Here is a 118,902-nt window from a genome sequence, read left to right as displayed (position 1 = left end):
ATCCTAAACATGCTACCAGAAAACTACTAGAGCTAATCAGTGAATTTGGTAAAGTAGCAGGATACAAAATCAATGCACAAATCTCTTGCATTCCTATATGCTAATGATGAAAAATCTGAAAGAGAAATTAAGGAAACACTCCCATTTACCACTGCAACGAAAAGAATAAAATACCTAGAAATAAGCCTACCTAAGGAAACAAAAGACCTGTAGGCAGAAAACTAGAAGACACTGGTGAAAGAAATTAAAGATGATACAAACAGATGGAGAGATATACTATGTTCCTGGATTGGAAGAATCAACATTGTGAAAATGATTATACTACCCAAAGCAATCTACAGATTCAGTGCAATCCCTATCAAACTACCAATGGCATTTTTCACAGAACTAGACCAAAAACTTTCACAATTTGTATGGAAACACAAAAGACCCCGAAGAGCCAAAGCAATCTTGAGAAAGAAGAACAGAGCTGGAGGAATCAGGCTCCCTGATTTCAGACTATACCACAAAGCTACAGTAATCAGGACAGTATGGTACTGGCACAAAAGCAGAAATATAGATCAATGGAACAGGATAGAAAGCCCAGAGATAAACCCTCGCACACATGGTCACGTTATCTTTGATAAAGAAGGCAAGAATATACAATGGAGAAAGGACAGCCTCTTCAATAAGTGGTGCTGGGTAAACTGGAGAGCTACATGTAAAAGAATGAAATTAGAACACTTCCTAACACCATACACAAAAATAAACTCAAAATGGATTAAAGACCTAAATGTAACACTAGAAACTAAAAAACTCTTAGAAGAAAACATAGGCAGAGCACCCTATGGCATAAATCACAGCAAGATCCTTTTTGACCCACCTCGTACAGAAATGGAAATAAAAACAAAAATGAACAAATGGGACCTAATGAAACTTAAAACCTTTTGCACAGCAAAGGAAACTATAAACAAGATGAAAAGACAACCCTCAGAATGGGAGAAGATACTTGCAAATGAAGCAATTGACAAAGGATTAATCTCCAAAATATACAAGCAGCTCATGCAGCTCAATATCAAAAAAACAAACAACTCAATCCAAAAATGGGCAGAAGACGTCAAAAGACATTTCTCCAAAGAAGACATACAGATTGCCAACAAACACATGAAAGGATGCTGAACATCCCTAATCATTAGAGAAATGGAAATCAAAACTACATTGAGGTATCACCTCACATGGGTCAGAATGGCCATCATCAAAAAATCTACAGGGAAGCAGCTGCATAGCATAGGGGGATCAGCTCTGTGCTTTGTGACCACCTAGAGGGGTAGGATAGGGAGGGTGGGAGGGAGGGAGATGCAAGAGGGAAGAGATATGGGGACATATGTATATGTATAACTGATTCATTTTGTTATAAAGCAGAAACTAACACACCACTGTAAAGCAATTATACTCCAATAAAGATGATAATAAATAAATTAATTAAATAAAATGTCTTTTAGCATTAAAAAAAATCTACAAACAATAAATGCTGGAGAGGGTGTGGAGAAAAGGGAACCCTCTTGCACTGTTGGTGGGAATGTAAATTGATACAGCCACTACGGAGGACAGTATGGAGGTTCCTTAAAAAACTAAAAATAGGGCTTCCCTGGTGGCGCAGTGGTTGAGAGTCCACCTACCGATGCAGGGGACACGGGTTCGTGTCCCTGTCTGGGAAGATTCCACATGCCGCGGAGCGGCTAGGCCCGTTAGCCATGGCCGCTGGGCCTGTGCATCCAGAGCCTGTGCTCCGCAATGGGAGAGGCCACAACAGTGAGAGGCCCGCGTACTGCAAAACAAAAACAAAACAAAACAAAAAACTGAACATAGAACTACCGTATGACACAGCAATCCCACTACTGGGCATATACCCTGAGAAAACCATAATTCAAAAAGAGTCATGTATCACAATGTTCACTGCAGCTCTATTTACAACAGCCAGGACATGGAAGCAATCTAAGTGTCCATCGACAGATGAATGGATAAAGAAGATGCACATATATACAATGGAATATTACTCAGCCTTAAGAAGAAACGAAATTGAGTTATTTGTAGTGAGGTGCATGGACCTAGAGTCTGTCATACAGAGTGAAGTCTGTCAGAAAGAGAAAAACAAATTCCATATGCTAACACACATATATGGAATCTAAAAAAAACCCCCCAAAAAACCAGGTTCTGATGAACCTAGGGGCAGGACAGGAATAAAGATGCAGACGTAGAGAATGGACTTGAGGACACGGGGAGGGGGAAGAGTAAGCTGTGACAAAGTGAGAGAGTGGCATGGACATATATACACGACCAAATGTAAAATAGCTAGCTAGTGGGAAGCAGCCGCATAGCACAGGGAGATCAGCTTGATGCTTTGTGACCATCTAGAGGGGTGGGATAGGGAGGGTGGGAGGGAGGGATATGCAAGGAAGAGATATGAGGATATATGTATAGATAGAGCTGATTCATTTTGTTATACAGCAGAAAGTAACACAACATTGTAAAGCAATTATACTTCAGTAAAGATGTTAAAAACAAACAAACAAACTAGGGTTACCATATGATCCTACAGTCCCATTTCTGGTCATATGTCTGGAGAAAACCATAATTCAAAAAGATACATGCAGTCCGGTGTTCACTGTGGCACTATTTACAATAGCCAAGACAGGGAAGCAACCTAAACATCCATTGACAGATGAATGGATAAAGAAGATGTGGTCCATATACACAATGGAATATTACTCTGCCATAAAAAAGAATGAAATAATGCCATTTGGAGCAACATGGATGGACCTAGAGAGTATCATACTAAATGAAGTAAGCCAGACAGAGAAAGACAAATATCATATGATATCACTCATATGTGGAATCTAAAAAAAAAAAAGGACTTATTTCAAAACAGAAAGAGACACACAGACACTGAAAACAAATTTATGATTACCAAAGGGGAAAGGGGGACAGAGAGAGGGATAAGTTAGGAGGTTCGGATTAACATATACACATTACTATACATAAAATAGATAACCGGGACTTCCCTGGTGGTCCAGTGGTTAAGACTCTGCTCTCCCAATGCAGGGGGCCCGGGTTTGATCCCTGGTTAGGGAACTAGATCCTGCATGCTGCAACTAAAGATCCCCATGCCGCAATTACAAAAAGATCCCACATGCCACAAGAAGATCCCATGTGCTGCAACTAAGACCCAGCGCAGCCAAATAAATAAATAAATATTTTAAAAAATCGATAACCAACAAGGACCTAGTGTATAACTGTATAGCACAGGGAGCTGTACTCAGTAGTTTATAATAACCTATAAGGGAAAAGAATCTGAAAAAATATATAAATATGAATCAACTGTGCTATACACCTGAAACTAACACGATATTGTAAATCAACTATACTTCAATTAAAAAATAATTTAAAAAGTTAAATAAATAAATGTTTAAAAATAACCTCCCAAATAAGCCAATTTCTTAAAATCAGTCTGTCTTATGTATATCACACACACACACGCACACCCACACACACACCGCCCCCCCCCACACACAAATACCTACATACATATATACACATCCTATTTGTTCTATGTCTCTGGAGAACTCTGACTGATACAGCCCTTTTGCAGGATAAAAACAGCGGTCTGCTTTCTCAGGAACTTAGTTTTAAGAGCTATATAAAAGGCTGGAATTTAGTATTGCCAAGATTACTCTCATGAATCTTAAGTTCTCAATTAGGGACCATCTTTACACAGTATGTTAATGAGGGATATATTGGCTGTCCAAAACAGTCCTTTGCCCTGACCCCAGAGATGAGCAAATTGCTGTTTCTGTGTCTTTGTTTTCAACTGAGCATCAGCTGAAGTAATTGCTTGGGTAATCAGGGCCTTATTATAGAAAAAAGAAATATATACTTAAAATAGTAGAATCACATTCACAAAGTGAGATCCTCACACCATGAGAGTTACCTAGAAACTGAGATCTTGCGAAGGAATATTTGATTCCAATCTCCAATCTTCCTCCTACTCTAGGCAATAAACTTATTGATGGGAATAGCAGGCAAAAATCTTCACAATGTAAATTCATATTCTCTCTGTCTCTCTTTCTCTCCTTGCCCCTGTCCCCAATGTGCATGTATAACTGATTTCATGTGAGTTATATGTAAATGTATGTTGGATGTGACTTTACATTAAGAGTGATGGTCTGGGCTGCTGTCAGATTTACTGAACAAATTTCCTGAGACTACGGTGCACTATTAAAGTGGCCTGATTTTGCATTACAAGCCCTCTTTATAACTGTCCCCAAAGGAGTCATCAATAATTTCAGTTTGGATAGAAATGTGAAAGAGACCTCTCCAATCCTGACACAAAAATGCCAGCATAGGCAGACCCATGGAAAGTCCGTCTTAAAAACTGCAGACTGGGGCTTCCCTGGTGGCGCAGTGGTTGAGAGTCCGCCTGCCAATGCAGGGGACACGGGTTCGTGCCCCGGTCCAGGAAGATCCCACATGCCACGGAGCGGCTGGGCCCGTGAGCCATGGCCGCTGAGCCTGCACGTCCGGAGCCTGTGCTCCGCAACGGGAGAGGCCACAACAGTGAGAGGCCCACATACCACACACACACACACAAAAAACAACTGCAGACTGGACTCTTACAACCATCAGTCTAAATTCAAATGCTTCCAAAGAATAAAGAAAATGAAACAGTTGACCTCCTGGTGAACGGAAGCCCCATCACTTCTTATACTACTGAAAAATCACAAATGGAATCTACTTTTAGCATATAAACAACGTTTACAGAGATGAAAAAGTAATTATGCTTATACTAAAAAATAATATCCTTATGTTTATTTATTTTCATAACACTGGCAAAAGAGTTTGGCCATGATTCCTTAGTAGCCATCTAGTTTTTATGGTATGTACATCTCACATGAGACATAAAATACACAGACGATACATGTATTCACTGGGAAGACACAGCTTCATTCTTCTTATCTTCTCTCATTTGAGTCGAAAGAAAATTTCAAGTGTAGTTCTGTGCATACCAAAAGAGACTGGAAAATTCTGATACATATCCTGTTAGTTTTCTTCTCAAACCTCTTTGTATGAAGCTAAGTTTTCTTTTTTTTCTTTTAGTAGTTCTGGAGTTATCATCAGAGGTCTAATTTAACTCTGCTAACGTTTTTATATTAATATGAAACTATGGTAGCCAGCTTCTAGGATGGACCCATGATCCTTGCCTTCTGCTGTCCACACCCTTGTGTAGTCCCCTCCTACCCTGGGCCAACCTATGTGATCAATAGAATACTGTGAACATGGCGGTACGTGGCTTCCAAGGCTAGATCATAAAATATATTGCTGCTCTGCTTTGCTCTCTTGGATCATTGGCTCTGAGGGAAGCCAGCCGCTATGTTGTGAGGACACTCGAGCAGCCCTGTGTAGAGGCCCATGTGTAGAGGAGCTGAGGCTGTTCCACCTTGCAGCCGAGTGAGGGAGCCACCATGGAAGCACACCCTGTAGCTCCCGTCGAGGCCCAGCCTAAGAGGGACCTTAAGCCAGAAATGCCTCACAAGCCACTCTTGAAATCTTGGGCCACAGAAATCATGAGAGATAATAAACGACTGTTGCTGTTTTAAGCCATTACATATGAGGTGACTTGTTAGCACTGGGAATGAAAAAATGTTGCCTGCCAACAAAGGAGGCCGCAGCTGTCAAGCCACTACAGCAGCCCCTACAGTGAGCCCTGAGAGGATTCAGGATGGAGACAAACGTGCTGCCCACCACCAAGCCCTCAGCCACTGTAGCTCCCCCCAGTGGCGCACCCCGAGGGGAGTCAGGATGGGAAAGCACAGGATACTGGTCCTAGATAGCTGAGGTGCATATCTAAGGAATGATTTCAATGAGCACAGACTCTTGCATCTTCCCATACATAGAAAAGTGCTCAGTGCTTTAACTTGAGATATCTGGTTTTCTTTAATTAACAGTAATCTTTTGATGTTCCAACTGACTGGTCTTTGTTGCAAAAACCCCTGTATATCCTGGTTCCTCCCTCACCTCTTCGGACCAGTCCCTCAGAGCTATCCGAGAAGCTGCATCCCAGGCTTGAAGTCCTGAGAAAGACTGCCAAATAAAACATAATTCTCAACTTTGAGCTTGTGCTTTTTTTTTTTTTCAGTCGACAGCAGCAATACATAAGTAATACAGAGACTTTTATTTTTTCGTTTCATTTCATTTCGTTTCATTTCATTTTAATTTATTGCCCCGCCAGGCGGCATGTGGAATCTTAGTTCCCCAACCAGGGATCTAACCCGCGCCCCATGCGTTGGGAGAACAGAGTCTTAACCACTGGACCACCAGGGAAGTCCCCAAGGTTTTATTTTAAAAATCAGTTATACGGTGGCAAAACGAAACTAATCATGCATGATATCCATTTCTGTGGTTTATAATTGCTGTACTTCTTGCACTTTTATTCTTTGGTTGTCTCAGCGCCTGGATACATTTCCGGATATTGAAAACTAAGTACAATTACAAAAATATGTTTCAGTCCAAGATCCGAATCTGGAAATTATAAACATCTGTAGTCTTAGTAGATGATTGGTTTATTAGGAAAGGATGTAACTCAGGAACAGCCAGAGTGTAAGGGGTGGAGGGGCAGAGAGCTGGCGGTGGGAAGCTGTGGGTGGGACACGGGGGTTCCTGTGCACTTACTGCTGAGTGAGGTAGGAAGCCACTAAGGCTGCAGGGAAGAAAAGAGATGCTGTAAATTTAAAAACTGAAAATTAAGTGTCAGTGAGGATGTGGGGACTCAGAGACTCCTGGGCACAGCGGCGGGTGTGTAACCAAGTTCACTCAGTCTGGAGGCGAGTGCCTCAGTACACTGAGGAGTTAAGTGTGCAGGTGCCCCATCACATATCAAGTTCATTTTTTACAGCGGCACAGAGAAATATCTATGAGAAGGTACATCCTGGTAGCAAAGTGAATTAGAGTTTTCCAGAGAAGCAGAACCAGTAAGACGTATATGTGTGTTTACTGTAAGGAACTGGCTCACGTGATTATGGAGGCTGACAAGTCTCAAGGTCTGCACTGAGCAAGCTGGTGACCCAGGAGAGCAGATGAGGAAGGTCTAGCCTAAGACCCGGGAGACAAGATGGTGGAGCAGAAGGGCAGGAGCGCACCCCACGAAAACATCAAAATCACAACTAAGGGCTTCCCTGGTGGCGCAGTGGTTGAGAGTCCGCCTGCCGATGCAGGGGACACGGGTTCGTGCCCCGGTCCGGGAAGATCCCACATGCCACGGAGCGGCTGGGCCCGTGAGCCATGGCCGCTGAGCCTGCACGTCTGGAGCCTGTGCTCCGCAACGGGAGAGGCCGCAACAGTGAGAGGCCCGCGTACCGCATAAAAAAAAAAAAATCACAACAAACTGCTGAACAACCACGGACCAAAAACTCACTGGAAGCTACCAGAAAAGATATCCTGTATCCAAAGACAAAGAAGAGGCCACAGTGAGACGGTAGGAGGGGCACAATCACGATAAAATCAAATCCCATACCCGCCAGGTGGGTGACCCACAAACTGGAAAATGATTATACTGCAGAGGTTCTCCCACAGCAGTGAAAGTCCTTATCCCCATGTCAGCTTTCCCAGCCTAGGGCCTGGCCTCGGGAGGAGGAGCCCCCAGAGCATGTGGCTTTGAAGGCCAGCCGGGCTTGATTGCAGGAATTCCACAGAACTGGGGGAAACAGAGACTCCACTCTTGGAGGGTGCACACAAGGTCTCGTGTGCACCAGGACCCAGGGGAAAAAGCAGTGGCATCATAAGAGCCTGGGCCAGACCTACCTGCTGGTATTAAGGGTCTCCTGTGGAGGCAGAGGGTGGCTGTGGCTCAGCATGGGGATAAAAGCCTAAGACCCAGGAGAGCCGCTGTCGTATGTTGCAGGTGAGGGCAGGAGAAGGCCGACGTCCCAGCTCAAGCACTCGGGGAAGTTCCCCCTCATTCAGCCGTTTTGTTCTATTCAGGTCTTCAACTGACTGGATGATGCCCACCCACACTAGGGAGGGCAATCTCCTTTACTCAGTTTACCAATTCGAATGTTAATCTCATCCAAAACACCCCACAGACAGACCCAGAATTATGTTTGACTAAATGTCTGGGCACCTTCGGGCCCAGTCAGGTTGACACATAAAATTAACCCTCTGGGCTTCCCTGGTGGCACAATGGTTAAGAATCCGCCTGCCAATGCCGGGGACACGGGTTCGAGCCCTGGTCCAGGAAGATCCCACATGCCGCGGAGGACTAAGCCCGTGCACCACAACTACTGAGCCTGCGCTCTAGAGCCCGTGAGCCACAACTACTGAGCCCATGTGCCACAACTACTGGAGCCCACGCGCCTAGAGCCCGTACTCCGCAACAAGAGAAGCCACCGCAATGAGAAGCCCAACACCACAACGAAGAGTAGCCCCCGCTCGCCACAACTAGAGAAAGCCCACGTGCAGCAACACAGACCCAACGCAGCCAAAAATAAATAAATAAATAAATATACATTTTTTAAAATAAATTAAGTACTGGCAGTACTTAAAATAAATTAAGTACTCACACAAAGTACTGGCAGTAACCTTGGTGCCCAACCCAAGGGGATTTATAATTAAAGTGTAGTAGACGAAAGTTTAAAGTATAGTGCTCACCAGTTAAAAGTAATAAACCTGTTTCATATTGCAACATGGATAAAACAGAAAATTATGCGTTAACAAGGTAACAGCAAAACAAAAATACAGCTGTCCCTTTGTACCTGCAGGAGATTGGTTTCAGGACCCTCAGCAGACACTAGAATCCAAGGATGCTCAAATCCCTTATACAAAATGGCGTAGTATTTGCATATAACCTACCCACACCCTCCCGTATACTTTAAATCGTCTTTAGATTACTTATAATACTTAATACAATGTAAACACTGTGTAAATAGTTGTAAGTACAATGTAAATGCTAGTTGCTGCCACACAGCAAATTCAAGTTTTGATTTCTGGAACTTTTGGGGATTTTCTTTATTTTTGGAGTATTTTTGGTCCATGGTTATTTGCATCCACAGATGCAGAACCTGAGGCTATACAGGTCTGACTGTAATCCTATTTTTATTTGCAACCCTAGAATAAGACCCCAAAAAATCTGCTCCCCCAAACCATGAACTGATTATGATATTCAACCAAAAGAGAAGGTTCCTCCCCAAGAAGAATGTGTCTGTCACCACTGGAGGTAACTTACTTACTCTGAAAAATGATCATTGAAGGGAAATAACTGAATAATTATCTTGCCTTCACTTTAGGAACTATATTTCAGGGTGACCAAATAGGCCTGAATGATGAGAAAGGGCTCTGTTTTACAGAAGGATACTGTAACCAAAAGCGGGGTCCAGCTGTTCGCTGCTCAAAAGCCAATAAAGAGGCAAAGTTGGTGGAAAGGAAAGTTTGCTTTATTTTGGATGTCAGCAATGGGGGTGGGGCGGACTCCTGTCCAAAGGCCGACTCCCCCTACAAATGACAATCATGGGCCAAGAGCTCTCATAGACGGAGGGAGAGGGCTACGTGCAGAAACAGCACAGTCAGCTCTGACGGTCATCTTGAAATTGGTCATCGGTGGTCTGACCAGCGTCATCTTGATTGTTTTAGGTACAGTTAATCTTCAGTTCCAGGGTCGGTTTGTTCCCATTTCCTTGAGGCCAATTCTTGGAATTGTGGCAGCTTACCTCATGGCTACAGTCTGGTCATCATGTAGTTAACTTCTCCCACCTGGTAGGAGTTTCAGTATCTATAAGACAGCTCACAGGATATGGCTCAGAATATCATCTATAGCCCTTGAGAAGGAACTAATGGTCCTTGACTATGCTTAATGACTAAACTATTATTATTTAGTCTTGTTGGACTGTTTTCCTTTGTTTCTGCATTTTCTCACTTCTCTGATCAGACTTATTCTTGGGCTAAAGTTTTTTCACAGACAAAAGGCAGGCTGAGGACATGGGGTGGGGCAAGGACCATAGGGTCCTGTTCTGTTTCAATACCAGCTAATTAATATGGAAAAATCATAGTACAAAATCATCATTTTGCAAATTCTGATAAAATAATTGATTCAGGCAACATTAATCAATAGATGAGAAAACCTTTGGGTGAAAGACTGATGGGGGACAGAGTGTCAAGTGTCATGCCAGAGGATACTTGCTGGTTGAAAGAGGGAAACACAATTCTTCCATGAGGGATCAGGCTCTCATCACCAGAACTCACCAAATCTTAGCATCGTTAGCAATGGGGCAACCGGATTATTTTGAGCATCCCGGTGTGTTGAAATACAAAGCACAAGATACTGCACTGAAGTATTCTTACTTCAATATTTAATATTTTTGTTAATATTTTGTTTCATAGTTTTGTTAAGTCTGAGCAGGATTTTAGGTCTAAATTCCAGGTGACAGGAAGTAAAGGAGACAGGTTAAATGACCCCATGAGGGAGCAACCAACCAAATCTAAAATGTGGGACATTTTGCAGGAAAACTGATTTGGCTTTCTCAATAAGACACCGGCATTTAACGCAGGAAAAGCAGGGAATTGTCCTACATTAACTCAAACAAACCAGCTGTAATAAAGTGGTTTTTTAAGGACAACTGGGAAAATTTGAATATGTGCTGTGCGCAAAATGGTATTCGGGAATTTATTTTCTGATATGTGACAAAGGAATTATGGTTCTGAAAGGCGCTGTCCTCTCTTTTTTTTTTTTTTTTTGCGGTACGCGGGTCTCTCACTGTTGTGGCCTCTCCCGTTGCGGAGCACAGGCTCCGGAGGCGCAGGGTCAGCGGCCATGGCTCACGGGCCCAGCCGCTTCACGGCATGTGGGATCTTCCCGGACCGGGGCACAAACCCGTGTCCCCTGCATCGGCAGGCGGACTCTCAACCACTGCGCCACCAGGGAAGCCCTGTCCTCTTTATTTAGGGTTGAGACGCTATGATGTTTGTAATTTACTTTAAAATGCTTCAGGAAATTATATAGAACAAAATAGGAAGCAAAAAAAGGGCAAAACGATCATTGTTGAATCCAAGGGATGGGTTCATTAAGTCATTCTCTGTACTTTTCTGAATATTTGAAAAACTTCACATACAAAAGTGAAAAGGGGTCTGTGGGGCTCCTGGGAAGAAGAAATTCAGAGGTTTTAGGAATCATTTAACATTTGAAAACTCACATCCAAACAGAAATTGATGGGTATAATTCTTACTGATATACTTATCTTTGCATTAAGCCTGTTTCAGAAAGACTGTTCACTCAGTCCAGGAAGACAACATAACTAACAGTTGTTTGAGAGAAATTCAGGGTCATGAAAGCAAACTGACCAGGCCCTTGGTGCTCAAGAGTGGATCAGACCAGGGGCCAGAAGCCTTGGGTTCTAACCCTGGGGCTGCCAAGTGTTATTTCCTCTCACTTGAGCCTGAGTGTTCTTACTCCAAAACGGGAGCATCTATTCAACTCCACGAACATTTCTTAACCATGTGCAGTGTTCCAGCACTGGGTTAGGTGCTGCTGGAATGAAGAATGATCCTATGGCGCCTCTCATTCAGTAGGAAAGACAGACAGGAAAGGTCAAGCCAGGGAGTTCCCTGGTGGTCTAGTGGTTAGGATTCGGCGCTTTCACTGCCATGGCCCGGGTTCAGTCCCTGGTCGGGGAATTGAGATCCCGCAAGCCCCATGGCCAAAATTTAAAAAAATAAAAGGCCAAGCCAGCTAGGCGCTGATCAGGACTATGAAGGTGGACAATCAATGCACAGCAAAGATTACTCAGAATTCAAGCAGATACTACCGGTATTTTTTATGGCAGCCCAAACAGACTAAGACAGGTGCATAAAATAAAATACATAAGATTACAAAGGAAACGTTGAAACTCTACTAACAAAATGTACTTCAGATTTGTGACATGTAATATATTAGCTCTTCTGTTAATGCGTTAAATAACAAGCTCTAGAGATGAATCTAATTAACTGCTCCGATTCCAAGGGAGTGATGAGTATAAATAATGTTCTGCATCAGATGCAATGCGATATGAAACGTCTGGAGTTTCCATGGGTTACACAGCCATTGGTACTGCTCTGGTTTGTTGTCTCATTCATAATTGAAGAGGATGCTCAATTTCAGTCAGAGGTTGGTGAAAATAACGACCTAATTTCTCTCCCAGCTAAGTTTAAGACCCCCTGAATTCTATCCAAGGACACCTTGAGGACACCAGTTAAGAACTGAGGGACTTCCCTGGCAATCCAGTGGCTAAGACTCCTCTCTTCCAGTGCTTGCATTGCAGGGGGTGTGGGTTCGATCCCTGGTTGGGGAACTAAGATTCCACATGCCCCGTGGCCAAAAACAAAAACAAAAAAACCCTCATGAGTGTGAAGCTATCTTACTTATCCTGAAAATAGGTATAGCACGAATGGCTGTATCTTTAGGATCTTGCTGAGTTCAGGGGAGACTCATTTTCTTTGAAAGGCCCAAGTTTACTAACTGATTCTTTTGGGTGAGTTAGTTTGGGAGAAGGAGATTCACCTAGGCTCCCAGTATCTGCCTACAGCTGAGTTATTAATTGTACAGAAGGAAAACCACCTTTATAGTGGGGAACTATCCCAGACATCATAATGTAAATGACCACCGCAAGTGTCCAACGTTTCAAAATATTAGTAGTAGGACACACTGAGATCACGTCACTCCAGACACAAAATGTGTAAACAGAATAATCTCAAGTAAATAATCAGATAAACCCAAATCAAGGGACCCTGTACACAATTATGTACCTCTTCTCTTCAAAAATGTCCATGTCATGACAAAGAAAGGCTGAGGAACTGTTCCAGATTATAGGAGATTAAAGAAGTTGACAATGAAATGTCTTGCTTAACCCGTGACTGGAGCCCAGCTTGAACACAAAGGTTTATAAAGGATATTATTGGGACAACTGGTAAAATCCAAACACGGAAAATATATTACACAATAATATTGTATTAATATTTTCTTGAATTTGACGATTTTCCTGAGATTATGTAAGAGAATGTCTTTGTTCTTAGGAGATATACCCTGTATTATTTAGAGGCAAAGGGGACATATTAGACTTAATGGTTCAGCAAAAATGTCTCTTTATATATTAGATAGATAAATAGGTACAAATATTGGGTGCATATATACACATATATACATACGTATCTATACACAAATATATACATATATTTCTATATACATGTATACACATAAATATATACATATATAGAGGGAGAAAGAGAGAGAGGGTTCATGAGCAAATGAGACAAAAATCTAACAACTGGTGAATCTGGATAAAAGGTATAAAGAAGTTCACTGTCCTATTATTGCAACTTTTTTGTGGGTTTGACTTTTTTCCAAAATACAAAGTTAAAAACAATTAAAAAGCCCACCATCCAGAGTCAGCTGTTACAAATGCTTCAGCTACTTAAAAAAAAATTTTATTTATTCTATTTATTATTTATTTTTGGCTGCTTTGGGTCTTCGTTGCTGCGCGTGGGCTTTCTCTAGTTGTGGCGAGCAGGGGCTACTCTTCACTGCTGTGCACGAGTTTCTCATTGCAATGGCTTCTCTTGTCACGGAGCACGGGCTCTAGGCACACGGGCTTCAGTAGTTGCGGCACGCAGGCTCAGTAGTTGTGGCTCGCGGGCTCCAGAGCGCAGGCTCAGTAGTTGTGGCGCACAGGCTTAGTTGCTCCACGGCGTGTGGGATCTTCCTGGACCAGGGTTTGAACCTGTGTCCCCTGCATTGGCAGGTGGATTCTTAACCACTGTGCCACCAGGGAAGCCCCTCAGCTACTTTTATCTCTGATCAACACCAGAGTCTCTGCTAATTAGCTATAATGCACGGTAGAAATTAGTTTTCAGCGTGTAGTCATGGCGCTCAAATGTGGGGATTAGCTGGGCTTACTGTGCAGGCCCCCCAGGTTTGAGCAGGGGATAAGAATCCAGCCAGTCCTGTGGCCTGAACTTCTCTGAATGGTACCCGGGGTTTAGGATTCTGAACCACCCACATGTGCAGGTGCTCACTGGAGGCGTCTGTTCCTGAGTCCCGAGACCTGACACCGGAACTGTAATCCCTGCATCCGCCCTGAGTGAACCTTTCAGAGAGTGAGGGTTTGGAGGCTGAGGCCCTACAGCCCGGACTACATGGACTTCCAGAAGAGACGTCTAAGGGTTGCTGGGTCAGCCTACTCATGAGTGCATGTGGCAGAGTTCAGTCTGAGATGTGGTTTTTTCAAGACCTTCTCTTCCTCCTCATGATTATTATTTTATAGCTTTACTGATATACATATACCTCCCATTTGTAGTCGAGAGGTCCATGAATTTTGTAAATACACAGTCCTGTGACTGCTATATTCGTTTCAGAACTCTTTCATCACCCCTAGAAGTCCCCTCCTGCCTCACTGCCCTCATCACCACCCCCATCTGGACCACGAAGTACTACTGATCTGCCTTCTGTCCCTATGGCTTTGCCTTTTCTAGAATTTCCTCTGAATGGAGTCATCTCAGGATGTAAACTTCTGTGTCTGGCTTCTTTCACTCAGCATAATGGTTTTGAGATTCACCTCCTGTGCTGTGTGCTGTGGTTTTGATTCAGATTTCCCTAATGATTAGTGATGTTGGGCACCTTTTCATTTGCTCATTGGCCATTTTTATAACTTCTCTGGAGAAACATCTCTTCAATTCCTTTGCTCATTTTATAAGTGCATTGTCTTGTGTTTTTTTTTTTTTTTTTTTTTTGGCGGTACGTGGGCCTCTCACTGTTGTGGCCTCTCCTGTTGCGGAGCACAGGCTCCGGACGCGCAGGCTCAGCGGCCATGGCTCACGGGCCCAGCCGCTCCGCGGCATGTGGGATCTTCCCGGACCAGGGCACGAACCCGTGTCCCCTGAATCAGCAGGCGGACTCTCAACCACTGCACCACCAGGGAAGCCCCTGTGCATTGTCTTTTGATGCTGTTGTTGAGTTGCAGGAGTCCTTCATATATGCTGTATATTAATCTCATATAAGATACATAAATTGCAAATATTTTCTCCCATTCCATAGGTTGCCTTTTCACTCAGTTGATAGTATCCTTTGGTACACAAAAGTTTTAAATTTGGATGTAGTCTTTAGTCTTTTAAAATCTGAAACATTTCCTGGGCCTTTCTTTACCTTTCATGACATTGACATTTTTGGAGAGTACAGGCCCTTATTTTGTAGAATGTCCTCAGCTTGGGTCTATATAATTGTCTCCTCATGATTTGGTTCAGCTTGTGCATTTTTGGCAGGAACACAGTATCTGTGATGTTGTGGTCTTTTCAGTGCATCCATCAGGAGACATGTCACCAGTTTGTCCTATTATTGGAGATGCTGATTGAAATCTCTTAACTCAGGTGGTGTCCTCTGGTAAGTATGTAACTGATAAACAATCTGGGGGGACAGCTTTAAGATTCGGTGCATGTTACAAGTATCCTTTTCCCCAACAAAATGTAACCCAGTAGTTTTAGCATCCATTATGATTCGAGCCTGAATCAATGATTATAGTGATGATTTGCTACGATGGGTGAAAAACGGTGACTTGGTTTTCTACTTGTATTAGTCCCTCGACATTTATTATGGCATTTTAGTTGGCATTTTACTTTCCCTTATAATGAAAGAAGAGCTTTCTTCACTCTTCCTGTTTATTTGTTCTTCGATATCATTCTGATTCACAGATTCTTTTTTACTCAAGGTATTATTACATCTATAATCATTTTGATGAACTTTGTTTTTTGTTTGATTGTTTTTTGCATGTAACCATATATCTGGATATCACTCTGTATCAGTTCATAGAGTTCTTCCTTGTTGGTTTTTATAGCAATGTGCTACTTCATTGTGTGGACATGCTATAATTTATTCAAACAATTTCTTACATACGCACATTTAGGTTGTTTTGAATATTCTGCGTTACAAACTATGCTGTAATAAATAACCATCACAATTTTTTTTTGTATTGCTAGAGGTAATTGAGGGTAGTACCCAGAAGTGCTATTTCTAGGTCAAAGGGTAAATACTCTGTAATTTTCTTAGCTATTGCTCAATTCCCCTCAGCAGAGGTTGGACCATTTTGTAGTGCCCACTTCCAGCCTCGCCACAGAGTGGTTTGTCAAGATATTGAGTTTCTGCTCTTCTGATGAATGACAGGTGCATTGTCACTTAGGTGTGTCTCATCGTGTGCAGAGAGGTTGCATCCTTCCACCACTTCCAGTAAGTGGCTCCTAAGACCTTATTTTAGAGAAATGGCTTCCATTCGGGCTCCAGGTGCTTATTCTTTGGCCCCAGCCCCTCTCTCCTCCCTGTCTAGACAGATGAGGTCTGTCAGACTGTAGGAATGGGATCGTCACTAATATCACCATCGTCATCAAACGTGCCCAAACGTGAGAGGGCACTCAGTCCACCGGCACCAAGCGGGCGCATTTCCGTGCAGCTGGACAACTTGCACAGCCCTCCCTCTCACTCCTATCTCAACCTCCACAGCAACCTCCCCCAGAGGGTACAGATAACCCTCCCTGCTGAGTGCTGAGGCAAAGGGGCTCGGAGAGACGAAGCAGCTCACCCAGCCAGTGAGAGGAGAGTCCAGTCCAGAGACCATGAGCATAGAGTCCTAGTCAGTGCCTGCAAAGTCAGGGAACTGTCCCCAAGACTACTCTCACTTCTGACACCAGAGGCCAGCTCAGGGTCCCCACAACCACCGCCAAGTTCAGTGACTCACTAGAAGGACCCTCAGAACTTGCTGAAAGCAATTATACTCAGTTATGCTTTATTACAGCAAAAAGATACAGATGAAAACCAGTCAAGAGAAGAGACAAATAGGGCGCAGTCGGGAGAGGTTCCTACTCAGCGTCCGGGTAAACAAATGTAACTGATCAGGGCACCATGGGGCCTGCCGGGGACAGACCCCTCCCCCCCATGTCCTCTGCTTTAGCTCCTCTCTGAAGCACCTAGATAACAGTATCTGATGCACATTTCCTGAATTGTTTTACAGATGCCAAAACCACCACCAAATGGAAAACGTGAACTACATGATGACCATGAGCACATGGGCCCTAGACCTACTGGCGCCTAAAGACCGATAATGTTACCACCCCTCACCACCAGCCAACCAGAGAACAGCGCCTGAGCTGATCACACACCCTGGGACTCCCCTCCCTCACTTTGCCTTTAAAAACACCTCCCTGAGTGCAAGTGTTTTGAGCATTAGCTGCACTGGACTCTCTGTCTGGTGCCTTACAATAAACGCTGCACTTTCCTTCACCACAACCTGGTGTCAGTAGATTGGCTTTACCGCCCGTGGGCAAGTGGACCTACATTTGGTTCTGTAACACAAAGGCACTCTTATCAGGCAGGAGAGCCTAAGGGCTTAGAGATCACCTCTGGGGAGCTGAGGGCAAAGAGCAGATCTCTCTTTGGGCAAGGGTAAATTTTTTATTACACAATGCCCTTTCCTTGTGACGCATTCATACAAGTGAGGGTACCCGCTCATGACCTGGGAGGAAGAGTCCAGCCTCTGTGCCCACGTAACTGGCATGAAGAAGAATCCCACTTGGCTCAACAGCAGGACTGGGAAATGGACAGCAACAGCCAGTCTGTAAGAAAAGTACAGTAGACTGGTTATTGAGAATTCACATCCAGTGTTTTTCTCCACTCATCAAATATGGAAGAAAAATGTCAGTTTGACCCCACTGGGCTCTTGCGTCAGGCCCAGCTGGCCTCAGTATCATTTCTGACTTGATTGCATCCAGAACCCATAGGTGGTGCCAATTTTCAGTTTGGGCAACACATAATTTTAAAAAGAAAAAAAAGGGGGGATTCTGAAAGATTAACAAACCTCTTTCTTCTATCGAATTACATTTCCCAGTTGAGGTAATGTTACAATGAAGATTGCCTTGCAGTTTGTACAAAAGGGGTAAGTTCACAGCTTTATTCACTGTGGGACTGTTGTTGACACTTGCAAAAATCTTCCACCTCCAAATCAGACAAAGGTCAATTGAGAGGAGGCCGCCAAGCCTTACTATTTAGGGATGGGGGAGGGGAGAGGAAAGGAAGACAAATTCAGACCTGAGGGAGCAGGGGATTGGGGGTGGCGTGGCGAGGGGGGCTGGGAGGGAGGAGAAAAAACTTTTTGGTTCACTTCACAGGCTTTCTCCACACACTGGGCTATCCTGAAGGAGGAGGACAGAGTTTGTTTTCTCTCGAGGTCCTCCAGCCCACCCAGTGTCCTTCTCAGGATTTCCGTGCTCCTCCAGCCTTCCTTGGATAGGATGCCAGGGCCACAGACAGATGTTTTCTTTCTTTTTTCCTTTTTTTTGGGGGTCACACCTTGTGGCTTACAGGATCTCAGCTCCCTGATCAGGGACTGAACCCAGGCCACGGCAGTGAAAGCCCGGAATTCTAACCACTAGGCCATCAGGGAACTCCCTCAATTATATGCTTGGTCTGGGGCTTCAGCTGACACTCCCAGACGGGGGGTCTGTTACAGTCTTCCAAATCTGGAGGTCTGTGGATTCATCCCAGACACCTGATCTGTTCAACCATCAATTTCATGGCTGACTCTTTCTCTGTGTCTTCAGTGTGAATGTGACTCAGTCAAAATATGACTTCCCATCACATGGGCCGTTCTGGTCGCCCTGAAAGGGATTTCCCAGCATCTTGGGCTTCCACAACTCCAGTTAGATACTTTCCTTCTTTCTCCAGTTTTAAGCATCTGGGAATCTCAGCCAAGCCTAAAATCAGAGGTCCTCATCTATCACCTCAATTAATGAACAATAAATATTATATACCCGGCTGGTTTCTATGTAAAATGTTTCTAGCACCAATTCCATTCCATTGTGCGAGGGGAGGGTGTTGGTGGCAGTAGGGAGGGTGGTTCCCAACACTATCCAACAAGTCTCCAGACACCAGCTCAGTGTCCCACAATTCAACTCTATTCTGACATTGCCTACTCAGAGAGGGCATCATATCCCACAGGTTAAGGGCTCAGTCTCACACGCCTACCCCCTTCCCCAGCTTCGGAAGCCAGGCATAAGGCCAGCTGATCACCTGTGCTTCTGACCGATTGGAGGTTCCAACAAGACCCCTCCTTGAGTTTGATTAATTTACTAGAGCAGCTCACAGAACTCAAAGAAACATTTAATTCGCTAGATTACTGGTGTATTATAAAAGGATATGAACAGCCAGATGGAAGAGATTCGTAAGGCAAGGTATGGGGAAGGGGCGTGGAGTCTCCATGCCCTCTCCAGGCATACCATTCTCCCCCCATCTCCAAGTGTTCACCAGCTCAGAAGCTCTCCAAACCCTATCTTTTGGGGGTTTTCCGGAAGCTTCATTTCATAGGCATCATTGATTAAGTCATTGGCCATTGGTGGCTGACTCGACCTCCAGCCCCTCTCCCCTCCCTGGGGGTGAGGGGGTGGGACCAAAAGGTTCAGCCTCTAATCACGTGGTCAGTTCTTCTGGCAACCAACTCCCACCCTTAGGGGGATCCAAAAGTCATCTCATTAACATAAAAAAGAACGTTCATCCTTCTAGTCACTTAGGAAATTGCAAGGATTTTAGGAGCTCTGTGTCAGAAATGGACGAGGACCAAGTATGTATTTAATTACATTACCATACCATGACCCAAATATCCTTTCCTTTTTTTTTTTTTTTTGCGGTACGCGGGCCTCTCACTGTTGTGGCCTCTCCCGTTACGGAGCACAGGCTCCGGATACGCAGGCTCAGCGGCCATGGCTCACGGGCCCAGCCACTCCGCGGCATCCCGGACCGGGGCACGAACCCGTGTCCCCTGCATCGGCAGGCGGACTCTCAACCACTGCGCCACCAGGGAAGCCCCAAATATCCTTTCTTTAGGAAAATGCAGAATTGGGGATCATAAGTATCCCGCATTTTGTTTTGACATCAATTGATTTATTCATCAAATACCTATTGAGGGTTTACTCTGTGCCCAGCGCTATGCTGGCACTGGAGGCTTAATGATGAGCAGGGTAGGTAAGGTCAAAGTTGAAGAAAGGCACCGCTCTGAGATGGCTTTCAGTTATTTTTCATTCTGAAGGGAAAAACTCTCTGAGAACTGAAAACTCTACCTCTGTCTTGTCAAAAAATAGACTGAGGTATATTAAATGTTTTAAGAGTTTGAGCAAAATTAATTTGAGTCGGGCAGCATCCAGTCTAGGAAATGGAAAGGAGCTCTGAGGAGCTGTACAAAATGAAAGATTTTTATAGGTAGAAGGGAGCAGAAACAAGGACGTTATACTAGGCAAAAAATCCAGGTGGTTAGAGCAGGTTACTTTCCTTTCGAGTCTGTCAGGCAGATTACCTAACTAGTGCTAGGAGTCAGGCGATTCTAGAAACCAGGTGATTCCTGATTGACCGGTTAAAGATTCCATTTCTAGGAGAGCAGAAACTGTAATTAAGTTGTCTTGGTTTGGTGACATGGGGCTTAACATAAGCGACTCCATTTGGGGCCTGTTGTCTTGTTTTTAACGGTCTCAACCAGAGGTGAATCTTACATCTTATAAAATTTATCTTAGTAGTATTTTTAATAGTTAAGCATTTAAAAAATATATAATAAAATATTTTTGGAAAAGATTACACAGTACCCGAGCATGGTAAATTCAAATGGCCCAGAAGGGATCACAGGTAAGTCAACCACTCCTTCCCCCAGAGCTGGTAGGAGAAGTTTAGGCTTCGGGCCTGCAGGGGGACCTCCTAGCCAGCTCTCCTTTCTCCTCGGGCCTATTCTAGATCCTTGGACCCGAGGGCTCTGGCATGCTGGGCAGAGGGGGGGTGGCGGCAGGGGTGAGACAAGTCCCCAGTCCCCAAGAAAGGCCTTGGGTTCACATATCCAACCAGCTGTTTGGGGTAGGGATGGAAGTTACTCATTCTCAAATGCTTATGGATGCCAGACACTGATCCAGACATTTAGTTGGGATACATCCCCTTCTTGCAGGTGAAGAGCTGGTAAGGGGTGGCTGGATGAGCGCCTGGTGTGAGAACCAGGGCAAAAAACCTTCCCCCACCCCACTATTCTTAACTGCATACTAAACAGCTTCATGTTGGCAGGGGGGCAGTGCAAGTCTTTTCTTCCCTAGTCACCTACAATGCAAGGGATTTGTAGCCACCACTGATGCCTCTGCATGAACAAAGGATCCCTGAAGGATGTTATACTCTACTTTTCTCCAACAAGAACTGACCTTGCAACACAGGAATCCCAGTGAACTACCAATTTTTCATCTTTAAGCAGTGCTGTGCGCTGCCAGTTCTAGACAAGGAGCCATTTCTGATTTCTAGAAGACTTCTTGCAGCCAGTGGGCTGGAGACGGGGCCTGGCTGTAAAGGACTGCGAGTAGAATTCAGTTACAGGGCCCGCTGTCCTGGGGTTGCCTCTTGTGCTGGATATTACCTGCTGTGAAATGACGTTAAAAACAACCGCTCTTCACTCTTCACTCTTCACTGTTCCTTCCTTCCCTGCTTCCATTTATTTTTAATTGTGGTAAAATATATACAACATAAATTTTACATTTTTAAATTTTAAGTTGTGCTAAAATACACATAACATAAAATTTACCATCTCAGACACTTTCAAGTGCACAGTTCAGTGGCATCAGATACATTCACATTACTGTGTATCCACCACCACCATCCATCTCCAGAACTCTTGCCATCTCACAAAACTGACACTGAGTTTTGTACACTGAGACTGTGTACTCATTAAACAACTTCCTTCTTCCAGTCCCTGGCAACTACTATTCTACTTTCTGTGTCTATGAGTTTGACTATCTAGATACTTCACATAAGTGAAATCAAGCCGTATTTGTCCTTTTGTGTCTCACTCAAAAGCAGAGCGTAGGGCTTCCCTGGTGGCGCAGTGGTTGAGAGTCCGCCTGCAGATGCAGGGGACACGGGTTCGTGCCCCGGTCTGGGAGGATCCCACATGCCGCGGAGCGGCTGGGCCCGTGAGCCATGGCCGCTGAGCCTGCGCGTCCGGAGCCTGTGCTCCGCAACGGGAGAGGCCACAACAGTGAGAGGCCCATGTACAGCAAAAAAAAAAAAAAAAAAAAAAGGATAGTGTAATGTCCTCAAGGTTCACCTGTTGTAGCCTGTGTCAGAATTTCTTTCCTTTTTAGGCTGAATAATATTCTATTGCATTGATAGACCACATTTTGTTTATCTATTGATCTGTCCATGGACATTTGGGTTGTGCCCACATCTTGGCTCTTGTGAATTATGCTACTATGAACCTGGGTGTACAGATACCTGATCATGTCCTGCTTTCAGTTCTTTTGGATGTGTACCCAGAAGTGGAGTTACCCTCCTCATTTTTCTTAATTACAAACTAAATGGCTCTGTGCTGGGAAGAGAAACTCAGGAAGAACATGCAGTCTGTTGGATGTTTACCACCAGTTTGATAACCCAGCTGAAGCTTTCTCATTTAAAAAAAAGAGAAAAAGGGATTTCACCTTCTCACAGTTTTGTATAAACTCCCACCCACTGACACACTTTCAAACATACCTCATTTCTGATATAACTGTCCTCCCTCTCTCCCTCTCTCTCGCCAGAAATTACAACCACCACAGATACCATACTCTTATTAGGTACTTTCCCTACTCACGTCAGAGCTGTATCATAGAAAGTTAGCCCTGAAAAGCAAATACCCCTTCACTGTAGGTATGGACTTTCACACAATCTCTTGTCTTAGATTTACTTAAAAGATCAAGCTCCATTTAAGAGAAAGAACAAAGAAAAGATGGTGACCAAAAATGCCTGAAGTGGATTAAATAAAAAATAGATCAGCTGCTCAAGAGGGAATAAGAAACAACTAGCAATTCACAGACTTAGAAAGTCAATAAACACAAGGAAGTGTGCTCATTTGCATGAATAATCAAATAAATGGAAATTTAAAATGAGATCTTATTTTTACCTCTCAGACTGGCAGATAAAGAGACTGGTATTATGGAAGTTTGATGAGGCTGTACGGAAACAAACACTGAGGGTGGAGATGGGAATAACTGCAACCTTTTTGAAGCACAATTTGGCAAAAAAAAAAAACCTATGGCTCAGCATTTACGCTTTTAGGAATTTGTATTTCAGAGGCATTTCACAAATCCATAAGAATACCCATACAAGTCCATAAGAAAACATGCAGCCTCTGTTCTAATAGCAAATAACTGAAAACTTCCACGTTTCCATCCAAAGATAAGTTCAAGTCCTAACAATTAGCACCTGTGAATGTGACCTTATTTGGAAATAGGATCTTTCTAGATATAATTAGTTAAGATGAGGTCATACTGGATTAGGGTGGACCCTAAACCAATGTCTGGTGTCCTTATAAGAAGAGGAGAGGACACACACACATACACACAGGGAAGAAGGCCATGTGCCCATGGAGGCAGAGATTGGAGTGATATAGCCACAAGCCAAGGAATGCCTGGAGCTTCCAGAAGCTGGAGGAGGCAAGGAAGACTTCTTCCTTAGAGCCTCTGGAGGGATCAGAACTCTGTTGACACCCTGATTTTGGACATCTGTCCTCCAGAACTGTGGGAGAATACATTTCTGTTATTTTAACCTATCCAGTTAGTTATAATTTGTTATGGCAGCCCTAGGAAAGTAATACAGTAGGGGATGGCTCAATAATGATACATACACATGACTAGGGATGGGTGTGAGACCCTCAATCTATTCCTTATTATGCTTTGGATTTTTTTTTTTTTTTTTTTGCAGTACGCGGGCATCTCACTGTTGTGGCCTCTCCCGTTGTGGAGCACAGGCTCCGGACACGCAGGCTCGGCGGCCATGGCTCACGGGCCCAGCCGCTCCGCGGCACATGGGATCCTCCCGGACCGGGGCACAAACCCACGTCCCCTGCATCTGCAGGCGGACTCTCAACCACTGCGCCACCAGGAAAGCCCTATGCTTTGGATTTTGAACTATGTGAATATAGTTCCTTTTATAAAAATAAAATTTAAACAATTAATAAAATATCATTCTACTTCTTTCCCTATAACCTAGTTGTTTGGGTTTTACTTATTGCACTTTAAAGTTACGGTAATGGAGGACAATTATATTGAGTTTTTTCATAAAATTTTGAATTGGAAAGATCTAAGAGATTGCCTAGTGTGGTAGGCAGAATAACGGCTCCCAAAGATGTCCACATCCTAATCTCCAGAACCTGTGAATATATTAGGTTATATGGCAAAGAGGAATTAAGTTCACAGATGGAATTTAGGTTGCTAATCAGCTGACCTTAAAATAAAGAGGTGGGACTTCCCTGGTGGCGCAGTGGTTGAGAATGTGCCTGCCAATGCAGGGGACACGGGTTCAAGCCCTGGTCCAGGAAGATCCCACATGCCGTGGAGCAACCTACCCCGTGTGCCACAACTACAGAGCCTGCGCTCTAGAGCCCGCGAGCCACAACTACTGAGCCCGTGAGCCACAACTACGCAAGCCACAACTACTGAGCCCGTGAGCCACAACTACTGAAGACCGCACGCCTAGAGCCTTTGCTCTGCAACAAGAGAAGCCATTGCAATGAGAAGCCTGTGCACCACAACAAAGAGTAGCCCCTGCTCGCCACAACTAGAGAAAGACTGCGCGCAGCAATGAAGACCCAACACAGACAAAAATAAATAAACAAATAAATTTATTTATTTATTTTAAAAAGTAAAATAAAAAAATAAAGAGATAATTCTGGCTGAGCTGGGTCAATGTAATCACAAGGGTGAGCTCAATGTAACCACAAGGATCCTTACAAGTGGGAGAAGGAGGTAGAAAAGTCAGCTTCAGAGTGATGTAATGTGAGAAAGACTCAATTGGCCATTGCTGACTCTGGCCTTGAAGATGGAGGGAATGGCCATGAGCCAAGGAATGCAGGCAGCCTCTAGATACTGGAAAAGGCAAAGAAATGGATTCACCCCAAGACACTCCAGAAGGGAACACGGATCTGCTAATACCATGGTTTTAGCCCAGTGAGACCCCCATCTGACTTCTGACCTCCAGAAACACAAGAAAATAAATCTGTGTCGTTTTAAAACACTAAGTCTGTGGTAATGTGTTACAGCAGTAACAAGAAACTCATACATCTTGTCAACCCCTCGTTCTGTAGAAGAAACTGAGACACAAGAACACCAGAGAAAAGAATCAATACTCTACCCCAGATGTCCTGGTTAATAAGGGTGTTTTCACTATAAAATGTGTCCACGAATAATTAGAGGATAAACTTCCTTTCACCTCGTACACATTCTGTCAAAATCAAACTTTCCTGGAACATTTAAAAAATGATTTGCTCTTTGAAAAATTCAGCACATTAACATTTCTGGAACATTTCTCATCTTAAAAGCAAAAATAAACAGTGGGGACATTCCACACTCACTCCCAAACCAACTTATTAAGAACCACTTTTTTAGGACTCGCCTATGTTTCGCCATAGTTTACCGTCCTGAATTGTAATTCCTCTGCTATTCCCAAATAAACTCATTTTCCTGTTGAAATAACTGGCTCTTAACAAAACCAAACTGAACAACTTTCCCACCCAGCGGAACTGGTTTGACTTCCCTTCCTGGTAAAACTGGACTAAATTTCTCACTTCAAACCAATGCAGTTTTTATTCCAATGCAAATGAAGAGCTTTATGAGAAGAAAAACATACCATGCTGGTTCACACACAACGAATTGCATATGTAACAGGATTGCTATAAATTTAAATACCTGTTAATTGTCAAGAGTAATAAAGAGGTCACTTCTAGAATTAATGTGATTCTGAACCCTGTTATATAAGGCATTAAAAGGTTAACTCAAAGCACGTTTGTAAGAAAACTGGTAAGGGCAAAAACAGTCTTGATCAAGTGGCATATGAAAGAAAATTATTGTTATTTTGAGTAACAGAAAACCAAACATACCCTAGAGACCTTAGGTATTTAGTGTGTGTTTTGTTTGAATCAAGACACATGGGAGTCTTACAATGTTTAGTTACTTTAATCATGCTTAACATGTAAAATTAGAATAACCAAGTAAGAACAATGATGTCATTTTAGACTTTAAAACAAATTTCATGGTGTGGGTCAAAGAGTGCCAGCCTGGAATCTACCCTGGTTCAAGTCGGGGTTTTGCCATTTCTAGGCTGTGATCACCTCCCCAAAGTCTTAATTCTCAGTTTGTAAATTGGGGATATGCCTGGCCTCCTAACAGGCGCTTGTGAGCACAAAGTGGAATAGGAAGTGTGAGAGCAATTCATGCACTTGACTCGGTGCCAAGGACAGTCTTGTGTAGGAGGGCGGAGCTCGGAGTCGACAGGAGATGATAAGGCCTTGGGCACAGATACCCCTACAGTGTAAAACACCGGCCCTCTCTGGCAAAGAAAAAATAGAGACCTATGACAATACAAGCAGTTTCTAGTTCAAGTTCATAATCCAGTCAGCTCTTTGCACTGGAAATTGCCCTGCTGCTGGTACTGGCCTGACCTTGCCAGTGACAAACGGGCACCTTAATCTACTGCCCTGAACTTTCTGTGGTTTCCTCCTCAGGATGACTTTCTCTCCTTACTTTGTGTACCAGTTAGGATGCTTTAACAGGCAAGTGAAGAAAACCCTTCTCAAAATGGCTTAACCAATCAAGGGGTGCGTCATCTTGCAGAAGAGATCCAGAGAGAGGATGGTTCCAGTTAGTTAACTAATGGGCTGGAAAATGCTATCTTTCAGCGTGACCATCCTCAGCTTGTTTTTACTCACATCATGTTTGCAGGATGGTTGCCCTAGGACAACCAGGAGAAAAAGCCAGACCAATTCTTTTTGTAAATCTTTTTTAAAGAAAGAACATTTCCCAGAAGCCTCCAAATGACTGCCCCCCACGTCTCATTGACCCGAATTGAGTGGTTGTCAGGCTTACCCTTCTACTCCTCACTGACATGCAGAATGGGGTGACCCTGGCAGGTTTAGACAACCAGCATTTTCTCCAGTCTCACAGGTGAGGTTAGACACTGGAACAAAATCAGGGTTCTGCCAGTGTGGAATAAAGGGAACAGGGCAGTTGGGCAGGCACTCAACAGTGCCTGCTGGAATTGGAAAATAATCTTTATAGTTCTGTCTACGGTAATGGCATAGAAGTTGAAAGGGAAGGTCCATTATTACCTTTCTTATCTTAGATATTGAAAAGACATCACAAACTGTGTCCAAAATGAATCTACTGATCTTTTCCAAAGAAAACCTGCTCCATCTACAATCTTCCCAACCATCCTAATTAATAACAACCTCATTCACTGAGTCAAAACCCTGGAATCAGCCTGGACTCCTCTCCTCTTGCACCCAATATTCTAACCATCAGCAAATCCTATTTGTGTTGCCTTCAAATTACATCCAACTTGGGACTTCCCTGGTGGTCCAGTGGTTAAGACTCCATGCTTCCACTGCAGGGGGTGCAGATTCAATCCCTGATTGAGGAACTAAGATCCCACATGCTGCGTGGCGTGGACAAAAAAAAAAAAAAAAATCCAACTTGGGGCCCAGGAAACAAAGTGTGGCAGGAAGTTGGGGGAGAGGCTCTGCATAAAACCCAGCCATTCTCTGGTACCAGAGACGAGGGAGCATCTGCAGGAGCACCCTTGGCCTAGAACGGGGTCCCCATGATGGGAAGCTGCAGGAATGACACTTCTCCAGGTGGCTCTGTGGACTACGGATGGCAACAAGAAGCCTAAGCAGAAGAGGAAGGACAAGGCCATATGGGGGCTGCAGCTGACATTCTGGTTTGTGGGCACTTGTGAGCTGCTACTTTGGGCATGCCCAGAAATAACTAAGGACACGGGGTGATGAAGAAAAGGGCTATTTTCCAATAGAGCTGGTGAGGCTTGTGCCAGGAAGAAATGCAAACTGCCTTTACTTTGTGCCCACAGGCTAGTTAGGCGCTTTCGTGCTATAGGCGGTTAACTCCAAATGTATATACAGGAAGTCCCCTACATACGAACGAGTTCTCTTCCGAGAGCATGTTTCTAAGTCCAGTTTGTTCGTAAGTCCAACAAAGTTAGCCTAGGTACCCAAGACAATCGGTTTATAATACTTTTCACACAAATAATACATAAACACACACACACACACACACAAGAAAACATTTTTAACCTTACAGTACCTTGAAAAGTACAGTAGTACAACAGCTGGCATCCAGGGCCTGGCATCGAGTGAACAGGCAAGAAGAGCTACTGACTGGAGGAGGGAGAGGAGGTGGGAGATGGGAGAGCTGAAGGATTGTCAGCAGCAGGAGACGGAGGGCTGCAATTCTACTCACACCTGACGTTGATGGAACGCACGTTCGCCTCTTTGAAAGTTCACAACTTGGTTTGTACGTAGAGGACTTACTGTAATGGGGATAATGTTTTGAAAATATTAAACCACTGTGTTTTGTTTCCCTCTTAAATCACACTCCCTGTCAGTCTTCCATCTCCAAGATTTTTTTTTTTTTTTTTTTTTTTTTTTTTTTTGTGGTACGCGGGCCTCTCACTGTTGCGGCCTCTCCCGTTGTGGAGCACTGGTTCCGGACGCGCAGGCTCAGCGGCCATGGCTCACGGGCTTAGTTGCTCCGTGGCATGTGGGATCTTCCCGGACCGGGGCACGAACCTGTGTCCCCTGCATCTGCAGGCGGACTCTCAACCACTGCGCCACCAGGGAAGCCCTTCCATCTCCAAGTTTGAGCCACCAACCTCTTTGTCCCAGGGAAGGAGAGCTTGTTTACTCCTAGAACAAGGAAGTAATTGCTTTGAGTTCCAAAGATGATTTTCTTGAGGCCGTAGCACGGGGTGAACAGGCATCCTGGTCTGCCTACGGCAGTCCGGACTACTCTTGTGGTCCTGGCATTATTATTATTATTAACCCATTTAAGCATCAAAGGTACCCCTGTCTGGACAATAAATTAGTCATCCCCACCTTAGAAGATAATAGTTTGAAAATCTTTTGTTGAGAAGAAAGGATTTTCTAAGTCCCTTTAGCATCCATTAACAAGCCAAGTATCAAGTTTTGCGAAAAGACAATAGGATTTTACTTGAGATCAGGGGTAGCAAGAAATCAGGGTAGAAGGTAGACCAGTGGTTCTTAAAGTGTGGTTAGCACCAGCAGCAGCAGCATCTCCTGAGAACGTGTTAGAAATGCACATTCTCAGGCCCCATCTCAGACCTGCTGAATTAGAAACTCTGGGGATGGGGTTGAGTCATCTGTGCTTTAATAAGCCCTCCAAGGGGTTCTGATGCAGCAAAAGTTTGAGATCCTCTGAGGTGGAGAAAGTAAAACACTCTTCCTTCAACATTATGGGAAGGGAGGGAAAAGGAGAGAGCTGTAGGGCAAGCAAGTGGTGTGCACCACTTGGGTCCTCACTTCCTCTCTCCCTGTGAGTGCTGAGGGCTGAGGTAGAAACACCCAGATGAAATGGAAGATCTTGACAAATTTAGGAATGCCAGTGGCATTCATACAACGGTGGGTGGAGGAGGAACAAAGTTTTAAGAGAGGGTCCATGTGGATACATTTCAACATGGTGCCAGGGCAGGGCAGTGGCGTGTAGAGGGAGCCGTCAGGATAGAAAAGTTGGAGCAGTAAAATGTGGCCTGTGCCTAGCACCTAGAGCCCCTGACGTTCCTGTGGGCCCCCTTGTTGGGATATGAAAAGGCCGAGTTGACCGGGGACCAGCAGAAGACTGGAGGCAATGCAAAAGAAGTGGGGATTTGGTGACAAGATGGCAGTGGTCGGAACCACAGATGATAGAGGTAGGACGAGTCACGCCATAGCTGTCACCGGTCCAGAAGCAGAATGGACCAGCTGCTGTGCAGCAGAAACCAACGGGGATCCTGATGACAACACATGGATAGGCAGTGCCCTCCTCTATTGCTGCCTGACTTCTGCCAACTAGATGCCCAGAGTCCATCCTGGGGTGCAACAGCAGGAAAGGGAGGAAACTCGGCATTTACACATGAGAGAGAAAACTGTCCACTTCCACTATCTGAGGAGGGCCATCTGGAGAAGAACAGAGGGGCCTGGTAAAATCATCAACCTCCTGTGGAAAGTGCCTAGCATTCATGATAAAATAATTGAGCAATTTTCTTGTAGACTCTGATGAGTTTAAGAGCCCCCGTGGGCTGCTAGACTTACTGGCGTGTCTTGTTATGAATCACCCGAATTGCTGACCATCAGGCTGGTGTGAACAGAGTGTTTCACCCGACAGGCCTGTCTTGAAGCTAATGTTAACAAAATTATCTAGTAACCTTTACTTCTACCAAAAGTTTCCACCAAAAGGAAATATCTGAACTGGTTTTATTGGATGCCTTGTTCCCCTGCAGCAAGTTTAAAATAAAATTTTATGTGTGCTCATAATGAATTCATATCTGAGAAAGTTGTTTTCACATCTGAAAGAGATTGATTTAACCTAAAGCAGTGGGTTTCAAAGTGTGGTCCTTGGGCCAGCAGCATTAACATTAGTATTACCTGAGAACTCATTAAAATTCAAATTCTCCAGCTACACCTCAGGTCTAATGAATCAGAAACATGGGGAGGAAGCAGACTTCTGGCTACGGCCAAGTGAAATGGTTAGCAAATCCTCTCCCCAGATAGCAACCCTAAAGCTAAAAAAAACTGACAAGAACAACATTTAAGTGCCCTGGAAATTGACCAAAGACATAGGACAATCTGAGAAGTGTTTATGTCTGAAAACTGCTGAACTTTGGATAAGAATAGTGGATAATCCGAGGCATGCTTGCCAGTACTGCTTCCATCTCCTCCAGCCCAGTGGGTGTGGAGGTTCTGCCAGGGCCGGCCAGGCCGTGTGGACTGGCAGTTATGGTGCTGTGATTAAAGGGGCCTCAATTGATCGGGTGTAGTGGGTGATGCTCACATCCAGAGGCACTGTTAATGGGAGTGATGACAGCCTTGCCTTTCAAGACGTATTACAGAAAGTCCTTCAGACTGAAAGGAAGTGACATCAGATTGCAATTTGAACACATGGGAAGAAATGAAAAGCACTGGAAATGGTAAATATGTGGGTTAATACAAAAGACTCTATAGATATATTTTCCTTATGTCTTCTCCTGATTTCTTTAAAAGACATAAGATTGTGTAAAGCAATAATCGTAACACTTTATTGTTGGGTTTATACTACATATAAATGTAATACATATAACTGTAATAATATAAAGGTGAGGGGAGAGAATGGACGTATACTGGAGCCAAGTTTCTATATTTTACCAGAATTAAATTAGTATTAATCACAATTGGATTTTGTTAAGTTAAGATGTTGCAATCTATAGAACAACCACTAATAAAATAAATTTTTAAATAGTAAGAAAATTAACAGAGGAATTTGAATGATATTCTAAAAAAATTTTTTTAACACAAAAGAAGGCAGTAAAAGAGGAACAGAGAAACAAAGAAGATAAGAGACGTATAGGAAACAAACAGCAAAACGGCAAAAGTAAATCCAAACGTATTATTAATTACATTAAATTTGAATGGTCTACAATCCAATCAAAGAGCAGGGATATTCATATTGGACAAAAAGGGCAAAAGTCTACTATGTGTTGTCTGCAAGAGAACACCTTAGATTCAGAGACATAAATAGGTTGAAAGTAAAAAGATGGAAAAAGATATGCCATGAAAACAGTAACCATAAGAGAGTTGGAGTAGCTATATGGATATCAGCTAAAATAGATGTTAAGACAAAGAAATATTACTAGAGACAGAGATGTTCCAAAATGATAAAAGAGTCACTATATCAGGAAGGTATAACAATTATAAATATATATGCATCTACTACCAGAACCTCAAAAACATGAAAGAAAATGGAGAAAATTAAATGGAAATGTAGACACAAATAATAAATGTGGAGAGGGTGTGGAGAAAAGGGAAACCTCCTACACTGTTGGTGGGAATGTAAATTGATACAGCCACTATGGAGAACTGGCATGGAAGTTCCTTAAAAACCTAAAAGTAGAGTTACCATATGGTCCAGCAATCCCACTCCTGGGCATATATCCAGAGAAAACTCTAATTCAAAAAAGATACATGCACCCCAATGTACAAAGCAGTACTATTTACAATAGCCAAGACATGGAAGCAACCTAAATGCCCACTGACAGATGAATGGTAAAGAAGATGTGGTATGTATATATACATAATGGAATACTGCTCAGCCATAATAAATTGAAATAATGCCACTTGCAGCAACATGGATGGACCTAGATATTATCATACTAAGTGAAGTCAGACAGAGAAAGACAAATATCATATGAATCACTTATACGTGGAATCTAAAAAATGATACAAATGAACTTATTTATAAAACAGAAACAGATTCACAGTCATAGAAAACAAACTTATGGTTTTGCCACAGGGGAAAGGGCCAGGGTTGCGGGGGGCAGGGATAAGTTATGACTTTGGAATTAGCACATACAAACTACTATATATAAAACAGGTAAACAACGAGGTCCTACTGTACAGCACGGAGAACTGTATTTAATATCTTGTAATAAACTATAATGGAAAAGAATCTGGATCACTTTGCTGTACACCAGAAACACAACATTGTAAGTCAACTATACTTCAGTCATTAAAAAAACGAAATGTAGACAACACAATAATAGTAGTTGGAGATTTCAATATCCCACTCAATTAGTTATAGAAAAAGCAGACAGAAAATCAGCAAAGGTACGGAGGACTTAAAAAACACTACCAACCTACGCAACCTAATGATATATGTAGAATATTTCACCAAACAACTGCATAATCACATTCATTTCAAGAGCAGGTGGAACATTTTCCAGAATAGATCAAGTGCTAGGCCATAAAACAAATCTCACTATATTTAAAAGGAGTGAAATCATACAGAGTCTATTCTTTTAACTCACCGTGGAATTAAATTAGAAATCAACAACATGGGACTTCCCGGGAGGTCCAGTGGTTAAGACTCTGCCCTTCCAGTGCTTGCACTGCAGGGGGTGTGGGTTAGATCCCTGGTCAGGGAACTAAGATCCCACATGCCGTGTGGCATGGCCAAGAAAACCCAAAACAACAACAACAACAACAAAAAACACAACGGAAGGAAATTTGGGGAATCCTGATATTTGGAAGTTAAGCACTATACTTTAATGCATGAGTGAAAAAAGAAATCATGAGAGCAATTAGAGAATATTTCAAATTATATTAAAATGAAAATGTGACGTATCATGTTATGGGTGTAGCTAATGCAATGCTTAGAGGGAAATTTATAGGTTTGAATACCCACACTAGAAAAGAAGAAAGATTTCAAATCAATAAACAATGCTTCCACCTTAAGAAACTAGACAAAAGAAAAGCAAAATAAACCCAAGGCAAGCAGAAGGAAAGACATAATAAAGATTAGGTTGGAAATCAGTGAAATAGAAAACAGAAGAACAATAAAGAAAATCAATGAAACCAAAAGTTGGTTCTTTGAGGGGAATTCCCTGGAGGTCCAGTGGTTAGGACTCCACCAGAGTTTGATCCCTGGTTGGGGAACTAAGATCCCACAAGCCGTACGGTGTGGCCAAAATACAAAAACAGAAACAAAAGTTGGTTCTTTGAAAAACGTTAACAGAACTGACAACTGTTTAGTTAAGATTGAGCAAGAAAATAAGAGCAACAAAGAAATAGCCAAAGTCAGTAATGACGGCAGGGACAATACTACCAACCCTATAGAAATTTAAAATTTATAAGAAAATATTATGACCAACTCCATATCAACAAATTACACAATTTAGATGAAGTGGACAAATTCTTTAGAAGACATACATTACCAAAACTGAATCAAGAAGAAATCGAAAATCTAAAATGAATTCTAATAAGAAACTGAATTAGTGATGAACAATCTTCCCACAAAGAAAAGCCTGAGTATGGATGGCTTCTCAACTCATTCAATGACACCAGTATTATCCTGATATCAAATAAAGACATCACAAGAAAATAACATTACAGATATTAACAAATCAAATTCACAACACATACAAAGGATTATATACTCCATTCAAATGGGATTTATTACAGGAATGCACGGTTGGTTAAACACCTGAAACTCTATCAATGTAGTACACTAGATAAATAGAACAAAGGACAAAAACCACATGATCATCTTAATAGATGCAGAAACATCATTTGACAAAAGCTAACATCCTTCATATAAACAAACTAGGAATAGATGGGAATTTCCTCAACCTGGATAAAGGGCATCTATGAAAAACCTACAGCAAATATCACACTTAATGGTAGGAGACTGAATGCTTCCCCTAACTATTGAGAACAACCCAAATATCTCAACTCTCACCACTTCTGGTCAACATTGCACTGGAGGTTCCAGCCAGTGCTATAAGGCCAAAAATGGGAATAGACTGGCATAGACATTTCATCAAAGAAGATATATAAATAGCTAATAAGCACATGAAAAGATGCTCAACATCATTAGTCGTTAGGGAAATGCAAAATAAAAGTACAATAAAATACCACTACATACTCACTGGAATGGATATAATAAAAAAAGATAAACAATAGCAAGTGTTGGCAAGGATGTGGAGAAAGTGGAACCTTTGTCTTGCTGATGGGAATATAAAATAATGTAACCACTGAAATATTGTTTGGCAGGTTTTAAAAAAATTGAACAAAAGTTAAAAAGCAAACTAAAGAGAAATGAAACTGTATGTCCACACAGATGTGTATACCAATATTCTTGGCAGCATTATTCATAATAGTCAAAACCTGGAAATCATCTTGCATTAGTCTGCTACAGCTTCTGTAACAAAGTGGCTTACATAAAAGAAATTGAATTGTCTCAGTTCTGGAGACTAGAAGTCTGAGATCAAGGTGTCAGCAAGGTTGGTTCCTTCTGAGGCTGTGAGAGAGAATTTGTCCCATGCCTCTCCCCCAGCTTCTTGGGGTTTGCTGGCAATGTTTGGCTTTCCTTGGCTTCTAGAAGCATCACCCTGATCTCTGCCTTCATCTTCACATGGTGTTCTCCTTGTCTGCCTATCTGTGTCCAAATTTCCTTTTTATAAGGATACTAATCATATTGCATAAGGGGTCTCCCCTACTCCAGTATGATTTCATATTAACTAATTTCATTTCCAAAATCCTATTTCCAAACAAGGTCACATTTCGAGGTGGTTAGGACTTCAACATATGAATTTTGGAGGGGGCACAATTTATGGTATATTCGGCAATGGAGTACTCTTTTAGACATAAGGAGCAAACTACCAAAATATGCTACAATATAGATTAAGCTCTAAAACATTACGCTAAGAAGCCAGGTGCAAGATCATACACTACATACTGTATGATTCCATTTATAAGAAATGTCCAGATAAAGCAAATTTACAGAGAAAAACGCAGATCAGTGGTTGACTAGGGCTCGGAGTGGGAGAATGGCTTAAGCAAAAACCAGATGACGAAATCTCCCATGCTGGTGGAAATGTTCTAAAACTGCATTTTGGTAATGGTTGCCAATTACATAAATGTACTAAAAATATCGCTTAAATGTACTCAAAATATACTTACAATGGGTGAACTTTTTATAGCATATAAACTATATATTAATAAAGTGCTTTTTTTTTTTAAAGAGAAAACTTCTGGGCTTGGGCACCAGCAATCTGAGTTTTAACAAGCCTTCCAGCTGATTCTAAGGTATATTAACGTTTGAGGATCACTGCTCTAAAGAGACTGTTTAAACCAGACGAACCTGAGAAAATGTCATTGATGTTTAAGTCTCACCAGTTTCCTACCCAGAGTGGTAGAGAATCGTGAAGACAATTACATCCCCTAAAGCGAACGAGTAACTACATTTTCCTTACAAATCTGAATAGCATGTGTGTTGAGTTTGATATAGAGCCTACACTTAGGGGTGACCCTGAGGTTCACATCTGTGTCCAAAAGGACACATCCAGCTCAGCACTTAGAGGTTCCTCAGGCACCCAGATGCACCCTGACCTTACCCATGAACACAATCAAGCTGCTTCCTGCTAAAACTCCTTTTGTGGCTTCTTATCTCGTCAGTTAGAAATTGTTTCGACCTCATGTAACAGAAACCTGGTTATGCTTGTTTAATCAAATATAAGTTTATTTTCTTCATGGGATGGAAAGTGCCAAGGTAAGCAGCCTATTTCCAGTGAAAACCATTGTTGGTATCTTACGTATCTTACAGCAATGTAATGTGCATTTACTGTTTAAATATATGCAATTTGAAGATGTGAATATAATTGGGCCCAAGCACACTGTTTTCAAAAATCTCCCAGGTGGTTCTGAGGTGCAGCCACTGTGGACAAGCACTGTACCCAACCCAGGTGCCTCTGATTTACAGTTGAGTTCTAGAGAGAATTACCCAAGATGATACAGTGGGCCACAGTGGGCCTGAGCCCAGGCTGCAACTGCTAAACAGAGACCGTATGACAGGTTATAGCCAAGATTATTAAATATACAGCTAACTCTCAATTATAGTTTGCAAATTTCTAATCCCAGGCTGTTCACTCCTGTTTACTAACAATATAAATTAATTTTTAGAATTTTCCCTCTCCAACTTTCAAAAATGCCTCAGAGGGCTTCCCTGGTGGTGCAGTGGTTGAGAGTCCGCCTGCCGATGCAGGGGACACGGGTTCATGCCCCGGTCCGGGAAGATCCCACATGCTGGAGAGCGGCTGGGCCCGTGAGCCATGGCCGCTGAGCCTGCGCGTCTGGAGCCTGTGCTCCGCAACGGGAGAGGCCACAGCAGTGAGAGGCCCGCGTACCGCAAAAAACAAAACAAAAAATGCCTCAGATACTTCGTGATTCTGGGATATAATCTTCTCACAGTGTTTACTGGTAATAGCTTCCAGTTTTTGGAATTTACTAACATTAAATATATGCAGGTAGGACTAGCTAATACTGCCTTTAACTGTTTTTAATTTGCTTCCTAGTTATTTTGTTTTTATTTTTTGGCTGCACCATGCAGCATGTGGGATCTTAGTTCCCTTATCAGGGATTGAACCTGCACCCCCTGCATTGGAAGCGTGGAATCTTAACCACTGGACCACCAGGGAAGTCCCTGCTTCCTAGTTATTAGTGCATTTATTTCTTAGCATTTAAAAAAGCCTCTCTTGGGACTTCCCTGGTGGCGCAGTGGTTAAGAATCCGCCTGCCAATGCAGGGGACATGGGTTCGATCCCTGGTCTGGGAAGATCCCACATGCTGCGGAGCACCTAAGCCTGTGCGCCACAACTACTGAGCTTGCGCTCTAGAGCCCGTGCGCCACAACTACTGAGCCCGCATGCTGCTACTGAAGCCCGTGCGCCTAGAGTCTGTGCTCCACAACAAGAGAAGCCACCACAATGAGAAGCCCGCGCACCGCAAAGAAGAGTAGCCCTCGCTCACTGCAACTAGAGAAAGCCCGGCGCGCAGCAACGAAGACCCAACGCAGCCAAAAATACAAATAATAAATAAATAACTATTTTAAAAAGCTTCTCTCTTTGTACTTTGCTTCTTTTGTATTTTCCCTAGTTCTGACATTTTCCTACAATTCATATAAAAACATATTTTTCATCAACAAAGGTCTTGGTGACAATCCCTTTGTGATGTGTGATGTGAAGGAAATTAAAAAACTACTTATTTCCTGAGCATGAGGAAGGTGTAAAGGGGGGAATCACCTTGGGATTACAGAAGAAAAAAATGATTTGGGGAAAGAGAGAGATGAGATAAAGGAGAAAGGGGAAGAGCGAGTCCTAAGAAAGGAAGGAGAGGAAGAGAAAAGGATGGAAACGCCAGACCGAATTCCTGGTCTACCTTCTTGCTTACCTCTTAACCACAGAGGTCCCCAAACACCGATTTTCATCCCCAGGAATGCCAGAATGACACACGGTAAACTACTTAGTCATCCGCACAGGCTGCCTTAGAAGCAAACAAATACTGTTCAAGATCACATATTTATATTCCTTAACCTTGTTCTAGAAGGAGGGGTAAAATTCTGGGTGGAAGCATTTCCTTGGCAAAACACCCCCCAGGGGAAATATGGCCTGAGAGGAACAGAACAGGGTCCTCTAAAGGGTGGGACCCCCTTGCCCAGGTGTGAGGGTGGTCATAGGAATAAACCCCAGGGGTCCTCTAATCCTGCATGACACAAGCCCTGGCACTGACCCAGGCTTTGTCTACGTATCTCAAAAGAGGAGGGACTCAGGATCCCAGGGCCACTCTGTACATGGGCTGCTTTGTTGGCCAACGAACTGAAATCTGATTCCAACTTCCTGGAATTTTGAAGCCGAAGAGAAACTCTGGCCTTGGGCAAAGACCCTGTGGCTGGAATTTGCACATTTATGCAATTGCCTAGCACAAGTCAGCTATCTGGGAAATGCTAGTAAGTACAACAAGCAAAATTACAAATATGTATACTTTCAAGAGGATGATAAAAAAATGTGGATTGTGTATCTCTGACAGAAGATGCCTTTGAGTCCAAGGGTGTAATTCAATAAATAAGTAATGGACAGCCAAGATGTGGCTGAATCAGCTTCTGCCTTGTTTCACTCTGGCCTTGAACTACGTGTCAGTGTTTCATCATCCTTACAACTAAATCCTCCCTACAGAGCATTAGACGGAAATGCAGATTGCATTGGAGTTCATGGGGAGATGGGAAGGATTTCAATCCCACAAAACAAAAACAGAAATCCCCAGTAGCCAGAGCTCTTCTCCCTTAGGTGTGTCCCTTATTGGGTCCCCTTGACTCCAAGTTTCTTTTCGGGATGCTTTCTCTATCTCCTCTTTTGAGTCAAGTAGGTCCAGCTCTTGCCCTCAACTTGCATACTTCACTGGGCATGAAAAACACCTGCAAGTCAGAGTTTCTCAAAGTGCCAGCATCAGCGCTACCTGGGCACAAGGTAGGAATGTAAATTCCAGGTTCCCACCCCAGACTCGCTGAGTCAGAAACATAGCAACCTGCAGTTTAATGAGTTTTCTGGGTAAGTCTAAGGCATGCTTCCAGGTTAAATTAACCTCACCTCTGAAAACAGTTCACTCATCTTTGTTATTCAGGCAGCCCCGAAGGGAGGGAAGATAAAAATCCTTCTCTTGATGCCCCCCTCCCCAGCCCCCTGGTTTATCAAACTGTTCTGCCAACAAAAGTATGTGTGTGTGTTGGCGGGGGGAGGGGAATTCTCATTCTAAGCCAAACTGTGGCAGACAAATGCACATCTATCGTAAAAAATTTTTTTGAGAGAACATTAGTAAAAGTTTAATTCGCACTCCCCAAAGGTATCCACCCATAGTCTCTTGTACATCTTTCTAGATTTCTGAGCGCACAAGTAAATATGTTTATACTTTTAAATAAAAACCCACAGAAGTAGTTTGTACTGTTTGCTCATTTCATGTTTTTGAAGTCTTGTCCTTGAAGGATAAGAAATACTCTGAGGTACGGAGGTATCATAAATTATTCACCCCTTCTACCCTTTTCCTTGACATTTGGGGCAGCAGAGTCAGACAAAACGCAGAGGTATGGAGAAATCAATCAGTTGACATTCTTTGGTATTTTCACGTTTGCGGCCTTGCCAAACAGGAAATATCCGAAAAGAATACACAATTCTGATAACCAAGTAACGTTTAGGACTACGAAAATTGCGGGGAAGAAAAGGTGAGACCAGGGACTGAGATGCGTCGACTTTACATACCCTCCGAAACCCAAAACACAAGACAATTAAAAAGTAAAAGCTATCAAAAGCACCCAGCTTGACAGTCCCAACTTCTAAAAAAACAAATGCGACAATATTATGACCAAAGTCAGTTATAACTAACTACATTTCCAGACAAAGGGACTTCAGATATTCAAGGCGTGCCGCGTATACCTCATTTTCCTTATTTTGTGTGCTGCAATCCACGGACTACACACTTTGGAGGAGAAGGGCTGTTGTTTTTCGCCGTTCCAGGTTTCTGGGCATTTTACGGGCGCCGGGCGGGGGGAGCCGGCAGCACGAAAGGCAAGGCGCCCCAAGCGGCCCTTTGGCCCCGCCCCCGGTGATTCCCGGCCACTCGCGTCCCGTGGGGAGCGGGCTGAGGACGCGGGCGGCGATTGGTTCCGGGCCAGGGTGGGCGGGGTGCGGCAGCCCGGCATATAAAGGTGCCGCGGCTCGGCGCGGTGCTGCGTACTCGGTTTGCGTCGGCATCTTTGGCAGTGTTTTCCGCTTTTCCTGTGGTCTTCGCAGTGGACCGGAGCGCATCCCCGTGAGTCATGGCGACGAAGGCCGTGTGCGTGCTGAAGGGCGACGGCCCGGTGCAGGGTACCATCCACTTCGAACAAAAGGCAAGAACCGGCGGGGGGAGACCGGCGGCGAGGCCGTGCCCGCACACCTGTGCCCCGGAGCGGCCGGCGGGGCCTCGGGCCGACCTCGCCACGCCCCCGGCGCGTGGGTCGGCGGGTCGGCGCCCCCCGGGTCCTCGGCCGTGCGGCGCCCTCAGAGCCGACACCGCGCGCGGCCGCGGAGTGCTGAGTCACCGGGCGAGCCTGGCAGCGGCTGTGCGTGGCGAGGCCTGGGCGGGAGTGTAGGGAGGGAACACCCGGCCGGCCCGGTGGGTGCCGACCACCGCGAGTTTCGGAAGGAGAGAAAGCGTGGGAGGAAAGCCGGTTGCCCTGGCGCCTCCTCGGCGTCCGTAGGCCCGGGCGGAGACCTGAGGTGCTTGAGGACGCTGTGGCCCTTCTTGCGGGCTCAGATTCTGGGTCCTGAGATACCGCGGATGCTGAGTTGCGCAGTCCGAGGCCTGGCCGTTTCTTGAGACCCGGGGGTGGCGGATGCGGCTGGGCCGTCTGGGTCTCGTAGCAGCCGTATCCGTTTGGGACTTTCCACCTTGAACTCTCTAGTTCAGGGTGTCTGCAGACTGCGGCCCGCGGGCCTAATCTGTCCCGAGGCGGTGTTTGTACAGCTCTCGAGCTGAGTGGCTTTTATATATTTATGCTTTTATATGTTTGTGTTTAAAGGGTCGTGAAAACAAGAGTAGGTGACAGTGATCCTTTACAGAGAAGTTTGCTGACCCCTGCTCTAGGCCAGGGTCATCCTCTAAGGGCAAAGAGGACGGCCCTGGTCAGAGCTCCAAAAGCCAGAGATCTAACAGCCTCCATGGTTGGGGGTTTTCCAGAGGAGCGATTTTTAACTCTGGGTGCACAGCAGACTCATTTGGGGAACTTTTAAAATACAGATACCAGGGCTCAACTCCGGATCAATTACATGAAAACCTGATGGGATGCAGTCTGAGTGTTGCTCTTTTTAAAGCTTCCAAAGTGGTTCTTAACAGTGCACGGAGGATTGAGAATTCTTGTTGGTAGAGGGTAGTGGATGAGGTTTGGAAGTCCAACGTTAGGACGCCTAGAGTATTTCCATTGCATGGAATTGTCACTTCTGTGCTTGGAGCATTCGTTTAAACAAATTCCCTGTAAAGTGACTTTGAAATTTCTCTACCCGTGGGCCTGTTAGCTGAGATGGAGGCGGATAAACCCCTGAACAAATCTTGTAAAATAAAGTGTACAGACATACTCATTGATGATACTGCAAAACACAGGTGTTGTGAGGAAGGTGCTTGTAATAAGCCTGTCCCCCCAAATCTTAGTGAGGTTACCAGTGGGTGGAAAATTGTTTATGTTGGCTTGTTAATCATGAGGGAATATGAATGAGATTTAGTCGTTAAAGTGGTTTATGGAAATGTGAGAGGACATGCAAAGTAATCTAGGTAAGTGTCCCCCATCTGTGAGATTTAAACGAGAGAGAGCTTATATTTGAGCTTAATTTTTTCCTTTAGGTGGTTTCCAAATTTTCTAGAAAAGGCTCTTTGACATTTGACTGAATTTTGCTGTTTTCATTTGCAAGACTTTGTTTTGTCCGTCTTCTCTCCACTAGAGAACCTAAGAAGCCTCTGAGGAATTCTTTCCCTGTGGCCATTGAGAAAACGGCTCGTGGTGTTGCATTCAGAAGTTAAACTGGTTTTTCCACCTTCCCTGAGCAGCTTCTATGGCCCCTCTTTTAAGTTCCAGCGTCATTTTGCTGGTGCTCTTTGTACCTGATAAAGACTCTTGGATATGCAGATGTATTAAATTGACAATAAACTGTATTTCTTGGCCTATTGAGTGTTTAAAAGTTTGGATTAGTTTCCAGTTTTCAAAAATCGAAAAATTTCACCTATTAAGTCCAAATTCTTAGCTTCTCTTGAAAAATCTGGAGATCTGCCCATACTGAGCCTTCATTAGCCCAGGGCAGCGCTGTGCTGGACCGGTTTACATTCCTCCTGCTTCCCTGACCTGTTTTACTCATTTGAGGCAATAGCCTGGTCCCTGCGGGGTTGTACCCAGGCAGCTTACTGTTGAACTTCTTGTGCTCTATGCATTACCAATTAAGTGGAGGCTTGGAAGAACCTGCCATGTTTGTCTGTCTGTGCTCTTGATAACATGGCGTGTTTGGGGGAATAACGTTCACATTTGGGGTTCTCCAAAATTAAAGGTTGTACGTAGAAGAATCATAGTGTATCTATTCTCAAAAAGAAACACAAGAGGCAGCAGTTGCCAGGCCACTTCCGTTGAGCAGTGGTATCTAGCCAGTGAAAGTACGATCTTCAAGGCTAACACCTCTTGTAACTGTTGGCCCTGGCTTTTTAAAAAACAAAGACACCGTCGTGTGTTACTATATGGTGTGGATGCTGTGTCTATTTTATCGTACTTCCTAAGATCTCTTTGTAGCTGTAGAAGTAACTTCTTTGATTTCTATATGTAGCATGCGGTACCATTATCCATCAACGTTGCCTGAATTGCAGTGTGTTTTTTTTCACCTGTTTTAGTGTTTCATTGTCCTTTCTTTTTGGTCTCCGTAGTGGAAAGGTTATCTAGGTTTCAATGCCTAAAAAGACTTGAGAAAGCAGTACTTCTGTTTGGACTAGGATCAGTCCCCCAGGGGCAGTGAGGTAGGATATTTTCTGGCTGTAAATCAAAGATATCCACGCTGGAAACGGGTAAACACCCCTCTGGTGGAGAGTGGAGAACAGGGATCCTAGGGTAGCAAGTTGGATATTGTTTTTCTTTTTAAGGCAGATTTGTATGATTGCTAACATAGAAGAGTGCGTGAAGAAAGTAGGGTGCTAAAAAGTGTATGATGTGCTAACATTTGGGTTCAAAAGTTTGATTTGTACACATACACTCACTATGCGCAAGTACGACCTATTCGAAGTATTTACATAATAAACAAGAACTTACTCACATTACGTATGAATAGAGTAGCTTAGCAGCTTGCTGGAGGTTCACTGCTAGAAAGTGGCGGACCTGGGATTTGGACACAGATTTTTCGACTCCTGAGTCCATGTTCTTTTCACTTTCCTGTGAGTGGTAAAGATAATTCAACTGTTTTCTTTGTTCAGAAGCATTTGCTGTCTCAAACTTCTTGCACTTTTCTTTGAATAAAGGAAGATGGGACGGTCGTGGTATCGGGATCCATTACAGGATTGACTGAAGGCGATCATGGATTCCATGTCCATCAATTTGGAGATAATACACAAGGTGGGTGCTCTGCTGGTTTAGTGACTGACAGTTATTTCACCTAGTAAGATACACCGAGTAGAGTTACCCCCAAACATTAAAAACTTGTGACAGTTTTTTTAAAAGTTAATATGACTACTAAAGTCGATCTCAGGGATAAAAATGGCTTTTGACTCTTCGTGTGGAATGGAAGGAGAAGGAGTTGATGTTTTGTATCATGATTATGGGTTGATTATGTAAGAGTCTCAGGTGTGTTTTAAGTAAAAACGCAGCTTCTTTCTGACCTTCCCCTTTACTCCCAGGTGTTGGTGAGCTGGGGCTTGAGGGCAGGTGTGGCAAGCAGGGTGCATTTATCTGCATAACCCTGCTCTGCGCCTCTAGCCTAAGGGCCTTAGCTGGGGGGGGGGGGGCGCAAGGTACAAACTGATGAGGGGGTGTAAACTCTTCACACTTTGGATTGTGCTTCCATTTTCTCAAGTTGGGTTTAGAAGCAAGTCAACAAAAGCTTATGGTTTAAATTGCCATATTTGAGTAAACTTAGTGTTTAGACTTTTTATGGTGAGAACTTAATTCATTGTGCTGGAACGTGTGTGTGTATTGGAGTATAATTGCTTTACAGTGTTGTGTTGGTTTCTGCTGTACAGTGAAGTGAATCAGCTATATGTATACATATATCCCCTCTGTCTTAGAACTTGTTTTTAATGTTCCATAATTTGGTTTCTGTAAATAGTGATTTAATGATCAGATTTGATCCATTTCAACAATTATAAAAAGTCCTGGGACTTCCCTGGTGGTCCAGTGGGTAAGACTCCACGCTCCCAATGCAGGGGGCCCGGGTTGGATCCCTGGTTGGGGAACTAGATCCCGCATGCATGCTGCAACTAAGAGTCTGCATGCCGCAAGGAAGACCCGGTGCAGCCAAAATAATTAATTAAAAAACAATTCCTCAAGTCGTTTTTTTTTTTTTTTTTTTTTTTGGTTTTACTGCTTCTGCTTTGGGAGGTGATTGCTCTGTGGCTTTGACTTACTGTGCTACTTTCTGTAACCTGCATGTCTTCTTCCTGGGTAGAGGATGGATAAAAGCTGTAAACAGGGGAAACTTTCTGTCAGCTGTTGAATGAAGAACCATGTCATGAAAGAGCCTCCTGCATTGTTGTGGTTGTGTTCTATGTGAATGCTGTTCCCTGGTGCACTGGAGTGCCATTTTTACAGAATACAGTCTGAATGCCCCAGAGTTGTGCCGGGCAGCAGCCCTTGGATTAAGGTGCCGTTTTATATTCTGCACGCACAAAGTAAAGGCCATAAACAGGAGAGCTGCCTGGTAGTATGTTGCTGGGGAGATAAGTTTTTTGTAGTTGAGGTGTGCTGTTGTCTGATGAAGTAGGATCATAATCATGGGATTTTAACAGAAGAACCACTGAAGATCAAGTCTTGGCCTTCTCATTTTACAGGGCAGTGAAGAAACCAGAGCCCAGAGAAGGGTATTAATTTAACTTCACCGGTGTTACACAGTAGTTAGAATGTCTTTACTCCCTGCCCGTTTTGTTTAATGTGTTGCTTTCTGTTTTTATTAGCCTAGAAGTCACAGTGTGGGTCAGTACTTTCTCCATTTGAGGTTTTTAGCAATGACCAGTTTCTTTTGAGAACTTACTTTGGAATTTTGATTCATAATTTAGCACTTTTTTTTTTTTTTTTCCGTAAACAGGCTGTACCAGTGCAGGTCCTCACTTTAACCCTCTATCCAAAAAACACGGTGGGCCAGAGGATGAAGAGAGGTGAGTGACCTTAACTCTTTTTGAAATAATAGCGACGGCTTTGAGGGGGCAGTATGGGTATATGACCTGCAGATTGCATGCTAAGATAATTGCACCTCTGCTCTTGAGTTTGTTGCCCCCATGTAACCCCTTGCCCCCAAGTGCTGGAATGGCTTACTCCTTGGGCTAAGGAATTAAATAGGGACACTTAAAACGATTTGGTTTTGTAGCATTTATTGAATATAGAGCTCATACAAGTGTCAAAGGGATCTAATACAGGAAATGTCATGAATAACAGTACTGTCAACCACTAGCAAAATAAACCATTGTGAAACACTGGAAGGTTTGTAGATAAAAATTTGATATTGAAAATTCAGTGAGACTCCCATTTGTGTTTGTTTTCTGAGAGCCTTTCAGGAAAATATTAAATTTAAGGACAAGGATTAATTTATTTTTATATCAGAGGCCTAGGGGCATAGCTCTGCCATGCCAGGAAATAACAGGCGTAACTCAGTAACTTAAGAGTTTACCCTTTGGTCCTTTACCTGTGAAATTAGAGGTGCACCCCCCCATCCTACCACTCTTCCCAGAGCATTGCTTTATAGACTTGAAGCCTGTGTTTGAAGAGCTGTGTGTCTAGAACATCTAGTTACTTGTTTTTAAACTTACATGTTTTTCAGGGTTTTGTCAGTCTGGAAAAGTGGGTTCTATTTGATATAGACTATATCCACCTCTTAGCCCACCTTTACATATCTGACTCAGTCCATTTTTAATTTAGCTCATAAAGTAAAGTTAAACAGAAACCAGTCCTAATCCCTCTAACGCTTTTTCAATGTTAGGCATGTTGGAGACCTGGGCAATGTGAAGGCTGACCAAAATGGTGTGGCCGAAGTGTATATTGAAGATTCTATAATCTCACTCTGTGGAGACCATTCCATCATTGGCCGCACAATGGTGGTAAGTGTTCATATAATAAGAATATGCATAAAATTACTTCTAACACATGGTCACATGTTTTCATGATGTCATGATTATTAGTCCTGGTCTCTAAGGATCCATATAAATTGTACTTTTAGTTCAGATTAGGAAAAGCAGTTATTTTATTGCATGATTACAGTGAAGAAGAATTAATGATCTAGGTCAGTTAAGAACACTGTTTTGCTAAGATGCGGTAATAAAGTAGATTACATTAGATCTGTGTTACAGAAACAGGAGTGGTCTTCATCTAGTTGGCCAGACTTTCTTGCCACTACTGGCTTTCCCCCTTGTAGTTAACCAGAGCATCTTAAGTCTGAAATCGGATGGACCTCAATACTAATTAATACTCATTCATGTCTGCAGGTTATCATCACTTGTTTAATATGTGGGAAGCAGTTGCCCCAAGTTACGTAGAGCTGCATCTGGTTCATACAGAACACCACCTAGGATAGGCTCCCTTTTGCCTGCCCCAGAGGACAGTTAACATTCAGTAGACACCTCCTTTCAGTTGACCCTTTTATTAGAATTTTCTTCACCTGTAGTTGTGAAGCAGAAAAATCACATATCAGTGTTTGATGAGCAAAATTTAAAACACTACTGCTCGAATACGTCAAGATATTTTTAGGATTACCTCTTGTTTATGGGTCCGTAATTAGGCACGATTTTGATGTTCTTTTTTGTTGTTTACTTTTTTCCCCCCCAAAACAATTTATACAATAAAAGAATGACTACTGTAACTTGAGACTACTAGAATTTCTCATGTTGGATTCAGCATGTGGCAGCCGTGTAACCTATTGTATGGGTTTTTTTTGTGTTTCATTTAGAGATAGCACTGCTTACCTAGTGTTTGAGGGTAACTATTTCTTTGCATTATCAAGAAAAAGCTTTGAGGAGTAGTTTCTACTTTTTACTATTAAATATTAGTATACTTTCCTCCTAGTAAAATTATTTTAACATGTTATTTTCTAATATTAAATGGTTCTTAAGTCTTTTGGGTATTGTTGAGAAGATATGGTCATTGCTTGATAGCCCTAAGTTAATGCGTTCTTAAAATTTTTTAAAGGTCCATGAAAAACCAGATGACTTGGGCAGAGGTGGAAATGAAGAAAGTACAAAGACAGGAAACGCTGGAAGTCGTTTGGCCTGTGGTGTAATTGGGATCGCCCAATAAACATTCCCTAGGAGGTGGTCTTGAGTCCTAGTAACTCATGTTATCTTGCTAGTTGTAGAAATTTAACTAGAGAAACATTAAACACCGTAACCTTAAAAGTGTATTTTGTGTGACTTTTAATTGCTTTAAGTACCTGTAATAAGAACTGATTTATGATCACTTGAAGATTTGTATAATTTTGTAAGACTCATACTCAGTGTCTTGTTTCAGTGGTCTCTGTATTTTGCCAAACTTAGTCACATATGGATATTATTTGTCTGAATTTCTTCAGTTCTCAAGCCTGCAATAAACATTCTCTGTGGCACTACTGTATTTTGAGCCTATTAAAGTATCTAAATTGAAATTCTAAATTAGCTCTGATACTCATACACAGAGCTTGAACGGAACAGATTTAGTAATATGTTGACGGGTATTAACTTTCATAGAGCTCTTTTTTGAAAGTGTTTGTTTTAAATAAGATCAGAATGTTTAAAATGTTAGCAACTGGTACATTTAGCTAAGACTAAGCTGAACTTTAATCTCAGACAAATAGGCTATCCTTTGTTAGCTTTAGGGAAATTAAAGTGGTACCTTTATTTTAAAAAGTAGATGTTGCAGTTTAAGAGAGCCCTTTGATAACTTTCAGTGAAATTGTGAATGGCAAGTTAGTTAGAGCTTCAGGTAGCTGAGAAGACTGACCTACCTGTCAAATAGCACATACTGCATTTTTGTAGAACTGTGAACGTTTAGTTTATAATAAAAGTAGAGGTTGGCACAATCTGCTTTCAGATAAGCTCCTTAAAGAAATACATTATGCCACTGTAAGGTGGAAGCAAAGAAATGTTTGATTGTGGGTTCTGTTTGTTTAAATACAAGAACTGACACACCCAGTTAGTGAATTCAAGTCTGTTTCTCTTAATGGAAATATGTACCTGTAAGAGAATGCTTTTAAGTGTTAATCTAACTCAGGTTTGACGGTGGGTTATAATAATATTACTTCTGATAGGGAAGCCAGATAAGCAACAGTTTTGGTTGGTCATAAATTATATGATGGACTTTATCAAGCGAAGGTCACTTAGGAGAGGAAAAGCTAATTGAGAGTAAGAATTTGTAGTGTGTGTGTTTTCAGAGTTTTAAATTGGTGATAACAGTATGCTCACAATAATGGTTACAGCTACCATCAGGTAGGGAATTTAAAAACAAACACTAACAAACAGATTTCATAATGTACAGTTTTGTTACATAAATGGGATAAGACTCAAATACAGGACTTGCTTGTGTCCTTTAAAGCCTCAAGTGTAATTACTACCACTTGGTACTTTCGGGGTTTTGCCATGTGCAAATAGGGTGACCTTAATACTTTCAATTGGAAATACAGGGCTGCGAGTCCTTGAAATCTGAACACTAATCAATCAGGTGTATTTTTATTTCCAAAAGCAGTTTCAGCTGGGACTTTTAAACTTCTCAGTGGGCCAACGTAAAACAGGATAAATTTTATAACTAAAATCTGCATATATGAAACCGGATTTTCTCTTACTTTCCAAAGGCAGGGACTCAAAAACACTGCCCTAGATAAATACATTTCCCCCCATCAAAACAAAGGTCTTGCTGCAGAAAACTCAAAACCAAAGTAATAAAGCAGCTTCGCGCCTGGGGATGGGGGTAAAGAAAAAAGTTATCTTAGGCACACTGAAACAATGACAGTTTAAAAATGTGATTTAAGAAGAAAAAAGCTTCAAGGCCGAAAGTACTAGGGTTATGTTAAGGGTCTTTTCCTTGGCACTAGGTAAGCAGCTTTATGTAACTGCTTTTCTGTACTATTTCAGGTATAGGTTTGATTTGGCTTTGGATGTCTTCATGTAATAGCTCTTGGATAACTAACCTACGACTATTTTTCCTAGTTAACCCAACAATTTTAAGGAAAAGAGAGAAAGTACTTTGTAAGTGGCAAAAAGTTCAGTTTACCTCTGCCCAGCAGGGGACTTTAAAAAATGGTAAAAGAAAGGCAACAGGCGAGGCTTGTATAGAAACAATAGGTTGCATTTAAGTCCTTAAACAGATAAGACCATAAGCTTTTAGGTTGCAAATACTAACCTTGATTTCTTTCACCCTTTTGAAAAATTTAATGGGATGGTTAAGAAAAACACCCAACCTTCTTTCTAAATAAGTAATACCCAGGCAATCAGATAATTTATAGTACAACGGGTGATGCTGGGGTCCAGTTTTTCCCCCCAGCGAAAAAATTTTTTTACAATTATTTAGGGCAACATTTACCACAAAGTCAATGGCAAAAAAAGACGACCTTGACTGAATTCCAAAACAAGCTTTTCAGTTAACATTAAAACCACTAACCTTTGCCTTACGATTGAAATGCTAAAAATAAAAAATATTACAAATGAAGTGTTTGAGACTAACTACATAAAGATGTCTATTTCCATCAAATATACAAGTCTAATTTAGACTCCAACACAGTATTAACAGCTCAAACTTTGATGGTGAACAATCCTTTTCTACCTTAATGCAGTGTAGGAAGAATAGCACACATTAAAGTTTGTTACGAAAATAGAGTTTATTAAAAACATCCCTATTGTTTTTGAGGAGCTTTCACCGTTACCTTGTCTTAAATTAAAAAAAAAAAATAGAGAGCACTTCTAATTACGATTTGTAAACTTTTTAAAGTCAAAACTTTTAAAAAGTTACAGCAAAAAGGGTAATATTTATTCATATTTTCAGTATTTTTTGTTATTTTGTGGCTATTTTTAAATAGAAGGGAAGCAATCAAATTGCTTACAATTCCCCACCAACTACTGCGGGGCTGTGATATAGCAGGAGCAAGTATAATACAGCATCTGTACACTTCAAGCTCTACACTCCAGGAAGTGTCACTGTCACATGTGGACAAATTCCAGTCTCTAACGAGGAGCCTCGGCTGCTGAGCCAGAATCCTTTTCAGGTTCAACGGATGAGGTAGCCTCAGCAGGTAACTCTTCAGAAGGTTTTACAACTGCAGACTCAGACTCCCCCTTATCAAGTTCTGAAACAGTGTCTACATTTCCCACTTGGCTAATGGGAGGTTCAACGGTTTTGTTACCGCCTGCCCTGTCTGTCACCTCAGGCTTCTCCTTGCCTCGGTTTTCCTCCTTCTCTCTACGAGACTCTCTATCTCTAGAATCTCTCTCTCTGTCTCGATGCCCACTAGAGCGTCTATTCCTCTCTTCCAAGTCTCTGTGCCTGTCCCGGTCAGGGCTCCTTCTTCCCCACTCTCTCCTTTCACGATTACTATTCTCTCTATCATCATTACGGTTCCCATACCGTTCCCGGTCATTTTCCACCCTATTTCCAAAAGATCTTCTTCCAAACCTTTCTTGGTCTCTACCTGAAGTGAACTGCTGCCTGTTATCGTTTCTAAACGGCTGTGGCTGCGCCGGCGGCGGCTGCGGTGGCTGCGTCGGTGGCTGTTGCTGCGCCTGTGGTGCCGGCGGCGGCTGCTGCTGCTGCTGCCTTCCGTCTCTGTCCTCGGGACCCCCTGGGCCTGGCCCTGGGCCCCCGAGCCCTGGCACTCCACCGGGCCGGACAAAGGGGCCGTGGGGAGGAAAGGGACCTTTCATTCCATGAGGCGGAGGCATCCCGAAGCCCCCGGGGCCTGGTGGCGGACCTCTATGCATCATATGCGGAGGCATGGGACGAGGCGGCATCAAAGGAAAGCGTGGCAGGTGAGGTGGAGGCATTCCTGGCGGGCGCTGGAGTGGGATCAGGCCAGGTCGGGCACCAAGAAGACCAGTGGATGGGGCTTGGAGCCCAATTACTCCTTGCGTACCTGCAAGGCAATAAAAATTAAAGTCTAAATAAAATAACACAGAAGACAGCATATTCTATTTCCAATTATTTCCTGTGGGGCTTGAAGCAAAATGAAATTCAACCCCAAACCTTCAAATTTCATACTGTTTGCCTGTCTACCTAGCAGAAAAATGTGACGGCCCAGTAACAACGCAGGGCAAGCAGTCCTGGAGACACACACTATGTATACACATCTACCTAATATAGGTACAGGTCAAAATAAGCTGCAAAAAGAAATTGTAATATACCAAATTTTGGAAAGAGTATGTCAGAATCTCCTTCTATAGCCTTGACTAGTAGCTGTTTACCACTCAAAATACTTGAGAAACACATGTGCGCTGAGATAAAAGAAATAATGAGATAAAGAACTGAACTATTTGACCCAACTGAAGGTTATTTCAGGTGTACTCTTAGAAGAAAACTTCTTACTCTAAGTCTTAATTTGACTTTTTACTAGGAAAAAATGGGGTCAATGACCCAGAAAATCCAGTGAAGAGGTTTCTTTGATTCTATGTCATTACAATGCTTTGTGCAGTTATTATGCAGTAAGCATTACTTTAATGTTTATAAAATAAAGATCCATGCACAAACGTAGAGTTTATTTTTACAAGTCCCTCTTCAAAGCACAGCATAACGTGTAAACTGCTATGCCGACATGACTGCTGAACAATGCTGCGTGCCCAGCCAGTCGCCTTCTATTCACTTTCCCAAAGGTGGCAAAACGGATAAAGTTAGTGCTGCTGCTGAAAGTGACAATGCCTTTATTTCCCATTTACAGGGGTGTGCTTATGCTGTAAGAATCAAATCCAACCCATCATTTATAATACCATGGAAAAGGAGGATCTGTTGTGGTTCACAACTTAAGTAACAGGTATCGTGGTCTCTCTCAATTTATTTCTCTGCAAATATAAACATCACAAGGCAAATACTATGACCAACAAGTTATTCTAATAAAGGAAAATGTTCCAAATATTGTCAGAATGTGCCATTTACCCATGTACTGCAGAAATGCCTTTGAGCAAGTTGTGCGTTATGACCATCAACTGGCAATGGTGAGAAAAATGCTTGCGTGACACTGACAGAAAAACCACCAGAGAGCAAACCCAATACTTCATCTTTTTGTCCCCAGCATCATATTATTTTATGTTTACAGTTTCAATCACTTCCACTCACTTTAGCATTTAACAAGTCCTATTTGCTCCTAGATTTTCTGTATAAACAATTCATACTAATATGACAGACAAGAATTTCTACTTCAGTTTTTGTTCCTCAGGACATACGGTCCAATACCATTCTGTCAGACTTAGGCACCAAACAGAGTAGACTGGAAAATGTTATGTGCATCGGTTTATAACTCTTAACATGAAGACTCACCGCCCTGGTATTTACTTAAACAGAGTACCTTCTTTTAAATGCTTAAAGAGAAATACATTCAGTGAAAAGGATCTCACATAGGAGCAACCTTGGACACATGCCTCAGAAATGGGGATAATACCACCTGACTCTTGTTGAGATTAAATGGGATAAAGTACATAAGCATGAGCTCAGAGCTTGGCACACAGTTAAGTGCTGAAATTATTATTCTACACATCTATTTTGACAGATACTAAGTATCCTAACACTAAATATTTCACTTAAACACATTTTTCTTTTCTGATCATTGAGATCTTACTGGCCTCTCCTGGTCCCCCAAAATCCACCACTGTTTAGAGTCAAGCACTTTGGTAACTGGGAAAAAATTATGCTTCCATATGTCAGGCCTAAAGTTGAGAAATGCTAATTACCATAGTGAAAAGCCAGAAATGATGAATTGGATGAACAAGGCCAAGACCCCATAGACTCTTTACACTCTCCTTAGGAAATTCCAGACAATGAACATATTACAGAGCTTATACTATTATCTCAGACTGATATAAAATTCATGGCAAACTAACATTCTTCATATCATTTAGTGAACATATATTGAGTACATACCATACAAGGGACAACAAGGCACCTAAGATATGTCCTTGCTCCCACCTTTTAAAGAAATCGTAGAGCCGCAACATTTGTGGACTTTAACTCAAAACAAGCAACATAAAATGTGCACCCACGTACAGCCTCCTTCATTAGAGTCATCATATAGAGAAGCACACTTCAACAAATTGAACTTTACTTTCCCACCAGCTTTACTCAAGGATGAAACTGGTAAATGTTTACTCTGTTAAATACTTGTTGTGGCACATTCCAGTACCTAACTATATGCTCAAGGGGCCAATAGCAAGTTTTAAATAACACTAGAAAAATGAGGAAGGGGTTCAAAGCATCTTATTGTAACAGAAGAATTAAGTTCAGATGAACCTTTAAGAGGAAACAGACCTTTGCAGGACAATGGGAAGGTCCTATTCCTGATTTCCCCATAATGATGGCTTCCTCAGCTACCAATCTGACAGCTGCCAAAGGAAGCAAGGCCAACCTCAATCTTGTACAGAAGAGAGCAAATGGGCAATGATTCTTTATAAAATATAAACCGATCTCTAGCAACATATCTCTAAGTTTTTTATAACATGCATTTGAGGGTACATACAGGTTCATTTAACAGGGTTAACTTTTACAGTACCCATATATTTAAAACTCCTACAAAGCACATTTTTTATAAAGAGAAAAACATAGCCTAATTCATCTATTCCATATATGTGGATATTTGTATTTGGGATTTACTTAAAATATTATTCAAATTCTTTCCCTCTTTTGTAAATAAGCTGATTTCCTTTTAACCCTTTACGGACCAACAAAGTTTACAGATTCCCCCAACAGAATTCCCACAGCTCCAAATGTTGGCCTTCAGGTCACAGAAGTGGTGGAATTAGATATTTTTTTCTCTTCTGTTGTTTTGCAGTGAACAAAAAAGTACTGCTTTTATAATAAGTTATATTTAATTAAAAAATATATCAGGTGGCATAAGCCTTTGGTAGGCGTAAGAGCTGAATTTCATTTTTATTATTAGGAAAGCTGTCATGATGCATATACCAATGGAATACACAGTGAGTTACCTAAGTCTAAAGGACATTCAAAGCAATTATTCATTTTGTTTGCAAGTATGACGTGAAATACCTGACAAGTTTTCTAGAGTTAAAAACTTAAAAAAATTCATTTATTCATACGTATGTTGAACATCTAAGCTTTACATTATTAACATATTTAATGTGCTGGGGATATAAAGATTCAAAAAAATAATAATCTTTTCCTTCAAACAGGACATAACCTAGTAGAAACAGACAAATGTCAATTGCTATAGGAGACGGCACACACTATTATGGTGACAAAGGTGGAACTGACAAAGTCAGTGTGTGTGAATTTGAGCGGGAGTCCCAGGGGAATGTCTGAACTGGATCCCAAAGGAAAGGAAGAACATTCAAGGCCAATTTAAGGAAGGACATTACTGGTTAAAGAGAACAGCGGCTTCTGGAAAGGCCTATTATTAGCAAAGTGAAGCAGTAAAGTGTGTTGTTCTGAGAATTGCAACAGAATGTCTTTTGATGAGAATCAAGGAGAGAAAAGATGAGGTTTATTATTGAAGCAGCAAGAAAGAATCTGTATGAATACAGATTGCTATCAATTAAAAAAGAAAAAAATGAGGTTTGGAAGGCTGAACAGTTAGGCCGGGGCAATCCAGGTCTTACATGCCATGAAAAGGAACCTGGACTCTGATCTAGTGTGGTGGGAAAGCCACGGAGAAATTTTTAGCAGGGATGATCCTCATGTTCATTTCTGAAAGACCCCTCCAGCAAATAGCATACAGGAAAGCAAGGAGGCAGAGGACACTGAATAGTAGTTAGGCTCTTATTCCAAGAATCTAGGGAAAAGAGGTGAGAGACAACTGAATGACGTGCAAGAGATGAAGAACAGATTTAAGCCCTTTAGTAGGCAGGACCGGCAGAACATGAGATGGAGGAACATAGCTGCTTCGAATGAGTGGGTGGATGAAGGCATCAACTCAATGCAGGAATTTAGAAAGAGAAACAATTTTTGGAGACAGACAACAAATTTTACATGTTAATACTGAGAGTTGGAGGGGCCTAGGCTACACCTGGTGGAAACGTGCTGAAGTGATTGATTAAATGTACAGAGCTCAGAAGAACCATGGTGTTAACTTATCCAGAACATGGATGAAACAAAAAAGGGAAGAGTTCAGACCTGGGGAAACTCACACTATAGACAGAAGACTCCAAATTTCCTCATACAACAAGATTTTAAGGCAGACCAAAAAAGTGACAGCCCCAAATGTCTCTATTTAAATTCAAGAAGTGTAAGAAATACACTGAAGTTTAAATAACCAAGGCTATTTCCTATGATGAATCAAAAAAACCCACTTTCACAAAAACTAAAAATCAAGATTAAAGGGGAGGTGCCAGTGCTTTCTATAGCGAAGACGTTGGTAATTATGGGAAATAAAGAACAGGTATGTTAAAAGATTAAAGGGGTGGTGAAGGAGGGGAAGGCTGATATCATGACTGGAGACCAGTGTGGACCTTGAAATGTCAGGAGAATGTTAGTTGAACCCTTTCATGGAGGATGTAAATTTAAGTTGGATCTTTCACACACAAAAAAAGGAAGGGCAGAGAGAACATCTGAAAAGGGAAATCAGTAGAAAGGGCGGTTCTTCTACCTCTTCTCCGCCCATCATCTTGTCTTCCATTCTACCACAGCCAACGCCTCTACGAAGTCCTGGACCTTTCATTACAAGTAACTTTATCACTTCTGAATTCTCATTTTCAAGTACCCCACTCCCTGACCCTCTTTCCCAAAACAACCTTCAATCCCACTAGGATCAAGTCCCCAATGCTCTTCACGTCTTTACTTTCCTCCTTACCTGTCTTGGAGTCCACGGTTCTCCCTTACCATGTTGCCTGGAAAAACCTCAACACTGGTTTTAAATGCAACTCTTCTACCTAACCTGCACCTGAATATGGCTGGGCACCACCTCCGACATGCTGACTGGTCTCATTTTATTTATAACTACAACCACAAATGCTCCCTTAATCCTGGCCAGCAATTCTAATTTCCCTAGTCAATTCACATTCTTATGTTTCTAGATATCTATTTCACATGTTCCTGTTTCTCCTTAATCCTGTCTATTCTTAGCTGGTTTTATATAGCTTCTGGGAGGTAAAATTCACATAGCCTACAATTCACCCACATAAAGGGTGTAATTCAATGTTTTTTAAAATATATTCAGAGTTGGGCAACCATCGAAATAAATTTTAGAACATTTTCATCATCTCAAAAGAAACCCTGTATCCATTAACCATCATTTCCTGTTTCCCCCCAACTCCATCCCAACCCCCAGGCAACCATACATTTTATTTTCTGTCTCTATGGACTTGCCTATTCTGGACATTTCATAAATGTGGAATCATACAATACGTGACCCTTTGTGACTGGCTTCTTTCACTTAGCATATCTTTTCAAGGCCCATCCACGTTGTAGCATGTATAAGTACTTCATTTCTTTTCATTATCAAGTATTGTTAAATGGAAATACATTTTTTTTTGGAAATACATTTTATTTATCCTAGTTGGTATATGTTTTAAAAAAAAGACATTTAGAGAGGCTTTTTTAATCCACCTACCTACCACCAAATCTACCGATTTACCTGCACCTGTATCTGTATTACTCCTTCCATCTGTCAACATCTGTGCCCCACGTTCAAACTCTGAATCCATACCCTCACCTACATAATATCAACCTAGAAAATCTCTCTTCTTTCTTGCAACAAAATTTCCCCTCTACTGGGTTTTCCAATAATGAACATGCTAGAGTTGTCTTTTAGAAATAAACACGAAAGAACTGCCCTCACCTTCTATCTCCCTTCAGCTCACCGCCGTTTCACTGTTCCCCTATATAGCACATCTCCTCAGAGAGATGTCCAAAATCATTGTATCCATATCTTGTATCTCTCATTCTCTCCTGCCCCTATCTATATATACTTTTGAACCCATCACTCAATAAAACCACATTTCTCAAGGTCATCCAGAAGCCTTCATTTTGATAAATCCCGTTAGCAAGTCTCAGCACTCTTCTTTGACCCCAAAATGGCACCTGACAGTTGATCTCTCCCTCCTTCCTAGGAACTTTCTTTACTGGGCTTCCGGAATACCTTCCTCTACTTTTGCTTCCTAGCCCTCTAGCTGCACCTTCTCAGTATCCTTTGCTGGATGGAACAGAAGAGGACAGTGGTTAAAAAGCACAGGTGCTGGAATAAGTGTACCTTGAATTCTAGGTGCTGCCACATGGAGCTGTGACCTTGGGCAGGTCACTTCGTCTCTTTATGCCTCTGATTCCCCATCTACAAACTGGGGATAACTGTGTTGACTTCAAAGAACTGTAAGGCTTAAATGACTGATATATATACAAACTCCTTAGAAGAGTTCCCATCATGTCTTAGTTCTCCATATCATATCTTCGACTGCTAAATGCTGACGTTTTCCTGGGCTCATCCCTCTCACTACATTCCCTCCCTAGGTAATCTCACATACTCTGGTGGCTGTAAATATTGTTTATATTTGCTGACTACACCAGAATTTACATCTTTAGACTTTACCAGTTGTTCAGTTGTAATCTGCACCTGAATGTCAAAGTTAAAACATCCAACATTTAACTTGACATCCTCATCCTAAACCCACTCCTGAGATCTGCCTGCCCATCTGAGGAATGGCAATTACACCCAACTGAATTGCTCAGGTCAAAAACATAGTCGTTCTTGACTCCTTTCTCTCACATATATATAATAAGGCCATTCTGAAGGCTGTATCTTCAAAATAAGTTCAGAATCCAAATGCTTGTTACCTCTGCCGTGCCATCCTAGTGCAAGCTGTTAGCACTTTAATCTCATCTACTCCAGTGGCATCCAAACCAGTCTCCTCTTTCCACTCTTACCAACGCCTGTAGTTTGCTTTCTATAGAACAGCCATCCATAATCCTTTGAAAAATGGAAACCAGATTTAAAGTGTTTAAGACCTATACTTCTTGTTGTACTCTGGCCCCTGACAACCAGTCCTGAACTCATCACCTGCCGCTCTTCCGTATGATTGCACTGCTCAACCCTAGCAGCCCGCTGTAGTCCCTCCAACAAGCCAAGTCTGTTCTCAGTCCAAGCTCCCCTTCTGTTCTCCTCTAAATGAGATGTTTTCCCTGTGTCTCTATGGCTCTTTCCTCTATTATTTCTCTGTATTACCTCCTTAGAAGCCTTCCTTGGCCATCCTATATAAAAGAGTACATCTCAAACGACATTCCTCCAATCCCGTTCTCTGTTTTACTCTCTTCATAGGAATAGCTTCATGGGAAATTATTAGTTTACTTACTATCTAAGTCCCCACTAGAACGTAAGCTCCAGGAAGAAAGGCCCTGTCTTGTCATTCAGGGATCTCTAGTACCCAGAAGGGTGCCTGGCACACAGTAGGTACTCGAGTAAATACATGTTGAACGTATGAATGAATAAATGGTGGTGGCATAAGGGATGACTAAACTCATCAACAAGATACCTCTCGGGGGGCAAAAGCAGTGGCTACAAGGTCCAGGTCTCTCCCCCAGGGCGGTGAGTCTCTTTCCATTGTAAACCTATGAATATCTGAAATTTTGAGAAAAGCTGCAATGTCCTTTCACAACCGCCTTTTCCGCTCCTAGTCGCAGTTCCACCTTTTCTTGATTCCAAACGAATGAATGTCACTGTGGCATTGTGCATGGACCTAACTCAAAATTTGTTCATACAAGGAAAAAGATATACCAGCCACTCTTATCTCTCCCACCAATGCCCTGAGAGCCCCAAGGCATATATATATATGTATTTGTTTAATCATTAGAAGTGTGTTTTTTTTTAACTACAAACCTTCAGAAAATTGAAATAACAGTACAACCCATACATGTATTTCCTTCGCCTAGATTCACCAGTTAACATTTAGGACCTAATTATTTTGAAAAGACTCCCAGGTGATTCTTACAGGAGGCACTGTGATGGGAGAAGGGGAGAATGGAAAAATGCGGAGCTAGTTTTCAAAGAATGAGAGAGAGCACATTTTAGATTGCATTATACATTACTATACCAAAAAAAAAAAAATCGTTCTTAGAATGGTAGCAAAAGATTGCTAAAAGAAATTTGAGTTTTCAATAACATACAGTGCAGGCAGACTAAGATGTGTATCTATTTTTAACATGGGGCACATTATGTTTTGATAAAATCTAATACATGAAAACCATAATTTCAAATAAAGAATCAGAGACTACTATCTCTTTAAAATGTCTCCTTGGATTTTTTGCAAAATAACGTACAATAAGGTTTGGTCAGTTTCCCTATAGCTCATTTATAGTCGTTTTTTAAGAATTTGTTTGTATATGAATTGCTATTTTATTGTAACTGGCAAAGTATAACAGCTGTGACTTAAGAGTTAAAGAGTTGTACTATTAGAGTCAAGAAGCTTGGGATATACTGGTAATCCATCACTGAATGAGATCATCCATAGGAAATTTTATTTTCAATGTTAGCTGGAAAAAATCTTACCTGAAATTCTTCACAGCATTATCTTTGTCTACCAAAATCAATCTAGAGCCCAGAGTTTCTGCCCCTCCCACCTTCCTCAGGCCCAAAGAGACGTCAGAGAGATTTAAACTTAAAAGAGACTCTTTAGGCTGGAGTCCTGCAGCCTAGGAAGTGCAGAGAGAGATGGAGACAATATGATAAGCAGCTTTCAAGTTTTCGTGCAAGACCTTCTCCATGTTTTGTTTGAAGTGCTTCGCCTTCTGAGAAAATATAGTGTGTATTCATGCATAAATTCATATCCAAGGTAAATATCTGCTGTGCATCGATCACTATTAAAACATTCACTGAACAATGTTATATACAAAGTTGATGGCACTGTGATGAGTATTTGGGAAAAGAAACATAGTGGAATAATATAATGCAATATTTAGAGTACCAATTCAAATATTTTAAAGCTTTCAAAGAACACTTTTAAAGGATAAACAAACATCTGGTAGACCCCTCTGGGTTATAATTTAACATAACCAATATTATAACAAAGTCTACAATAAGGAAGAATATTAAAATGCAAAAAGTGTTTAAAAATTAGGTGTTACCATTAAAAAAAACTTTTGAGAATTTTCTTCAGGTTTCCTTTGAATGTTATTCACACTAGTAGATTGGTGCTCTAATGTTCTAATTTATAGTGTTAAAAATTACTAATTATAAAAGTATCAAAATTCTAGGCAGAAAAATCTAAAGCTAAGTGAAATCACAAGTCAAATATCAATTTTAAAGTACAGTTGACCCTTGAATAACACAGGTTTGAACTGTACGGACCCACTTATACACAGATTTTTTTTTTTCCCCAGTAAATATGTACTACACGATCCGTAGTTGGTTGAATCTGCAGATGTGGGACCTCGGATATGGAGGGCCAACTATAAAGTTACATGTGGAGTTTTTACTGCATGGGAGTTGGCGCCCCTAATCACCGCGTTGTTCAAGAGTCAAATGGAATTACAGAACTTGATAGTAAAATTATTCATCTTCAAGGCAGTCTTAAGGATCATAGATAGTTATTGCATAAAAGCAAACACGCCTGTTTAATTCACAAACCAATTCTGTCTACATAATTCTTGAAGTGTCCAAAGTTTGGAACATCAAATGCCTATCGAGGCCAGGCAAGGATGTGTGAAAATCAAGCACGAAGTATACATCATACTACTGCCTAGCAAGTCAGCCTGGAGGCTACCAATCTGTGACTTTTGCTTTAAATATCTGGTAACAAATATTATCAATAAGAAGCAATCTTACACATACCCAATTCTTATTTATAAATTTTACCATCATCTATAGCAGTGTGACAAAACTGTAGAGAATCTCTGTATAATAATAATTAATGAGTAAATGTATCTGGCAAGAGAAGAGACTTTAATTTTCCACAATAGGAATGAATCCGATTTAGCTTAATTTTTCCTTGAAAAGATATTATGGATATGCTGGTAACACAATAGAGATATGTAACACAAACAAACATTTTTTTGTGTATTTTTTTATTGTTTGGAACACCAAAGTAACCCAAATTTCACATTTACAATGAAATTTTAAATAAAAATATGCTGTACATTGTATTAGAGATACATGTTATACAAAAGTTTGGAAAAGTAAACACATACACTTATACAGTAAAGAGAATGTACTGATGAATTGCTATCACCTTTAATATGCCTTCTCTCCTAAATGGTCAACAACTGTAAACTGTTTCCTTTAGCTTTTATGAAATGACCACTGCTCTAGCTATTTTGAAGTGTGAGGTACTAAGAACAGATTCCTTTAAAATCAAGTGATAATGAGTTATTATTGTGCATCGAATAGTTTTATGTTTTCAGATTATCAGTTACTAAAATAATCAAAATCTCTAAAAGACGGAGGTAGTTACCTACAAATCTGGCTGCGAGGGCTACTTCAGCCCAATTCAAGAAACAGGTAGTCATCACTCCCAAACTAACATCCACACTTAAGTCTGATCATTCAGAAAATTCTTTACACCAAACCATCCTTAAAGCACCCCACCACATCCTTCATAACCAGGGCCTACAACAGAATTTTGGAAGATCTGTTTGTTGAAATCTTTTTTTGGCCCCTCTACTTTAAAAATATAATTGCCACATTTCAGAAATTAGGATCCAAGAACTCAGTTAAGTCTCAAAGATACATTTAGCTTCCATTGTAAGAAAACAATTTGAGTATCATTAATAGGAAGAATACAGATACCATATTGTGCTATTTAAATGAAATGCCACTATGACTAACACACATTTTCTCAGTAAGCCAACTGATGGAACTTTAATACATGTGAACTTATCTCCTGGTCTAATATACCATGAAATATCTGAGGCAACCATGCCAAGATACATACTTTCCTAAAAAGGCTGCTTCCTCTGCTGACAATTATAACAGTTTAAAATAAATCACAAGTAAGTAATATAATTTTAGAATTTCCAGTACTCTTCTCTAGGTATGCTAAATATCGTCTATGACATTCCTTACCTGATAAGCACCCACCATTCACTGAGTGCCTACTCTGTGGCAGGCCCCATGTCAGTTGTTTACATATGTTAGCCCAACTGAATGATCACAACACCCCGATGTGACATTTCATTCCTTTTCTCACAGTTGAAGAAACAAGTTTAGTATCACCTTCTAGGCTTAAAGTTTTCTGTATAGTATAACATTGCTTTTTATTATCATAAGAGAAAACATTAGAGCACCAAGAGAAAACTTGAAAGCATCTTAGTTCTAGTATTCTGTTACTTGGTTAACATCAACAATATTCAACCTATTTACTGATCCTTTAGTGCTACAATATTGCATGTGATTACAATATTCCTTTATCAAAATGATGGAATTGTGACTAGTCTTTTGGTTAAATCCTTTATTTGCATATGCATTAAAAAGTCTCATTTCTATAAAAGGTCAAATTCATGGGATATTCTTTTCAAGATTTCTAATTGAAGGAAAATGGAAGGCTCTCTTTCTCATGATTCAACTAAACTACTGCAGTATAGTTAAAAGTGCCTATTTTAACAAAAGTTTTCATTTTTATGTTATGTCATATTTTAACCTTTCCAGATCTGGAACAGCCTTCAATTTTTCAATTTCTAAATTTTGTTTTATAAGTTACAGACAAAGATCATCATCAGAGGTGAAGTATAAACAGTCCTACACTGAAAACCATCCATCGATCCACTTACATAATAATGTTCCTCTCTCATGGAGCTTCCATTGTTGGGGGTGGGAGGAGATGGACATCCAAATAGGTATGTTAGATAATGATAAATGCTAAGAAATTTAATTATTTTTCTAGCAGTGACTAGCTTACTAAGTTTATTTTTCATGCTCACCAACTTTTGATTTGTGTTTTATTTTGTTTCACATGTTGGCTGAGAGTTTAAATTATACATTTCAGTAGTGATAAGAAATAAAAGGGCAGAGTCTCCAAGACCTAAATGTTAAATAAAAAGCAGGTAATTTATTCTTTTTTTGGGGGGGGAGGGGAGCTGCACCGTGTGGCTTGTGGGATCTCAGTTTCCCGACCAGGGAATGAACCCGGGCCACAGCAGTGAAAGCCCAGAATCCTAACCACTAAGCCACCAGGGAACTCCCTGGGTTATTTGTTCTTAAAGGTTGTTCGAAAGTAGCAGTTATTAAAGTCTTGGAGATGATGAAATCTTTTCATTCATTCAGTGAATTTACTAAGACCAGAAAAAACCCACAAATGCATGAAATTCTGTAAACAGTCTCAGGTGGCCTAATACCCATGGATACCAGAGTAGGAAACTTCATTTCAAAGAGAATTCACAATCAGGGGCATGCGTGTGGGGTGGAGGAAAGAAGCTGATCAGAAAATTCTACCCAACTTAGATTCTTTGATTCTTGTGTAACCATCTTATTACAAATATGGGGGGGGGTGGAGAATCATAACAAAACTGAGATCCAAAGATATTAAGGTTTCCTGGCTCCTAGTTCACTGTTCCTTCTACTATGACTTCCATTGGGGCACAGACCTCTTAAGCAACTTCCCCATTAAACAAATCATTTTCCATCATTATGATGACTACGCTACATTACTTGTGACAAATTTTAACCCTAAATCCTCTTTTACCATTACCCAGTCTGTGTACTAAAAGAAATAAAAATCGAGTTTATTATCAGCCTAAACTCAGTCTTGGAGAGGGCAGAAGACAGCATGCCATTTAAAAACAAATTGATTTTTATTATAAATGTAGTACATGCAACGAAGTGAAAATTTCCAACAGTACTGAAAGCTGTAGGTGAAAAGTAAAAGTCCTACATCACAAACCAATGTCCCACAGTCCTACATCCCACAAGTAACCAATATGCTCTTTCCTTAAAAAACCTAAGATTATGAAAGTGAACATTTGCACACACATACCTCTGAAAAATACAATGGGCTCACAGGACTAGAATATTCTAACACTAAGGATGAATTAACTACCCATTAGGAGAATCAAGTGTTAATTATATTTGGCAATACCACTTCAAATACAACAATTTATTAATTGTTATAGGATGGTCACTATAACAAGTATATGACATATTCACTTATAATTCAAGCAAGCAAGGGTAAGGCCTCCTAAAGATGTAAACAATCTAAACCACACTTCCATGGATCACAGAAGTAGAGTTGTGGGTAAAGAATACAACAGATGAACTCTTGCAGGAGAAAAATGAGGGGTCAGTGGAAAAAGCATTGCCTCAGGCTGTGTAACTGTCACTCAGGTAACAAAGCCATTTTTTGGCAATGTATCAAAGATAATTTCTTTGCTAGCCCACAGAGAATGCTACCAAAGTCCAGGGATTTTAAATGTATAAAAATTAATCCAGACAGGGAAAAAACCCACATTGTTAAAGAAATGCTCTCTCTTATAAAGCTGCGATGTCTGGGGTTTTGTTAATCATGGACTATGTACCAACTCCTTTTTATAGAGATTGGTTTAATCACTTTGCTATACCAAATTAAGATGTGCAAATCCAAACTTTTATTCAAGACAGACAAACAAACATGATTTCATTTTTGAGGCTGTCTCTTGAGCATATTCTTGGTAAAGACTAAAGTACACATATTTAAGAGAAAGATCTTCCTCAAAGAAAAATAGCCTCAGAGAACGTTTTACCAAAAGTAGCATTGTTTATATAAAAAGCCTAACTTGGGCAGGGGAAAGAAAACTAATGATAAAAAACTTAACTTACCAAGAAGTGAAACAGGCTGGGTTACAGGAGGGGTGGGCAGATTCGTGGGTGCAGCAGGTGGCACAGCAGAACCATACATTTTCACACTGTCACCAGACTCGGCGTTTCCTCTAGCCCCAGACACCACTGTTGGAATGGGATTTCCAATAGATAAGTCTTTTGTAGTGTCTTCATTTATACCAGCGATAGTAGCTAAGGAATATAATTACATCAACATGTGAAGCTGAATAAATAATTATCTCCCGGTCAACATTCTTTTGCCATACTATAGGTCCTATTACTGGTCCATTCTCCCTCCTACTCTCAATTCCAAGAGGACAAGTGAACACAAAGGAAAAACATGCTTACAGTTTGGGATGTTTATTGGTGGAGTGTGAGGAGGAGGAATGGATACTGGTGGAGTTATAGGAGGTGGGGGTCCAGGAGGAAGAAAACCTAGAATAAGAAAAATAATGTCAACTGAAGTTGTGTCACTTTATTTCAGGCTCTAAAAAAACAATGTCTTCTCAAATAACTTAGTGTACCTGGTGGTAAATGCATTGGGTTGAATCCTGGGCGCAGAAATGGTGGAGGAGGTGGAGGAGGAGGAACACCAGGACCAAAGCCTGGAGGGGGAATTCCCAAAGGAGGCGTGAAAGTGGGTGGCTGGAGAGCACCAACTACAGGAGGTCCCGGCTGATGTGGTGGGACCTAGAAAGAAAACGGAAAATCAAGGCACATATTTAGCCACCCTCCCACCCACAGGGTGTATGTAGAGACAAGGAAAATACCTTGTTGAAAAAAGAAAAAAGGAATCTCTAAATTGTGCTTATTATGTAAGTACACTTATTAGATAACAGGTGGTAATCTGCACCTACCCCTAAACAATAGAAACCATGTATTTTTCCCTTTTTCTATTTGGCCGCACCGCGCGGCATGCGGGATCTTAGTTCCCCGACCAGGGATCAAACCTGTGCCCCCTGCAGTGGAAGCATGGAGTCTTAACCACTGGACCACCAAGGAATTCCGAGAAATCACATATTTACTCTCTACTTTATGACAGTAAACTCACACTGTAATTCACCAGCACCTGTATTGGTGTTCTGCTAGAATATTAATATGATAAAAAATGTCTCATGGTTAGGTCAATAAGTTTGAGAAATACAACTTTTTTTTTTTTTTTTTGCGGTACGCGGCCTCACTGTTGTGGCCTCTCCTGCTGCGGAGCACAGGCTCCGGACGCGCAGGCTCAGCGGCCATGGCTCACGGGCCCAGCCGCTCTGTGGCACGTGGGATCTTCCCGGACCGGGGCACGAACCCGTGTCCCCTGCATCGGCAGGCGGACTCCCAACCACTGCGCCACCAAGGAAGTCCCAAGAAATACAACTTTTAAAAAAGCTACCTGGGGCTTCCCTGGTGGCGCAGTGGTTGAGAATCCGCCTGCCGATGCAGGGGACACAAGTTCGTGCCCCGGTCCGGGAAGATCCCACGTGCCGCAGAGCGGCTGGGCCCGTGAGCCATGGCCTCTGAGCCTGCGCGTCCGGAGCCTGTGCTCCTCAACGGGAGAGGCCACAACAGTGAGAGGCCCACGTACCGCAAAAAAAAAAAAAAAAAAAAAGAAAAAGAAAAAGCTACCTGGTAATCTGCACAGTGACTAAGATCACAGGTCCTTAGGGTCAAAGTGCCTGGCCCCCCTTTCAGGTCATTTTGTGACCTTGAGCAAGCTACTTACATTACACTCCCTAGACCTACCTCAGTTTACTCATCTGTAAAATGGAAAAGTGCCAACCTCACATAATTATGGGGATTAAAGAGTGAATAAATATTAAGTGCTAGTGCCTGGCACTTAATAAATACCCAACATATGTTAGCTATTGTTACAAAAAAGTATAATCAATCTTAAGAGATTAGTCAAGTTTCTTTGACTTTCATTGAATCTTATTTAGAACCTGCACTGGAAGGCATATCCAAAAGGTCAGCTAAAGAGTGCCAATTTGGGGACTCCATTTATAAAATATCACAGCTAAGTATGTATCAAAGCATGTAGTTTTCTCCTAACACTACGAAAAATGAAGAAGCTAGGCAACCCAGTTTTGTGATAGCTCAGATTTATCCCATTCAGTTTTAATGTGAGAAATTGAGGAAAGAAGGCATTGAAAGAAAAGAAAAATCTAGTGGATCATACATAAAAGTATGGGTCAAGTATTTATAATTTTTACCAAAACATTACTTACTTAGCTCTTAACATGTAACAGGAAAATCACATCTCAAGTCAAAAAGGTTATGAGGTAAGACACTGAATAATCTCGACAGATGTAAGGCAATATGAAATTTATTCTGGTTTTTAAAAGCATTTATAAATAATAGGTCTGACATACCAACACACAAAAAATTAATATGCACTCATGTCTTTGACTATGAATCTAGACATACATCTATAGTAAGATTTAGAAAGGTATCTTTCTAAAAGTTTAAACAATGCTCCAAATAGTCTTACCTGTGGAGGTGGTACTGTTATAGGTGCAGGAACAGGAATAGGAGGGACAGGCACAGGTAAAGGCTTAGGTATGGGTGATACTGGTTCTGTGTGTGAGGTTTCTGCCCCTCCATTTTGAGCAACTTCATTTTCATGCTTTTTGGGAATTCCCTTCCAATCTATGAGAGTTAAAGAAATTTAACAAAAGCTTACATTTCAGCTTATAACTTTAAACCCAAAAATGATTTTTTAAATGTTGATATTAAAATCAGAAAGCAGGACTTCCCTGGTGGCGCAGTGGTTAGGAATCCACCTGCCAATGCAGGGGACGTGGGTTTGAGCCCTGGTCCGGGAAGATCCCATGTGCCACGGAGCAACTAAGCCTGTGCACCATGACTACTGAGCCTGCGCTCTAGAGCCTGTGAGCCACAACTACTGAAGCCTGAGTGCCTAGAGCCCGTGCTCTGCAACAAGAGAAGCCACCGCAATGAGAAGCCCGTGCACCACAACGAAGAGTAGCCCCCACTTGCCACAACTAGAGAAAAGCCCGCGCTCAGCAACAAAGACCCAACGCAGCCAAAAATAAATTAAAAAAAAAAAACAAACCCAAAACAGAGAGCATTCTGATTATTAAAGAAATGCCTATGCTAATCTCATAAACATTAATTATTTAAATTAACAATAGCAAACATGCAAAAAGAATGCTTACTTACATGCCAGGCACAGTTCTAAGCTATATATATATTTATTTAATTCTCATAACCATCTATAAGTACCATCCCATCTATAAGTAGGTCCTACTATTATTATTCCCATTTCTCAAGAGGCGTAAACAAAAGACAATTTGCCCAAAGTCACATACCTAGTAGTGGCAGAGATGGGATTCAACCCAGGCATATTTGGCTCTAAAGTCTCTGTTCTTAACCACAACAGTGTATTGTTTGGATTAAAGACCCTGGGAGGGAGGAGCAGGATTCTTTTTACCCTGGACCAGAGTCTCCCAGAATGCCTGGCACATAGTAGACCCTCAATACCTGTCTGCCTGAACAGAAACCTAGTCCGATCCTTAAGCGAAGGCATTACGCACCAAGGAGGGAGGAGGTGGTGTATGGGGAAAGTCCAGCATTGTTTCATTGCCTTTTGGCTTTTCAAATCATCACTCCTGACTGAAGTTCTTTAATGCTTTAAGTATTTACTGTACTTTGCCATGCCACCCTGTGCTCCTTTCATCCTGCTATCTATCAATCTTCAGGTCATGCCCCCACAAGCTGCCATTTTTCCCAATGCAATTCCACTATCAACCTGGCATTTTTAATATTCAGCCTACAAATAACTGCACCTCCTTGTCTTACACGTTTACTTTTGATGGCTTCTCTGGACATTTAAACATTTTCTAAGAAATTACTATGAAGCAGTGGATTGTACTAACAACGTTCAGTTTGAGACTCATTTGATCTGTTAGGTTTTTACAGTGAAAAATTCTACCTAAGATCCACTTAATACTATAATTAATAATTAAGCCCATAATCAGTATTTATTTGTGTCTGCAACTCTCCCACTAAATGTAAGTTGCATAAGGGCAAGGACCACATTTGTCTTATTCACTGTTGTTTCCTCAGTTTATTATAATGGAGAGACTGGCACCCACATAGTGGGTATTTGAAAAATCTCAAAAATCAGATCCTAAGGCAAAGAATAAACATTTGTCATAGCACTACCAAGGAAACAGATTAATTTTTTTTAAAAAATTAAATACTGCTTTACCTGGATTAAGTGTATCACTGTCCAACATTCCTCCTTCACAAAAACTCTCCAGTTCTTCAGGCTTGACTTTGTCCCACGGAATATAAGTAACACCAAGTTCTACATCCCAATACTGCTTATAATCTGCCTTTATTCCTTTGTTTAAGGCCCAGGCAATCTATTTCACCATTTGTTAAAATATAAAAAGAGAGGAAAGGAGAAGAATGTCATAAATTGAGAGTTAACTGTTCCTCATGATTCTAATTACTCAGAATTGGTCAGCAAGGGAGCAATCTGGCCTGGCTTTCTCTGGATCTCACTCAAAACTTTATTCGGTGCTAGGAAACTGGTTACCCTACCATCTCACTTTGTTTCTCCTAGGATGGAAATCTGACTGGCAATCACTTCCTTACTCACTCTTCCAACCACCCACCACCCCGCAAACCCAGGCAGCATAAAACTTAAGAGAAAAGGAAAAAGTTTATCAGGGACAGGCTGAAGTTCCCTATACAATTCAGCATAAAAAAGTGGGGAGCACTTTTAAACGTCTTGGGTACCTCGGAATTACTCAACATCAGACAAAATCCTTTTGCGGTGCAATCCAAGGGTAGAACATGGTATTATAACATTAAGGAAACACTGACTCTGGCCCCTCAGAGTAAGAATACCCATGTACCTATATCTTTTTCCTCTATCTTCAGTGAGTATTTTTCATAGTTCTAAGATGAGATGGCAAACTTTAAAATTAAAATGTGAAAAATACAAAATTTTCTGAATGACAAAATATTTTACAAAATGACATTATATTTAAAGAGCCAAGTAAATACCTTGATGTACTTACCTACCTTTAAAAAAAAAGACAAAATTCTACCATGCACCTAACATTTAAAATTTTACTTTAACTCTTAGGAGATAACCTCTTTAAAAAAAGATGCACAGATAATGCCCCAGTGTCCAAAATTACAGTTTTTTTTAAAAGTCACATAATGTTATATATTAAGTTTTAAAAGAAATGAACTATAAACTATAAAACAGTACCTTTATGGATTTCTGGTTCACTTTATAGTTTCCTCGGCTCAGTTTCTGCAGGGCACGGTTAGCATCTTGCCTATGAACCATAACAATATAGGCACAACCTCTGGGAGGAATCATCTGCTCCAAAAGATTTTAATATTATAAAACATAGTAACAAAAAAATAAAAAAGCAACAAGATATAATACTACGTAATCAGTTCCAACAAGCCCAATTCAAACCCCCTGCACCCTCCAGAGCCAGACTTCTATAACTGGAGATTAAATTAATTTGTTAAATTGGTGGTTCCAGTTTGGTCTCAACTTCCAATTACCGACAAATCTACAGTTCCCCAAGCTTTGTTATATAAAGACTTTTTTAGAAAAACTTTTTAGAAAAAGGTTTTAGATTAAACTTGGTGACCCAAGAAATGTAGTTAAATGCTAAACATGAACTCAGAACACCTGAACGCTAGCCACATCTTCTACAAACCTGGGAAAATTTTAACTTAGGTTTCAAGTCCTTAATTTCATAGAGTAACATTAGTCACATCTATCTACTGTCATTAAGGGATTTAATAAATACTCACATTAATTGATTCAATTGGACCAAACTCTTCTAAGAGACTGGCAACATCCTGCTGAGTAGTCCTTTTGTCCAGCTGTCCCACCCAGAGTGTAGTACTACAAACTTAAAATAAAATTATAATCATAAAAATATACACATTCGATAATGAACAGCACTGTACTTTACATGAAAAAAATCATTAAAGATATGCATGAGTTACATTAAGATATCATAAGTTTAAGTAGAAAACCCCATATACATTTAAAAAATTCTAGAAAATTGTGGTAGTACTTCCAGAAATGGAACCAGGATAGTGAAAGGTACACCTATGAGTTGGTAAAAAAAATTGATCTTTTTGAAGACACATCTGAAGATTTCATCTACGTAAACTAGGGCCAGAGAAGCAGTATTTTGCCCAAGATCGCCCTTGGCAAGTGAACACAAGAGCTAAGACTTGATCCCAACTATCTTGATCACCAACCAATTCAGTGCTTTTGTTCACTGCATGTAGCTGTTCCTTTCCAACTGTCGAGTGTATATGAGTTTTGTTTCATGTTGTGTCCTCGGTAATAAGCCTTGCAGAGTCAGAAGTTTTATACATGCCCTAGTTATACTATAAATTAAAATTTCATTAATAGCTACAGAGTTGTATCAAGAATATGTCTAGCACACCTTATTAAACATATTCTAAACACATCATGAAATTCAGGAGATAATGTAAGCTAGTACATTCTGTAAATCATAAATCTTTATAAAAGAGGGCACTAGTTATTCTAGGAGGAAAAAACCCCACCTTTCCACCATGTGTAGGAGAACTAGTTAATGACTCTATTTCACACATTCGATTCAAGACACACTTCCTCATCGTTAGTTTGGTTCGCTCCTCATTGCTGCTTTACAGCTGGCTTAATGTACAAAGGCAAATCCAAGGGTATATGCCAAAGCACAAATGAGTAAGACCTCATAAAGTGGTATTTTGCTAACAGTTATAAAACATTTTAAACTCATGACATGAAAAAAAATGCAGGAAATTTGAATATAAACGTTCACGTACCACTAGCAGTTTCTGGTTTGATTTGAGGAAGGCCTTTTTGTCGGCGCTCTCTTTCTTTTTCCCGATCCCTTCTTTCTTGGGATCGAGATCTAGGAGAATGTCGGCGTCTATCTCTGGACCGAGATCGAGAACGTCGATGACGAGACCTTCGAGTTCTAGAACCAGATCGAGATCGTCTCCTTTTTGGTGACCTAATATTTTCAGAACGAGGGAGAATGGATTAACACATGGAGGTAAAAAAGAAAATGTAAGCATGTGTTAATCTGAAAAAGAAAAAATACAACTAGGTAATTTAATGTTTGGGTATGTAAGAATTTGACAGCAGGGAATTCATTTTAAAGATTTTTAATATGCTCAAAGTTAGAAAGCACAAATATATTATAAATGAGATAAATAAGGATGCTAACTTATAAAAGTACCTCCCATCTTTGATACCTCTGGTACTATACTAAATGACATCTTTATAGTGAAGAAGCTAATGTCATCACTGAGATATACTGACTACTGTTCTCTATCTTCTCAGTAAAGTCTTTTCTGTGGGAATTAAAACATGTAATCCGATTACAGTATTACTTATTCTCTTTCCACTTTTTTGGGTTGATAAATTGGTAAAAGAACTCTGAATACATAAATCTTATGATTCCATGTATATCTGTAAATAGGCATTAAAGCAACTCAAAGGGAAAATATGTGGGTTGAGATGACTTAGTTTTTTAAAATTAATACTTCTCCTACCCCCAATCCACACATGCATACAAACATACCAAGTGTTATTTTATTAGTCCTGGGCATCTGAAAACAATCCAACTAGATTTTAAATTCTATGGCTCCTAAGACATACAGACTTGGATTAACATTTTCTATAAACTACCTGGATGCTGATCTAGATCTTGACTTTCTGTTATCGGACATGTGCCGCTTAGCCTCTTGAATACAAGGTTGTTCGACTTCCATTTCCTTTAAAAAGAAAAACAAAACACAAAACCCATCATTAAAAGAGAAAGTGGCAATTACAAATAGAAAAAAACAGGACAAAAATCTAAAAAATGCTAAATTACAAATGTCTTGCCCTGAAAGTTCTCTTTTGGTTACTTGAGACCAAATTACCAGTTTAATAATGACTGGCCATGAGTGGGAAAAGTTTTTTTTATATGGTTTACAAGATTAGAAGAAAAACTCATCTACTTCTGGAAATTATTTTGTAAAAGTTATATACTGTGTTTACCAACCATCACCTAAAGCAGTGAATTAGGCACTGTTTAAACATTCTATACTCTATCTCAATCCTCACAAACCGTATGGAAATTTGTAGTATTATTATGTCCACTTTCCAAATGAAAAACTTCGCTCACAGAGAGGGCAAATCTGTGCCCGAAGTAATAGTCTTTCTTCATATTCAAAATGGAAGATAACAAGCCAACAGGCAGCAATCTATTTATAAATCAAGGGAACCATACAGATAATCAACAATCTGAGAATGAAGTTTTACCTGATGTGCCTTTTGTGTAAGTGGTTCACTTTGTGCCTGAAAGGAAGTTTGGAAAGGCTGCTGCACGGGTGGAGTTGGAGGAATCACGGACTGAGCCATGGGAGGAAATGGAGGTGTAGGAAGAAGGCCAAATCCTGGCATCTGTCCATTAGGAGGAAGTGGAACCTTTTGTTTTTTAAAAAAATTGTACAAGCAGACTTTAAGTAATTAAAAAAAAAAACCTTGATCAAGGAACCATGACTGACAATTCCTACTGGTACAATCTTTATCCAAAGAATTGTTATATATCCAAGAATACAGGGTAAAAATCCTACAACTCATTTTAAAATTATGAATACATGATCTGGTTTTATAATTTAACAACATAACTTCATTATATGAGGAAGCAACGTGACAGACTGAACTTAAACTCAGAGGTACTCTCTATCGCAAACTGTCTCTCTTCAACTTTAAAGGCAATTAAGCTTTGGGGGGAGGAAAAGTGGCTAGAAGAATTGACGTCTAGGTATATTTTAAACATTCTACCCCAAGGAGAGTTTCAACCAACATGCCTAGGGTTGAATACATAATACTTAGGGTTTGATATTTAGGGTTTCAAATATCGTAATAATGAGAGTAATTATGCCACAATGTAACAATTTTCTACATGTGACATTCCAACGCTAATAGAATTAAAAGTATAATTGTAATGTCATTATAGTATCACAAAATATTCTTTCTAAATTATTAATAAACTTTCAGCAATTGTTAAACATCTGGAAAAAAGTTCATAAGTTTTCTTTGTATTTTAAACAGGCTTATAAAATATTTTTCAAACTTCATTCCTCAGCAAGTCATTAAAATCACAATATCAATTTCATATGACCAAATACAGGCACATCTCAGATTCGATTCCAGGCCACTGTAATAAAGTGAATATCGCAATAAAGCAAGTCACATGAATTTTTTGGTTTTCCAGAGCATATAAAAGTTATGTTTACACTATACTGTAGTTTATTAAGTGTGCAATAGCATTATGTCTAAAAAAACCAACATATATACTTTAATTAAAAAATACTTTACTGGGCTTCCCTGGTGGCGCAGTGGTTGAGAGTCCGCCTGCCAATGCAGGGGAGACGGGTTCGTGCCCCGGTGCGGGAGGATCCCACATGCCGCGGAGCGGATGGGCCCGTGAGCCATGGCCGCTGAGCCTGCATGTCCAGAGCCTGTGATCCGCAACGGGAGAGGCCACAACGGTGAGAGGCCCGTGTACCGTAAAAAAAAAAAAAAAAAAACGGAAAAAAGGCTTCTCACAAGGGAAATAGCTGTATAACTAAACAGGCCAGTTCCCTGAAATAGAACCACAATCTCTCTCAATTGTTTAAACAAAAATGCCTATTAAATTATCAGCATGTAATGTTTAGCATCCTTGTTTTAATTAAAGCAAAAAGCAACCCAAATCAGTTATGTACTCAACAGCTTTTACTGCAGCTATAGTATTTAGCCATGCACACAGCTAAGTAACAGTGGTCTGGGAAGTGCAACCCATATGCTCTAATGAATAGATCTTCAGTTATTAAAACTCAGCTATAAGAAAAATGCCTCTACCTGATGGTGCACTGGATCCTGCTGTATTGCCATCATTCGAGGTTGAAACTGATCCATGTTTTGGTGCTGGGCATATGCTGGTTGCTGCATGCCATCTCCAGGAAATCCACTAAAAAAGATGAGTAGTCTTGTTTTCACCCATTCGAAAACACATGAATCTTAGCCACATTTATACTACAGAAACTTAAAGAATGCTGTTCAGGAGTTATTAATAATCAACACTTTACTGAATCATATATTTGCCTTATTAACTTAAACACAGCATTTTCCCCAAAAGTCATTTTTTATTGTAAATCTGACAGGATCTCCTCTCCATTCAGAAGAAAACTCCAAATACCACAATTTAAAAAAAGAATTTTAAAAGACTATATGAAAAATGATTTCGTTATTAAGTGTTACTTGCATTATGCCTTATAATGACTACCAAATCTCTATCTGCTGAGGAATCAAAAGAAAACTCACAAGGGTGCCTGTGGAGGAGAAGCAGCAGTCGCAGCAACAGAAGGTACAGCAGCAGCAGGTGCAGGGGGCGCAACAGCAGCAGCAGGTGCTGTGGTGGCGGCGGCGGTGGCGGCAGTGGCGGCGGCGGCAGCATCTTCTTTCTTCGATTCTTCCACAGCTTCCGGCTCATCATCGTAATCAAATCTATCAAGTAGCTTCTGGAATAGGTGTGTATGTCAATTTTCCATTTTAAAATTCAGACTGTGATTCACTGAACAAAAAACTTTATAAAAACAGATATTTACCACCATCTATAATCCCGCAATGCTGTCATGTACAATTTCACCTTCCCACATGCCTCTCAGGACCCTAGTTCACAGACAATTTTTACACAAATGCCATTTTGAAAAGACACTTTAAAAAATTATGTTTTTCTTCCCCAATTCTAAGTACAGTGTTTTCTTTTTGACTATTTTCTATATGATTTTATAACTAATTTAGTGATAGAAAGATTTTACCCATTCATTTTCCTAGACTAAAAACTTTTGGAACTTTGCACATATGAAAATGGGTACACATTTTCAGTCGGCTTTGTAAAATGTACAAAAAGAAAGACCATCTTATCCAATCATTATAAATGCCTACAGAAAAATGTCCATATGCTGCTTGATCGAGAATATGAAAAAGAAAAAAGAGAATGGCACAGACAGGGCTGCAAAGTCTACCTGTGCGCTTGCTTCTTTCTTAAAACTTCACAACCCACCTTAGATTACCAGAAACTTTCATTAAAAAAACACAAAAAATCAAAAAAAACCAATCAGTGCACTTCACAGGATCACGTGTCTAGAAGAGGAGCCGTTTAAAATATGGTTACATTTACTCAGAAAAGAAGGAATGAAAGTAATACAACCACTACTGTGTTTTGATAGATTATACACAATATTTCATCATCAAAAGAAACATGCAATGTAGATATAGCTTCTTCTTCTTACAGACAAGGAGACTAAGGCTCGGGTAATTAAGAAACGTGACCAAGACTGTACAGTTAATACATGTACGATTAGGATGTGGACAATGGTCTTTTCTACCTCAAAGCCCTCAGTCTCTGGCATCCAACAAGGCCGTCATTTCTCTCAGGCTGTGCCCTTCCTGCTCATGGATTTCCAACCTCAAATTCCTAAATTTGTATTGTTCTGTTATAGTTTTGCCTGGAAATTCTGGTTCTACTTTATTGGACAACAGATTTTTAAATTAGGAAAGAAGTCCCCTTCTTGGACAACACTTCTGTTTCTTTCTTCATAATTCTAGGCCACGTGACTAAAAGTTCTTATTATAACCAAGCGATCTAACATGGCCCAGGCACCTTGCTGCTTTACGCACGTTAGCTTACTTAACCCTCATGGCAATAAAAAAATATAGGTACTACCATAGCTCTTTTACAGTGGTACACAGTGAATACTGTAACTCAACATCAAGATAGAGTCAATGACAGGAGCCAAAATTAAAACCTGGGTCTAAACTGTCTACAAAAAAAACACAAAGCCTATGATCTCTGCAGTTTATCGCATATAGACATGTTCCTTAAAGTTTTACGATTTATACCTATTGCTTGGGAGAAGATTTGAAGCAATTAAAAAATTAAACTGAGATCTCTACTATCTAAAGACATTTCTGTTGCTTTTTAGGAAACTGAAGATCTATGAAGCAGCCAAAATAGAAAAACTGTTCCCAGTCAGCTGTTTGACTAGCTTAAAATAGACCTTTACAGTCAAAGGAAAAGCACAGAATTCCTTTTTCTAAACTTAATATAACTAACAAACATTGGCCAACCCACTTAAGATAAAACACTAGAGGAATTAGTTGTAATTCAAATTAACAACAAAACAAGCATGTCAGTAGCACTGCTATTACTCAACATTTCTTTTTTGGAAGTCCTAGCCACCAGAACAGTAAGAGAAGAAAAAGAAACAGGCCTAGATGTTGAATGGGAAAAGTCAAATTTAGTAGCCTAGAAAATCTAAGAGAACAACTAGAAAACTAAGCTTCTAATACCATGATAATTTACAACATAAAATAAAAATCAATAGTTTTCCTGTATGGCATTATTAACTAAACAAAAGTGTTATGAAACACTAAACATGAAAAATGAGTAAACATCTAAGAATAAATGACACAAGAAATGTATGACATATTAAAAATCTAATAAATTGAGATTCTGTGTAAGAAATTATCAGTACTTGTTCAATTAACCTATAAATTCATAAAAATTTATGCTAAAGTTCATCTGGTAAAGTATGCTGTGATGATCAATTATATGTGTCAACTTGGCCAGGTTATGGTGCCCAGTTGTTTGGTCGAAGATTAATATAGGGCTTCCCTGGTGGCGCAGTGGTTGAGAGTCCGCCTGCTGGTGCAGGGGACACGGGTTCGTGCCCCGGACCGGGAAGATCCCACGTGCCGCGGAGCGGCTGGGCCCGTGAGCCATGGCCACTGAGCCTGCGTGTCCGGAGCCTGTGCTCTGCAATGGGAGAATTAATATAGATGTTGCTGTGAAGGTATTTTAAAAATGTGATTAACAGGGAATTATTCCCTGGTGGTCCAATGGTTGGGACCCTGCCCTTTCACTGCCATGGGCCCAGGTTCAATCCGTGGTCGGGGATCCCCACAAACCACATGTGCATGGCCAAAAACAAACAAACAAAACAAAACCAAGAAAACATTGGGAATTCCCTGGCGGTCCAGTGGTTAGGACTCTGTGTTCTCAGGGCCTGGGTTCAATCCCTAGTTGGGTTCTAAGGTCCCATAAGCTGCATGGTGCAGCAAGGGAAAAAAAAGTGATTAACATTTAAATTAGTAGACTATGAATAAAGAAATACACTCTATAATGTGGGTGTGCCTCAACCAATCAAAGGCCTTAAGAGCAAGGACTTAGGTTTAGGTTTCCCAAAAAAGGCATTCTCAAGACAGCAACATGAAAACCTTGCCTTGCAGAATTCAGACTCAAGACTGCAGCATTAACTCTTACCTGAATTTCCAGCCTGCCACTCTGACCTACAAATTTCAAATTTGCCAGCCTCAACAACTGTGTGAGCCAATTCCTTAAAGAAAATCCCTCCCTTTCTCCCCTTTGTGTGTCTGTGTGTATAGCTGGTTCTGCTTCTCTGGAGAACCCTAACACATATGCCCAAGAATAGCCAAAGAATGCCTGAAAAAGAGTAAGGGCAGAGAACACATCTAGAAATGAAATACAAGTTGCAAGTGTTTAAACTGTTATGTTGCAGAAGTAAACGAAGATATTAGTGGGACAGAACAGTGTCCAAAGACAGACACAGAAACAAATGGGAATTAAATGTATGACAAAAATTGTGAGAATTGGCTATTTCCAAAACATAAAGATTTAACTATCTTGAACCATATTCTAAAATAGGTTCTCGATAGATTGAGACAAACATGAAAAACAAAAATATAAAACTACTAGAAGAGAATTTTTAATACAAGTTCAGAGAGTTTTCCTAATCACAACACAACACAGAAGACTAAAAAACAAAACCACAATACATAACAATTTATGTTCCCATATGGATGGGAACATACACAACTCTGTTCAAAGCAGAGTGGAACTGATTTCCCTACTTTAGAACTTTCTGTATTATTTGCAGTTTTCCCCCTAAAAGCATGTACTTCTTTTGTACTAGAATAACAAGCAGTAATTATCATATGGATTCTTAATTTGGACTACCAGCAATAGTTATTGTATCTTAGAATGTTAGAAAGAATCAAAAATTTTAGAGATGATTAAAAGATACTTCATTCTAGGATTTTCAAACTTTTGTGGTTTTTGCACTGCAACTTGTAAAATGAGATGAAACTGTATATAGTCACAAATCCAGTAAATAGACATGACATAAACAGACAAGAGTGGAGTTGTCTGGGCTAACATTTCAACAGGAAGCTCTAAGCTAGGCATATTCAGCACATCTATATCCTTAGTGGCAGCTCCTTAAACATAACGAAGGTCCAACAGAGAAGTTGGAAGATACTCAACCAACCCAAACCCTCATATTATAGATATGGTAACTAATGTTTTTAACAGCAGAAAGCAACTTAAATGTCTATCAATAGGGGAATGGCTAAATTGTGATGTCTCTATGTAATGGAATACTCCTAATAAGCACTCAGTAAATGTGTAGATTTACATCTATTAACCTTAACAACAACAAAGAGACAAGAGGATTAATATCAAAACAAGCAAGTTAAAAACAGTGTGTATGTATATATATGTGTATATATATATACTAAAAACACACATTTTTATATATGCACACACATATATAATGACCAAAAAAGAAAAGCATATATCCAGGAAATTAATTCTGAAAAGATACACAGCAAAATGTTACAGTAGTTACCTTCACGTATGGGGGTTAATGGTGAATGTTCCCCTGTTTACTTTCCTTTACACTGTTAACTTTTCCTTTATATTGAAAATTGTGCAATGAGTATATATTAGATTTTTAACCAGGAATAATAATCAATGTTTTGATGTCGAGGGGGAAAATCCCTCAAATTACAAAACAACAAAATGAACAAGCCAGAGAAGCTAGAGAAGGGGTAACTTCCACATTCCAAGTTGAGTGATGTAAACAATGGGGTGGGTTATGTGAGAGAAGCATACCTTGTCAAATGCAGTTTTTTGTTCAGGTTGGGGGAAAGCAGCTTTTTGTTCAGGTGGTTGTGTAGGAGCTGTCTTTAACTGAGCTGTGATAGCCTGAACCTGAGCCATCACAGCATTGTCAATGGCGGGAGACTGTGGTTTTGGAGGCTGTTGAAAAGTCTGAAGGATCTGCTGAAGCTTAAAGAATGGGAAGACTGATAAACCACATAATAAAGTATAATCACAGTATCAAAAGTTAATTTACTAAAAAAACCCTTAATGGTGACTCAAAATAGCATAGGCACAGAGTAAACTGGAAAAAGGACCCAACCTTTTAATAATGGTTACGTTTATTGTGAATGAATGTATCAGGGATATAAGATGTGTCACTTAAGGTTAAAAATGTATGCTGATACCCCAACAGTAGAAAATGATGGTCAGAGAAAAGAGAAAATACACTGAATTGTGAACAAGGTAAATATGTTTTCTAAAAAAGTGTAAAAAAAAAGCATCTCCACCAATCCAAATAATTTTGAAATCTGGAAACGCTAGAATTGTGAGCAACAATACCACCACTCAGCGGTTCTGCAGTTCTCTCCAAAGGGGTACTGCTATTTCTCAGTGTGCTGTTCCCTTGTTTCCCACATTTCCCCTATTATCCCTATGTAGTATCCCTAGTATCCCTTCCCTTCCTAGTAAAGGCCTTTCTAGTTGAAAAGTAGAAATATTTCCTCCCCACAATGTGCTCATTAACTAAGAATGAAAAATAAGAACTGACAACAGTACCTAACTGCAAACAATTTAATCTTTGGATAGGCAGTTTACCTGTTGACCTTGAGTTGTCTGAAACAGTTGGGCCACAGCAGCAAAAGCATCAGAGCTGGGCAACTGTGGTACAGTTGGTATGGAGTTTGTAGTGGCTTGTGAGGGTTCAGAAGAAACTTTAACTGGAGGTGGAGGTGAACCTAAAAAAGAAAAGATCATTAAGCACTCGGTAAACTTTAACTCATAAATATTCCTTTTAATCTCCATTAAGCTTCTTTACTAAAATAATACTGCATTCAGTTTAACAGAGTAAAAAATACAGATTATGGTAATACAGCCTATACGGTAACAAGCACTGAATACTTTTATTAGAAATAAGAATTATGGGAAGAAAACTATACCTTCTAAGATGTAAACTCAAGTTTCCTTCTTATAGAAAACTTCCATCACTATAAACAGACTCCAAACACTTCATGCACAAAAAATTATACCATCTTCTAAGCTCACAGATACATCTGCTATACCTTCATTATTAGTAACATTTTCTGTTACTGGGGCGGCATTACTGGTTCCTGCTGCCATGTCCAAAAGCGGTTGAATGATTTCAATTTTGAATACTCCATTTTTCTGCCAAAGGTTCAGCACACGAACTATTTTACTCTGTTATGTGTGAGAAAACATAAATATACAATAAATGTTTGCATAAATAATTTATTATACCTCTTACAAAAAGAGGAGGAAAAAAAAAACCACCCCAGGCTAATATTTCCATGCTATATCTGTTTCATAAACAGAAAAAAATCTATCATCAGAATTACAACCTGGTTAAACTATACTAACTGACCTTTCTTCAGTAGTGCAATCTAGACTAAGAAACAGAAGGGGGGAAAGAAAGAGAAAAGAAATATAACCTAGAGAATCAAAAGAAATGCATTATAATACTTAAAAATGTATCTGAAGTTTCCATATATTTTACTTATGAGTACAAAGAAACAACCATTTATCTTACAGAAGTGAAGAATTTTCCGGGATGACTATAACCGTTAAAATATTTAAGACAATTATTGGCCTGTAATTGTTAGGTAAATTGTTTTGTGGACTAGTAAATATGAAGGAGATCCAGAGAAAACGTGTTATTCATGGTTGTAACTCTTATTTCCTACTCATGGAATGATCTTCTTTTCTCTTGTATATTTTCCCCACAAGAGCATTCCTTCAAGAATATACAGAATCCATAACACTCAAATTTATATGCCGTTTATTGTAGTCTCCAGTCTTCATTATTCTGAGTCTACCAGTGCATTTCTCCCACTTATTGGAGTCTAGTTTTCTGTCTATAATGTTTTTCTATCTTTTTATAGTACATAGTAAAACCAGCTATAAATGTGAGGAATTAAATACTGTAGTCTGATTGCTAATGAATACCATTTACGTTCTAGCAGCTCCATATGCTGGGGAAAGCCATCAATTATTGGTCCCTTCCTTTTGGAATAAGCAACAATCTGAGATAAGCACTGCTCTCCTCTACTTGCAGAATTTCTTTACCATTCAACCACAAGAAATCTTTCCAACAATGTCTCCTTAAAGCAAGACTGTGCTCCTTTTACATTTCAACAGTACAACATTCCTGAAGGACTTCCCAAGAAAACAGATATGACTACTATACAAAAAGCTGGGTTTTGTTTCAAGTTCATGATTATCTTTCTAGTAATACAGTAGGCTTTAAATATCTAACATACATTTAAATAGATTTAAGTAGATACAAAAACAAAACCAAAACGAGAATACAAGCTTAATTTAAAAATTATAAACTCTACCTTATCTTCAGATGGACAAAGATACAAATATTGGAATGTGGCAGTTATGTTTTTAGAGAATCTTGGCCCAAAAACATCTTTATCAGTTCCAAACTGATGACGAGACTGTCTCACAATTGAGTCGATTACATATAATCCCGGAACCTTGTATTCTGGTTTACACTACAAAGATTAAAGATGTAAATTCAATACAGGAAAAGCAAATCACAATTTGACACCCATTAATCTCACTTTCATGAAACTATATATCCAAGAATTACTTCTATTTAGAAACTACTTGAATGTTTAGTTCTCACTGGCTAGCTTGTCAAATTTCCCACAGGTCTGTACAGAATTGCCATTCTCTTGATACTTCAGACCCCCAATATTTCACTTTTCTCTGATCCCTCTGTCTCCCCACGCACAACTTCCCAGAATCAACATGACTTTACCAATCCCTAAGCCACCTCCATAGAAATCCACTTATTATGGATAAATCTCTGCTGTAACTCATCCTGCTCAAAAAAATAATTTTTACCTTTTAAAATTATCAAGGAGATCATTTTAACAATATATGAATTTCAATTCTATTAAAGTACAGTACCAGAGAAACAAAAACTGAAAGGAGATGTCATTTTTGGCCTTTCAAATTGACAAGGTAAAATGAACAGACAGACACCTGCACACATTTCTGGTGGTACAACCTTTATGAAAGATTTAGCAATAAAAGTAAAGCCTTATTTGATCCATCAAGTCTATTTCTAGAAATTTATCCTAAGGAAAACAATTAAGATGCCTCTGAATTTTTTCCACAAGGCTAGCCACTGAAGTGAAATGGCCAGTAATAGGGAACTGGCTTAGTAAATCGTGAAAAACAATCATATGTTAGAATACTTTGCAGATGTTTATAATAAATTCCGTAGGAAAAGCAGGTTATCCATCAGCCTATGTCTTCATTTTCCTTTCATAAATGTACATGTACATACTAAAACATGAGTAAATATTCATCATAACTGGGGTGGTGGCATATAGGTAATTTTAATTGTTTTTCTGTTTTATTTACTGGTACTTTGATTTGCTACTATAAAAACCTCTATTGACTGTACTTTTTGGTCTGTTGGAGCTCTAACTCCTATCTCGCAGCCAGTTTTAAATGGCCATGGACCAGAGACACTCCCACACACATTTATTAGAGTGTACTACATGGCATAGCTCCAGGTTGGGGGAGAAGACAAGGATATCTAAGTAAGCCTCCGTTCTCAGTCCTTTACTGAGAAAGACGTGTGCTAATCACACCATATAATCGTAGAAGTGAAAAACTGTTTAATTATGATGGGAGCAGGGGAAAGTCAGAAAAACTTTAAGAAGTGATTTCATTTGAAGTACTCCAAGATGAGTTAAATGTCAACAGAGTAGACAGGGCAAAGGGGAGAGAAAGCACATCAGGCTCAAGGAAGAGTCCTGTTCAGTAGAGAAGAAACTGTTGTTGAATCCTACCTCATAGTAAGTGCTCAAACAGTACTGCTATAAATTTTTGTTTTGTTAGGGAAAAAAAAAAACCTCTAGTGATTGAAAAGAACTTCTAGTGACAACTTTTCTGTAGAGTGGCTTTAGAAGCAATTATCCAAATTACTATTTACAAAGTAAATTACAAATACTGATCACAACTAAAATGAGGTAATAAATAAATGGATAGTTACCTTTTTGATGAACTTTTCCACTATTTGAACTACATGCTTATAAAGCTGAAAAGAATGAAAAGAAAATCATTATCCAGTTTACATACTTCTACATTCCCTGTAATTAGAAAATACTTAAAAATCTTGAAATTTGCACAATTTGAATTAATTCCCAAGATGGTACTGAAAAAACACGGGAAATAATCCATAGTCAACCCATAGTCAACAACTGAAAAAATCTTAACACATCATAATGAAACTACAAACTAAAACAGAAAACTACAAAAATTCCCCCAAACACAAGGTCCTTTTCTTAGATTTTTAATCAGTAAATCTTCATAAAGTAGTTTATCAAGGAACTTTATGAGAGGGATAAGAACAATGGAACTGGAACTAAATAATGCAGTTTTTAAAGAGACTCACTTATTCAAGGTGTGACTGGGTAAGACATTTAATTTCATGAAGTCCAAGTTTTTTAAATAAAAATGAAGCTAATACTCCACTGATTTACGATAAGAACTAAATGAAAACAAAACAAAACAAACAAAAAACCCTCTGCCATTCTACTCTCTACTTCAATGAGTTCAACTTTTTTTAGCACCACACACAAAAAAGGCAATTATGTGAGGTGATGGACGTAACAATTGGCTTAACTGAGGTAATCATTTCACAATGTACATGTGTATCAAATCGTGTTCTATTACATTATATTACTGAATTTGTCAATTATACCTCAGTAAAGCTAAAAAATATAAAGGGAAAATATTAACAAAACAGGTTTTGAAATAATATGTTACAATGTAGATGCACCATACTGTATTATTATGTACTTTCAGCAAAACCTGGTGAGTGTTCTTCGATTCAGGCCTGAACTAATTCACAAGATGAATTCTCACATTTAACAGTAACATTTTCAAAATTTCAAAAACATTTTCCAAATTAAATACATTTCTTTTACGCTTACCTTAATAGCTTTAATAGCAGCTTTCGTGATGAGAATCATCTTGGCTCGAGAGATGGGAGGCTTCATATCCATAAGTGAAAAGAGCTTAAAAAACAGAAAAAGAGGAAAAAAATGTTTTAATTACAGGTAAAATTAGAGGTTAATCCTTCAGTTCTACAAATATATTTGTAATATATTAACTAAAAGAATAATAAATTTTGGGGGCTTCCCTGGTGGTGCAGTGGTTGAGAGTCCGCCTGCCGATGCAGGGGACATGGGTTTGTGCCCCAATCTGGGAAGATCCCACATGCCACGGAGCGGCTGGGCCCCTGAGCCATGGCCGCTGAGCCTGCGCATCCGGAGCCTGTGCTCCACAACAGGAGAGGCCACAACAGTGAGAGGCCTGTGTACCGCAAAAAAAAAAAAAATTTTTGGAACTAAGTTTAATAATTCGTCTAGTAAAGAAAAACAAGAGCTTTCCTACATACTGGCATCACCACTTCGAAAATACAATGGGAAAAAATCATATTAAAAGTAGCAAAAGAGGGGGAAAAAGGTAAAATATTTACAAAATCTGTAACAGAAAAAATTACAAAACTTTGTTGGAGAACTCAAAAATGATTTGAATGGAAACAAACACACCATGTTCCTGTACTGAAAATGGCAATACTGTGACTCAATATTTAATATTTCATTCCAAACCTCATTGAGATTTTGGAGAACTTCAAATAATTCTAACGTTCATTTGGAGAAACACATGTATTACATAAGGCAAGAAATTTAACATGCCATTATAAAGCCTGAATTCACAATTTCTTGATTTAGTCAGGAATAAAAATGACACCATATTGAACAAATCTCACTACAGTAAATCCAACAATTAGGTGCTCACAGGAGACTTAACCACACATGCATACTCCTTCCCCCTAAAGTTTAAATCCAACCAAGATATAATGATAGCCCATAGAGGGTTACAAAGATAAAAGACATTATATCTAGTTTCTTAAATTCTTGTTTTTGTTTTGTTTTAATCATAGACACACACATACTCTTCTAAAAATACATCTTGAAATAAGTTTCAGGGCTTCCTGAGCATTATCAACCTTATATGAACCATGTTTCCATTTCTTTCTAATTAATGTTGGTATTTCAAATATGGAACCCCTAAGACATAGACCATCTTTACTAGACCACTACTAAGAGGCTACCCTAAAGAACAAAAGTCTCCCTTCCCAGAATAAATAGCCCTACCTAGCAACATACCTTAAATTCCCTGGCAACAGAATTTTCACAGCTTTTCAAAACTACAGACACAATGGACTACAGACAACGGTAACAGTAATTTTTAGAAAAAGTATGCAATGAAAGATATAATCAATATAAGAACCAGATACATACCCTGCCTAAGCAGAGAAAAGTAGAATTTTTCCATAAATAATACTAAGATACAGAAAATGGGAAAAACACAGATATTAACACAGAAATTCATTTTTTAAAAAGGGATTAAGTAAATAAGGTCATTCTTTATCATTTTATTTACCAACATAATTAAAATTCTCCTTGAGAATAAAAGCTCACTAATTGAAAAACAATTAGAAAGGAGACAGTAATCTTTGAAACTATAAAAACCAATGAGAAAATACGAAATGATTTAAAATATTTCAACTTCAACACAAACTGAAAAATATCAACACTGCATGAAATATACAGCACACATTTTATAAAAGGGCATGTTCTGCCCATTTCTAAGTTATAAAAGTTATTAAGACAGTTGTTTATTACCGTGGTTCTATTTCCTTCTCTGGACCTTAAAGCAGAGAAAGGGGAGACAAAAAGTTTACACATGGATCTTAAGAATAAGCAACAGTGGGACTTCCCTGGTGGCACAGTGGTTAAGAATCCGCCTGCCAGTGCAGGGGACATGGGTTCAATCCCTGGTCTGGGAAGATCCCACATGCCGCGGAGCAGCTAATCAGCCCGTGCACCACAACTACTGAGCCTGCGAGCCACAACTACTGAGCCCACGTGCCACAACTACTGAAGCCCACGTGCCTAGAGCCCGTGCTCCACAACAAGAGAAACCACCGCAGCGAGAAGCCCGAGCACCACAACGAAGAGTAGCCCCCGCTCGCCGCAACTAGAAAAAGCCCACGCGCAGCAACAAATACCCAACACAGCCACAAAAAAAAAAAAAAAAAAAAAGAATAAGCAACAGTGAGAACTACTTCCCTGGCCATTAAAAGCTTAGAGACTCATATTTCAATGAAGCCTAAGCCAGAGCTAATATTCATTTAATGTCCCAAATAGCACTTCTTGATTATTTCCGCAGTAGGGAACTCCCCATATTAAAACAAAACAAGACAACTGAGCACAGAAGACAGACCAGTGGTATCTTCTGATGAAACGCTCCAGTCTATACTTAAATCATAATTTATTTAAAAAAATTAAAATACAGACTACAGGCAATAGAACAGCAAGAGAGCATTCAAGTGCTACCATCTAAGAGACAGAGGAAGGGTGTTTATTCCACTAAAGAAGGCACAACTCAGGAAAAGAGGAGGGAACCAACACTGAGTGCTTATGTATAAGGAAGAATTACCTTTGGTGGTACATTATCTTATTTAATCATATTAACAATTAACATAGATTGTTACACCTATTTTGAGATGATACCCAAAGGGATTGCATCTGTTTTCGGATGATGCCCAGGGAACGGGTCTGGACTAGAATCTGTTGATTTTAAAGCTTACAATCCTTAATAGCATAGTCATCTCCTTATACAACTGCTGCTTATTGACTAAATACATGCAGAGACCATTAACTATGATGGGGAACACAGACAAAATATCAAGTAGGCATCTGTGCCTGTCTATACGTATACTGTATTGATTCAGGGATAATGATAAGACATAATGAATTTAATTTGGGATGCCTACTGAATATTCAGGTAGAGATTTCAGCAGACCGGAAAATGCATCCTGAACAAAGAAGAGGTTCTGCTAGAAACTGAAAGGTCACAGAATCAAAGCCATGAGGATGAGTAAGACGAGAACAAAGATGATATAATTAACTAGGGTATACCAAATATTTCAATGTGGTACAGAGAAGGGAGTTGCACAAAGGAACACCAGGAAAATAACAGAAATTAAAGGTATTTGGCAAGGTCAAATGCTATAAATTAGCTTTTGTGTATGAACGACTAGTATATCATCTGCAACAGGGCAAGTGCTCAATAAACATCACTAGGTGCAGTGTTCTCCCTGTTATTACAGATCTGCGTTCAGAATTAATGTAATCGTCAAAGAAAACAAATGTGTCAAAGCAGCCAGAGAAAACCATGCAATTCTCTTATATAAAATAATAGCAGCAGTAGGACCCAAAAGGTACAAAACCTCCTTAGAAAGCCTTAGTAAGAAAAAAATACTTGTCAGCAACAGATAGGAGTTTGTCTTTTTGCTGTCACCAGCTAAATAACTATTAGAAAATACTAAATATGAACACTGCTCTGCTGGGTGCCTGATTTACAAAGTATTCTAAAAATTATGAAGAATCACTCACAATGATCCCTTATATCAATAAAGAACAGTTTCAAAAGAAGATGAGGAAGGAGCATATTTGGCCCATGACACCTGTAGAATTCATAGTGTTTGGGGGTTAGTCAAAGTAACATGATACTCTGCTATTTATTAACAGTATAAACATTGACAAGTTTAGTTAACCTTTTCTAAATATCAAGGATTTCTGAAATCTGAAAAAAAGGATTAATAGCACTCACTTCACCTCATAAGACTGTTAAGATTAAATGAGATAATGTATATAAATCTCTTAGCCTAGTACCTGACATATAAATGGCTCAGTAAATAGAGGTATATAATGCCCTGGGAATCTTGACACACACCTCGAGTTTAATTTTTTGTTATGGCTTACCATAATACCTTTTTTGTATTACATCTACTATTCAAGTGCTGACTGAAATTTAGAGAAATTTTCTCTATACTGAAAATACAGTAGTATCAAAGAGTTTTAAAGCTGTATAGCACCTTAGTATGTAATCCAGTACTCATACCAAATTCAGAACTGCTTTCACAATACACCCGGCAGGTCCCATATTAGTCCACAGGCTTAATAACTCATAACTAACCTTACCCAACGGTTACAGCAGTCTTCTTTGTACTGACCCCAAATCTCCCTTCTGATAACCTTCCCTCCCTCTCCTGTTCTAGTTTTGCCTCTGGAGCACAGAACAACAGTGATCTTTCTCATGTGATAAAATAAATATAACTAAGCATGTTTCCCTTTCTCTTATCTTCTTCAACTACTAGCCAAATGATATGATTCCTAGATCCGGCTCTCCTGGCTAATTCCTTTTAAGTATAATAAACAAAAATAAACAGAGCCCGGATATATTCCTGTAGAATCTAGTGGATTGTCTTTTGTATTAGTTTCCTATTCCTGCAGTAACACATTAGCTTAAAACAACACTTTTGGAAGTCAGAATCTCCAGACTTCCCTGGTGGCGCAGTGTTTAAGCATCTGCCTGCCAATGCAGGGGACATGGGTTCGAGCCTTGGTCCGGGAAGATCCCACATGCCGCGGAGCAACTAAGCCTGCGTGCCAAAACTACTGAAGCTTGCACGCCTAGAGCCCATGCTCCCCAACGAGAAGCCACCGCAATGAGAAGCCTCTGCACCACAAGGAAGAGTGGCCCCCGCTCACTGTAACTAGAGGAAGCCTGCACGGAGCAACAAAGACCCAACACAGCCAAAAATAAATAAATTTAAAAATAAATAAAACTGTACCTTGTTTTAAAAAAAAGAATCTCACTAGTCTGAAAACAAGGTGTTGGCAAGGCTGCCTTCGTTCTGGGCGCTCTAGGTCAAAATTTATTTCTTGCCTTTTCTAGCCAAAGTGTGCCTAAATTCCTTTGGCTCATAGCTGCTTCTTCCATCTTCAAAGCTGGCAGCATAGCATCTTCTCTCTTCCCTGTCTGCTTCCACTGTCAGAGCACTTTCTCTGACTTTCCTGTCTCTGACTTTCCTGTCTCTCTCAAGGAAGGACCCTTGGGGTTACACTGGGTTCATCCAGATAATGCAGGATAATTAACTCAAACCCTTAATCACATCTGCAAAGTCTCTTTTGCCAGGTAAGGAAACATATTCACAAGTTCTAGGATTCAGAACATGGACATCCTGGGGTAGGGGAGATCATTTATTATTTTTTAAAAATAGTGCTTAATTAATTATTAACTCACATTTATAATCAACTGAAACCCTCAGACTGTTTTCACTGGAATCTTTATCAAAACTAGATCTTCATGTTGATTTTATGTTGGTTTCGGACAGTCCTTTCAATCTACTTAGGTAGTCTGGAAATGATTTTCTGTTTTCAGTGTAGCAGCTATTCCAATCAGTTTGCAAATTTCACGAACTACTTTATATGGCTTCCTCCAACCCCATGGTTTTTTAAATATTAAAAACAGGACCTACTTGTAGGATGACCTTATGTGATATTCCTTGGGCCCTACCAGTCAGCTAAAATTCACTTAACAATACTCTCATCCTATCTATGTATTTTTAAAATTTATTCATGACAAATCTGATGATGAAATTTGTCATGATGAAATCATGACAAATATCTTTCTGAAATATTTGGTTTAGAGTCATCACTAGACAAACAAACTTTACAAAAGAAAAATGTCTAATTTGGCCTGTGAGAATCTGTTCTGGCTCCTAGTGACTAGATATCTCTAGACAGAATCTCTTTCAATGGGATACTTACCCCTACCTTCCCCCCACTCAAACTTTTAAGTATTTGCTTTCCTTATTTTATAATGAATTATACTGATTATATCTAGTACTCCTTCCTTTGCTATTATGACCTCCAAGATGATAAATTCTGGCTTAAGCTCCTGTTATTAATAATTAATTACAAAGTTCAATTTAAGGAAAAAATTTGAATGCTTCCAAAAAGAAATACATACACTCACAGTAACAGGCTGGTACTCAAATCTCCCTTCTGACAGATGAAGATATCAAAGTGTTCAAGTCTACAGTCTTCCCTCCTCTTTCGTTCATTTGACTCATCAAATCTGATACACTGGCTTCAACCAAATCAAGAGTTAAAGCCAACATAACTTAAATGTTTGCTTGTAAAATATATTTTATAAAAGTACACATTAGGGCTTCCCTGGTGGCGCAGTGGTTGAGAGTCCGCCTGCCGATGCAGGGGACGCAGGTTCGTGCCCGGGTCTGGGAGGATACCACGTGCCGCGGAGCGGCTGGGCCCGTGAGCCATGGCCGCTGGGCCAGCGCGTCCGGAGCTTGTGCTCCGCAACGGGAGAGGCCACAACAGTGAGAGGCCCGCGTACCGCAAAAAAAAAAAAAAAAAAGTACACATTAAATTTAACAAAACAAAACTCAGTAGAAAAATCTTTTAAAATCATCATCTCCACAAAGATGCTTTTTTGTCCATCTAATTACAGCCTGAATACAGCTCCGTAAAATACTTACTGCTAGAACAATTACAGTCCCTTCTTACCTGGCATTTCAGTTTATGCCTTTACCAAAGGTAACACTTTCTTAATACTGGGCATTTAATGTGATGGGGGGAACAGGTGTGTGTGTGTGTGTGAGTGTGAGAGAGAGAGAGAGAGAGAGAGAGAGAGAGAGAGAGAGAGAGAGAGAGGAGGGAGGAGGGAGGAGGGAGGAGGGAGGAGGGAGGAGGGAGGAGGGAGGAGGGAGGAGGGAGGAGGGAGGAGGGAGGGAGGGAGGGAGGGAGGGAGGGAGGGAGGGAGGGAGGGAGAGGTGGGGCACACAGGGAAAGGGGAGCTGCAAGCACATGCTAGACAAGTATCATTATGCCACTCTACCTGAAAGCAGAATATTGCATATGAGTTAATCAATAGCACGTACAAACAGTAAGAGATAAAATAAAACTGAAAACTGTACATAGGAGAGTAACTCAATTAACAAAGAGAACCCCAAACTAATAAAGATAGAAAAAAAAATGTTCAGTCTTATCAATAGTCAAAAAGGTATAAATTAAGACAATGAGATACAGTTCAATTATCTGTCATGAATGTAGATTAGCATGAAGCAAAGAACTAAAAAAGTCCATATCTTTTAAACCAACAATTCTACTTTTAGAAATTTATCTAAAATAATCAGATGTTCCCAAATTTCCCAAGATGACTTTTAAAATTAGAAGATAATTCATGTTATTGAAAAGATCTGGTAACCATATATAAAGTTTCCATACACAAGTGGAAGGGAAAAAAAGACTGAAATACTCTAAAATGTTAATGGTATTTGGTAGAATACTTTCTTATTTTCTAGCTTAAATTTACCTAATTTGCATTAATTTTATTTTTTTGTTTTTATAAACTTTATCTTTAAACATTTTTTTATTTTGTTGTGATTTCTCATTCTTTTTAAAGAAGTATTTATTTAATTGACTTATTTTCTTTATTTTTTTGGGCTGCTTCGGGTCTTAGTTGCAGCACTCGGGATCTTCGTTGTGGTGCGCGAGCTCAGTAGTTGTGGCGCGCAGGCTGAGTTGCCCCACAGCATGTGGGATATTAGTTCCCCAACTGGGGATCAAACCCACATCCCCTGCATTGGAAGGTGGATTCTTTACCACTGGACCACCAGGGAAGTCCCATAATTTGCATTAATTTTAAAATGAAAAACTTAAAATTCATGGATTAACAATGAAAAACTTTGTGTCTGAGACACAAAAATGCATTTCTCCAACTTGACTGTAAATAAATATACAGAATCATCATTATCAGGTACAACCTGTCTGTGGAGTAAATCGTGTCTTTGAAGTTAACAGTTATGTTTAAATCAATGCCTTGTAAACCTTTAATACAACTTTTCAAAATTGCTGAAACAAAATTTTAAAAATAAAATTTGCCATTTTAAATCTTTATAACTGAAGCCTCTGTGCACATAAAACCCAAATCTGAAAAATTTCTTAAATATATTTTTGACATCTGTGCATTAAAGAAAGCATCCCTTTTAATTACTGATATATGATTTACTCCCATGTAAACTCTATTTACTTTCCAGAGAGTCAAATCCTTTGAAACGCAAATAATTAACCAATTTTCCACTTGCTTAGAGGACTGTCTGGAGACAAGACAGGTCTGGCATTAATACAAAATATACCTAACAATAGAGCAATTTACATGGCTCTTTAAAACAGAGATGAGAAAAAGAAACTGCACTGTTCTGCTCCTACAGAGCAGGGTCTTTACTTTGACTTAAACACTACAAAATAGTTCTATTTATTTCTCCATAAAAGTCACTTTTCAGACTTCTAAAGCTTCCAAGCCAGATATTTTTACAAACAACAAACCTGCAAATAATATTCTCAAGTTTAAAGAGTTTTAAAATTTTTCATACTTAGATCTACACTTCTTTACCTTACTACACTTTCCCACAAACACATAAACTTTTCTCCTGGTTCCAGAATTTAGAGAAGTGCTTTACAAAATACACACATATAAGTTCAAATATATACTGTTAATATTAAATATGAAACCACTTTCAAGTTAACTACTTAAGTTTCTATGTGCTTTATGAAAATAGAATATAGTAATATAGCAAACAGGAGTTTAAACTTCATCACTTTTTAATTATATCACCAACTCCTAATTCTGTTACCATTTGCTGCTGGCAGGACTAATTTTCTAAGTAGTTAATTTCTGACAACTCACTTGCTACCTTGCTTCAAAGTATGCCCTAATTTATTCTTCAACTAAGACTAACTCCCTTACAATTTCCAAGGGTCTACCCTTCACTCAAACTTTTTACTTTAGAACCAAGGCTGCCTCCCCCGAATCAGGGCTTTTAACTCCTTCAGCTCCACTTACTACGACAGGTCATTTTTTATTCCTTACCTCCATTTTGATTCACTGAACTGCGATCAATCCTCAACTTCCTTTTCACTTGTTAGAGAAATAGGTCAGGATGTGATTTTAGGAAATGCCAAATATTTTATCCATGCCATTACTCTACTAGCATAGACGCCAGGTTTCAAAATCACTTTTACTGTGCCTCACTAAGTAAACTTTGTGTCCACCCAAAGTTGGCCATAAAACATTTTTATGAATTAAATAGTTCCTTCCAGACTTCAATCGAAGAAATAAAAATTTGTTCCAGGATATAAAATCATCTGATTAGAAGAAAAAAAATTATCTCATATATTATATATTTTATCTATACCTATTTTTCTCCCACAAAGTTGTAATGACTAGATCTATACAAAAGAATGGGATTAAAACTGAAAATGTTAACATTTATAAAATCCCTAATTTTAAATTTTAATTGTGAATATAAATTAATAAATGAAACATAAACACCTAAAAGCATATCTTAAGTTTTAAACATTGATTGCATCTATTGCATTATTGTGGATGACTTAAAAACTCCCAAACTGCATCATTCTTAAACTTTGGCGAATCCTTCCACAAATATACATTACAGTGCCTTGCTACCTTGCTTCAAATATACAAAAGTTGTTTAGGGAGCCCTCTCCCTTCATAAACAATAGACAAAGATCAGCTGCTCGAAAAACTTCAGAGTAGCCATGTGGGGCTGTAGACTGGGCTCAGGCAGCCTCTTACAGTACTCTGTCAAATCACACCACCCCTCCCGTTTCCTTACCTCTAAAATGGAAGGAAGGTAAAGGCATATATAAAACACCTAACTGGTATGCTGGCATCTGGTTGGTATTTAATGAGCAAATGCAGGATTCATTTCCTGTCCTTCCCTTGAACTGGCTCCACTGGATTACTTCTTAAAATAGCATGTAAAAACTAAAGATATCCTTTGAACAAACTTAGGATTCAGGATCAACAAAATAACTTCCAGAGCCACTCAGTAGCTAAGATATTGTTTTCAACCTGACAGAAAATAAGATCAAGCAACAAAACAATGAAAATGGTGTTAAAACCTGACTTTTTTGTGTTTTTCTTTAAACAGCTTTGAGATATTAATATACCATAAAACTCACCCCTTTAAAATGTACAGCTCTGTAGTTTTTGCTATATTCAGAGTTATACAACCATCAACACTATTTAATTTCAGAATATTTCATTACACCTCAAAGAAATTCCATACCCATTAGCAGTCACTTTCCATTCCTCCCTCATACCACCACCAATAAGCTACTTTCTATCTCTATGGATTTGCCCATTTTGGATTATTTCATATATTTAAAAAACCCCTAACTTTATAAAATATGCTCTTATATTTACTCAGAAATGGTTAAGGCCTTTATAAAGATTTGAATGTATCTCTGAATCCCAAATGTGGCTATCCTTTCTAAAGTGATTTATCATCCAGCAACTCTTGATTACAGTAAACTAGATAATATATGACCATTAATGTTTAAAAGAGTATTTTATGTTTCTTAAAAGCTTAAAAACGATATTACCATAAATTTCCTTATTATAGGTTTCCTTTAAGCAGGGTATTATAATTCTACATCAGCTAAAACTAACCTCTGACAAAAGGAGGAATAAAGTGGAATACTCATGGTAAAGTGCATAAAGATATTTAGGGGATATTGCAGAAAAAGATTTACAGACTACAGGGTTAGTCAACTATCGCTCTCCAGAGTAATAACACACCTATAGAGGGACAGTGGGAAAAGTCCACCCAGGGGAAGGCAGAAAGTGGGTGAACTGTCTATAAAGACTCTAAATAAAACAATAAAACTGTTTGAGAACTGTTTTATTTATCACCAAATACTAGCAATTCTAAATATTATCAGGGATAAAATATTCCTTCCCCTAAAACATTTTGTTGACTGAGATTCTTGTTTTAAACTACTGCTGTGGTAACTGATAAGTTTTTAATACATAAGCATCAAATCTGTACATTTTTATTATGTATCCTTTAATAAGCGATCTATTCTAAGTGGAATTTCATTAGGAAACCTTCCAGTTATATGATCAGTGCATAGAACATGCAGATTCGTTACACCTGTTCATTTGGAGAATGACTACAAAGAGGTTCAGGACGGCCTGCACTCTCCTCAGGGTCAGTTTACGTCTGCAATTCTGTAGTTCCTATGTTTAAATGGTACGTTTAAAGTATGATAGCTGTTTGCAAGTCTTCTTTCCTGATATATCTTTTTTTTCTGGTGTAAATACTTAAAAACAGCCAGAATTAGTCTTTAACAAAGAAACACAAAGCTTGATGATCCATGAACAAAAATTATGGAGAATGCCATTACACATAATTTCAAAGATGTTCACCAATCATAATAGAGACCTACACTGAAACTCTGGGTGAAAATATTTGTGAAAATTTTTTGACTGAGAGTATATTTGGAAGTCACTAGAATCGATGCCAAAAAAAGACATGGACAATATTGTGATTTCTAGAATTTACTGTGAAGTGAGCTTTTTCTAAATTTCTGCTAAAGGAAACCTTATGGTTAAGTCATCCCAACTACTGTATATGTGCTGCTTCACATACAACCTTTAGTAATTAGAATTAATGAGAAGTGTTTTTTCAGTCACTTACAGGTGAAGGTAAAATTGCTAAATCTGACTATAACTGTCTACTGAACTCAAATATTGTGAAAATCAACTGACAATCATTGACAAATATGCAGAAGTTAAGGCTTAAAAAGAAACTGGATTATTATTCATTACTGTGACAGAGCAGGATGTAGATAAAATTTTCTTTTATCAAAAAAGTATTAATGAAATTTTAAAATATTAATCAATTACTTCTCTCTGTTGTAATATTTATTTGTAACCGGCATGAAGTTCAAATTTCTTTCCTGGCCAATTTCATGATTATTTCTGAGAACAGTTTTGTTGTAGAAGATGAATATGTTAAAAGAAAAAAAAGAAGAAAGAAAAAGAAGAAAGTTCTGCTCTGGATGTCAAATATGCTAGGTACACTACCGCTCTACAATCTCTTCCAAGTGACCCACATGGATTTACACCAAAAGTCACAAATTATCCAAACACCAATTATAACTTTCAAGGGGTACTTGGATGACCCTCTACTTTTCACTGAGCCCTGCTATCTCCCAACCGTCCCCCAGTCTAAACCTTGGCTTCTATTTCTTTTTTTTTTTTAAACATCTTTATTGGAGTATAACTGCTTACAATGGTGTGTTAGTTTCTGCTTTATAACAAAGTGAATCAGCTATACATATATCCCCATATCTCCACCTTCTTGCGTCTCCCCCCTCCCACCCTCCCTATCCCACCCCTCTAGGTGGTCACAAAGCACTGAGCTGATCTCCCTGTGCTATGTGGCTGATTCCCACTAGCTATCTATTTTACATTTGGTAGTGTATATATGTCCATGCCACTCTCTCACTTCGTCCCAGCTTACCCTTCCCCCTCCCCGTGTCCTCAAGTCCATTCTCTACGTCTGCATCTTTATTCCTGTCCTGCCCCTAGGTTCTTCATAACCTTTTTTTTTTTTAGATTCCATATATATGTGTCAGCATATGGTATTTTTCTCTTTCTGACTTACTTCACTCTGTGTGACAGACTCTAGGTCCATCCACCTCACTACAAATAACTCAATTTTATTTCTTTTTATGGCTGAGAAATATTCCATTGTATATATGTGCCACATCTTTATCCATTCATCTGTCGACGGACACTTAGGTTGCTTCCATGTCCTGGCTACTGTAAATAGAGCTGCAATGAACATTGTGGTACATGACTTTTTTTTTTGCCGTATGCGGGCCTCTCACTGTTGTGGCCTCTCCCGTTGTGGAGCACAAGCTGCGGATGCACAGGCTCAGCGGCCATGGCTCACGGGTCCAGCCGCTCCGCGGCATGTGGGATCTTCCCGGACCGGGGCACGAACCCGTGTCGCCTGCATCGGCGGGCGGACTCTCAACCACTGCGCCACCGGGGAAGCCCACATGACTCTTTTTGAATTATGGTTTTCTCAGGCTATACGCCCAGTAGTGGGACTGCTGGGTCATACAGTAGTTCTATTTTTAGTTTTTTAAGGAACCTCCATACTGTTCTCCATAGTGGCTTGGCTTCTAATTCTTAACTCCAGAGTTTCACTGGATTTCTTGTTGAATTCACTACTAACCTGTACAATGCTTCATCAGTATTATCAAAGTTTCTATGTATTTATCCATGAATTCACAAGCACCAATAAAGAGCTCTAACTATAACACAATAAAAAGTAATTGACAAACCATGCAAACATTGAAAAGGATCAAGGTGACTGGAGCATAATAAATTACAATACTGTTTGAGCAATCTTCTAGTTCTCAAAAAAAAAAATCATGACAGTACATTTTAATTACACTTACTATTAACACAGAAATGTAGACATGTCTCTTCAAGACTAAGCTCTCAACAGATCTTAGTAAGGCCTAATACAAATTTAACTATTACCAACTCTACCAAAACTTCAACTGTTAATAGCTAAGCTGCTTATCCAATATACTACCTGATAACATAGCGTAGCTTGTTTTAGGTTTATTATTAAATCTGCGTGCTGTTGCTCTTAAGTATGCTTAAAAAAAAAAAAAAGATTCCACATATTATCTCAACAAATGTTATCAATAGCACTAAAAGTTCATCATTTATGTTAACAACTTTTTTCCTATCATGTTATCAAGGTGTATCTGAAATGAGACATCTATAGAAAAGTAACCTGTCATACAACTCAATATCAAAAAAACCAAACCCAAACCAAAAATGGGCAGAAGACTTAAATAGACATTTTTTCAAAGACACACAGATAGCTAACAGGCACATGAAAAGATGCTCAACATCGCTAATTACTAGAGAAATGCAAATCAAAATGACAATGAGGTATCACCGCACATGGGTCAGAACGGCCATCATCGAAGTCTACAAATAAATGCTGGAGAGGGTACGGGGAAAAAGGGAACTCTCCTACACTGTTTGTGGGAATGTAAATTGGTGCAGCCACTATGGAAAACAGTATGGAACTTCCCTAAAAAACTAAATTAGAACTACCACATGATTCAGCAATTCTATTCCTGGGTATATATCCAGAAAAAACAAAAATTCTAATTCGAAAAGATACATGCACCCCCAGCGTTCGATACCAGCACTATTTACAATAGCCAAGACGCGGAAGCAACTTAAGTGCCCATCAACAGGTGCACGGATAAAGAAAATGTGGTATATATACACAACTGAATATTACTCAGCCATAAAAATTGAAATATTACCATTTGCAGCAACGTGGATGAAACTAGAGAATGTTTAGTGAAATAAGTCAGAGAAAGACAAGTACTATATGATATCACTTATATATGGAATCTAAAAAATAATACAATGAATCTATGTACAAAACAGAAAGACTCCCAGACACAGAAAACAAGCTTATGGTTACCAAAAAGGGGGGGGGGGCGTATGGGATCAACAGATACAAATTACTATATATAAAATAGATAAGCAACAAGGATTTACTGTATAGCACAGAGATACCCAATATTTTGTAATAATATAACAACATATAATGGAATATAATCTGCAAAAAAAACCGGAATCTATACTACACACCTGAAACTAACACAATATTGTTAATCGACTATGCCTCAAAAAAAAAGTTTCCTGTAATGATTAAGTGAATTATATTCACTTGGGCTCCATGTCAGAGGACAGCAACCTACAATTTGTACCTGGTAAACAAAAAAACACTCCCACAAAAATATACACATACAGGGACTTCCCTGGTGGCGCAGTGGTTAAGATTCTGCCTGCTAATGCAGGGGACACGGGTTCGAGGCCTGGTGCAGGAAGATCCCACATGCCACAGAGCACCTAAGCCCGTGTGCCACAACTACTGAAGCCCGGGTGCCTAGAGCCCGTGCTCCACAACAACAGAAGCCCGTGCACAGCAACAAAGACCCAACGCAGCCAAAAACAAAACAAAACAAAACTCCCACAAAACAAACAAAACATACACATACAAAAACCAACTACCATTTTGTCAACTTTTTATTAGGTACTTTTATCTCCTGAATTCTGTTTCACAAGATTTACAAGCCAACTTTTCCATTACTCCAATTTTTCTCTGAATCAGTTCCTTATCATATGTCCACACATTTTTCTGAAACAAAATACTAAACAAAATGAGCGACTAGGGAGAGGAATATTTTCAACAAGAACATCAGTGATAAATCCTGCTACAGAAAGCTCTGAAGAGCCAGCTTTATTCCACTCACCATAAAGCCAGACCTCTACTGTTGTCAGAGATAAGCAATTCTCTGAGTCAAGAAAGAGCAGAGGAACAAAACTATAACTTTTAATATCCCAACTCCTGTGATTAACAGCGTGACATTGTCAAATGAGTCAAGAGAAACCTCCAATTTTACTTCTGTTGCCCTGGTCCTCTACATCTCTTCCACACAGTAAGAACCGTGTTTCAAATCTTTGTCCACTTCTTTAGATAGACCTCTCAAAGAAGAAAGGAATGATCAAAAAGCAACCAGACTGACATTACAGGTTAAAAAAAAAATGCTTAACATACAATGCTCATCATATGACCTAAATTCTAGAGGACAATCATGCCTAGTAATCAATAGGTAAAATATACAATAGTTCATACAGAACAATTTCCAGTGGGAATAGGAAGAGTGGCAGGCTCCCCAATGAGATGTGGAGCTCAATTCTTCCTTCAGAGTAACATGATTCAAGACTGACAGCCCAAGTGAATAAGAGCTGCAAAGTCAATTCATGTATTAAAATTACTCATAAAGCTTAATTTGTCTGATTTTAAAGATAAACACAAATATAAAAGCACTCATATTTTCTTCCTGCACTTCAAAGTAGCATTATATGCATACCACACCTCGATACAGTAGTTCTCACAAAGTAACTCCAGGATCCTGGGGGTTGTGGGGAGCGGTGTGGGGAAGAGGGTGTCTGAGTTCCTTTCAGTGGTCTGTGACGTAAAAACTGTTTTCATATCAATACTAAGACATTTCTTGCCCTTTTCATTCATTTTCTCACAAGTATACAACAGTTTTCCAGAGGCTACCTGATGCAAGAGACTGAATGAAAAAGTATATACAAGAATTCAAGTTTTATTAAACATAAGTTTAAATGAGATTTGCAAAAATATAAAACCATGTCACTCTTCTAATTTTTTTTGTTTTGGAAATGTTATTTTTCATTAGAAATTTTATGTTAACATGCAATAGGTACATTATTTTTAATAAATGTGTTTCTCAGCTTAAATTTCTGATATGGTAAATATCAAGATATAACCCATAGATACAAAAGCTCTCTGTGGTCCTTAACTTTTAAGAGTTTAAAGGAGCCAAACTCCAAAGTTTGAGAACAGCTGTCCTAGAGAAACTCTTCCACAAAGAGACATGATTGAGAAAGTTCATTGCAGTGTTTGTCAGTAACAAATGAGAAACAAATGTTCATCAACTGGGGAACCAGATAAATAAAATACGGTCTATTCAAGCAATAGCATACTACACAGCAGTTAGAAAGAACTAAATCTTAATATACAGTATTAATAATGTTTAAGCAAAAAAGCATTGTGGAATATGTACAACATACTACTCATGTATATCAAAATATAGAATATTGTTTAAGAACCAGAGATTGATATTATACTAAATTCATTACTTGATTGCTTCTGACTGGGGGGGGCAGGGATAGAGGGGATGGGAGGAAAGAAGGACTTTATAATACTTTATTTTAAAATTAAAAACACATAAATAACAACTGTCGATTCCTGTTATATTCTCTGCACGTTTTTTGTACTTTAAACATCTTAAAATCACAGATGTTGCCCCCCCCAAAAAAAAAGTGAGGGAGAGGGAAGAGCTCTTCTTTTGGATTTAGCGAAGACTGATTAAAGGCTAAAAATGCAATCTACAGATTTAAAAAATCCTATCTATAACCTTTATCCATTCAACAAACTTATGAACTACCAAACCCTTCTTATTAAGGAGTGTATATAAACATAGTAGAACACAATTAAGTATCACTGATTTTTTTACTCATCTTTCCATCTTTTACAACACTTAACACAGTGTCTTGCCATAAAACTCCTGTCAAAATGCCTTTAATAACCTTGGCTTTTTTAATCTTCCTTCCTCTCTTATCACAGATATACTGACCTCTTCTACCTGTGCCTCAGATCTGTCCCCTTCCTCTCATCCACAATTTTGCTCTAAGTTAACCAATCCCTCTAGCTGCTTTAAACTATGCTTTTTTTTTTTTTTTTTGCACATTCTGTCCCTCAACATGCTTTAACTTCTATGCCCATCTAATAGAGACCAGGGCTTGAACACCACTTACTTAGGTTAAGACTTTATATATACACACTATATAAACATACCAAAGGGCTAGCACCAGTGCCTACTACACTGTTAAATTATTCTTCCTTCCCTTCATCCTTGAAGCAACTTTTCCCTGGGAATACCTCACAACCAAACTTCTAAAACAACAAAAACAAAAAACCCCAACTACTTTACATTTGCTACCTCTTATTTCCTTATCTCTCCTATCACCATTCAACTTTAAACTACAGATTCCATTACCCTCAAAGAATTTTGTGGCCTTTTTCTTACTTAAGTCTTAACCTGTGACCACTCCCCTGGTATTATATAAAATATTATCTTCAGGCAGCAATTAAGAGGGGACCATCTGTATTCAAATCTCAGCTCTGCCATTAACTAGTAGTATGCCCTTGAGAGAATTATTATTCAACTTCTTTGAAAATCAGTTTTCTCACCTATAAATGGACGTCTACGCAAGGTTGTAGGAGTATTAACTTAGATATGTATATATAAAGTGACTGGCATGCTATATAGATGCTTATTAAATATTAATTCCTTTGTCTCCCCCTCTCAATTTTCTCTAGGGCACATCTGAGAGTGACTCCCTGATGTCTCCCTCTAATTCTTGCTTCCAAGTTTGAGTCCTACATGACCAACTGCTTGCCAAAAATTTCTACACGACTGTTCCACTCAAACTCAAGCTGTTCAAAATCGAGCATATTTTCCCATCCACTAAATATACTTTTGGTGACTGCTTGTCATGTTAACAGCATCCCCCCTCTCCCAGCACTCGGAATGTGGGGGCAAAAGGTGCTTCTAAACCTAGATGTCAAGTCCATGGATTCTTCTGGTCCACATCCTTCCCCTCCTCTCCACTCCCTCTACAGACATGCCAAGTTCAGATTCTACTTGCTTCTCCTACCTCAGTCCCCAACCCGCCAAATTTCTCCAAACCTCTGCCTTCTCCAATATATACTACAAATCAAGCAGTATTTTGATTATCACTCCACTATTTAAAACCTTCAATTTATCCACGACCTGGAAAAAAAAATGGAATTCAAACACATCAGAGATGTAAAACTTGTCAGACCCAAAATTATTGATACCTTAGTGATTCTTACTTTCCAGTAATCTCAGGAGTCAAACTACTGTTCCTTATTTCTCACCACTGTAGCCTCTGAATTACTTTTCCAACACCTTCGGAAATCCTGAGACTGACACCTTCTTCTCCGCCCAAGTCTAATCCCCCACGGCCATCCCACAGTACTCTACAAGGGCCCCAAAGGAAGCCATTCTATCCCATATTAAAGCTACTTGCCTAAGTTTTGTGTCCTCTATTAGTTTAGGCTCCTATGGGACAGAGGTCCTCAGTAGTAGTGCCATCGTTTTAAGGACACAGCTTTACAGCTAAGCAGGTTTGCAAAATGAAGATTTGGGAGATTTGAAGTTACAGATTTGAACTAATCAATAACATTTCATGAATGGGGGGAATTAACTGAGAAGCACTACAATCAGGCAGGCACAAGGAGATGGATTTTAAAGTCAGACTATTTTCTCCAGAAAAAAGTGTTTTGGGAAGAAAGTCTGGCAGAAGAGAGTTGGAATTGGTAACATACACCTAACATAATGCAATTTGCAGTGATAAAGACTAGGAATGGAAATAGAAATTATTTAAAGAGGAAAATGATCAATGATAAGAAAATTCTCATTTTGTACATTTAAAAAGGTTAAAATACCATTTTCCTTTTTCAAGGAGTATCATTCCTAATTTTGGTTTTCAAAGTAAAAACTACTGATGACATGTTTCCCGAATTAACATAAGACACTTTGCTTAATAATGTGCTTAATGTGAACTTCCATAATGTCTCAATCAGAATTAAATACTTCTGATCTTAAGAATACACTAAAAACCCTCCTCTTTGTTCGTTAAAACCATTCAAAAAGTTTTTATCTTGAGAAAGAAATGTACTTATCTTCTAAAAAATTGTATCATTTCTATAAAGTCTCATTCATTCAACAAGTATTTGCCAACCATGTGCTATGCTGGGGGGGAGAAAGCAAAGAACAGAAACTCCCTGCCCTCATGAAGCCAACATTCCAGTGTATTTTGCCTTAAGGAAACAAAGTCAACTTCCAACCCTGAAATCTTTGGAGCATTATCACAAATTCTCTAGCCATCAAAAATGAGGAAATACTATTTCATCATTTTGAAAATAATCAATACTGAACTTTACAAGACACTGCCCAACTTCTGCAGTTAAGACATGTTATGTATCCATCAGTTGAAGACAAATCATTTCTAGGATAATTGATAAAGCAATAAACGGTGCTAACTGCAGTGTTAGTGCAGGGTACGATATTATAGCACTGCAAAGTGAAAGTTACTGCACCCTAATTCTGTCACAAGTGAAACTACAAAAATCTCACTGTGAGGTGCGCCAAGTTTTTAACGCTGTCCCAAGACATCTAGCACTACACTACTACATCTGACTTCTTCAGTGCTGGGTTTATCTTTAGTATTTGGAAAAGGAAGATAATCCAACTCAACACATGACAATTGTTTCCATTCTGTAACTACATTTTAAATCATCAATGGTCAAGACCTCTCCCCTCAAATCGATTCTGAAAAATAGAAATGTGTGGACTCTAAACTTCAAAAACAGCACCTGGAATGTTTGGAGATACAACCAGAGAGCTTTAGGGCGGCAGGCAGCTTTGTTCCCGGTTTTGGGAGGTTTTCACATGTAAATGCTCCCAAAGAAGGGAGCCGAGGATTAACTACCGCGAGAAGGGTGCGAGGGTGGGGGACTGGAGGCCAAAGCCGGCATTCTAGCGGTCTAAGGCGGAGCGAATACTCTTCCCTCCCATTCAACTTTTTAGGTGTCACGTTGGGGACACAGAGCCCATAAGAGGGTTGGGTTCACGACTCGGTAAGATAAGGAGCCCCGTTTATTAAGCCCATTTCCCAAGTGTAGGAATCCCGGGGGAGAGAGATGAACACCCTCTCCAACTCCTCCCCGACCCGGGATCAGAGTCCAGCCGCTGTCGCGCCGCGGCCCGAGCAACAGGAGAGCCGAGGCCGCCGCTCCGCCAGCCCTGCGACCAGCAGATGCTCCGGCTCCCCCCGCCCCCTACGCCCGCCCGCGCTTCTTTCTTAGCCCCTTGCGGGCTCCCGGTACCGCGAAGCCAATACGGGGCTGGAAGGAGAGAGCGAGAGCACCCGGACCTGAAAGGGGGCGAAGTTAGAGGCGCCGACGCGGGCTGGAGGAGGCCGGAAGGGGGCGAGAGGGGCAGCCCGAGGTCGCCGCCCGGGAGTGGGAGGTGGGGGAGGGGTGTGGGGTCGGCTCCCGCGGCCGCCGCGACCTCCCCGGGCCACAGGCCGCTCCGCGCAGGCCCCGCCGCCCCGGAACCGGGGCAGGAAGCGTCCCCACCCCGACCTAAGCTTTAAACCTCAGGCGGCAGGAGAAACGACGCCCCGACTCCACGGCAGGCCCGGCACCCTCCTGTTCCAAGCACCCCTTTACCTCTTGGTTGAAGGCGTTGACGGCGTCCATGTTCGCGCTGCGGCGGCGGCTGCTCCGGGCCCGCCGGTCACATAGACCTCGCGCCGCGACGAAGCGGGGCCGGGGAACCGGCCGGGCCTGAGGGGCCGGCGGAGGCGATGAGCTGCGGAGCTGGAGGCCGGGCAGGAAGAGGCTGCGGCCGAGGCGGCGGGGCGGGCGGCCGAGGCAGAGGCGGCGGGGTGGCGGGCCCCCTCTCAGTCCCGTTCGGAGGATAAGGAAAAAGAGGCGGCGGCGGCCCTGGGCTCCAACATGTCCGTTTGGTGGTGGCGGCTGCGCTCTGCGTCTCGCTGACACGGCCCCCCGCGCCCTCACGCACTAGCCCACACTGGCCCGACCGGCAAGCGGGCGGGCCTCTCTCTCCACCTCGCCAGCGGGATGGCGGCAGCTGCCCGAGTCCACGCCGCGCGGGGCACGCTGGGACGGCTCGGGCCTCCCAGCTCTTCCTGTGCCCGGCTCCAGCCCCGCCCCGCCCCGCCCCGCCCCCGCTGGCCCCGCCCCGCCCCGTCCCGCCCCGCGCGTGCGCGCGCGCCGCCCGCCCAGCCGCTAGCGCGTGACGCCGGGCAACGGAGCGCTTTCCCGCCCGCTGCGGCCGCGGGCCGAGAAGTCTGCTTAGGCCAGAGACTGGGTCCCCGAGAGGGGCGCCGGCGAGCGCGGGGTCCCAGGGCCAGGAGTCTGGCACGGAGAGGGCCAGTGCACACGCGCGCCCCTGCCCGACACGGCGCTCCCCGGTGCGTTTTTGTGTGCCATCCTGCCCAGGCAGGCCCTGCACCCGTCAGGGCTGGCGGTCTCGGAGCCACTTGCCCTCCGCTGCCTGGAACAAAGGGCTCAGGATTTGACCTCAGCCCGCTGAGCGTGCATTTGCAGGCTCCCTTGCAGGCTCTGCCGATGCAGTCCTGTGTCTGCCCTAATCGTGAGGGTTAAATCTGCCTGAGCTGAAGCCCCGAGAAGGACATGCAGGCACTGGATATCCACGCAGGCTTAAAGGAGCCCCTGTGCAGCCTTGTGCCGCGAGAGGAGTGGATTCGCTAAACACTAATATCGATTCCCCAAACCACGTTGTTTCCTTTTAGGTGGAAAGACTGTTCTGATTAACTTCCCGTGCAACCTACTGCCTGCCGGGCACTGTGCTGTGTTCTGGGAATATGGAAATTAAAAGATACTTTTCTTTCCCGCAGGCAGCTCGATTTAGTGGGAGAGGATAGGCAAATGAGCGGGTAATAACTAAAGCATGTTAAGTGTTAGGGCAGAGACTCTGTGGAACAAAGGACAAAGATATTCATCTGACTGGAAGTTCAGGAAAGCTTTTTAGAGGAAGTGGCACCTGAGCTACATCTGGAAGAAGCAGCAAGAGTGGTTGGAGAAGGCACTGTGGCCTAACTGAGCTTGAGGAGTACTGTGGCATTACCCAAGGAGGACGAGCTGGAGCTTATGGAGTAAGGAGGAGGACTGAGACCAGGTTCTGAAGAGCCTCTGTGTCCTTCCAAGGAGTTTGGGTTTTGTCCCCAAGGCAGTGGGAAGCCGTTGAAAGCTTTTAAGAGGAGAGTGGTGTCATGCAATATGCTCTTTCACGACTAATGTGTAGAGTAGCAAGAGTGGGGTCAGGGAAAGAATAGCCCTAGCCCTCAGCCCAGGGGATGCTGAGAGCTTAAGGCAATGGAGTAGAGGAGAGACAAGGTCAGGTAGTTAAGAAGGGAAATGGATGGGTTGGGACAGAACAACTATGAGGTTAAGGAAGAGGGAGGTATCAAGGAGGATGCTCTAGGTATTTGCTTGATGAAGGACATGCGTGGTGGGTTTATAAGTTAGGGAATATATGGGTAGGAAGGAATGGGTTTGAGTAAAGGCACAGTAATGGTTTAACACTTGTAGATCGTTTACCATGTGCCAGGGTCTATCTGACATGCCATTCTGTGTTATTTTGTTTAATTTAACGGGCTTCTGTGTGACGTGGCTATTGGTAATGCCCCTGTTTTATAGTTGAGGAAGTGAGACCCAATTCAGTTAGCTAACATGCCCAAGGCCAGATGATCTCCTTCTGGTGCCTGTGGAGTTTGAGCTGCCCCTGGCGCAAATAAGTGAAGGTGTCTAAGAGGCAGTTGGGTAAACGCGTGTGGAGTCAGGAGAGATGGTTGAGAGGAGGTGGAGGTCTGGGAGTCAGTAGTGCAAAGCATGCTGGGAGGAGCTGAAACTGACAAAGGGACACGAAACTGGAAACTCAGCTATGTGAGGGGCAAGAAGCTAGAGTGAGAACAGGCCGAGAAAGAGCATGGGAGAAGCAGTCAGCCTGGTCCGGTGCTGAAGGTAGAAGTCAGCAAGGTAAAGGTTAGAAAGTACCTGCTAGCAACTGGGACCTCAGGAGGAACGTTGGCAGGAGTGGAGAGGGCCGAAGCCAAACTGATGTGCCCTCAAGAAGGGAATGCAGGGACTTCCTTGGTGGCACAGTGGATAAGACTCCACACTCCCAATGCAGGGAGCCCAGATTCGATCCCTGGTCTGGGAACTAGATCCCACATGCGTGCCACAACTAAGAGTTCTTATGCCACAACTAAGGAGCCATGGAGCCGCAACTGAGGACCCCCCTTGCCACAATTAAGACCCGGTGTAGGGACTTCCCTGGTGGTGCAGTGGTTAAGAACCCGCCTGCCAATGCAGGGGACACGGGTTTGATCCCTGGTCTGGGAAGATCCCACATGCCACGGAGCAACTGAGCCTGTGCGCCACGACTACTGAAGCCTGCACGCCTAGAGCCCGTGCTCTGCAACAAGAGGAGCCACCTCAATGAGAAGCACACCCACTGCAACAAAGAGTAGCCCCTGCTCTCTGCAACTAGAGAAAGCCCACGCACAGCAACAAAGAACCAACGCAACCAAAAATAAATTAATTTAAAAAAAGACCCGGTGCAACCAAATAAGTAAATAAATATATAAAAAAAAAAAAAAAGAAGGGAAGGCAGCAGGAGATATTTTACAGCCTTGACTGTGAAGGCAAGTTTGTGAGGGCCCCAGGGAAAAGCTGCAGGATGAAGGAGGAGTATACTTGTTTCTTTTAGGATGTGAGATGATGTGTACTCTTAATTATTTGTTGAAGGAAAAAAAAGTATTCTTTGGGGGCCCATCTAACATCTACTTCATTTCACTCCCTTTTTATCTCTCAGATGAACTACGATTATATTTTTTTAAGCCCATTTTGCTTCTCTCAGAGTAGTCATACATAGGACCACCAACATTGCATTAGAAAATATAGTCCTTGGGGACTTCCCTGGCGGTCCAGTGGTTAAGACTCCACGCTTCCACTGTAGGGGGCACGGGTTTGATCCCGAGTGCTATGCAGTGTGGCCAATAAAAAAGAAAATATAGTTCTTAGTAGATCTACCCTTTGGCTTTTCTGGATCTCCGTTGTCTACCAAATCCTGTCCAAGACCCCCATACCATGTTGCCAGCCTACTGCCAGGGCACAACCCAAGTTTTGTCATTTCCTGGACACGTCTGGGAATTGACACAGCTTGCCTTTTTTGCTCTCATGTAAAATCTCTCCCGGCTTCTCCATGTAGGCAGGCCCATTTAGCATCAGGTTGATATTCACACATTACCTCCTTTCAATCATTAATCACTTATCAGGCACCTACTTTGTGTCAGGCACTGTGCTGAAAAGCTTCCCCGCTCTCCTCCTAGCCAGACTCAACGTCTCCCACCATATGCTTCCATGACCCGGCTATAGCACATCTTACCTTGTCTTGTTATTATCTGGGAAAGTCTGCTGTGCCCTTGCCCTTCCCCTCCCTCTTTCTGTGAACCGTGGCAGATCTTAAAAATGGGCCCACAAAGCCTAATGGAATTCCTTCTCCCCCAGCTCATATCTGCAATCTTCTTTCCTCCTGTGAGTCAGGGAAATGGATTTGCCTAAGGAAGTTTGAAGTCTCGAGCTGGGGGGAAGGTGGTGAGTTCAGCTTCAGACATTTTGCATTTGGGACTCAATGCATGATAGCTATTGAGCTCTGTAATGGCTGCTGAACTGAGGGAATGATGGCCAGGAGGAGAACATTTCCAGTGCACCATTCTACTGAGATATGAACGTACAAGGAACAAGATTTGACATCTAATATCCTTGTGTTTGAGGTAGATAATTTAGATTTAGGGGGTTCTTTTCTATATAGAGTTGTTTGGTTTATATGTTATAGTGTTTGGGAGGTCTTTTAAACAAGTTGTTTGGGGAATATGTGTTGTTGACTAGGCTTTGGGTGCCTTGGCAGCATTTTCTACCATTTTTCTTTTCAGAAGATAGAGGTAGCACCTCTATCTGCTTTGGGACATCTGGCAACCACTTGCAGAACTACTGCTGGACTTCTGTCTCTGTCTCTCCAGGCACGCAAGTCAAATCGTACAATAGGAAATTAGGGGCTAATAACAAAAACTCATGAGATCTGTCCTTTGTGAGCACACCTTGAAGCAGTAGGAATGCGACCTATTAAAAAGATGGCTGGAGGATCATAAATGCATGCGACAAGAATCAGCAAGACATTTTATCCACTTGCAAACTTGCCTTCTCTCAAAGAACATAGATTTAAACAGATTCTTGTATTCACAATGTGTGTGTGGAAATAGACAGTTCTGAAAAGCCATTCCAAACAAACTTGTTTTTAAAAAGAGTAGATGAAATCAACATTCAGAGGAAAGAAAAGATGGCATTCAGAAAGTAGTATTCTGGTTAATTCTGCGCCCTTCACATGTCAACTCACTCTCTTGAAAAGAATGCTGGCTACAGTCTGCAGGTGTGGAGAATACAGAAAGAAAGCATCTCACTCCTGAATAGCCCAGAAGAACATTCATAGATAAGAATTCAAGAGAAAACAGATTCTTTCTAATGCGTTACCCCATATACTTTCTGGAGCAAGTATAAACTAATGATACTGTACAAGATTCTTCCTTTCTTCTTGGTCTGCTTTCCTTCTCTGGCCAGCTTCCTCCCCTTCCTGAGATTTCACCTGACACCTCCGTGACCCCTCTCCCTCCCCACTTAGAGATCTGAAATCTCTCCTGGTTTACATTTCCAACTACCCACTAGAAAATTCCACATGGACGTCCATCCTCCTCTGTCCCCAAGGGACCCACCTGATTCCTTTTTGTGCCAATCTCTATCTCCATGCCCTTTATGTTGTTAGTGCCAAAATAGTGGAAAAAACTATGAGGAAAACAGGAAGTGGAAGAAGGAAGAGCTCAATGTCCATTGGGGTGATGGGATTTTAGGGAATTTTCACTTTCTACTTAATTTTTCAGCACTTTCTAGACTCCATACAGAAGGCATGTATTACCTTTGTAATCATAAAGAGTAAGCTCCTTACAAAAAGAAATCATACAGATAAGTGTGTAGCAACCCTAAAGTATTTTGGATAGACAATCTTATTTATGATAGTAAACATATGAGCATATGAGTAATGTATCAGTTAGGGTTCTCCAGAGAAACAGACCATTAGAATAAATATATATATATGTGTATATTAAAATATATATTCTCTCTCTATATTCTCATATATATACCATTAATATATCTATATTTTTTTCTCCATATATATTTTATATAGAGTTGATCCTTGAAAAATACAGGTTTGAACTATGTGGGTCCCCTTATATGCAGATTTTTTTCAGTAAATATATAGTTGGCCCTACATATCCTCAGGTTCTGCATCCACAAATTCAACCAAATGTGGATAGCAAACTTAATACATCATCCATAGTTGGTAGAATCCATGGATGCAGAACCGGTGAATACAGAGGGCAGACTATGGGACTTGAGCATCCCTCGGTATTGGTATCCACAACAGGTCCTGGAACTAATCCCCCTCAGACACCAAGGGATGACTGTATATGGAGATACATATATACATAAAATCTGCCATCTGCAAGCTAGAGTATCAAGAAAGCTGGTGGGGAACTTCCCTGGTGGTGCAGTGGTTAAGAATCCGCCTGCCGATGCAGGGGACACAGGTTCGAACCCTGGTCCAGGAAGATCCCCCATGCCGTGGAGCAACTAAGCCCGTGTGCCACAGCTACTGAGCCTGCACTCTAGAGCCTGCGAGCCACAACTACTGAAGCCTGCACGCCTAGAGCCCGTGCTCCGCAAAAAGAGAAACCACCACAATGAGAAGCCCGTGCACCGCAATGAAGACACAACACAGCCCATAATAAATAAGTTTGTAAAAAACACCCCCACAAAACTCAAGGCCCTTAAAAACACAAAATATTATTTAAAAAAAAAAAAAAAAAGGAAAGAAAACTGGTGGGCAGTCCTAGGCCATGGCCTGAAAACCAGTGCAAGGGCAGGAGAAGATGAGATGTCCCAGCTCTTGCAGTAAGGCAGGAAAAAAAAGAGCTAATTCCTCCATTTTCCACCTCTGTTCTATTCAGACCCTCAGTGGCTTGGCTGATGACCACCTGCATTGGAGAGGGCATTCTATTTTTGTGGTTCCATCAGTTCAGACGCTAATCTCATCCAAAACACCGTCACAGACACACCCAGAAATAACTTATCTCGGTATCTGGTGGCCCAGGCCAGACGGCACAGAAAATTAACCATCAAAAGTAACTGCTAAAGGAAAACAGTTTCTCTTAGCCATATTCTGTCTTACTTAAGAATAGGGATCTAAGATTCTTTTTCCAAAATTGAAATATTAAAATTGGCTTGACTGAAGTGAAATGTGACCTCTCAGGACCGAACTACCCCAATCTAACATTTGCCCTTTTATTCATTCATTCACAAAATAAAGGCAAACACCTACTATGGACAGGCACTGCACTGGGTATTTAGGATATTGCAGTAAGCAAAAACAAATACATTCCAGGACTACTCTGGTGGCGCAGTGGTTAAGAATCCACCTGCCAATGCAGGGGACACGGGTTCAATCCCTGGTCTGGGAGGATCCCACATGCCGCGGAGCAACTAAGCCTGTGCACCATAACTACTGAGCCTGCTCTCTAGAGCCTACGTGCCACAACTACTGAGCCTGCGTGCCGCAACTACTGAGCCCGTGTGCCACAACTACTGAAGCCTGTGCGCCTAGAGCCTGTGTTCTGCAACAGGGTAAGTCACCACAATGAGAAGCCTGCGCGCCGCAACGAAGCGTAGCCCCCGCTCGCCGTAACTAGAGAAAGCCTGTCCACAAACAGATAGATTCCTTCCTCATGGACTACTTCCCCAGAGTCTAATACCTGGCCCTGATGTTGAGCATTTTTTCATATGCATATTGGCCATTTATACATGATCATGTCTTGCGGGAAAACAGTTTTATGTTTTTCTAGCCACTCTGTATGTCTTTTACTTATTTTTCTTGTTTGCACTTAGATCTCCATTACAATTTTATTTTATTTTATTTTTCACCTTTATTGGAGTATAATTGCTTTACAATGTTGTGTTAGTTTCTGCTGCACAAAAAAGTGAAACAGCTATATGTATACATATACCCCATATCCCCTCCCTCTTGAACCTTCCTCCCACCCTCCCTATCCCACCCCTCTAGGCAATTTTAAATAAAAGGAGGGAAAGGTGGACATCGTTATCCTGTGTCTTATCTCAGGGGTAAACATTCTTTCACCATTACATTGTTAGCTGTAGGTTTTTCATAGATGCCCCATAACAGGTTGAGGAAGTTCCTTTCTATTAGTTTCTTGAGAGTTTTTAAAAAAATCTTTTAAATCATGAGTGGGTGTTATATTTTGTCAGATGCAGTTTCCATGTCTATTGAGAGGCCCATATGGTTTTTCTATTTTATTCTGTTTTAATGGTGAATTACATTGATTGGTTTTTGAATGTTAAACCAACCTGGCATTCCTGAACACATACCACTGGTCACAGGGTATTACCCTTTTTATACATTGCTGGATTCAGTCTGCAAATATTCTGTCAAGAATATTAACTTCTATGTTTATGAGTGATACTGGTTTGTAGTTTCTTTTTCTTGTAATGGTTTTGGTGTCCGAATAGTCTGTCCTCATCAAATGTGTTGAGAAGTAGTTCCTCCCTTCTCTATTTTCTGAAAGAGTTTGCATAGAATTGCTATTATTTCTTCCTTAAGATTTTGTTAGAATTCACCAGTGAAACCATGTGGGCCTAAAGTCTTCTTTATGGGAAGGTTTTATATTAATAATTCAATTTTAAAATTGATATAGGGCTCTTTGGGTGCACTATTTTTTTGAGAAATTTGTCTATTTAAAGGTTGATGATCTATTGGCATAAAGTTTTTCATAATATTCTCTTATTATCCATTTTATGTCTGTGGTGATATTGCCTCTTTCAACCCTGATGTTGGTCACTTGAATGTTCTTTTTAGAATTTTCTTTTTCAGTGTTGTTAGAGGTTTACTTATCTTGTTGATATTTTTGAAGAAAGAGTTTTGGTTTTATTGATTAGCTCTACTGTTTGTGTACTTTCTGGTTCATTGATTTTCACTCTTTATTATTTTCTTTATTCTGCTAGCTTTGTATTTAATTTGCTCTTCTAGCTTCTTATTTATTTATTTATTTATTTTTGGCTGTGTTGTGTCTTCATTTCTGTACGAGGGCTTTCTCCAGTTGTGGCGAGCGGGGGCCACTCTTCATCGCGGTGCGCGGGCCTCTCACTATCGCGGCCTCTCGTTGCGGAGCACAGGCTCCAGACGCGCAGGCTCAGTAGTTGTGGCTCACGGGCCCAGCCGATCCACAGCATGTGGGATCCTCCCAGACCAGGACTCGAACCCGTGTCTCCTGCATCGGCAGGCAGACTCTCAACCACTGCGCCACCAAGGAACCCCATCTTCTAGCTTCTTGAAGTGGGAGCTTAGATCACTGATTTGAGACATATTTTTTTGTAGTATAAGCATTTAAAACTTTCAGTTTCCCTCTAGGGAATTCCTTGGTGGTCCAGGGGCTAAGACTCTGTGCTTCCACTGAAGGGGGCATGGGTTTGATCCCTGGTCCCGGAACTAAGATCCTCCATGCCGCGCAGCGTGGCCAGAAAAAAAAAAGGAAATTTCCCTCTCAAAATTTTGCTGTGTTGAAAAAGAAATTTTTTTTGATATGTTGTGTTTCCATTTCTGTTTAGTTCAAAGTATTTGTAATTTCCCTTGTGGTTTCTTCTTTTATCCATGAGTTATTTAGAAATGTATTATTTACATACAATACATTTGGGAATACAATACAAAATATTTGGGAATTTTTCAAGTATCTTTCTGGTGTTGGTTTATAATTTAATTTCATTGTGGTCAGAGGTCATACTTTGTGTGACTTCAGTCCTTTTAAATTTATTGAGACTGAAATCTATTTTGTCTGATATTGATATAGCCACTCTAGCTTTCTTAAAAAAATTTTTTTTAATACCATGCAATTTCTTTTTGAAAAAAATTTATTTATTTTATTTTATTTATTTTTGGCTGCGTTGGGTCTTCATTGCTGTGTGCGGGCTTTCTCTAGTTGTGGTGAGCAGGGGCTGCTCTTCATTGCAGTGTGCGGGCTTCTCATTGCAGTGGCTTCTCTTGTTACAGAGCATGGATTCTAGGTGTGCGGGCTTCAGTAGTTGTGGAGTGCGGGCTCAATAGTTGTGGCGCATGGGCTCAGTAGTTGTGGCGCACAGGCTTCACTAGTTGTGGCGCACGGGCTCAGTAGTTGTGGTGCGTGGGCTCTAGAGCGCAGGCTCAGTAGTTGTGGTGCCCAGGCTTAGTTGCTCCGCAGCATGTGGGATCTTCCTGGACCAGGGCTCTAACCTGTGTCTCCTGCATTGGTAGGCAGATTCTTAACCACTGTGCCACCAGGGAATCCCTAGCTTTCTTACGATCAGTATTTTCATGATATATATTTTTCACGCTTTTACTTTTAACCTATCTGTGTTCTGTCCAACCCTTGTGCTCAGTTGTCCTATATTTTACTCCTACATATGTCCAAAACACATTAGTATTGTTTTTGCTTTAGACAGTCATTTTTCTTTTCTTTTCCTTTTTTTTCTTTTTTTTTTTCTTGGCCATGCTGCGTGGTCTGTGGGATCTTAGTTCCCTGACCAGGGATCAAACCCGGGCCACGGCTGTGAAAGTGCTGAGTCCTAACCACTGGACCACAAGGGAATTCCCTTCCCTTGTGGGGAAGTCTTTTTTCTTTTAAAGACATTTAAAAAACAAGATAATCCTTTTATATTTTCCCACATATTTAACATTTCCAGTGCTCTTCATTCATTTATATAGATCCAAGTTTCCATCTGGTATTGATTTCTTTCTTCCTGAAAAAGTTCCTTTAATATTTCTTTTAGCGCATGTCTACTATCACTGAAAATCTCTCTGCTTTTGTTTACCTGAAAAAGCCTATATTTCATTTTTATTTTTGATATTTTCAGTGGGTATAGAATACTACATTTACAGGATTTTCCCCCCAGCATTGTTATATGTGTTATCTCACACATACAAACACACATTGTATGTGTGTTTTCTTGTTTGCATAGTTTCTCCTGAGAAGTCTTTGATAATTCTTATATTTGTTCCCCTGTCAGTAATTTGCCTTTTGTCCATTTTCTGAAAATTGTTGTTTCCTATAAATTTTCCAGTTTTCAAATATTTTTTTACAGCAGAAGGGTAAATCTGAACCTTGTTACTACCTCATCACTAGAAGCTGAGGTCTCCAGAAGCTTTTGATTATTATGTAGTAAAATGTAGTAACTTTTTCTTTTATATTTAAATCCTTTTTGTATTCTGGCTAAGAAATCTTTGCCTGTCCTGAGGTCATGAAGATATCTGCCTTGTTTTCTTCTAGAAGCTTTATAGTTTTAAAGCTCGTATTAGGTCTGTGGTTCACCTCAAATTAATTTTTGTGTATGTGTGAGATAGGATTCAAGTTTCATTTTTTAAGAAGTTGTTCCATCCCCATCTATTGAAAAGCCTTCTTCCCCACCCTCAATGAATTGTATTGGCATTTTTGTGAAAAAATGGCTGCATATGTATGGGTGTATTTATGAACTAATTTATTATTCTATTCCTTTGGTCACTAATAACACACTGTATTGATTACTATAGTTTATGGTTAAAGTTTTCAAATCAGTAAGTCCTCCAATTTTGTTGTTCTTCAAGATTATCCTGGATATGCTAGTTCCTTTGCAGTTCCTTATATATTTTAGCTAAAGCTTGTCAATTTTGGAGAAAAAACAAATTCTATTGGTATTTTGATTGAGATATCTGATTCTCAGGTAATAGTGATGGTCATGAATCTCAAGTGGCCCCATTGTGAAATCCAGCAGGCATAGTACGTTTCCTTATGTAAAAAAAAAGGAACTTTTTTACACAGTTCTCCTTACCTCTTATTTACCAGAACTGAGCTATACGATCATCTCTAAACAAATGAAAAGAAGAATGAGATTCCCTATTTAAAACCAATCCAGATTCATTTTTTAGAGCTAGAATATGGGTGACTTTCTTCATACCAAGAGATCTTTGCATACTATCGGAACAAATAAATTCTGTTAACAAAGAACAAGTGGGAGGAAGGGCCCTAAAGTATGGCTGTTGAGTGGACAACAAAGATTGACTGCCATCTAAACAAAAGACACTCCATGTGTGAGTGTGTGTTGTGTGACTGTATACGCATATGCAGAAAATGTGGAGGGATATAAACCCAGTTGTTGGCACATGCTACATCACAGCTGGGAAAGGAGCCCTAATGTGGATATGTAGATGAAGGCAGGAGAGGATGAAAGCAAAAAAAAAAAGTGTCGAAAAAAATACATAGATCACATGTATGCATTTATATAAAATTCTATACATTTGTGAGTACATAAATCAATCAGAAGATTAGAAAAGCGATTCTAACCCCATCCAAAACAAAGGTCATTTCTGGGGGCAAAATATTAGCCGCACGGCTGAACCCTTGCATTCAAGCAAAAGATAAATAAATGAAGGATGAGTGAATGAATAATATCTGGAAGCAGCCACAATAAGTGTTCCATCTAAACAGACAAATAAAAAGAAGTCTGTAAGCGGCCAAAATAGATGTCTTATTGTCCACATATTAAGATCATATATGCTACCAACTGGACAGTCACTCTGCCCTCACTCCTACTACAATTATCCAACAATTCTAACACCTTGAGTCTTTGATTTTTAAGTCCAAGCACATTAAAGGTAGCAAAATAGGGAAGGAGGCTGCTAGGGATAGGCAAACTGACAGCAATGTGAAGTGGCTGCTGACAGGCTGACAGTGAGGAAGGAGACAGAAAAATCTGTAGAAAGCAGACACAAGAACTCATCAAGGCAAAGTTGTCAGGGCCATTCTTTTTAAAGGAAACTAGTTCTAGGCACCTCCATAACCCCCAGTGACATCCGTTTTACAGCAAGTCACAACAAGGCTGCTGTAATGTCACACCCCAGTTAACAAGGAAACTGAGGGTGTGTGCCACATTCTTTAAGAAAGCAAGACAGCCTATGATAGAATGGAGGACGATAGCTGTGCCTTTTTTGAGAAAGGAACTCAGTTCACTCTGTGACTTTCAAGGCACAGCCTTCAGTTCTCTACTGGACGCACCAGATGGAGTCTGCAGCCCTCTCCAGGCTAACGCATTTAAAACATTTCCTGCCTCATTTTCAATTAAGGTGCCACATGAGTGGACAATTTGTTATCAGTTACAAAAGTGTTGGTGAGGCAAGACCATGTGTGAACATTTTCAAGGGAAATGTCTGAGAAAGTGTTTCTTAAACTCTTAAACATCCTTCCCCACTTTGAGATGATAAAAGTGGTCAGATTACAAAGAGAGAGGAATTGGTGTAAGGAGGTTGGTAATGAGAAAGTGGCTGCTTCCAACCCACATAATTGGGAAGTGAGATGAGGGGTAGAGGAATACGACCCTCCCAT

The 118,902-nt window shown here is 40.5% G+C and overlaps 2 protein-coding genes across 7 annotated transcripts; one reads left to right on the top strand and one right to left on the bottom strand.

The window, feature by feature from the left end:
* Positions 1 to 40,149: 40,149 nt before the first annotated feature.
* SOD1 (superoxide dismutase 1) lies at positions 40,150 to 47,537 on the top strand. Its single transcript, XM_022568431.3, has 5 exons — positions 40,150 to 40,326; positions 43,461 to 43,554; positions 45,239 to 45,308; positions 46,127 to 46,244; positions 47,329 to 47,537. The coding sequence occupies exons 1-5, from the start codon at positions 40,255 to 40,257 to the stop codon at positions 47,434 to 47,436; spliced, it is 462 nt and encodes a 153-aa protein (XP_022424139.1). The 5' UTR covers positions 40,150 to 40,254; the 3' UTR covers positions 47,437 to 47,537.
* Positions 44,488 to 106,448, bottom strand: SCAF4 (SR-related CTD associated factor 4). Of its 6 annotated transcripts, none has more exons than XM_022568198.3 (20): positions 106,016 to 106,448; positions 85,230 to 85,313; positions 84,287 to 84,331; positions 82,608 to 82,769; positions 81,315 to 81,450; positions 80,851 to 80,990; positions 80,047 to 80,223; positions 75,393 to 75,589; positions 74,931 to 75,039; positions 73,344 to 73,508; positions 72,726 to 72,811; positions 71,855 to 72,045; positions 70,823 to 70,923; positions 70,260 to 70,373; positions 69,243 to 69,399; positions 67,500 to 67,657; positions 65,548 to 65,713; positions 65,372 to 65,458; positions 65,024 to 65,215; positions 44,488 to 51,232 (listed from the first exon to the last, which is right to left on the bottom strand). In XM_022568198.3, the coding sequence occupies exons 1-20, from the start codon at positions 106,043 to 106,045 to the stop codon at positions 50,328 to 50,330; spliced, it is 3,402 nt and encodes a 1,133-aa protein (XP_022423906.1). In that variant the 5' UTR covers positions 106,046 to 106,448; the 3' UTR covers positions 44,488 to 50,327. The 6 variants fall into 6 exon arrangements, with proteins under 6 accessions (XP_022423906.1, XP_089766455.1, XP_089766457.1 ...); XM_089910329.1 differs by lacking the exon at positions 106,016 to 106,448 and adding an exon at positions 86,991 to 91,838; XM_089910331.1 differs by lacking the exon at positions 106,016 to 106,448 and adding an exon at positions 86,991 to 91,838 and having other exon boundaries at positions 65,024 to 65,149.
* Between the last annotated feature and the right edge of the window lie 12,454 nt (positions 106,449 to 118,902).

The sequence above is a fragment of the Delphinapterus leucas genome, chromosome 4, assembly GCF_059928025.1.
Source record: "Delphinapterus leucas isolate spDelLeu-1000000601 "Yukka" chromosome 4, BTC_Dleu_Yukka2, whole genome shotgun sequence".
Taxonomy (NCBI): Eukaryota; Metazoa; Chordata; class Mammalia; order Artiodactyla; family Monodontidae; genus Delphinapterus; species Delphinapterus leucas.
The sequence above is the reverse complement of the archived record's forward strand: the minus strand, read 5'-3'. Positions and strand labels throughout refer to the sequence as shown.

Coding starts and splice junctions, on each gene's coding strand:
- SOD1 (XM_022568431.3), top strand. CDS start 40,255: ATGGCGACGAAGGCCGTGTGCGTGCTGAAGGGCGACGGCCCGGTGCAG. Junction 40,327..43,460: donor CCATCCACTTCGAACAAAAG/GCAAGAACCGGC, acceptor CTTTGAATAAAG/GAAGATGGGACGGTCGTGGT. Junction 46,245..47,328: donor TCATTGGCCGCACAATGGTG/GTAAGTGTTCAT, acceptor AATTTTTTAAAG/GTCCATGAAAAACCAGATGA.
- SCAF4 (XM_089910329.1), bottom strand. CDS start 87,164: ATGTGGGATCTTCCCAGACCAGGGATTGAACCCATGTCCCCTGCACTG. Junction 85,314..86,990: donor GAGAAGGAAATAGAACCACG/GTAATAAACAAC, acceptor CTGTTTTTTAAG/CTCTTTTCACTTATGGATAT. Junction 80,224..80,850: donor AGACAACTCAAGGTCAACAG/GTAAACTGCCTA, acceptor CCATTCTTTAAG/CTTCAGCAGATCCTTCAGAC.